General features: G+C 37.9%; 2 protein-coding genes across 2 annotated transcripts; both read left to right on the top strand.

The window, feature by feature from the left end:
- Positions 1-45,900: 45,900 nt before the first annotated feature.
- Positions 45,901-56,134, top strand: MMP13 (matrix metallopeptidase 13; the record flags this gene model as incomplete). The annotated part of the gene is made up of 10 exons (XM_082626822.1): positions 45,901-46,020; positions 46,109-46,350; positions 47,033-47,181; positions 47,343-47,468; positions 49,419-49,580; positions 51,009-51,126; positions 52,127-52,260; positions 53,266-53,425; positions 55,264-55,367; positions 56,034-56,134. The coding sequence occupies 10 exons, from the start codon at positions 45,901-45,903 to the stop codon at positions 56,132-56,134; spliced, it is 1,416 nt and encodes a 471-aa protein (XP_082482948.1).
- A 3,200-nt stretch (positions 56,135-59,334) lies between these two features.
- Positions 59,335-128,088, top strand: LOC309808122 (macrophage metalloelastase-like; the record flags this gene model as incomplete). Its single annotated transcript, XM_082628119.1, is given in 9 exon segments — positions 59,335-59,450; positions 62,296-62,374; positions 123,051-123,272; positions 123,276-123,298; positions 123,831-123,940; positions 123,943-123,978; positions 124,075-124,200; positions 127,051-127,212; positions 128,027-128,088. Coding segments are annotated over 9 exon segments (936 nt in total).
- Positions 128,089-144,179: the final 16,091 nt, after the last annotated feature.

Below are 144,179 nucleotides of genomic sequence, written 5' to 3'. Positions count from 1 at the left end.
GCAGCATTGTTTGAAACTGCAAAAAGTAGAAAACCACATAAGTATCCATCAATAGGGGTCAGGTTAAATAAATTGTAGTAGTTGCATACTATTGGATACTGTATAAACTTTAAGAGGAGTAAAATTGGCCTTTATGTACTGATATAATCTACAATTGCAGCATAGATATTAAAGTGAAAAATGCAAGATGCAAAACATGTGTACCAAGATACCATTTTGTAAAAATATATTTTCATATGTACTTACATAAGAAGAATATCTCTGGATAAGAAACAATAACAGGGTTTACCTTTGGAGAAGGACACTGGGTGACTGGGCTACAGGGATGGGAGAAAGATCTGAGTTTCAATATATTCTCTTTGTACCTTATATTTTTCCTTGTGAGTACATTCCTAATTCAAAATTAATTTAAAAATTTGAATTTTCATCAATAGCTGCCCGATCTGGGTTTTTTTAAGTGATAGAGTCTTAGACTTTACAGGTTGTCTCATCCAGTCTTTTTTACCAAGGCAGGAAAATTTTCTACTATAAGAGAAGCACATAATAATCTTTTACTTTCTTGAACATTTTTTTTATTAGTTTCTGCTTTATAACAAAGTGAATCAGTCATACATATACATCTGTTCCCACATCCCTTCCCTCTTGCGTCTCCCTCCCTCCCACCCTCCCTATCCCACCCCTCCAGGCGGTCACAAAGCACCGAGCTGATCTCCCTGTGCTCTGCGGCTGCTTCCCACTATCTATCTACCTTACATTTGGTACTGTATATATGTCCATGCCTCTCTTTCGCTTTGTCACAGCTTACCCTTCCCCCTCCCCATATCCTCAAGTCCATTCTCAAGTAGGTCTGTGTCTTTATTCCTGTTTTACCCCTAGGTTCTTCATGACATTTTTTTAAAATTCCATATATAAGTGTTAGCATACGGTATTTGTCTTTCTCTTTATGACTTACTTCACTCTGTATGACAGGCTCTAGGTCTATCCACCTCATTACAAATAGCTCAGTTTCATTTCTTTTTATGGCTGAGTAATATTCCATTGTATATATGTGCCACATCTTCTTTATCCATTCATCCGATGATGGACACTTAGGTTGTTTCCATCTCCGGGCTATTGTGAATAGAGCTGCAATGAACATTTTGGTACATGTCTCTTTTTGAATTATGGTTTTCTCAGGGTATATGCCTAGTAGTGGGATTGCTGGGTCATATGGTAGTTCTATTTGTAGTTTTTTAAGGAACCTCCATACTGTTCTCCATAGTGGCTGTACCAATTCACATTCCCACCAGCAGTGCCAGAGTGTTCCCTTTTCTCCACACCCTCTCCAGCATTTATTGTTTCTAGATTTCTTGATGATGGCCATTCTGACTGGTGTGAGATGATATCTCATTGTAGTTTTGATTTGCATTTCTCTAATGATTAATGATGTTGAGCATTCTTTCATGTGTTTGTTGGCAGTCTGTATATCTTCTTTGGAGAAATGCCTATTTAAGTCTTCTGCCCATTTTTGGATTGGGTTATTTGTTTTTTTGCTATTGAGCTGCATGAGCTGCTTATAAATTTTGGAGATTAATCCTTTGTCAGTTGCTTCATTTGCAAATATTTTCTCCCATTCTGAGGGTTGTCTTTTGGTCTTGTTTATGGTTTCCTTTGCTGTGCAAAAGCTTTGCAGTTTCATTAGGTCCCATTTGTTTATCTTTGTTTTGATTTCCATTTCTCTAGGAGGTGGGTCCAAAAGGATCTTGCTGTGATTTATGTCATAGAGTGTTCTGCCTATGTTTTCCTCTAAGAGTTTGATAGTTTCTGGCCTTACATTTAGGTCTTTAATCCATTTTGAGCTTATTTTTGTGTATGGTGTTAGGGAATGATCTAATCTCATACTTTTACATGTCCCTGTCCATTTATTAATGGGAGCCTACTCCTTGTTGAAACTGCTTGTTCTACTTTTGTATAGGTCTAATTCATTTCTTCCTTGATCAGTTTAACTAATATTTATTAAATACTTAATAAGTATTTGGCATTGCGTGACTGTTGTAATTCCTTCATTACATAGACCCCGAAACATGTCTATTCCTTTGGCATCTATTTATTTTACTTTTGGTTTCCAGAGGATTACATGAATATCCTTTACTACGTAGAGAATGCTTATTCTGTGCTAAATATACTCTGCTCCCTATTCTGTTCCTCATAAGAAATATGGAATGGTTTTCAGACCCTTGCTTAACCCTGGAATATCTTATCTAGTATTTTGTATGCTTTCTACACTGTGGTGTTCTGAACAGTGTCAATTCCAGAGTGGCCAGACTAGCAGAGAGCAGATACATTTTGATCTGTATCTTATAATTTTATTACTACAGCTTGACAGTATGTTAATTTTTGTTGGCAATGTTGTGAAAAGGGTCAAATTGATTTTATAGTCAAGAAGAGTCAGTAAAAATGAAAAGACAATCCAAACAAAAAAATTTGCAAATCGTATATCTGATAAGGGACTTGTATAAAGGTTATGTAAAGAACACTTGCAACTCAATAATAAATAGACAAATAATTAAAGGATGGGCAAAGGGTTTGAATAGACATTTCTCCTGAGAGGATGTACAGTAGGTCAATAAGAACATGAAAATATGCTCAACATCATTAGTCAAAGGTGAAATGCAAATCAAAACTACAAAATACTGTATCACACCCACTAGGAGACCTGTAATAAAAAATACAGACAAACAAGTGTTATAGAGGAGGTGAAGAAATTGGAAACCTCTGTATAAAGGTAGCCTGTACAATCATACTATCATGATTGTAAAATGGTGCAGTCACTTTGGAAACAATCTGTCTGTTCCTAGGAAACTCAAACATAGCCAGCAATTCTGCTCCTAGGTATTTGTCCAAGGGAAGTGAAAACATATCTCCACACAAAAATTTCTACATGAATATTCATAGCAGCATTATTCAGAATGACCAAAAAATGGAAACAACCCAAACGATCATCAGCTGATGAATAAATTAACAAATACAGTATACTCATACTCACTGAATATTACTTGGCCAATAATAATTCTACAGTATGGATGAAACTTGAAAACATTATGCTAAAAGCCCAGTCACAAAAGATCACATACTGTATGATTCCCTTTATATGAAATGTCCAAAACAAGCAAATCTATAGTGACAAAAAGTAGATTAGTGATTGCCAGGAAATGGAGGGAATGGGGATGGGGAATGACTGCTAACGGGTATGGGGTTTCTTTTTGGGGTGATGAAAAGTTCTAAAATTTTATTATGGTGGTGGTTACATAACTATTAATATACTAAAAACTATTGAATTTTACACTTTAAAAGCGTTAATTTTTATGAATTAAAAGGGTTAATTATTATAAATCAATAAAGCTTTTTTGTAAAAGTAGAGCCTGTAGGTCAGGAATTCTCGTGGATTTTGTGCCATGAAATTCCATTCGCAACCTAGTTGCGAACATAAAAACATTATTGGAATGTTTTTAAATGCAAAAATAAGATACACAGGACAGCAAAATGAAGGCAATTAACTGAAATACAGTTCTATTCTCAGGCTCACCTTTTGAAATATTGTCAAATCATGTCTCCGTTGTTATTGTTGATTTTGAACTTTAATGCAGAGGTTTATATTTATTTTTGTTAAATTCCCTCTTGATTGCTTGTCATCTCTGCAGCCTGTCAAGATATTTTTGATATTTGCTATTGTCATTCCACAACATGGCGGAATGAGATTCCAATGAAATGCCAAATCTCATGTCCCTTGAGCTTTGTTGGAAGCATAATAAACATTCCTCCTTTTTCTGCATTTGAATTATTGATGGGAATGTTGAATAGCACATAGCTAGGTTCAGACCTTATAGCCCTCAACTACTTGATGTTACTACATGAACCTAAGCATATTTTTTATGAATTTACTTACAAACAAACAAACAAAATCTTACTCTCATTTAGCCCACATACCATAGTTTTTATTTATAAAATGTTATTCATTCATTTATTGATTAAGTGTACATTAATTAAATGCCTGCTATGGGCCAGGATCTTTGCTAGATGCTGAGAGTATGGTGGTCAATATGACATACTCTTTACCCTCCATTTAACTTACAGCCTAGCAGGAGAGAGATGATATGTTCAGTGTGACAGGGAGCAATAGGAGGAGCAAAGAAGACTTTTGAGGCAGGTCAGGGGTCAGATCATGAAATGCCTAACATAGCTAACTAAATATGGCATATTTGCATATCATGTAAAACTTTAGTGCTCTAAAGTATTTTTCTAATATTACAATTTAGTAACCCTGTTAAAAAAATGAAGTGTCATGGATATGGCATGACTTTTCTCTGTGAACCTGTTTTTGTTTCCCAGTCAATTCTCCTTTCCAAGTGCTCACAAGGCAACTCTATTTAGTAATTTTGTAAATAATTTTGCAGGAGCTTGGCACATGGATTGAAGACCAGAATAAACTGTGAGCAACAAGAAAGAAGAATGAAGTCAACTCACAAAGAGAAGTCAGGAAGAAAGTAGAAGTGGACGAGGCAGTGTTCAAAACCGAGTTCAAATTTTTCATAACTGCAATCCCATTTGGGGTTCTGTGAAACTGTGTCACTGTATTAAATTCTTCTTTTTCTGCTTAAAATGGTCTGAGATTTTTGAGACTTGTTATTGGAAGACCTCTGGCTAACACAGATATACTGCCTTCTCCACTTTTCTGAGAACGTATGTACCTTCTTAAAATACAGCGTGACTTCCCCCTCTCCACTATTAGCTCTGTTTCTTTTCAACCAGACATGTTTTTGTTTTCCATTGCTATCTATTTTGTTGTCTTTTTCTTTTATATTCACTCCACTTATAATACACACCTTTAAAAATCCTAACGATCCTTCAAGACATCAAATAGCTAAATAAGCCACAAAATCATTGCAGACTGCCCAATAAAATGTAATGTTTGTTGTCTTTGAGTTCCCTTGATTTTTTTTTTGTACTTCTTTTTTAACTCCCCCTTTAAAAGTAAATATTTTGAAGAAAAATATTTCTTCATTTTTTTAAACTTCCCTCACTTCTATCAGTCCAGGCCTAGTTCCTTGTATATAGTACTTGCTCAATATATTTTTTGTTGAGCTGATGAATTAAACTGATGCTACTACACACTATTATTATGCAAGTGGCAAAAACTAGGTCCCCCAAATTAAGTGATTTGCTCTAAGATAAACAGCTACTGAGGAATAGTTATAGGACTAGAAATTATGCCTGATATTTAGTAGACATACAATAAGGATTATTGATAAATTCATTTTTTCATACCTCAACTATTTTTTTGAGTCCTTTCCATGTGTCAGGCTCTGTTCTAGGTGCTGGATATTCAGCAGTGAATGAAATAGGAGTGAATGAAACTGACAATAGGGAGCTCACATTCAAGTTGAAGAAGGATAGGGAAGAAGAGATAGGATGTGTGTGTGTGTGTGTGTGTGAACAAGATCATCAGTGAAAAATCTTACTTAGGTGCTAACATTTGAGTAAGACCTGAAAAAGTTAAGGAAGCAAGTCATGCCAATATCTTGAGGAAGAGTGTTGTGAGCAGAGGGAAAAGCAAGAGCAAAGTCCCTGAAACAGAGGTATGCCTGCTGTATTCTAGGAACTGAAGACCTGAGTGGCAGAGAGTTAAAATTATGGTGGGGAAGACTATAGGAGATGAGATCAAAGAGATACCCATGGGCCAGGTCAAGTAAGACCTTCCAGCCCATTAAATACTTTGGCTTTTACTCTAGTGAGATGGAAAGCCATTGAGGAATTTGAACAGAAGTGTTTTGTGTTATTAACTTTTAAGGATCTCCCTGGTATGCTGTATTGAGGGAATCAGTTGAAGAGGAGGCAAGAGATAAATCTGGTAAACGAGTTAGAAGGCTATTGCAGTAATCTAGGCAAGAGAGATGACGAAGGCATGGTCCAAGGTAGTAGGAATGGCAGTGATGAGAAGTGGTCTGATTCTGGACATGTATTTTAAGATAGAGCTGAATGAATGATCTAATTATATTAATTGCCCAAATTCCTAACCCTAAGATAGAAAATAAGCAAATTAGAAGGTTCAATGGAATTGATTCTAAAAGCCCTTGTAAATTATATTTTTTAAGATACATTTTTAACACCAAAGAATTTTATTAACAGATAGGAACCACCTTTTTGAGCATGCTGATTCTTAAGTCTCTGAACGTTCAAAAGGAGAAGCATTAATTATTCACTCTCTCACTTCCTTCAGGCCTTTACCCAAATGTTAACTTCTCAGTGAAGATTTCTCCACACATCCCTCACGCTAGCTATAACCATCTCGTCCAAACTTCCATGCTGTTTTCTCCACAACAATTACCATCTAACATTACTTTTCCACTTATCTATTTTTTAATTATCTGACTTCTCTCACTAAAATGTAAGTTCTATGAGGATAAGTTTTTTTGTCTATTATATTTACTACTATATCCCCAGTACATAGAAGACTGTCTGGCTCATTGTAGGTATTTAATAAATATTTCAGAAATGAATGAGTGAATGTCAATGTAGGCAGTTGATTTTATGAGCTATTCAGGGTTAGCTGAATAACTGCCTAGAGATCATAACCTCTTTACAAGTATCTACTGCCTATCACCTTGAATCTACTCTGATATGTGCCTCTTCCTTCCCTGTCATCTCGAAAAGAGCTTCCCATCTTACTTTCCTGACTATTTAGTTTCATAATTTTACAGTGACTGTGGTTTTGATTCCTGGAAAAATAAAAACCTCTGGGAATCTAACCTATAGTTTTCTAAGTTTACAAACAGACACTGTGGTCAACTCTTGCTTTTTTTTCTACAGCTGGGCCATATTAGAGTAAATAAACAAAAAAGTATGCTCTTTGTTTGGAATCTGAGAATTAGTCTGAATACTTTCCATCACAACCAGTGAAAGAGAAGACCCTGTTGAATTAAAATGTGAAAATGATTTTTAAATCACGCAAGTCTAAAAGGCAATATGATTTTTTGTATCTTTACTTGTGCTTGTTTCTTTCACCTGTTTCAGAAGTGAAATTGCTTTTTCCAAAATGAATGCTTCTGCCTGTGTGCTAGACTTCATTTCCTCCTGACCACTCGGTGATCCTCTTGGTCTCTTACCTGGATGCCACATTGCTTTTGTGTGTGTGTGTGGTACGCGGGCTTCTCACTGTTGTGGCCTCTCCCATTGCAGAGCACAGGCTCTGGACACACAGGCCCAGCGGCCATGGCTCACGGGGCTAGCCGCTCTGCGGCATGTGGGATCTTCCTGGACCGGGGCACGAACCTGTGTCCCCTGCATTGGCAGGCAGACTCTCAACCACTGCACCACCAGGGAAGCCCCGCATTGCTTTTTAATTGAGATCCTTGCCTCCAGTCTCTGTTCCTCCTTCAACCAGTACTCACACTGTTGCCAAAGAGGTATTTCTGACACATGACTAAGATTATGTCACCCTATCCTTCTGTTGACTTGTATGGAAGTTATCTATCTGTTGATCTCCTTGACCAGACTATGAACTCTTGGAAGGTTAGTATCACTTTATATCAGTGACTAGTATGGCACCTGTCACATAATAATGTTATTCAAAAATCTTCTCTTGTTTCCCATTTTCTATGAAACAAACTCACCTAAATGCTATTTATAGTCCTTTACAATTTCATCCCACCTACATTTTAAAAATCTCCATCTCTTACTTTATGCCCTCCATACTGCCCAGCATATGAACAGGTTATTCTGAGAAATGAGAGACTTTTTGACAAATGTATTTTCAAAATGGCCACATCATAATGTCAATAATTAAATTTTTAAATCACCTCTTGTCCCCATTTTTGGCCCTAGTGTCTCTAATTGAATATCCCCTAGCCTCGAACTTCACTTCATCCTGAGGCATGATGAAGCACATTTAAACATTGTCTGATAATTTAAAATGTGGAAAAATATTTGCCTTTAAGGCCAAGTCAAAAACCCTCTAGATCAAATTGGTCTCATAAAATGACTCTGTCCATCCTGCTGGATACTTGCTTCTTCTTTAGCTTACCGTGAATGTTCACATTTGTACCTTGAGTCTTGTTGTTCCATTTGCCTTGCATTCCACTGTCTACTCTACTATTCCCTTTCTGGTTAGACCTGTCCAAACCCTACTCATTTTTCCAACATAATGAAAGCGCTACCTCCCCTATACATACTTCACTGCTCCCTCCTGGTAGCATCTTTTCCACTCCTGGTTTCCACAAAGAAGAGTTTTCCCTTACCGTTCCTGGCTTCTTTCTCCTCCCTGACTTTCCCCCATAGAGTAAGTACTTGCTCAGTGGGTGACAGCTTTTGGTCCAAGAGTCTGAAGTGGATGGAGTTAATCTATCAATGATCCTGAGTTTGCACATTTGGTCTCTTTTCTCGTTCCCTCTCCACTTTGACCAGTGGGAGGTAAGACCTGAAGTAAGTGTGTCTACTTTGCAGATTTAAACTTTTCCTCTGTTGGGCTGTTCCAAGGTCCAGACTAGAGGGTAAAGGAATAGCAAACTCAATTTGGCTTTCACACTAACCTTTGTCCTTCAATCTACTTTCTGTTGCTAATAAAGTTGACATATTGCTTGTCTAGTTTTTTTTTTTTTTTTTTTTACCTTATCTCTGAATTTGTTCTGAATGCTGGTGGAGAAGAATGTACTATTATTAGGCTCCCTTCATTCTAGTCTTCTCTACATTATTCATTAATCTTTTAGAGCTGAGACCATGTCAAATTCATCTTGTATCTAATGTGTCTTGCTCAGGGATGAACACATGATAGGTGCTCAGTATACATTTCTTTGATTGAATTAAGCAAATATGCAAATGGGAAGCTTAAAACTGTGGTGAAGCAGAGACATGATGGGTTGTCCTGCTGAATGTAATGAGCACCAGCATTTATTTGTGCAATTTCTTGTGTGCTTTTGACATTAATTAGCATAAATGAGCCAGAGAGTTATGCTGAAGCAATCTATGTGTAACGTAGTAACTGACAGGCGCTGACAACTGATCTGTGGAGTTCTCTACTCTAGAGAAGTATGGATCTGACACAGTCTTGAAGGCCCAGGCTTTAACAACTTGTGAGAATAAAAGAGATCACATTAACATTAATATTTGAATTTCACCAGTACCTGGACCCTACCTGTCATTAGGAATCCAGCCTCCTCACCTTATTTAGCATGTTCTCCAAGTGGTTGGATCTCATAAGTACACAAGGATAAATCCACTTTGCATTCTTTGACCCAGTCATTTCAAAGTTACCTTAGCCACTTCCTCGGTTGCCACTGCCTTGCATGAAAACACATGCCAGAGCAGTGCTGGGTCCTGTGCTGCATTTTGTCACCAAGGAAACAGTATAGAGAGAAGAACGTAGGCCAGAGGACTGTCTGCGCCTTGAAGAATGGTTGCACCTAGTGAAGAGGAGGAGGAAGTAGAGGAAGATGACCAGTGACAGAGATCAAACTGGTAAAAGTTTCCAGAGTTGGTTTGGCAGAAAAGCTCAAACATGTTAAAACTGTTTTTTTTAAGCTATTTATTTATTTATTTTAACATCTTTATTGGAGTATAATTGCTTTACAATGGTGTGTGAGTTTTTGCTTTATAACAAAGTGAATCAGCTATACATACACATATATCCCCACGTGCCCTCCCTCTTGCGTCTCCCTCCCACCATCCCTATCCCACCCCTCTAGGTGGTCACAAAGCACTGAACTGATCTCCCTGTGTTCTGTGGCTGCTTCCCACTAGTTATCTATTGTACATTTGGTAGAGTATATATGTCCATGTCACAGGGAGGGAGAAGGGTAAGCTGGGACGAGGTGAGAGAGTGGCATAACGATTTATTTTTAAGGATATCATTAGAGACTCTCATAAATATGTAGCATATGGATGTTTATTCTTTTTTTTTTTTTTTTTTTTTTTTCCGTACGCGGGCCTCTCACTGTTGTGGCCTCTCTCGTTGTGGAGCACAGGCTCCAGATGCGCAGGCTCAGCGGCCATGGCTCACGGGCCCAGCCGCTCCGCGGCATATGGGATCCTCCCAGACCGGGGCACGAACCCGTATCCCCTGCATCGGCAGGCGGACTCTCAACCACTGCGCCACCAGGGAGGCCCCGGATGTTTATTCTGATATTATTTTTATGAGTCACTTCCTGGGTGCAGTTTTGGCCATCTGGTAGAACAAAGTTCAGGTTGCAGTGATGAGTGGGTGAGGAGGAAATAGAGGCAGTGAAATCAAGGAGAGAAATGTGACCGGACCTTGAGGAGAAGAACAAAAGTCTCCCATCAGAAACAGAAAGGAAGCCAATATGACTGAGCAGAGGAGAAGGGAGGGTGGGTAGAGATGAGGATGGAGCACAATTAGGCAGGGCTTCATAAGCATGAATAGGGGACTGTGTTTTAGTTTGAATGAGATGGAAAATAATTGGAAGATTTTAGCTAGGGAGTGAGATGATTCTGTTCAAAAACATTTACTTAAGCTATTGTTAGAAGGATAAATTTTAGGGGAAAAAGTGGAATTAGTGAGAATTCCCTGGTTGTCCAGTGGTTAAGACTCAGTGCTATCACTGAGGGGGTCTGAGTTCCATCCCTGGTTGGGGAAGGTCCCGCAAGATGCACTGCACAAAAAAAATAAATAAATAAAATAAAAAAATAAGTGGAATTAGTGGGAACCAGTTAGCAGGTTATAACAAAAGACTAAACAGCCAGCAGTCAGTGTGGGTTTTACTACAACCATATTTTTCCCCAATTACATTAATAACCCTGAACTAAACATAAGATGCAGATTTCCCCCATATTTTAGGTTTTTCCCTTTGGAGAGAATTCCTGAATTAGAATGACTGAATCAGAAATATGATTTACTTTTTTTCTTGAAGGTGGTTTGTAGCAGCACTGTTCCCAACAGCCAAAAGATGGGCACAACCCAAATGTCCATCAGTGAATGAATGTATAAACAAACTGTGATATATACACATACCCAATGGGGTATTATGCAACCATACAAAGGAATGAAGTACTGATACATGCTACAAGGTGATGAACCTCCAAATTGCTAATTGAAGAAGCCAGACACAAAAAGATAGCATATTGCATGATTTTATTTACATGAAATATCCAGACTAGGTAAATCCATAGAGACAGAAAGCAGACTGATGGTTGCCAAGGGCTGGTAGAAAGGAGGCATGGAGAATGACAGCTTAAAAGATCCAGAGACTTCTTTTGGGAAGATGAAAGTGTTTTGGAACTCAGTATATGTGGCAGCTGCCCAACATTGTGAAGGCACTAAATGTCACAGAATTATACACTTTAAAGTGGTAAACTCTGTTTTATGGGACTTTCATCTCAATAAAAATTTTTAAAAACTTCATCTGTATATTTCTTAACTTTGAGAAACCTCATTTGTAGTGTTTTCAGTAGTGCTTTCTGAAAGGATGATAGCAAGTTACCCCAGTGCCAGCAAGATGCAAGAGCCCCAGTTTCACCCTATATGCCTGTCTGTGTGTTTACAAAAAACATTTCAGTTAAAAATTCCCATTTTTTTGATTGTTTCTGAGTCACATTTTCTCTTATAAAATTGTCTCTTTTTGTCTTGTACTTATTTATCTACTGAGGTCTTATGCTTCTGTTATTCTGTAGGTGCCTTGTGAAATAAACATAGTATTCCCTTTTCTGTTTTGTTTCTTATGCATATTTTTACACAGTTTGTCTACCTTTTTAAAAAGTACACCTTTTAAAAAAAAGTTTATACCATCAAGCCTATTTGTCTTTTTCCACTGAGATTTCTTCTTTTACCTCTGGCTGAGAGACTCATCTTTTTCAAAAGATCTGACTAGGGCTTCCCTGGTGGCGCAGTGGTTGAGAATCCGCCTGCCGATGCAGGGGACGCGGGTTCGTGCCCCGGTCTGGGAAGATCCCACATGCCGCGGAGCGGCTGGGCCCGTGAGCCATGGCCGCTGAGCCTGTGCGTCCGGAGCCTGCGCTCCGCAACGGGAGGGGCCACAACAGTGAGAGGCCCACGTACCACAAAAAAAAAAAAAAAAAAAAAAGATCTGACTAAATATTCAATTCAGTTTTTATCTAGGTTTTCTATGGTTTGATCCATAAAGAGTTTATTTTTAATAGTTAAATATTTTTATAACATTTTCTATGGGCAAATAAGAAGTTGTAATTTCTTACAAGAATGATGTAATTCTGAGCATGGTTTCTCAAAATTGAGCAATCTGCAGACTACTTTTATTTATTTATTTATTTTTTATTTGGGTATAGTTAATTTACAAAGTTGTGTTAGTTTCTGCTGTACAGCAAAGTGAATCAGTTATACACACATACATATATATATCCACTATTTTTTAGATTATATTCCCATATAGGTCATTACAGAGTATTGAGTAGAATTCCCTGTGCTGTACCGTAGGTTCTTATTGTTATCTATTTTATATATAGTAGTGTGTATGTGTCTAACCCAATCTCCAAATTTATCCTCCTCCCCTTTCCGCTTGGTAACCATAATTTTGTTTTCCACATCTGTGACTCTATTTCTATTTTGTAAATAGGTTCATTTGTACCATTTTTTAGATTCCACATATAAGCAATGTCATATATTTGTACAGACCATTTTTAAAAGAAAAAAATTATCTTGACTCTAATGATGACAAATTATTTTTATTATGTTATTTCTTACTATGGATTAAATTATGTCAGCCCAAAATTTGTATGTTGAAGTCCTAACCCTAGCACTTCTGAATGTGACCTTATTTGAATATAGGGTTGTTGTAGATGTAATTAGTTAAGACAAGGTCATACTGGAGTAGGATGAGTCCCTAATCCAATACCATTTTCCTATAGAAAGGGGAAATTTGGATGCAGACATGCATGCAGGGACACCATGTGAAGACTGGAGTTATGCTGTCACAAGCCAAGGAACTACCAGAAGCTAAGAGAAGGACTTGGAACAGATTCTTCCCTAGTGACTTCAGGAGAAACATGGCCCTGCCAGCACCCTGATTTTGGACTTCTAACCTCCAGAATTGTGAGATATTAAATTTCTCTTGTTTAAGCCACCCAGTTTGTGGTACTTTGTTATGGTTACTCTAGCAAGCTAATATATTTATATATGCACACTCCATAAACCTACAGTTCTTTTATAGCTACCAAAGCAAAACAAGTTTACAAAACACATATATTTAAAATTATAAACCCAAAAAGTTTTAAATGAGCTACACTAAGTTAATGTGACAATCGGTATAATTTTGCTACAACTATATCATGGCTCCCAATATGAATATATTCCTGACTGAATATTCCTGAATGCAATTCTCCCAGCTTTTCTCTACTCCAGAACTTTCCTTTATACAATGCTCATGAAGTCATTTAGTTTTCACTTGACCTATTCATTTCTCCCCTGTTCTCAACAGTTTACAAACATAACTGCAAACATGGGCCCAGAAATCAGGCCATAGTTCTTGGTTCCAAGGTGGTCATCTAAATAACCCAGGATATGCTTATGCTGATCATTTTTTAGAAGATCATTAAAATTAAAATGCAAAATTAAAAATTCTCAGGAACCTTGCAGATGTCTAAGAATACATGGCACAAACTACCAAGCATGCAGAGACTTCAGTTTGAGAAAAGTTTAATCCTGATAGACCCTCCCATCTGGTGAGGTTTACACTGGGAATGGCTTGCCCTACTCTTTCCTTTTCAGTTAATGAACTAGGTCATTGAGACAGAGACACTTCACCAGTGACCTCACTCTCGTTTGCTTCATGTCCTATTCCCTTCTCAGAGAATCCTGAAGATGCTGTGATTGCTCTTTCAAAGTCAGCTTCCTTGCTGCCACTGGCCGCTAAAAATGTGAGCTGTGAATATGGTTTAATACAATGTTCTCATGAACTAGTGCCAAGGTCTTTTTTTTTTTTAATTTGCTGAATTTCAGTTCAGCAAAAAATGTGAGTTGAAAACAAATCAATCAAAGACCAACAGGAAAGGGTGGATTTGCATAAGCATTTACTGGAAAAAAAATAATCCCAACAATGTAAATCTAGACCACTGTGGTCTTATTTCCCAAAATGTCCAGAGTAGGAACCGGAAAGCCAGCAAACCACTTCTCACGCTCTATAATTTGGAAGAGGAGAGAACTAGATTTCACAGTGTTTGGACACCTTTGCTCAACTATATTGTAAGCACATTTCTCTCCAAATGTCTGGGAAAACTAGCATTCCTCTAAAATGCAAGATTTTGCCCAAACCTGGGTCCAAAACATGGCTTGAAGAATTTATTCAAGGTTTCTTTTAGAAATAAGTATCACAATCATTGAAACATTCTAAATTAATTTTACCAATGTTTGCTAGCGGGGTTAGCCCACATAGCACATGCTGATTCACTTCCTTGTGCAGAGCCACATCCTGGGACCGGGTGAGAGCAGGGATGCCTGCAAGCTGGGAGCACTCAGGTGGCTCTCTTCCCAAGATGGCTTTGAAGTCAAGATGATTCAGACAACTAAACAGTCTTCATAATGGGGATCCTGGAAAGAGTATGTGGCACAGGGAAAGAAAGCTAAATTTGAATCCTTGAAGACCTTAGACAAATTACTACACTTTTTTACCTCTTGTTTTCACATGTGTACCTTGAAGAAATTGACATACCTTAGAGTATATTGTAAAAATTAATTGAAGTAAAATATGTAAAGTACTCTGCCTCAGACACACACACACACAGGCACACACACACATTATATAATACATACACATACACACAAATTGTGTATTGAATTATTTGAAATTGTCAGTACTGACACTTTTTGACCTACAAAAATGACAATTTCATATGGTTTGATGTAATATGCATATAAAGAGTTATGAGCAGTGGCATAAAAGTAAGAAGTACTACCTCTTTGGGGTAAAGAAGCCATATATCTATACTTAAAGACATGATGGAAGATACCTGACCCAACAAAACATCCAACAGTGGGAGAAGAGAAAACCAAAAGGCAGTGTGATAGATGTGTACGTCCCCAGCATACGTTTATGAAAGAGCACAACAAAAGAACCAAACTAGGCAGTAGAGCTATTTTGGCATTTAGATGCTATGTTAACATCAAGTCTTCAAAGGAAGCAATTTGTGAAGCTTAAAAATAGAATATGCCCAACTTTCTAAGGCAAATTAAAAATGCACCTTGACATTGCCTTGATATTTATTATTTCCTTAATTAACCCTGAGGTGTTGTCTCATGTTGATGCCAGGATGTGAGTCATAATATTTTGCTCATTCACCTTTATTTGCTAGCACAATGGAATGGGCCAGCCCCTGAGACAGCCCCAATTACAATTGTTTTTCGACTTTTCAGACTTGCAATGAGCAATGTCCTGTCAATTTGCCATCCCTATGCTCAGTCTCCCGGAAATGACTTGTCACCCCCCAGGTTCTGTCTCCTGATTAATGGTTCAGATCTTGACTTTTCAACTAGGTGAACTTCCTACCCAGTGGTTGGATGGATTCCTGTGGCTTTGTCCAGTGAGGGGACAGGGTGACCACTAATAGGAACTGGGTTGAAATGGTGAGGATCCAGGTCAGGAGTGCTTTATTAATTGCAGCTACCAGGACTAGAATGAGGTCAGGAGATCAATTTAGTGTCTGTATTGAATTCTTACCCTTTAGGCTTAAAAAATGAAAAGCCCAAGAAACGTAACTTCACAGGGGCTGGGATGTGGGTGTGTGAACTGTCAGGATGGAGAACTCCAGGGTGGTTTACACCCTATTTTCCATTAATTCCCTGTGTTCTCTGGAATTAGGTGTTCGGGGAAACCCTCCCCAAATACAGAAATTTCATCAGGTTTCTTACCAGACAAACACAGACCCAATGCATTGCTCAATGTCCGTATGGCAAAAATTATATGCTGTGGTGTATGTAAAAGAGGAAAACCCATAAGTGGAGGCCACCTCACCCCACAGTAAAGCAGTGCCAATTTCAGTGGGTAACACCACAGTGGCTTCCAATAACCTAAAGAAAAATATTATGTTAAACTCTTTCCCTAATGTGATACTTTCTTCAAAACAGAAACAGTGAAACATTTAACTCAATAACAATATTCCAGATCTTATAACAGGATTTGATGAATCTTTAATTATTTTTTGCTTGTTTTTAATCTCTTTTTTACCTGTTCGTTCATTGTTGGTGATTTTACAGAGATGGGAATCTGAGTGACAAGCCCTCTTTATTTTGACTTGGAATTGTTTTCTGTCTGAAGTCTGAAGAACTCTGCCCCAGTAATTATATAGGACAGGTTTAAACAAAGGCTAATTAGGAGTATTATGTGGAAATACCATATGTCAAATATAAGTCAATATCTGTTTTGGAATGTTATTTTTGATCTGAGCAAATTTGGCTTTATATGACAAAATTTCTACTAGTAAAGACATGATCAATCGAGAATTATGCAGTACAATTAAGTGTACACTTTGTTTTCAAGATGCCTACTCAGTGATTAGTGTAAAATGCTTTAGCGTGAATCAGCAGGTGAAAAGTACTGGAGTAACACCTTGGGAAATCACCAGTCTAAGAGAGCTGTCATATTTTTCCCAGCTTTGTCCTTGGGGACTCTTACAGCAAACAAGTCATCGAATCACCATATATATTGTTAACAACAAACAGAAAGTGGTTTGTCTGGTTTTTGTTCCCTACTGGATCAAAGGTGCTGACCAAGTATTATATAGAGATCTTTTAAATCTTTCAGTCTTGAGTGTTTAACTCTTTTGACTTCTAGCCTCAGGCTTCCTTTGTGAGATATGCTTCTGTTTTTCCCCCCCAAATTCTTTTTTTTTTTTAGTTGACTTACATTATAGGATAGTGGTTAAGGGCATGGGCTTTAGTGCCAGAAAGAGCTAGGTTATTGACTTTAAGAAGTGTGAATTTTCTGAATGTTTTCTTATCTGTAGTAAGGGAATGATAATAATAATAATTTTAAAATGTAGTTATGTATTATTACATAAATGAAATAAGGTTATTTAGCCTAGTTACTAATTAAATATTAGGTGTTATTATCATTATTCTTATTTAACTTCTATATCAATATGTATAATACAGCACGGTTGTATAGGAACAAATTAGTCAAGAAGAAAGTTTCCTTAGTGTAAAAGTTATTGATTTAAGGGAAATTCTTCAGGGAATATCCCTTAAATCAATTAACTTTGACTACTGCCTCTCCCTCTTTGCCCATCCTGCACTATCTTTTATATTCTAACAGGATTAGCTAACCCTAGGGAAGACTGTGAGTTAGCCTCAGAATTTTAGGGGAGTTAATGATTTGCTTAGTACATACCATGCCCACAGCCCCCTGTCCAAGAGTGACTCGCACATTTGTTACCATACTTTATGTTGACCATCATAACACCATCATGCCTATTGAATTTAACCAGCACCCTTGAAATCAAAGGTAACCAGTCATAGGCTTGCTGGAAAATTCTATAGGAGGAACAAGTCTATACTGGAGAGTATCTAAATGAATCAATCAGATTCTCTCTTAGAATTTTTGAGGGTGGAGGGGTGGGGAGGAGACTGAAAAACCTACAACCAAGAAGACGATAAGCAGACACTTTGAAGACATAAATAATCAGAAACCACGAAATAAGGAGGATTGGGAGAGTCAGGAGTTAGTATAGGCAGTGGAGAATAAAGCAGGAGCAAAGAATCAGGGAGGAGAAGCGAGGCATGAAGCCAGCAGTGTTCCTGAGTAAGTGTCTGGCTTTGGTGGGGGTATCACCGGAACTGCTGCTGGACGACTAGAATTGCCATTGAATTGGGAAAGAAGTTTGGTTCTCCATGAGGGCTGCTAGATGATTGTAAATATGTTAAAGGTAACAGGCCTCCATAAATCCCTTCAGCTGTTCCCAGGGAGTGACCACTTGGTGATCAAGTTCTGACTTCTTTCTCTGTGTTTCTTCATTTCTGTTTAGCTAGCAGATAACCTGCCAGCACTGTGGGCTTCTGTATCCAAGCATCCCAGCAGCACGTTTTTCACACCTTCAGTCACCTTTCAGGTTGGCCTTGATTTTAAGACCCCATGCACTATGTACTCAAAGGTAAAGACTGGTGAGGAGAAACGTCAAGGAGAAGACTCCTGTGAGTGCATTAAAGCAAAAAAGAACATGATTTATCAACTGGAAACCATCTTGCCCTTTGCCTTTTTCTCTACTAGTCCAAGCCCCTCACCAAAGCCCTGCAGAACCTAATGATAATTCACAGCCTCCTAGAAGTATTTTCCAGTTGAGGGATTTCTACCTGATCTGCCCTAGCTCTTGATTATTTCTGTTGTCCCATATTAGAATGTGGTAAGAGAAATACTACTGCTTTGTAAAAAGGATTCTGTTAATTGAGATTTTCCCTTGTTTTGTCTAAAAGATTAAATCTTCTAAGTCTTGCATATCTTCTAAAGCTTTAAGTATGCTTTATGCATGACTGATACTCAATAAATATTGGCTAATCTTCAGTAATAACATAACAACAGCAATAACTGACATTGATGATAAGTAGGAGGACCTGCTATATATCAGGTAAGGTGCTGCTGTGTTTATTATCTTTATTCCTTATATTGTTATGAAAGAAAGATATTTTTCACTCCTAGTTTATACACAAGAAAAATGAAACTCAGAAAGTTAAATAATTTTGCTAAAGTCACACAGCTTTCAAGTCACCCCATGAAGATTACACTCAGTGCCTGTTTCCATTGTACACCAATGGTTAACTTTTTCAGGTGAGGGGACTCTATGGCTCAAGTTCCACTGTTGCTTATTACCTGAAATTTGTTTTTATAGCTGTCTACTTTATTTTGAAAATAATTTGCCCTTCTGAACTAAGATTTTTCTTCCTTAAATGGCTTTTAAGGAAATGAAAAGTCATTTATTTGTTATTTATATTTCTCTCTTTCTCTCTCTCTCTCTGTTTTGTGGTTATGGAAAATCCAGTAGTGATTCATACATACAGAATCAATTTAAAAGTTTTTACTAAAGGTATGCAGCACCATCTTCCATACCCCAAGGGCATGGCTCACAAACTCTTCATATCATTTATACTTTAATCCAATGTTAAGCCACAATCATTGTCTGGAGTTGAAGCCAGACAACATGACTCACATTATTTAGTGACTCTTGATAACTTAAAATCTTACTAACTTACAAGAGATTGCAAACAGCTTCTTTAAACTGTATGTATTAATGTTAATAGTATACTGATAATATTTAGGTTACTAACATTCTAATTAAATAAGGCTACTTACAATTTAAACTGAATTTGGGTTTAGATGATTTTTCTGTTTAATCTATCCATCAACCAAGTAATTTTTGAGCACTGAGTTCATAAATATCAATAATTAATAAATAATTGCAAATAGCATGCAACCCATGGAAAACCTTATGAATTATACAGAGGTTAGGTTCACAGAGAATTCTCTTCAGACAACTAAAAAGAAATCCTAAGCCTCCTCCTGATTGATTATATCATGATCAGGGAGTTGCTTGTTTCATATTTTGTTGTATTTGTTTTCCTGAGATTCAAGCACGTGTGTACTAAAAGGGCAATTGCATTTCTATGGCAGAGCAAAGAGCAGATAAACACACTTTATAACAGGTAATCTGGGTTAGGCTGGTCTGGGATGGAAGAGTAGTTACAAAGCTCAACTAAGTTACCACCGTTAGTCTTCTTATATCTCTACTGCTCTAATTTTTTTTTTTTTTTTTTTTTTTTTTTTTTTTTTTTTGCTGTATGCGACCCCTTCACCGCTGTGGCCTCTCCCGCTGCAGAGCACAGGCTCTGGATGCGCAGGCCCAGTGGCCATGGCTCACGGGTCCAGCCACTCTGCAGCATGTGGGATCTTCCTGGACCGGGGCATGAACCCGTGTCCCCTGCATCGGCAGGCGGACTCTCAACCACTGTGCCACCAGGGAAGCCCTGCTCTGATATCTTTTGCCTTAAACATCATCTCTGGATCATGGCAGTTCAATGCAGACCAGAGCTATTCACAAGAAACTGACAAATCATTGTGCCAGTGTTAATTTGGACAGAGGAATATCTGCTAGGTAAATATCTATTAAAGAATCATATCCAATAATTTATGCATTCTTTTCCACTGAGATACCTATATGAGTAATATAATCAAGAGCAGAGTTTTCTTGGTTTGTTTGGAGACAGAGCAAAAGGCCCTGGGTGATCTTAAAGGACTGTTCCTTCAGATTTTATCTGTTACTCTTTTCTCCCTCACAGACCAGATACTCCAGGTAGAACAAGTAGATATTGCTGCAGACAAATGCGTCTATATGTCAATCCTTACTCTGTTAAAATTATATAAAAGAAACAAAAGTTATAAAATTCTATAAGAACCAAGACAATGTGAGGGTTTATTAACACTTGAGAGATTTCAATAAATTTCTGAAATTAACAAAATGATAATACTGGTGTTTCAGTACCTGTTTCATAAAATTCTGTGTTTGATACTCATTTTATTTTATAAAAACATATTAAAAATTTATTAAAAACTTAAGAATCTTTGAAATAAGTTAGTTTATGCATTTTAAATATAAAAATTTATAAGAATATTCTAGGACATAAAATTTATTAGCACTTGTCAAATATGCATTATCTTTCTAAAATAAATTATCAAAATAAATTGTTAAAATAAAAAACAACTTATTTTCATAGTCTTTTGTTTCATCATTTGTAAATGAAGTTTTCCTATACATGAGCTAATTTCAATATTCTCATCTTCATACCTAAAATTTTGGGGAAATCCTGCACTTTGCTGTCATAATTCAATAATTTGTCTCCATTAATTGTGTGAGGTTGGTCGTGAGGAATAGTAAAGTGCTGAATTTTTCAAACAATTCACATTTTTTTGTATCATTTTCTGGGCTATCTGTTTTGATAGTGTCACTCTCACTGCTTTCTAGTGTGTTTTTTTGAATTGGAGAGAAAGAGGTAAAGTTTCAGGTGGTATCCTGTGCAGTTGAATGTTATCACAGGGGACCACAGAACATGGCTGAGAATGGATACGTTTACATGGATCTCATCAGCAAGCCATTTTTAAAAAAGTGATTATATCATGATTTAGAGACCTAATGTTCTTTATTTTCAAAAAATTAATTAATTTATTTATTTTTGGCTGCATTGTGTCTTTGTTGCTGTGCACAGGCTTTCTCTAGTGTGTCAAGCGGTGGCTTCTCTTCATTGTGGAGCATGGGCTCTAGGCGCACAGGTTTCAGTAGTTGCAGCATGTGGACTCAGTAGTTGTGGCTCGTGGGCTCTAGAGCGCAGGCTTAGTAGTTGTGGTGCATGGGCTTAGCTACTCCACGGCATGTGGGATCTTCCCAGACCAGGGCTTGGACCCGGGTGCCTGCACTGGCAGTCAGATTCTTAAACACTGCATCACCAGGGAAGCCCCAGCAAGCCATTTTTGACCACCACTGGTTTCTGGGAACCATTTCCTGATTGACTGCCTAAATTTGGGGGGTGGGTCATCTTAATTTTTGAGATTGTGACCTATCTCCATTCCCATCAACTGACTAAATTCTATAAGATAATGAGTAATGGTGGAGCAAACTGGTTCAAAATCATTCATTTAATCTGGATATGGCAAAATACCCTTGAAGCAAATGAAATATTAGGATGAATGTCTCATGTAATGTACTTGCCTCTTCAAACTGAAAGCACTCCACTCTGCAGTCACCCAAAAACTGGCAGGTATAGGACTTTCCAAGATGTGTAAAGTATGTATCATTGGAGGAAGAGTAGGTCAAATCCTCTATTTAACCTCTTGCTTGATCAGTTTCATCAGCTTGCATATTTGTACAAGAAGGGGTCAAGATTCATTTAATCATTTGTGTTTGTCAGTGTTTTGGAAATTTTGAAAAGAATTTTGGTTTTGGAAAAAATTGACATATATCCTCAGTGATGCTTTACCAGGAATATGGCTCATTTCCTAACATCTGGATTATATTAATCCTATTAGCATTGGACTTATGGTTAAAATGGTCTGGCAGCAAGGTGATTAGATGAGTTCCCAAATTGAGGCAAACTAGTAGTGAGGGTACTTGGGTTATGACCCATAAGGAAAATTCCTCCCATCCCTACAGTCCTGTCTAGTTCTGTTAGTATCTTTGTATTTAGGTGTCTGGAACAGACTCACTCATATTCTTGGCCACCCTCTAGTTAAATAAGAGCCAAAGCAAATGGACAGTGCTTGGTCCTTTGTTGTTTCAGAATAAATGCTGTTTTCTTTCTAACCCACCTCCCTTCCTCCTCACCTTTTCTCCTTCCGTCTTTTTCTATTATGTTGCCCCTTTTCTTCTTTACTCTCCTTCTTTCCTTCCTTTTTCCTCTTCCTTTCTTCCTCCCTCCCTGCTTCACTCCTTCTCTCCCTTCCTTTCTCACTCTATTCTTTGTTTCCTCTCTCCCTCCTTACCTTCCCTCCAATGTCAGAGGGCAAATTACAAGATCCCTGTTGCTCAGCCAATTTTAGTGATAAAATCCTCAAAAAAAAAAAAAGAGCAAAACTTACATTCTACATTTAAGGCAACTAAACAAGGAGTGAAGCCTTTGCTTCTACCCATAAACTTTTACTTTGGACAAAAGAATGGGCTATACTTGCTCTGTCCCTGAACAGAAAATAGTGCAAAAAAAATAGTGATAAATGAATCATCTGCCAACATTTTGATCCTATAAAAGAGGCTCAGTCAGGCAGAGGATCAAAGTATCTCCCTTCAAACCTCCACCTTCAAGTGAAAGTCTCTGCAGAATCCCAAGCAGCAGAGGCCACCATATTTGTGCTGATGGCCTTTCTGTTCTGGAATCTCAATGTCTGCAGGCCCCTATCAGTCCCACATCTATTATACTTGTAGATAACAAGATCTCCTCACCAAGGCAGAATTGCTTCTCACAGAGGTAATAGCTCCTTCTCTTTTAGTTTTCTGAATTTAGCATGTAGTTGTTACATTTAATGGGTATAATTGTGTGTTTTATTTCAAGCACTATTTGAAAGGCTTTTATCAACTTCCCTTGAAATGAACACATGGGAAGAAGAGCTCCTGGGGAATAGACTTCAGCACATGCAAGCCTTGTTTGACCTACAAGCAAAACACTAACTAGATGTTGAAACTTTAAACCTTATGAAGCAGCTAAGGTGTATGTATATGTGGTGGTGGTGGGGGGCTTCCTGGCATAGTGGCGTATAACGTTTTCCTAAGAAAATGAAATGGCTAACTGATAATTTGACCTACAAGGAAAAAAGTGGCTTATAATTTTTTCTTTGTGCAATGTGTAATATTACTTTAGCTGGCAAGATCAGCTTTAGCAGTTTAGCATGTATTAAGAAGTAGTTGGAGGAATATATAGTATCCTAGACTATCCCAGTCAGCAGTCTGAGATTCGAATCCTAGCATTAATTTTGTCTTTTGATGTGGTTTTGAGGAAGTTTCTCAATGGCTTTGAACCTGTTTTCCAATGTAATATAAAGGGATTAGGTTAGATGATCTCTAGGTGTACTTTAGGGGTCTATATAAGTCTGTTATCCCTAAATCACATTCTTATGTATTCCACATCAGGCTAATCTGGTCTGGAATACTTGAATATTGACTTAGTAAATGAATATAGACTTAGTAAATATTGATACTTGAATATTGACTTAGTTACTTCAATATTGACTTAGTAAATCTTCCCTAAAGGGCTTAATATATCTTAGAAGAAAATAAATTTTTAATTAAAAAATATGATGGAGAACGAATGATTTCATTTTTTCCTTGTGTAATAATTTAAAATGAACATTGAATTTTAAAATAGTTAAAATCAGTTGTTTCTTAAGAACAGTAGTGTTAAGAATTTTCCTGCAAATTTAGAGAGTTCAGAAACAACAAATATTGAACCTATGTTATTGGGCGGAATTGATTCTTTTTTTTTCACAATTCACACACACACTGTATTTTATTTTTTCAAGAGATAAAAAAAATGACACCAAGCATTGTAAATGGATGACCACAACAAAAGCAACAATGATTGCAATTACCAAACACGAAACACACTAATACTATGTCATAATAGTGACATTCAGTCCAGTAATCCTCCACTGCAACAGCTCCTTTACTTTGCAGTGAAAATTGATTTGTATATTTTTTGCCTCTGAGTCCTTGTGAGATTTTTTTTTTCTTGCAGCCATACTTTTTAATCATCTGAATAGTTGAATTTAGCCTTTTTTAAATTTTTTTTATTAGTTTCTGCTTTATAACAAAGTGAATCAGTCATACATATACATCTGTTCCCACATCCCTTCCCTCATGCATCTCCCTCCCTCCCACCATCCCCATCCCACCCCTCCAGGCGGTCACAAAGCACAGAGCTGATCTCCCTGTGCTCTGCGGCTGCTTCCCACTATCTATCTACCTTACGTTTGGTACTGTATATATGTCCATGTCTCTCTTTCGCTTTGTCACAGCTTACCCTTCCCCCTCCCCATATCCTCAAGTCCATTCTCAAGTAGGTCTGTGTTTTTATTCCCGTTTTACCCCTAGGTTCTTCATGACATTTTTTTAAAATTCCATATATAAGTGTTAGCATACGGTATTTGTCTTTCTCTTTATGACTTACTTCACTGTGTATGACAGGCTCTAGGTCTATCCACCTCATTACAAATAGCTCAGTTTCATTTCTTTTTATGGCTGAGTAATATTCCATTGTATATATGTGCCACATCTTCTTTATCCATTCATCCGATGATGGACACTTAGGTTGTTTCCATCTCCGGGCTATTGTGAATAGAGCTGCAATGAACATTTTGGTACATGTCTCTTTTTGAATTATGGTTTTCTCAGGGTATATGCCTAGTAGTGGGATTGCTGGGTCATATGGTAGTTCTATTTGTAGTTTTTTAAGGAACCTCCATACTGTTCTCCATAGTGGCTGTACCAATTCACATTCCCACCAGCAGTGCCAGAGTGTTCCCTTTTTTCCACACCCTCTCCAGCATTTATTGTTTCTAGATTTCTTGGTGAGGGCCATTCTGACTGGTGTGAGATGATATCTCATTGTAGTTTTGATTTGCATTTCTCTAATGATTAATGATGTTGAGCATTCTTTCATGTGTTTGTTGGCAGTCTGTATATCTTCTTTGGAGAAATGCCTATTTAAGTCTTCTGCCCATTTTTGGATTGGGTTGTTTGTTTTTTTGCTACTGAGCTGCATGAGCTGTTTATAATTTTTGGAGATTAATCCTTTGTCAGTTGCTTCATTTGCAAATATTTTCTCCCATTCTGAGGGTTGTCTTTTGGTCTTCTTAATGGTTTCCTTTACTGAGGAAAAGCTTTGCAGTTTCATTAGGTCCCATTTGTTTATCTTTGTTTTGATTTCCATTTCTCTAGGAGGTGGGTCCAAAAGGATCTTGCTGTGATTTATGTCATAGAGTGTTCTGCCTATGTTTTCCTCTAAGAGTTTGATAGTTTCTGGCCTTACATTTAGGTCTTTAATCCATTTTGAGCTTATTTTTGTGTATGGTGTTAAGGAATGATCTAATCTCAAACTTTTACATGTCCCTGTCCAGTTTTCCCAGCACCACTTACTGAAGAGGCTGTCCTTTCTCCACTCTACATTCCTGCCTCCTTTATCAAAGACAGGTTGACCATATGTGTGTGGGCTTATCTCTGCGCTTTCTATACTGTTCCATTGATCTATCTTTCTGTTTTTGTGCCAGTACCACACTGTTTTGATTACTGTAGCTTTGTAGTATAGTCTGAAGTCAGGGAGCCTGATTCCTCCAGCTCCGTTTTTCGTTCTCAAGATTGCTTTGGCTATTCGGGGTCTTTTGTTTTTCCAAACAAATTTTGAAATTTTTTGTTCCAGTTCTGTGAAAAATGCCAGTGGTAGTTTGATAGGGATTGCATTGAATCTGTAGATTGCTTTGGGTAGTAGAGTCATTTTCACAATATTGATCCTTCCAATCCAGTAGCATGGTATATCTCTCCATCTTTTTGTATCACCTTTAATTTCTTTCATCAGTGTCTTATAATTTTTTGCATACAGGTCTTTTGTCTCCTTAGGTAGGTTTATTCCTAGATATTTTATTCTTTTTGTTGCAATGGTAAATGGGAGTGTTTTCTTGATTTCACTGTCAGATTTTCCATCATTAGTGTACAGGAATGCCAGAGATTTCTGTGCATTAATTTTGTATCCTGCAACTTTACCAAATTCCTTGATTAGCTCTAGTAGTTTTCTGGTAGCATCTTTAGGATTCTCTATGTAGAGTATCATGTCATCTGCAAACAGTGACAGCTTTACTTCTTCTTTTCCAATTTGGATTCCTTTTATTTCCTTTTCTTCTCTAATTGCTGTGGCTAAAACTTCCAAAACTAGGTTGAATAAGAGTGGTGAGAGTGGGCAACCTTGTCTAGTTCCTGATCTTAGTGGAAATGGTTTCAGTGTTTCACCATTGAGGACAATGTTGGCTGTGGGTTTGTCAAATATGGCCTTTATTATTTTGAGGAAAGTTCCCTCTATGCCTACTTTCTGCAGGGTTTTTATCATAAATGGGTGTTGAATTTTGTCGAAAGCTTTCTCTGCATCTATTGAGATGATCATATGGTTTTTCTCCTTCAATTTGTTAATATGGTGTATCACATTGATTGATTTGTGTATATTGAAGAATCCTTGCATTCCTGGAATAAACCCCACTTGATCATGGTGTATGATCCTTTAAATGTGCTGTTGGATTCTGTTTGCTAGTATTTTGTTGAGGATTTTTGCATCTATGTTCATCAGTGATATTGGCCTGGAGTTTTCTTTCTTTGTGACATCCTTGCCTGGTTTTCGTATCAAGGTGATGTGGCCTCGTAGAATGGGTTTGGGAGTGTTCCTTCCTCTGAAATTGTTTGGAAGAGTTTGAGAAGGATGGGTGTTAGCTCTTCTCTAAATGTTTGATAGAATTCGCCTGTGAAGCCATCTGGTCCTGGGCTTTTGTTTGTTGGAAGATTTTTAATCACAGTTTCAATTTCAGTGCTTGTGATTGGTCTATTCATATTTTCTATTTCTTCCTGATTCAGTCTTGGCAGGTTGTGCATTTCTAAGAATTTGTCCATTTCTTCCAGGTTGTCCATTTTATTGGCATAGAGTTGCTTGTAGTAATCTCTCCTGATCTTTTGTATTTCTGCAGTGTCAGTTGTTACTTCTCCTTTTTCATTTCTAATTCTATTGATTTGAGTCTTCTCCCTGTTTTTCTTGATGAGTCTGGCTAATGGTTTGCCAATTTTGTTTATCTTCTCAAAGAACCAGCTTTTAGTTTTATTGATCTTTGCTATCATTTCCTTCATTTCTTTTTCATTTATTTCTGATCTGATCTTTATGATTTCTTTCCTTCTGCTAATTTTGCGGGTTTTTTGTTCTTCTTTCTCTAATTGCTTTAGGTGCAGGGTCAGGTTGTTTACTCGAGATGTTTCCTGTTTCTTAAGGTGGGATTGTATTGCTATAAACTTCCCCCCTTAGAACTGCTTTTGCTGCATCCCATAGGTTTTGGGTCGTCGTGTCTCCATTGTCATTTGTTTCTAGGTATTTTTTTATTTCCTCTTTGATTTCTTCAGTGATCACTTCATTATTGAGTAGTGTATTGTTTAGGCTCCATGTGTTTGTATTTTTTACAGATTTTTTCCTGTAATTGATGTCTAGTCTCATAGCATTGTGGTCGGAAAAGATACTTGATACAATTTCAATTTTCTTAAATTTACCAAGGCTTGATTTGTGACCCAAGATATGATCTGTCCTGGAGAATGTTCCATGAGCACTTGAGAAAAATGTGTATTCTGTTGTTTTTGGATGGAATGTCCTATAAATATCAATTAAGTCCATCTTGTTTAATTTAAAGCTTCTGTTTCCTTATTTATTTTCATTTTGGATGATCTGTCCATTGGTGAAAGTGGGGTGTTAAAGTCCCCTACTATGATTGTGTTACTGTCGATTTCCCCTTTTATGGCTGTTAGTATTTGCCTTATGTATTGAGGTGCTCTTATGTTGGGTGCATAAATATTTACAATTGTTATATCTTCTTCTTGGATCGATCCCTTGATCATTATGTAGTGTCCTTCTTTGTCTCTTCTAATAGTCTTTATTTTAAAGTCTATTTTGTCTGATTTAAGAATTGCTACTCCAGCTTTCTTTTGATTTCCATTTGCATGGAATATCTTTTTCCATCCCCTTACTTTCAATCTGTATGTGTCTCTAGGTCTGAAGTGGGTCTCCTGTAGACAGCATATATATGGGTCTTGTTTGTGTATCCATTCAGCCAATCTGTGTCTTTTGGTGGGAGCATTTAGTCCATTTACATTTAAGGTAATTATCGATATGTATGTTCCTATTCCCATTTCCTTAATTGCTTTGTGTTTGTTATTGTAGGTATATTCCTTCTGTTGTGTTTCTTTCCTAGAGAAGTTCCTTTAGCATTTGTTGTAAAGCTGGTTTGGTGGTGCTGAACTCTCTCAGCTTTTGCTTGTCTGTAAACGTTTTAATTTCTCCATCAAATCTGAACGAGACCCTTGCTGGGTAGAGTAATCTTGGTTGCAGGTTTCTCTCCTTCATCACTTTAATTATGTCCTGCCACTCCCTTCTGGCTTGTAGAGTTTCTGCTGAGAGATCACCTGTTAACCTGATGGGGATTCCCTTGTGTGTTATTTGTTGTTTTTTCCCTTGCTGCTTTTAATATGATTTCTTTGTGTTTAGTTTTTGACAGTTTGATTAATATGTGTCTTGGTGTATTTCTCCTTGGATTTATTCTGTATGGGACTCTCTGTGCCTCCTGGACTTGATTAACTATTTCCTTTCCCATATTAGGGAAGTTTTCAACTATAATCTCTTCAAATATTTTCTCAGTCCCTTTCTTTTTCTCTTCTTCCTCTGGAACCCCTATAATTCGAATGTTGGTGCGCTTAATGTTGTCCCAGAGGTCTCTGAGACTGTCCTCTCTTCTTTTCATTCTTTTTTCTTTATTCTGCTCTGCAGCAGTTATTTCCACTATTTTATCTTCCACCTCACTTCTCCATTCTTCTGCCTCAGTTATTCTGCTATTGATCCCATCTAGAGTATTTTTCATTTCATTTATTGTGTTTTTAATCAATGCTTGATTCATCTTTAGTTCTTCTAGGTCCTTGTTAACTGTTTCTTTCATTTTGTCTATTCTATTTCCAAGATTTTGGATCTTGGAAATAGAATCTTGGATCATCTTTACCATCATTATTCTGAATTCTTTTTCAGGTAGACTGCCTATTACCTCTTCATTTGTTAGGTCTGGTGGGTTTTTATCTTGCTCCTTCTCCTGCTGTGTGTTTTTCTGTCTTCTCATTTTTCTTATGTTACTGTGTTTGGGGTCTCCTTTTTGCAGGCTGCAGATTCGTAGTTCTCATTGTTTTTGGTGTCTGTCCCCAGTGGCTAAGGTTGTTTCAGTAGGTTGTGTAGGCTTCCTGGTGGGGGGGGACTAGTGCCTGTGTTCTGGTGGTTGAGGCTCGATCTTGTCTTTCTGGTGGACAGGTCCACGTCTGGTGGTGTGTTTTGGGGTGCCTGTGGCCTTATTATGATTTTAGGCAGCCTCTCTGCTAATGGGTGGGTTTGTATTCCTGCCTTGCTAGCTGCTTGGCATAGGGTGACCAGCACTGTAGCTTGCTGGTCGTTAACTGAAGCTGGGTGCTGACGTTGAGATGGAGATCTCTGGGAGATTTTTGCCGCTTGATATTATGTGGAGCTGGGAGGTCTCTTGTGGACCCATGTCCTGAAGTTGGCTCTCCCATTTCAGAGGCACAGCACTGACTCCTGGCTGCAGCACCAAGAGCCTTTCATCTACCCAGCTCAGAATAAAAGGGAGAAAAAGTAGAAAGAAAGAATTAGTAGAAGAAAGAGAGAGAGAAAGAAAGGAAGAAGGAAAGAAAGGAAGGAAGGAAGGAAGGAAGAAAGGAGGGAGGGAGGGAGGCAGGAATGAAAAAGAAAGAGTTAATGGAAGAAGGGAGGGAGGGAGGCAGGAAGGAAAGAAAAAGAAAGAAAGAAAGAAAGATAGGAGGGAGGGAGGAAGGAAAGAAAATGAAAGAGTGAAAGGAAGAAGGGTGGGAGGGAGGGAGGAAGGAAAGAAAGACAGGATGGAGGGAGGAAGGAAAGAAAAAGAAAGAGTGAAAGGAAGAAGGGAGGGAGGGAGGAAGGAAAGAAAGAGAGAAAGAAGGAAAGGAGTGGCGGAGGGAGGGAGGGAGGGAGGAAGGGAAGGTAGGAAAAAAAGAAAGAGCAGGTAAAGTAAAATAGAATAAAGTATAAAATATAGTAGCGTTATTAAAATTAAAAAGTCATTATTGAAAAAAAAAAAAACGGACAGATAGAACCTTGGGACATATGGTGGAAGCAAAGCTATACAGAGAAAATCTCACACAGAAGCATACACATACACATTCACAAAAAGAGAGCAGGGGGAAAAATCGAAAATCTTGCTCTCAAAGTCCACCTCCTTAATTTGGGATAATTCGTTGTAAAAAGAGGAAAAGGGGGAAAAGTCTGAAATCTTGTCCTCAAAGTCCACCTCCTCAATTTGGGATGATTCGCTGTCCATTCATGCACTCCACAGACTCAGGGCACATCAAGTGGACCGTGGAGCTTTAATCCGCTGCCTCCGAGGCTGCACAGAGAGATTTCCCTGTCTCTTCTCTGCTCTCGCAGCTCCCGTGTCTCAGCCTTGGACCTGGCCCCGCCTCTGCGCGTAGGTCGCGGGAGGGCGGCTGCTCTTCGCTCAGACAGGACGGGTTTAAAGGAGCCGCTGATTCGGGGGCTCTGGTTCACTCAGGCAGAGGGGAGGGAGGGGCGCGCAGTGTGGGGCGGGCCTGCGGCGGCAGAGGCCGGCATGACGTTGCACCAGCCCGAGGCGCTCCGTGCGCTTTCCCGGAAAGCCGTCCCTGGGTCCCGGGACCCCGGCAGTGGCGGGGTGCACAGGCTCCCCGGAAGGCGGGGTGGACAGTGACCTGCGCTCGCACACAGGCCTTGTGGCGGCGGCAGCAGCAGCCCCAGCGTCCCATGCCCGTCTCCGGGGTCCGCGCCTTTAGCCGCGGCTCGCGCCTGTCTCTGGTGCTTCTTTAAGCAGCTCTCTTAATGCCCTCTCCTCGCGCACCAGGAAACAAAAGGGAAGAAAAAGCCTCTTGCCTCTTCGGCAGCTCCAGACCCTTTCCCCGGACTCCCTCCGGGCTAGCTGTGGTGCATTAACCCCCTCAGGCTCTCTTCCTGCCGCCAGCCCCAGTCCTCTCCCTGCGCTCCGACTGAAAGCCGATACCCGAGCCTCAGCTCCCAGCCCCGCCCGCCCCGGCGGCCGAGCAGACAAGCCTCTCGGGCTGGTGTGTGCCTGAGGGCACCGATCCTCTGTGCCGGAATCTCTCCGCTTTGCCCTCCACACCCCTGTTGCTGTGCTCTCCTCCGCTACTCCGAAGCTTTCCCCCTCCGCCACCTGCAGTCTCCGCCCGCGAAGGGGCTTCTAGTGTGTGGAAACCTTTCCTCCTTCACGGCTCCCTCCCACTGGTGCAGGTCCCGTCCCTATCCTTTTATCTCTGTTTATTCTTTTTTCTTTTGTCCTACTCAGGTATGTGGGGAGTTTCTTGCCTTTTGGGGGGTCTGAGGTCTTCTGTCAGCGTTCAGTAGGTGTTCTGTAGGAGTTGTTCCACGTGTAGATGAATTTCTGATGTATCTGTGGGGAGGAAGGTGATCTCCGCGTCTTACTCTTCGGCCATCTTCCTCCGGGCTCCGAGATTTTTTTTTTTTTTAATTCAAACAGAAAGTCACAAAAATTATAATCATCCTCATCAGTTCACTCAGTCCCATGTAATTAATTTTTTTATCTTGATTTTTGTTAATACTTTTATGAATTCATCAGTTTTCCATTAGAGTTCTGAAAATGCTTATTCATTCAGTTCAGCAGTATAGTCAGTTACCAGAAACCTGTACCTGTCAGAGTCTTTTCCATGAATTCCTCGAAGATGAAACCCTTTTATAGGAACATTTTTGCGAAAGCATCAGAGTACACCCAGAACTGTCTGTAAATGACAAAAGACTTAAAAGTGACCATGGTTAAAGATTTGATGAAAGTTCATAATAATGCAACTGACAAGGAAATTTAGTTATTTCTGAGATATACATTTTAAAGTAATAACTAGAATTATGACTTACAACATTATACCAGAACATATAAGAATTTTAGAAATTTCATGTAATGTCTGAAACATTTATATTAACATATTTCCATACAAATAACCCAAAGAAAGTTTAGTATTAGTTGTTGTTTTTGTTAGTTGTTTGCTTTTTTATACAGCAGGTTCTTATTAGTCATCAATTTTATACACATCAGTGTATACATGTCAATCCCAATCGCCTAATTCAGCACACCACCATCCCACACCACAGCAGTTGTCCCCCCTTGGTGTCCATACGTTTGTTCTCTACATCTGTGTCTCAACTACTGCCCTGCAAACCAGTTAATCTGTACCATTTTTCAAGGTTCCACATACATGTGTTAATGTATGATATTTGTTTTTCTTTCTGACTTACTTCACTCAGTATGACAGTCTCTAGATCCATCCACGTCTCAACAAATGACTCAATTTCGTTCCTTTTTATGGCTGATAATATTCCATTGTATATATGTACCATATCTTCCTTATCCATTCATCTGTCGATGGGCGTTTAGGTTGCTTCCATGACCTGGCTATTGTAAATAGTGCTGCAATGAACATTGAGGAGCATGTGTATTTTTGAATTACGGTTTTCTCAGGGTATATGCCCAGTAGTGGGATTACTGGATCATATGCTAATATTATTTTTAGTTTTTTAAGAACCTCCATAGGGTTCTCCACATTGGCTATATCAAGTTACATTCCTACCAACAGTGCAAGAGGGTTCCCTTTTCTCCACACCCTCTCCAGCATTTGTTGTTTGTAGATTTTCTGATGATGCCCATTCTAACTGGTGTGAGGTGATACCTCATTGTAGTTTTGATTTGCATTTCTCTAATAATTAGTGATGTTGAGCAGCTTTTCATGTGCTTCTTGGCCATCTGTATGTCTTCTTTGGAGAAATGTCTATTTAAGTCTTCCACCCATTTTTGGATTGGGTTGTATATTTCTTTAATATTAAGCTGCATGAGCCATTTATATATTTTGGAGATTAATCCTTTGTCCGTTGATTCATTTACAAATATTTTCTCCCATTCTGAGGGTTGTCTTTTCATCTTGTTTATGGTTTCCTTGGCTGTGCAAAAGCTTTGAAGTTTCATTAGGTCCCATTTGTTAACTTTTGTTTTTATTTCCATTACTCTAGGAGGTGGATCAAAAAAGACCTTGCTGTGATTTATGTCATAGAGTGTTCTGCCTATATTATACTCTAAGAGTTTTATAGTGTCTGGCCTTACATTTAGGTCTCAAATCCATTTTGAGTTTATTTTTGTGTATGGTGTTAGGGAGTGTTCTAATTTCATTCTTTACATAAAGCTGTCCAGTTTTGGAACTGATTCTTTCTCAATTGAGGTTCTAAATTACAACTCAAGTGAAGCAAAGGATTAAGACATGAGATAATTCCAGCATGAAATCTGTAGATACTCACATTGAGCCTGTTTTTATTTGCATCTGTCCATTTATTCGTTGGTTTATCCATTCAACACATTTTAATTGAGTAACAAGTCTGGGTCGAATCTCTAGGGATATAAAAATGAATAAGAAGCATTTTTGCACTCAATCTCTAGTACATCAGAAAGATATTTCTCCACTAGTGAATGCCTTTTAAAGTAAAGCCTCACTGATTTAAAGCCTGCTGATATAGTTAAATATTTTATTTAGTATACATAAATCTCATCTAGCAGAATGATCTAGATAGGAAAAACACTTTAATGTTTTTCTGTGCTAATGTTTAGTTTTACTTGAAAGGCAAATCCAGTTAGAGTGCAGTAGCTAATTTTTCCCAAGAATCTATGAACTTAATGGTTCTTTAATTTTTTTTTACAGTAATATTTTTTAAATATTTTGCCTCCGAACTCTGGGACCACCAATCCAATAATTTAGTGCATTACTTACTGATATATAGCATAGGCTGAATGTTAATTAGTTGTACTGAATTATCTCTTGCCTGACACTTCAATGAAATAAAACAAACATTCAAACATTGTATATTAAGTGGAATTTTGTGCCCTTATTTAAAATTATTAATGTCTTATAGTATTGTTTAAATATTAGCTGATTATAGTGCAATTTAGATTTTTTTAAGTAAGGATACTTGTATTACATAAAAATTAAGGCTGTGTCTAAAGAAATTTTAATATATCATAGTGTACCCTAGACTTCTGATTCTATAAGAAAATAAGAATCATGAAAATGCTAGATCCAAAAGTACAACAATCTTTAAAATGTCACATTTTATTGTCTCTCTGTGTTAATCAGAAAAGCAAATTACACTCCAGCTCTTTTCCCTAAAACTGTGGACCATGCTGTCCAAGCAGCCTTCAAGGTTTGGAGTGATAAGACCCAACTCAAATTCACTAGAGTTTTCTGGGACACTACTGACATATAATCGTCTTCAAAAGCAGAGGTAATAATGATGAAAGGACTGTCTTTATTGAGGATGTCTCATTTTTTAATACACTCTACCTGAAGTGATAGGTTTTGTTCTTGTCTTGACAATTTTTCCACAATTATTTTCTGAGTTGTTTCTCTTTTAGAATATGGAGATTTCTTCCCCATTTGATGGGTCATTTGGACTGTTAGCACATGCTTTTTCTCCTGGTGAGGGTCGGGGAGATGATGTTCACTTTGATGATGATGAACTCTGGACAAATAATTCCAAAGGTAAAGGTGAATAACCTTCAATTAGAATTGATGTAATCCTATTCACTGAACTTGTGTAATCACTGACCTCAAAGAGTGGTGAAAGTAAGTTACAGAAATCCCCCATTTGGGAGAAAATTGCTTTTTCCATTTTATGTAAATAGGTTGTCAAAACATTGAGTTTTCCATCTCATATTCCCAACAGAAATTAAGGCAATAAAACAGAATTAACCAAAATGCTTTTTGAGGTCTTAGAGGGTTAAACTGACACTGCAGGGATTGTGTGGTAACACTACAAAGTTTGAATTGACCCAGGTTTTTTCCCTCCTATGGTTGAAGAAAGTGTAACATAGTTTGCTAATTGATCATTTAAACTTCAGTGTGGTGGAAATAATTTATAGTGATTCACAGATAAAACATATTGTCATATATTCAGATATAAAACAATGACCTTTATTTCACATTTTGCTGCTTTAAGTTATATTCCTATTTTTCACTAACACTTTGACTAAATATCATATCAAGGGGTAGACAACACAGGCATTAAATATCGATCTATAATCTCTCTTCTTTCTTATTAGAAAAACAATGTGTCACTCTGTCCCCGAGCTGGCATAGAAAATATAGCCTTCATAGTAAATTAATGAGCATTAGAAAAGCTTGCTGTTAAAACTTCTCCAACTTGGGCAAATGTGGAATTAGGAGGGTGTGTGTTTATATCAACTACATACTAATAGTCATGTTTGCCAAGTACTTTCTGCCCGAAGGCTTGCCTGAATCAACAAGAATTACTGTAATTAGCATGTTTATTGTTTTTATGCAAATATTGCTAAATGCTTTAAAATAACCTAAAGCTTCAAATTTGAATACCCCTAGTGTGTCGATTATTGCTTGCAGCTCAGCAATTGTTTTCATCATGCCAAAATAAATTCTGGATAAACTCCATTTTCATTAATTCAGATTTCAATCTTTGTAGCTACTGTACATTAGGCACTTACTATTTGCTGGGTCCTTTGGATATTAATAATATAAACAACAACAAAAGCTAATCTCTAGTACAGTGATTGACTTCTTATAATATGCCATGTGCTTTGCTTTACCATTAAATTCTCTCATTAATCCTGTAAGACTGGTTTCATTATCCTCACTTCACAGGTGAGGAATCTGTCTGGCTTCAGGTCCCATATCCCCTACCAGTACAGGATTCGCTATTTCTTTTACATATTCCAAACTAATTAAGTTTGTTTTTAAACATCTTTATTGGAGTATAACTGCTTTACAATGGTGTGTTAGTTTCTGCTTTATAACAAAGTGAATCAGCTATACATATACGTACGTTCCCATATCTCCTCCCTCTTACGTATCCCTCCCATCCTCCCTATCCCACTCCTCTAGGTGGTCACAAAGCACCCAGCTGATCTCCCTGTGCTACGTGGCTGCTTCCTACTAGCTATCTATTTTACATTTGGTAGTATATATAAGTCCATGCCACTCTCTCACTTCATCCCAGCTTACCCTTACCTCTCTCTGTGCCCTCAAGTCCATTCTCTACGTCTGCATCTTTATTCCTGTCCTGCCCCCAGGTTCTTTAGAACCCTTTTTTTGTTTGTTTTTTTAGATTCCATCTATATGTGTTAGCATATGGTATTTATTTTTCTCTTTCCGACATACTTCACTCTGTATGACAGACTCTAGGTCCATCCACCTCACTACAAATAACTCAGTTTTGTTTCTTTTTATGGCTGAGTAATATTCCATTGTATATATGTGCTACATCTTCTTTATCCATTCATCTGTCAATGGACACTTAGGTTGCTTCCATGTCCTGGCTATTGTAAATAGAGCTGCAATGAACATTGTGCTGCATGACTCTTTTTGAATTATGGTTTTCTCAGGGTATATGCCCAGTAGTGGGGTTACTGGATCATATAGTAATTCTATTTTTAGTTTTTTAAGGAACCTCCATACTGTTCTCCATAGTGGCTGTATATACTTATACAGTTGTGTGGTGCCCAAATGTTCTTTGTCACTGAAAGTACAGTGACCATAGCTTTTCTCTTATTCATTACTGCCTAATAACACAGAAGTCAAAGGGCACAACAAAATCAGTAATGGAATCTCAGTGGCTCCAACCTGCACCCCTTGGGCACTTGCTGTGTCAGGGTCACTGACGAAGGTATCCTTAAAGATTTTGGGTTTTTTCCTTCTTCATTAAATATGCAATAAGGGAGAGATGTAATTAATAAGGCTTAAATAATTTATCTAAAAAATCTTTTAAAAGAACTGATTTTGGTGTGGTTCTATTTATATCATCAACACTGTGTTCCTTCATAGACATTAACCTGTTTGCTGTTACTGCACATGAATTTGGCCACAACTTGGGCCCCCATCACTCCAGGGACCCCAAGGTTCTGATGTACCTTATCTGATATACACCCACTTTAGCCAGAGGAAGATCTTCTCTGAGGATGATGTCAAAGGCATCTGGGCTTTCTGTGGTTTGCTGACGTTTGGTTTTCTTCTCATTCTAGAAGTATTCATTTGCCCTTCTAATCTCCTAAAACAGCTTTTCTCAGTCTGTGTACTGTGGAACTCCAATGCTTCAAGAAGCAACTGAAAAGGCTGTTCCAAGCTCAAATAACTGAGGGACTCATTCCAAGCTCTAGCCCTTTTCTTAGATTATCATGATGTCATGAAGCTCTAGGAAGTCCTCCAGAAAAGAAACTGGTTCACAGTTGTTTAACCCAATATCTCCTAAGTTTATTTGACCATAGACATTTCCCTCTTTTTCTCCCTCCTTTCCTCACCACCTTTCTTCATTCCCACCATTAATATTGGTGGAACACCTCTGATATCCCATGGAATGAGGTTTCACACCACCCCCTTTGAAAAATGCAGTCCTAAGACACATAACAGTGAGGAGTGATTTTCTCCATGGGTTTGTGGAAGTCCAGATCTGAGAGAATCAGGATTATCAGGTTGGCCTCCATTTACTTTTCACCCAAATTTTTAATCTTATTTCAAAAGGCATATTTTATAGTAATTTAGTTATCTCTGTACCTGTAGTTTAAGATTCTTCAAATCTTTTTCCCATCTCAGAAGAGAAGCTCATAATTGTATGCTGCACTTTAACAAATGCATGGCTGGTGCAGACTACAGAATACCATTTTATAAAATCCATCCTGTTAAAATTCATATAATTTATATTACATTCATTCCAAATTTTGTATGAGAAAAGAAATTTCTGGGAGTTCCCTGGTGGCCTAGAGGTTAGAATTCTGGGCTCTCACTACCGTGGCCCATGTTCAATCCCTGGTAGGGGAGCTGAGATCCTGTAAGCCGTGAGGTACGTCCAAAAGAAAAAAAAAAAAACAGAAATTGCTATAAAAGGTGGGAGATTTATTAATTGAAATATATAATCGAATTAAAATATAACTTAACATAGAATCTAATTAATGAAGGACATGGCATCAGTCTTTGGCCAGACCTAGGAGAAAATGTTCCTTACCTATAAGACCTGGGGACCGGGTAAAATAATTATTATGTTTGCTGTCAAAATACAATTTTCATTTCATTTTCTCTCTCTGTGAAATTTAAAAATAGGGAGCTATTATTATCCTTGTATCTGAAAATAAATATATAATTTATACATGAAGATATACATTAAACTATACGAGAAGATACAGCAAGTCAGTGCTGATTGGGACTGGAAAATGTATTACAGTTTTCCCATTTTAATCCTTATATTGTCAACTTTATCAGTCAGGATCCAACCAAGAACTAGAAATAACTTTAGGTATTAAAACAGGATTAGAAGAGAAACAGAAACAACCTACAAATTAGCAACACCGAAAACCTCTACCAGCCCCTGGGGTTAGAGGGACACAGGGAGCAGATGATGTGATCAACCCAGCACCCTGAGTGATGAGGAGTTAGAAAGCATGGTGGGGCTGCCTGGGAGGATCTGGAACCACAGAGGGAGAGGATGTCTACAGAAAACTGGAGACAGCCACCACTCCTCCCAAGGAAGAGAGAGGAGAGGACAAGAATTACTGGCTTTTCTCCTGCTCTCCAGTGCCTCCCTTTGGCTGACCCTACAGAGAAGCTATTTGGCAAGAGGGCCCAGGAAAAGTACTAATTAGCAGAGGAAGTGTTGAAAATAGGAAGTTAAGAACATCAAGTTCACCTTAAAGCTAAACAGTGGCCCTTCCCCCAGACACAGGGGAACACAGGTCACTATTTGAGACTAAGAATTAGGAATAAGCCACAATATATGATCTGAAGACGTTTTCCTATCTCATTTTAATCTAGACATCAAAACTAGAATGCTAATGGTTATTTTGCTTTTGAAAAGAATCTGGAGACAATCTGAAGAAAATCAAGGGACCATGTTGGGTCATTATTTTCTTACTTTTAGGTCCAAGAAAGAGATCATTCAGTGGGCAAACTCCGGAGAAATTTGATCTAGACTTCACACTTGATACTATTATGCAGTTATGAGGAGAAAAAAGTATCTTTAAGGACACGTAAGTCAAATTTGAGGCCTAATATCAGTGGAATACCTGGGAAACTCCCCAAGCTGACAATCTTCAAATTCTACAGTTCAGCTTTCCCCACCACTTTCCTTGTTTGCTATAGTCTGGAACACGTTTTTCCTTTTCCCTGAACAGAAGTTTTCTTCCATGCTAGTGCCTTCGTGCTTGCAGTTCCTTCTGCCTAGACTAATACTCTGCTCCCAGGTATTTTCATGGCTGAGACTCTCTTGTCATCTGGTCTCAGTTTTAAGTGTACCTCCTTGGAGAGGCCTGCCTTGACATTCAGGTGAACATGTCCATCCCCCCAGCCCTGCCTCCAATCATTCTATAGCATCACTTCATTTTACAATCTTAATAATATTTCTAACTAGCCAAACTTGCCTTTTTTTTTTTTTTGCAATGTCTACTTTCTCCTTCTGATATCTAAGAGTTCTCGTCAATACTGCTTATTCAATATCCTGTATGCCTATAAGAGTGCCTGGCACAATGGTTTTGCTGGGTTCTAAGTAGGTTAGTTATTGCTAATTAATGATATATATCAGGTGCTTCCTGTGTGCCAGGCACTGTTGCAAATGCCCTCAGTCCTCATATAACCTATAACACAGGTACAGTGATGATCCCATTTGTATAGTTAAGATTGAGTAACTTTTCTTCTCACTCTGCTCCAGCCACACTGGTCTCCTTGCTGCTTTCCCCAATTATACCAGCACATTCTTACCTCAGGGCTATTGCACTTGCTGTTCTCTCTGCCAAGAGCATTCTTCCTCAGACAGTTCCATAGCTCATGCCTTTACTGACCTTCCCTCAGGTCTTTTCTCAAATTTCATTTCCTCAGTGAGCCCTTCTCTGTCACCATATATAAATTACGACTGTCCTCCCTGAGCCCTCAACTCACTATCTTGCTCTGTTTTTCTCCTTTTCTCTCTCTCTCTACTAGAGTGTTCACTTCATGAGGACAAGGATTTTGATGTGTTTTGTTCACTGTTGTATCACTGAGATTAGGGAGCTAATAAATGGCAGAGTTGGGATTTTGGTTGGTGTAACTGATACCAAGCCCTGTGCTCTCCATCTCTATGTGAGCTCCACAGACTTAGCTAAGGACTGGATCACTGGAGGGGTAAAAGAAACAAACACACATCCTGTAGTCCATAACTTAGAAGGATTTCTTTGTAATTTAGTTTATATTCAGTCAGTTTATTACATTCTTTGCCTTAGACATGTCCCTTGCTTGATCATAACTTTCCAACCAAAAATAAGGTCTTTCTTTGATTCATTGTTATTAACAAGAAAAGACTTTAGGGCCTTCATGTCATGCTGGATGAATGTCCCAAGGGAATTAGTGAGCTTGGATTTCCAGGAGACACCCAAGAGATTGATGCTGCTGTCCATGAACCTAACACTGGGATGACCACCTTTCTCACTTGCAGACCAGTGCTGAAGGGATGAAATCATCTTAGCATCCAGGTTGAGGTAGAAGCCTTTGTTGGTAGTTCATGGTTGCAGTGAATTCCTGTCTATAATTTTCTGAAATTAACTAACTAGAGCATTATAGAAAAAATTTAAATGTTAACCTCTTTAATGTATAGCATTATTAAGATACATTTTGTGCATTTTGAGTTTATTCTCAATTATATAATAGACTCAATCAAGAAAAGCAAACTATGGAAGATTGCTACCCCAAATTTATTAAAGATAACTTTCCTAGAATTGAAAATAAAATAGATGCAATGTATGACTAACCTGGCAAGTTTTTCTATTCTAGAAAGTACTGTTTTTAAAAACTTTTAAGGTTGACTGTGATCTAAATAAATCAATTTAAAGGATATATATATCCTTAAATTTTATATATATATGGGGTTATCTAAAAAATCTTGGGGGTATTACAGTAAATTTTGTCTTCTAGTTTTCTCCCTATTTTCCAGTCATTATGCAATAAGTTTATTACTTTTTTGTACTTTACTTTTTAAATCAGAAAATTTATTGCTTATAAATATGTAACAACTTCTAATTTAGTGAATTGAGGTAGCAAGGTGAGGTTAGGCTGTTTTAAAAATAGACTTTTTGATTCATTGTTTAAATATTAGGGATTTTAAAATACACTGAAATTGCTTGTTTTTAAAACCTCAGGCCCCATTTCTTGAGCTTGTTTTCATTTCTATTATTCACTGCCAAACCCTGTTTTTTTTTTCGTTTTCAGAAACATTTGGGCATGGATGGGCTAGAATGTGTGTTCTATTCCTGGTTGTTTTCTCTTACAGTATTTGGTTAGAGCTGGCAGAGGTGGACATTCAGTGACTACCCTTTTTAACAAAACACAATAAAAATTAAAATTCATTTAGGAATAGAGCCCAGGAAATTGTGTCTTGACTTTCAGATGTCATACTCGAGTAAGAACTGAAAAGACTTTAATTTTTCTTGCAGATTCCATTTATTTATTTTGTGGATCAACCCAGTATGAATGCAGGATCTCTGAAGACTATGCAATTCAAATGTTAAAAGTAAATGACCTCCTAAATTGCTGATCTTCTGCTTTGTAGCTTCAGCATCTAAAATAGTGGATTATGGCCTCTTGCCTTCTAAGATGGCCCACACTCTGTCTATGGAGTGTGTATCTCCCTGAACAAACCTTCTTTCACTTTACTATGTCTTGCTCTTGAATTCTTGCCTGCACAAAGCCAAGAACCCACACTTGGTGGCCATCCCAGGGACTCAGACATGACTTGGGATTTGACCATCCTCTTGCACCCCACTCTCTTTCCTGCAACATCTTTTCTGGCACCCAATGTGGGACCTCAAAGGCCATAATCTCAGTCTGCCTATTGGGCTACAGCTCCCCTCTGAAGGGTGGCTGGGACTTATCCTGAGCCATGTAGATTCAAGTAGCCCGTTAAGTGGCAGCTGACGTCGCCTGCAGGATCTGGCAGAGACCAGTTCTCTGGCCGTGAAGAAGCGCACTGAGGCCAAGGCTTTTCCCCCTCAGTCTTTCTCATTCTCCTATTGCTCTATCTCTTTGGACTTGATAAGATCCACCCAGAAGACCACCAAACATCCAAATTAAGACTGCGTAGCAAGTAATTGACAAATGGTTGGGTCTAAAGAACTCCTGCCAAGGGGCTTATCTGCTGGCGCAGTGGTTGAGAATCTGCCTGCCAATGCAGGGTCACGGGTTCGAGCCCTGGTCTGGGAGGATCCCACATGCCACGGAGCAACTAGGCCCGTGAGCCACAACTACTGAGCCTGCGCGTCTGGAGCCTGTGTTCCGCAACAGGAAAGGCCGCGATAGTGAGAGGCCCGCGCACCGCGATGAAGCATGGCCCCCACTTGCCGCAACTAGAGAAAGCCCTCACAGAGAAACGAAGAACCAGCACAGCCAAAAATAAAAAAAAATAAAAATAAAAAAAAATAAAATAGTGGATTATGTCATGATTGTGCATAAGTAGGTTAAGTGGGGCACTCTTACGCCTTAATCTAGGGTGTAAATATGATTAAGCGTTTAAATTCTAGTTTAGTTCTCTTTTTTTTAAGAATACATGAGCCCATTTCATGGGGTCATGGGCAAAAAAAAAAAAAAGGACAGAATGAAAGAAAATCAGAGACTAGGGCAAAGCAACCTTCAGAGAGTGTTTAAAAAAAATCATTACTTTATGCAGCTACGGAATCAAATCATTTGCCTTTTAGAAAAATAAAGATACTACTAAGTGTCATTGTCAACACTAATAATTTATAATGCTCTAAGCTGAAGCCAAATTTTTTTAGCATAAAGGTTCTTTGATTTACAGAAATTTCATAATTTTAACCCAACTCAAATGGTCCATTGTTCCTATTATTTCATTATTTTTAATGAGGAACACCCCTGTGCTTTACTCAAGCGTTGTTCATAAACATTTTATGTTCTCTTCTGGGTGATGTTTTGAACTTAGAAACTGATGATGATATATGTTTTAAAAAGTCCCACATTGCTTATATCTGAATCAGCAGTAGATACACATACTGCACATATCTAATTTTGTCTACAGTTTTGCTTGCTTGTTCTACAGGTTTTCAAATTTCCCAGTGATTCGTAAGCTTCTTAGAACCATTTGTATATACCAGTTCAGCCTCTTTGTGCTTAAGTTGTCATTTGAAACCACAAACCACATCACCAGTGATAACCAGAAGGCCTGGCTTTCATTTTAATAATTAATCTGAGATAAGGACTTGTGTTGACAAGCAGTTTGCTTGTCAGGATGTGTGGTGACACATCCTGATCACTGTATAAAGCCAGTCCTCCATGAACAATAGCCTATAGTCGAGCAGTCCGATGATTTTTTAAGAAATCAATTTCTACTTTAATCTTCTGAGGAATTTTTATTTATTCCAGTAAGAAAATTGTGAAATGTGTAACAGCATGTTCTCATTAAACTTTCTGTGTTTTATCTTTTTCACTGTTTATATTCTTAAATGAAATAAGAAACTAATAAAATATTAAACCGGTTTGACAGTAAGCATAATTTTGAAAGTTGAAAAATGGTGACATTTATTTTTATTGTTCATTAAAAATCCTTCTTTATGGGGGAGATAATATTGCAATCACTGCAAGTAAAAGTCTCTTATCTTATCCTTCATTCCATCTTCATAGTGACTAGCATAGTATCCTGCATAGTTGATGCCCAATCAGCTTTCATTGATTTAATAATGAAAAGGGCTTTAAAAAATTCTAGTTTCAGGTGGTAACATTTCTATAAATATATGAAGATCTATAAGTAGAGTTAGCCTATTTGATTCTTTTCACCCACTTTCAAACATTAAATAAAATGACACTTGTTTTTAAACTTCTTGTTCAAGGACTTCTTTTTTTATTATCTAATGTGACCTTAAAAGACTATAAAAATTTATTGGTAAAAGCAAATGCTTTCTAATGAATCAATTTCTTATAAGCTTAATAGATGGATCAAATTTGTGGATAATTTCCACTTAATCTCAATGGAAGAGGCTTAAATCAAATTATTATTTTGCATTGCTAATTGAGCCCAAATCTAATATTGAACTCTTTGGAAATAATCTATTGTAAGGACCTATTTGGCTCTATTTTGGATAAAAACATAATAAATTTCCCTGAAGTGATTGCTTACATGTGATAGGTTTTTCTGGTTTTCTCTGAGGTACTGGCTAATTTAGATGATAGTATTTTACCCACATGTTGGGATACCCTTCCCTACTCACCTTAATCTGTCTTCATGCTCCACCTGTTTGTTAGTATTTTCTGACCTAAACTTCTCTGTGACTCTTAATCACTTAAATTAACTTGTGTTTTCAATCATTCAGTCAATCTGAAGATCATGGATCATATTTCTCTATCCATTTACATCTGCAAGGGACCAAAGATGGCATTCTGAATTCATGGTATTAAATGTGTGATGTTCTAAACGGAATAATAGACTAAAGGTCCCTAAAGGACAGTTTTCTGGAGTTGTTGGAGCAAAGGTACTTCTATTATTCAAACTTAAAAGTGAAAATCAAGAAACTTGAAAATGGCCATAGAGTCTTAGCTTTCCTGAGCACTCCCAGAGGTGTGGGAACTAAGCAGCTCTGTTTTTGAGAAAATATCTGAGAATGGATGGAGTAGAGGTCATATTCCATGGTGGTCAAAAACATGAAGTCTACTGGCCTTGATTCAAATGCTGGTAGTAGCATTTATTAACCATATCACCTTAAACAAATATTTAACTTCTCTGTGTCTCAGATTATTCATATGTAAAGTGAAAAACAAGCCTTCCTACAATACCTACTTTATAAGACTATTGTAAGGATTAAATGAGATAATACCTTTTAAGTCTAGCATGCAGTAATCCCTCAGTATGTGTTAGCCATTATACTGTATTCCAATATAATGTATTCTAATACATTCTTTTACCTCTGCCTGGACCTGTAGGGAATTCATGCAGGGTTCCATATTTGTTGAGAGGTCACACCAGTGCTTTTAAATTCCAGCTGCAGCACTCAATCCTGTGATGAGTCTCCAAGCTTTGTTCTGGTCCATTTCTGTGGCCTTCAGGTATATATAGTATTTCCCTCTTAGGTTCTCTGGAGAAAATGAAGTTTAAAACTCACCAGGTTATAAACATTCTGGAAACAAGACTAGATTTCTTACAGAAGTAAGTGTACCATCTTGATATTCTTATCTGAAAAAGTAGAAGTAGCTACTTTCCTACAAAGGGGAAAACATTTTTGCCAAGTGAAGTGAAAATTTTACTCTTCCCACAATAGCCATAAATATGCTGAGGCTGTTATTTTGCCAGATGGTTTTTGAGACCCTGCTGAAATGAGAGAAGGCCTCATTTTATATTTCCCTCAAATTCTACCAGAAACCACACTTCTTGGGAGGAAAAAAAGTCCTCATGTAAGCATGTTTACCTTTAACTGACTAGGAAGTTGAAACTTGTCCAAAAATGATGAATCACCATCATAGGCCTATAAAAGTAAAGGTACTTGTCTGTGGAAAAGCAGCAGCCTCCAGGCACAACCATTCAAGATGCACCCAGGCGTCCTGGCTGCCTTCCTCTTCTTGAGTTGGACTCATTGTTGGTCCCTGCCTCTTCCCAATGATGAAGATTCTGACGATTTGTCCGAGGAAGACTTCCAGTTTGCAGAGGTAGAGTATTTTGCTAATCCCAATGGTGTGGTACATCTCATAAATGTCCTTTTCTTTTAAAAGAGGATCATTTTGGTCTCTTTCCTAGAACTACCTGAAATCATACTACTATCCTCTGAATCCTGCTGGAATCCTGAAGAAGACGGCAGCAAGCTCTGTGGTTGACAGGCTTAGAGAAATGCAGTCTTTTTTCGGCTTAGAGGTGACTGGCAGACTTGATGATAACACCTTAGACATCATGAAAAAACCAAGATGTGGGGTCCCTGATGTGGGTGAATATAATGTTTTCCCTCGAACTCTCAAATGGTCCAAAATGAACTTAACCTACAGGTAAATCATAGACTATCTTTCTTTAATATTTGTTATATTTTGTAGTATCAGATGTCTAATTTTCAGCACAAGGCTACAGGTGACAGAACACGTGTGGTCCCATTGTTTTACGTAGGCCTTAGATATTAAACTGGAAGTTAAGTAGGTCCAGGAATAACTTTAATACTGTTGATGAGACTACCTCATAGCATCTATTATTTTTACATTAACCCAGCATTATTTCTCACTGCAAATCTCAATTTATTTCTTTCAGTTATGAAACCAAACTAGAAGTAAAAGTAGTTTCAAGGAAATTTGCAGATGCAGTAATCAGGCATATTTATTATAACAGTGCTAAAAATGGAGAGTTTCATTCTCTATGAACTTTACAGAACTATTTCATTTGTTTAGGCTACAGTGATACAGAACTTTTAGCATGCAGTATAAGTTTTATTAAACATCTAAATACTTTAAGATGTCAAATGGTCAAATATTTGGAGATACTCAAATATCTGATTGAATTCTTCATTTTATAGTCTTTGTATGGCATCATAATTAATAAGTTCTTGGAAACAATGGACCTGTAGTAGAACTTTTAGAGAAGCCATTGCATTTTGAGTAGAAAAGCAGTTTTCCAAGAAAATATATTCTAAAATAGCTTTCACCTTCCGAAAATTTGATTGAAACTTTCTCTGTTGAATAGAATTGTGAATTATACCCCTGATTTGACTCATTCTGAAGTTGAAAAGGCATTCAAAAAAGCCTTCAAAGTTTGGTCTGATGTGACACCTCTGAATTTTACTAGAATTCACAATGGCACTGCAGATATCATGATCTCTTTTGGAACTAAAGGTAATGATGCAGAATTTTTATATTCTGCTCCTTAATTGGCTCGATTCTTTTATTCCTTCTTTCAGTTATTCATTAATTTTTACAGAATTCAACAAAAATTCACTAAGCACCTGTGCTAGGCTTCGTATAATTAGAGTCTTAACTCTTGTTTTTGTGTATAGAGCATGGTGACTTCTACCCATTTGATGGACCATCCGGTCTATTGGCTCACGCTTTTCCTCCTGGACCAAATTATGGAGGAGATGCCCATTTTGATGATGATGAAACCTGGACAAGTAGTTCCAAAGGTAGTATTTCTTATAAAGATATAATTCATGATTATCAGATTAGATTTGATCATTAACCCATTAATAAGAAGTTTAAGCTCACTGTAAATTATATTTGGTATTTGATTCTATTTTCCAAAAAAGTTTAACAAGTATGATAATCTTCCACTTATTAGTCTCTACAAGTGACATTTCTATAAGCCAATATGAAACATTAAAAATGAGCAAAATCTACTAAGTCTAATGGCTCGAGGGATACTAGCTAACTTTGAAACAGGATCAGAATGCTTTCTGTCAACCAAGGTGTTGTTATTGTGAATTACCTTTGACATGTTGAAGAAGTACAGTTTATTACAAATATAAATCTAAAAACTATTAGGTTTAAATATGTAAATGAGTTGGATGTGAGTTGGAATAGTTTTTTCCCTTGTAGAAATATTAATGGCACAAGTCCAGTCAAATTTCTGTTCTCTGTTATATGTTACTTGTTTTAGACTTGTCTATATCACTGATTTTACAAATACCACTCTAACAAATCAATATAGTGCCTTACTTGAGAAAGCATGAGACAAAACAGATTAAATTATATTCACAAGAGCAAAATGAAACTCACTGTTGAGTGAATTCAGTCAGTAGTTGAGTCTTCAAGGCTCAAAAGGATTGGGAATGTTAACTTAGACAGAAAAGCAGGATTAGCACAACTAGGACTTAATTTTGGAGCTATATGGACTCTTAGTTGTGACAATTAAAGGGTAGTCTTCAAAAACAGCTACTTTTTATTATTCATTTAAATAAAAAGAATTATTTTTCCAAGAAGTAAAACTGGGCCTTGAATAGTCAATGTCTCAATGCGTACGTCTCCAATCTGTCTTTGGAAGGAAAGGTGAGAATTTATATATTTAAGGTCTGAACATTTCGCAGGTAGGAATGATTTTAGGAAGAAAGAACAACACCTAGTATTGTTAAGACATAGTCACAGTAAGCTTCAGTTTTTGGTTCCTGCATAAATTCTAGGTTTGAAATATTTAAGTGAAATGAATGAAAACATCCATAAGTCAGGATTAATTTTTCAGGTGAAGGCCAGGAATGGTACCCACTGTTAGTTATTTCAGTGAAAAATTACTTGTCATTCAGATTATCATGAACTTTGATCACTTTTATGGTCTGCACAATTCACTAAATTTGTTATATATTTTCTTCATGCATAGGCTATGAGAGCAAAGGGTATTCAAGGTCAAATTGAAAACACTGGCTCCAGCTTTCATGTGTTCTTTTTCTTTTGATATTTTATTATTTTTTTCCAATTTAAATTACCAATATTAGGAGGCTCAATAGTTGGTGGAAAGAGTGACTAGAGGAAATAGTGTAAACACAGTGACATAGTAGTCTTCGAGAATAGAGGAAAGTTGGCCAATCATGTCCAGAGTTTCTGTTTCTTTAAATTCTAGAGTCTAGAGATATTCTGGAAAGGATCATTTGGTTGGAACTTGCTCCCAAGTAGATTCCCGGAGACCCTATTTAACGAATCCTCTATGCTTGGTCATTATACCTTTGGATGTCGCCTCCTGTTTAGATGATGTTCTAGGCAGTACCGTAGATATGTATCATCCTATATTTTTTCTCATGAGTTTCCAGTTAAAGCCATAACTGTCTACTTTCCTCACCTGACATGAGAAAACAAAGAGCAAATCAGGATTACTAGTGTCTTCACAATAAATCTTTTTTGATTACTAATCAATGTGTTGGTACTCTGTGTAGTCAGCTATAATCAAAGAGAGCACCAAATTATTTATAATGATTAAATCAATGTTTTAAATCTTCCTTTAAGACACTGAATATTAACTTTTAAAAGTGAGTTAAATAGCCAAGAAAGAGAAATGGTGACATACCAGATAGATGAGGAAAATAATATTTATTCTGTGAATTGGTCATTGGAGGACTTTTTTTCTCAGTTTCTTTGTTTTCTTACAGGCTACAACTTGTTTCTTGTTGCTGCCCATGAGTTTGGCCATTCCTTAGGTCTTGAACACTCCAAGGACCCAGGGGCACTCATGTTTCCCATATATACCTACACTGGCAAAAGCCACTTTATGCTTCCTGATGATGATGTACAAGGGATCCAGTCTCTCTATGGTAACTATTAATTTATCAGTTTAACAGCAGAAGAGATATATACATTTATTTTCTAAATTATTAGTGAATTTACCATTACCAATATTGCTGTCCTGGTTTTGTTATTAAAACCTGGGGAAACACGCTTATTTTTTCTTTCCAAATCAAACTACTTGCTCAAGTAGAAAATATTCCATTCTCCAAAGTTTTGCAGAATGTAACTCCTCATGTTTGTATTTTATACATTGAAAGGTACATTTGATATCCTCACAATACCTCTGACATCAGAAAGAAATATTTTATTCACCATTTAACTAATGAAGAAACTAAGCCTGTGGAGTTTAAATAGTGTATCGATAGCATCACAACTGGGTGAAACACAGCTGGATAGTAACACAGCTTTTGGGATAGCTTTCACCCAGCTTATACAGGGAGAAAGTGAGATTTTAACCAGCTTTTACAAAATCTGGGTATTCTTTCAACTACTCCTGCTTGCCACAGTAGAAATGATTCAAGTGGCCTGTGTTAGTTTTTAACCAACATCTACAGTGACCATTTGTAAGAATCTGTTCCTTTTTTTCTCTTCCAAATTTTCAATAATATTTACAAAATAATTAAACTTCAACTCAAACAAGCAAAAGTACCTACCATAAATAGAAGTAAAACCACAGTACACAGTCATCAGTGTAAACACTCTAGAACACAGAGCTCAGAAAACTAGCTCAGGCCACCCCAACCTATTATTTTCCCTTCTGGATTTAAATCTACTACAGCAGCTAGTGTAGGCATAGGCAAGGATTTTGCAATTTTTACTATTTCTACAATATCTTGACTGAGGAACTTCATGAGAGAATAGGCCCTATTTAGAGAAAAATAAGTTTAGAATTATTTTATCTACTGCACCTCTTCTGCACTCATGTGAGCTGGTGGAACAGCTCCCAACATGTGGCCAGTCATACCAGAATGGCTGAAGACCTAGTTTTCACCGAGATGCAGCTGTGATGTGGTCAACTGGTAAAGCGACATGAGCTGATGTTGACAGCTGATAAAATAGGCAAGAGAAAGAGCCCAAATGAGGGCTCCCACAGAGACAACATGCCACCAGAAATGGCTTTGAGAGGAATGTGTTTCTCAAGAGAAGTCCATCAATAGGTTGTGCAAAGCATGCGGAAAGTTTCCTCAAAGTCTTTTCTCCCCCGCTACCCCATTTCTATCACCAACCTCAAGAAAGCTAAATTTGTAGCTGAGATGATCCTCAAGGGTCTTGAAAGATGAAAACAGAAGGAGAAGTCCCATAGGCAAGAACTTGGTAACCATGGAGGAAGGAAGTAGGATTACAGGTTCTTTGGAGCATTATGTAGGGGTGGCAGGACTTACTGCCCTTTCTGCTCTCCACTGGCAGAATCAGGTCATCCTCAGTAACTTGCTTCACTCATTTCATGACTGCAGGTCCAGGAGATGAAGACCCCAACCCTAAACATCCCAAAACGCCAGACAAATGTGATCCTTCCTTATCCCTTGATGCCATCACCAGTCTCCGAGGAGAAACAATGATCTTTAAAGACAGGTACTCTTCGTATTATTTTATAAATCCTGCACGTAACAAACATTTGTGAAGCCATGTCTTCCAATTATGGAAACATGTGGTCAAACTTCCAAAGAAATGTGAAGTTAGTGAAAATAATAGAACTTTGGGTAGTTTATTTACATATATGAGAGGAAGTAAATAACTGATGGATAAATGTTTTACTTTTCAATGGATAATCTTGGCATTGTGTAGCTTCCTTTTACATCTTTGGTTGTAGTTTTTCTTATAAAGACATATTTACAAAGTAAATATAGAAATACAATTTATTTATTTTAAAACGCAGTTATTGAAATCAATTACCATATTAGTAAGTTGTTACTCATAATTCCACATGAATTCCTTTTGATATGGAAAAACTTTGTTTCTGGTAACATATGTTGGAATTTAAGAGAGGAAGCACTGTACAAACTAAATCTATAGGTGATGAAAAATGATATACTAATTTTTAATTTTGATATTGTTTTAATATCCTTATTTGTTCATTTGTTCATCTATTCAATGAATTAATTGTTCCCTCATCTGTGATCCTATAGTATTCCTACCTCCTCTACTATAGCTCTAATTTCATTGTGCTCCAGTATTTTCTCATATATCAATTTCCCCAGGCCATGAGATCTTGGGAGCATAGTTTGTGTCACTTATGTTTTCTTTCCAGAGCCCAACAGAGTGCCTGGCACATTTGCTTGCCACTTACAAGATATACAAAATTGAACAAATCATGGTCCCAGCCCACTAATGACTTGGAGCCTTCACAAAGGCTCTGTGAGATTTTAGACTTCAATAATTTAGGACAGAGTTAAGATAGCAACAGCTTGTTTAACTGGCACTTAAGGGAAGTGGAAATCTTTCACCTTCATGGGTGCTAGGGAATGGTTGTGTCTAACTTATCTGTATTGATGTGGAGACAGCTGGCTATCAGGATAGACATATTGCACTTGAAAAAATGATAGCAAACTCTGCATTTTTACTTTTGTGTTAGATTCTTCTGGCGTCTGCATCCTCAGCAAGTTGACGCAGAGCTGTTTTTAACAAAATCCTTTTGGCCAGAACTTCCCAACCGTATTGATGCTGCATATGAGCACCCTTCCCATGACCTTATCTACATCTTTAGAGGTAATCTTTCCACCAGTGAGACCTCCTACATGTCCAGAGCAGACAGTGATGAACTTGATGCTACCAGAGACTTAATAAAATGATCGTTGTCAAAAATACACCTAAATTAAGAATCAAGTATAACAAAATCGGAACCAGAAAGCACCTGAAACCTTTCTACCAAGTGTCCCCAAATTTGACAAGTAAAAAGTAAAAAAAAACAAGTAAAAAAACCTTTCTACCAAGTGTCCCCAAATTTGACAAGTACTTATATCCACTCTTTATTTCACACCAATCATCTCAGTTTTTTCTCTTATTTCCTCTTAAAAATTATTTACTAAGCAAATGTTATAACAATGTACATTTTTAAAAATTGAAAAAAATTATCCATAATTCCCTCTTCTGAAAAGTCGACTTATTTTATTTTATCACTTTATTTTCTAGTCTTTCACCATATGAAATACGTATTTTAAATATTTATATTCATAATGTATATACATTTTAATATTCTATTTGTTCCCTTGACATAAGTTCCCAAATTGCTATTCAGCTTCGTGATCATAATTTATAATGGCTACATAACATTTTACTGACATTGTTTCTATTGTTTGACTATTATAATTAATGCTATAATGAAGTCACTTTTTAGAGAAGAAAATAATTTTCTACTAGTATAACATTTGAGTTTTCAAGTTTATTTCCTATCCCTACTGTGCTGCTTATTCACAGAGAAATCTTAATGTATTTTCCACCCAGGTCCAAACAATATTCAGAGGTAACAAATTGTCAAACTAATCATGATATTTGGTTGGCTATACTTACAGTTAAGAAACTGGCATCTTAAATCCTTTTTTTTTGTTTGTTTGAAGAATGTGCATATTTCTGTGTTTCATAAACATGGTGACCACAAACACTGACTAATTTATTTCTAAATGTGTAAAATGAGTCTCTCTTTGTTAAATATCTATATATGTGAGTTTTAATAGATTCCCTTGAGTAATAAAACAATTTTTTTACTTATTCTAGGCAGAAAATTTTGGGCTCTTAATGGTTATGATATTCTGGAAGGTTATCCCAGAAAAATATCCGACCTGGGATTTCCAAAAGAGGTTAAAAGGATAAGTGCGGCTGTTCACTTTGAGGATACAGGGAAGACGCTCTTCTTCTCAGGAAACCAAGTCTGGAGGTATGAGAGCCATATTTACTGACCCATCATCTTGTGTCATAGAGGCAAAGTGAGTCTCGAAAATCTCTTGCTACTTAAAATTATCTCATGCAGTATTGTAAATATCATACCAGTCATTCATTTCTCTTCCATGCCAGCTCCAGCAGGTAGCTCTTAACACTGGTATTTAAAAGTCTCAAGCCCTCTTGAAAATACACATAAAATTCTTGCCCTTTCTGGGCCACTCTTCTCTTTCTAAGGCATTTGTTGTACTACAACCATGGCAAAACTCTCTCTCTTATTTTGACATCTTAATTCCTTGTAATCTTTCTCCTGGATTCTCTTTCCTGTCATCCTCTCCTAATTTACATGGAACTCCATCTTCTGTGGCCAGAGAGGACATAAGAATAGGTACAGGAAAAGAATGAGCAAGAGAAGGCCACAATTTCTAGTCTGTTGATTCATTGGAGAGGTTGGCCAGGAAGCTGCTAGGCTTGTAGTTTGTGAAGCCAGCTCCTTTTGAAGAACAAGTAGAACAGGAATATCGAAAACACGTGTAGAGCTCAAGGCAGCATTGACATTGGCAATATTTATGAGCCCAAATCCACGTCTATATTCAGGGATGATTATCTCATAGGTACACAATAGTTGAAATTTTTTAAATGGTAACTTTACTCCCTCTACACACACACACACACACACACACACACACACACATACACTCATTATATATATATGTACATATATATATACACTCAAGCATGCATGTGCATACACACACACACTCTTACATATCATCTTTACCTTTTGGCTTCTTTATTTCTGATAATGACACTTACAACTTTAAATATTACTGCCAGGTTCTACCTGCATTAGTGTTCCAGTCCCTTTATCCTATATGAGGTCTATGGCTCAGTCAAGTTGGATTGCTTACCATATCTCAAATGCACTGTGCTTTTATCTCCCCATAACCTCCCCTTATACAATTTTCTTTGCTAGAGGTCTTTCCCTACATCTCTCTCTTTTGAAATTCTATCCATTGTTTAAAGTTAACTTGAAAGTCTTTCTTGATCACCACATTCAAAGTTATCTCCCTTCTCATGTAACTCCCATGACATCTCATGTTTACTCTCTCATGATGTTTAGCCCCTATTGCATAGTGTTACAGTTTTGTGTGTATATGTCTTAGCTTTCTTGATAGTGCAGTGGTTCATACTTTTTATCTATTGAAACATATCTCAAAAATATAAAAAACTTTCATCAGTAACAGTAAGAATATTATATCACAGGAGGCTGTTCTCTTAGGTTAATTTCAGAGTGTGTTTGGTTGGCTAGGGTGTGAGTATGTGCAGGGGAAGAGGAGTATGGAATATAAAGTTATGAGAGGGGAAAGCTGTGCTCCCCTTCCTAGTTTTGTTTCCACTGTATGCCTCTATAACTTTTTAGTGCAGAAATTGAACCTTAAATAGTTTGGCATCCGTTACTGCACTTAGCAAGTTGTCTTACACATAGTGGGAGCTCAACAGATAATTGTTCAATGCATAAACATATATTTATTTCACTCTAAGAACACTTTCCTAATAATATACTTTTATAACAGCTATACAAATTTTGAAATGGAAATGAGCTTATAACTGTCTTTACAAAGATGGTCTTTAGGCAAGTCAAAATACCTCACCAGGTATCCACTATATACTCAGTATTATAATTCCTAATTTTAAAAAGCTACTGGTTGTTTCAAATGGACTTAAAAATTTGAAACTTTTGTCAATTTTGAAAGCTGCCATTATATCCATTGTATTATTTCTAAAGCAATTTACCCACCACCTACTCAAGAGTTTCTTTTTCTTATTAAATAGCTATGATGAAACTAACCATATGATGCATAAAGACTACCCCAGACTAATAGAAGAGGTTTTCCCAGGAATTGGTGATAAAGTAGATGCTGTCTTCGAGAAAAATGGTAACTAGTTCCACTGCACTGACCTTAATGGAGGGCTTCTGTAACCCCTTGAAATAATTTCCTTAGAAAGGAATTTTACACAGAACTTAGATGTGTTGATAAATGTCTGGCAGTTAAGGGTTTACTCATTCTTGTGTGACTACTTACACAGACAACAAACAAAAACTAATATGCTTAGAATAAATGAGAATTTTACTTAATGACTGCTAATTCTATGAATAAAAGATGCCAAATCTTAAACACTACCTTAAATTTAAAGATATTAAGATGCAAAAAGTATAGTTCAAATCAGGGGTGGAGTGGGGAGTAATTTATATATGAAGACCAATAATCATAGGTATATAAGGATTTTTTGCTTGAATTATGGAAAGAGATGTTATCTCTAACTTACAAAAAATAACCAATATCAATAATTCAAGCATCAAAACTGGAGCTCCTGCCAATACAGCAATTAATTCGAGGTGACAGTTTAAGAGAGCTGGAGACATTTATACCTTTCCCCCTCTTTAAATTATAAACAATATATTAAAACATTAGTGGTATTTATAAAGATAAACACTGGAATGTTAAAAAAAAGTGAATCTAACAGACTGGGTTTTTAAAGGTAGCTAGAGTAAAACATTATTTTCAAACTCTGAAATTTTCTTTTTGGTCTTTTTCTTATAGGTTATATCTATTTTTTCAATGGGCCCATACAGTTTGAATACAGCATCTGGAGTAACCGTATTGTTCGTGTCATGCCAACAAATTCCCTATTGTGGTGTTAAATGTTTTAAAAATATTTTTATTTAAATCCTGGAGGCCATTTGGGATAATTCTTCCAGACGTTTTTTGGGGTGTCATGGGGGAGGGAGAGATATCAGGGGAAAACTTAGTTCTGTGAACAAGGTTCAGTAAGTTATCTTTGAATATTTAGTATCTATACAGCTATGCGTGGGGCTGGAACCACAATGAATTTTAAAGTCATGAAATTCATTATCTCTAAGGATCACCTAATTCTTGTGTGCTATACAGAAGCAGTAGTTGACAATATTCAACATCAAAAATGGGATATATGATCTGTCAAAGAGAGTTAGCTTAATATATTTATAAGGAAACTTTGCAAAGACATAAAAGTAAATCACATTTATATAATTAATGAATCATATTTACCAAATAGTCTAAAGTCGTATGAAAATGAAATTTTTGGGAGCATATGACAGCCATACACAAACAACAATAAACCAAAGGAAAATGTTTGTAATAAATATATTGTAGACAACTTTCCAAAGAAATAACTTGGGTTTTTCACTAAAAATATTTGGTTTTATGTGCCCCTTTTCATTCAGAAATATCAGAGTCACTAAAGATATGAGACAAAGACTAATGGTGAGGACAGCAGATGTGGCCTTTGTATTGTGTTTAATTTTCACTATTGACAATGACTCAAGGACTACTCTCAAAGAAGACAAATATTTCTTTTCATATTTATAGAAGACAAAGAGAGATGATCTCTCTTCGTATTAAAATATTTCAGGTCTTTGAAAAATATCAAAGTATGGGGCTTCCCTGGTGGCGCAGTGGTTGGGAGTCCGCCTGCCAATGCAGGGGACGCGGGTTCGTGCCCCGGTCCGGGAGGATCCCTCATGCCGCAGAGCAGCTGGGCCCATGAGCCATGGCTGCTGAGCCTGCGCGTCCGGAGCCCTTGCTCCGCAACGGGAGAGGTCACAGCAGTGAGAAGCCCGTGTACCAAAAAAAAAAAAAAAAAAAAAAAAAAAAAAAAAAATCAAAGTATATTAAAATTGTTAACAAAATGATCTAAGGCCACAGAATCACTTTTTCATAAATCATCTGATTATTTAAGGCTAAAAGTAGTGTTTTAACCCTATTTTATCTAAACAATTGTTTTAATTGTCCAGTTTACCTTGGATACATAAGCTATTTTTGAAATAAATAGACTAAAATATATCATAAATTGGAAGTATATATGTTAGAACAGAGATATCCAAAATAAAAGAAACATTCTACTGGATTATGGTCCTCTTGAAAAATGAAACTATGACTTTTTTCTCCTTTTTTTTTTTTTTCCTTTAATTCCTCGGAACTTTTTACAGTGCCTGGCACTTGTTCTTTATTGAATATATGAATGATCATCAAGGGAAGAACCATGGTGTTGAGAGATCATGTTCCTAAAAACTCAGGCAAAGAAAAGAAAGTGTATTATATATGTGAAAAGTATTAGGAAGTGTTTATATTGTTTATAATAAAAAGTTATTTTCAACAGACATTGTCATACGGTATATTTTTGTCTTTTGGTATAATTTTAAGCTTTTCCTCACACAAAGAATGTCCATTTAAATTATTCCTTTTTCTTGCTAATCTTTTTGTTGGGTTGTTTTTTATAAGAACACTAAATTCAAATTTAGTATTAATTGTACCCGGCTTTGTTAACTCAAGTTCTGGTCGAATTTGGCCAGCCTCGTGCTGATGAGCCCCCTTTTCTGGGCCAGCTTCCTTAGATTGAGCCCACAGGCTCCTCAGAATCTTCTCTGCTGAGAGTATTACTTGGTAATGAAGTGGAGAAAGCAGTAGATCTAGAGTTAGGAAGACTGAGTCCTAACACTGACTCTGCCATGAACTCGGGCATGTTACTTCAGGCAGCTCATTTAATCTGTTTGGGCTTTACTTTGCTGATGTTTAAAATGAAAGGAATAGCAGCTTTAGGGAAATAAGAGGAAGCAGGGAACTCTAATGGGGAAGACAAACACTACCTAGGAAACTCAGGGCCACTGAGCTTAAATATTAGGTCTTTTGTGTTTTCTTAAACAGTGTTCATCCTCAAACATTTAATAAGTATCTGTTCTATGTCAGGCACCTAAGACATTGAGATAAACTAGAAAAACTTGATGTCTACCCCTGAAGAGCCTCTATCCTACTATGATAACAAAGTGATTAAAATTGAGTAAATAAAGTGCTTTTCCAGGGGAGAAATGACCACCTGTTATGGGTGCAGAGAAGACTGCTCTTACCTTCCTCCCAGTGCACCCCTAAATTCAGTCTATGCACTTTTCATCTTCCTTGACAATTTAATAGGATTCCTGATTTCTAAGTTTTGCTATTGGTGTAGAACATCATCCATCCATCCATCCATCCATCCATCCATCCATCCATCCAATAAATATATAAGGTACAATAAGTATTAATTTCTGTCCTGTGTCAGGAACTTCAGTAGATGCTGGGAGTACAGTGAAAAGCAAAACCTCATTACTTTCTTGGAGCTCGCAGTGTAGTTGGGGAGACAGACGTTAATCAGATAAGTATAAATTACAACTGTGATAAATGCTACAAGGTAAGGAAACTTGCTCTGAGATCCTCTCATAAGAGAGATTTTACCTACTGTATATACTGGGGGGAGGGACACAGGAGAGCCTTTCAAGAAGGGCAACACAAAGGAAGAGATAGATACCCAAGCTGACATAAAATATGAGTACAACAAAGGCAGTGAAGGGAATCAGGGAAAGGGTTCCAGGCCCATGCCTTCAGACCAGAATGGATCTGTTGGGGCTCAGTAGAGAGTTACAGAGAGGTTTTTTTCACCTGCACCACACAGCTTGCGTGATCTCATTTCCCCGACCAGGGATTGAACCAGACCTCAGCAGTGAAAGCTCAGAATCCTAACCACTAGGCTACCAGGGAACTCCCTTACAGATAGTTTTATGATGATGTTGGCAGAGTATGGATAAGTAAACCGTACCAGGAAACCCCCTAAATCCAACCGTGTTCCTCCTATCCTTCATTATACCAAATATAAATCAAAGAATCCTTCTATGATCAACAAGAAAAAAAAAAGTATTGATTTTTAATGACTGTTAGCACAAAATAACTGTGTAGTCTAAAAATAAGCATAGATCATTGTAGGGGTTGGCATGTGAATATCTACTTCTTGGTAATTGAGTCAGTTGATGGAAATATTAACTTTTTTGAGCATATGGGTGTCTACATTATTCTGAAACAAGGTGGGGACCTGTTTCCATCAGAGCACTGGGGAGGCCCTTCCCCAGTGAAGGCCTTGGTCCTGCCTGGAGCCCAGTGGGTCAGTGCATGGTACTGGTGTGGTAAAAGGCCACTCACCAACCCCACCCCTTGTCTTAAGTGGATGACTTAACTCTGAGGGAAACCCCAGGTGGATGGTGTCTAATTCCTCTCTGCATAAGAATGGTTGCTTTAGAACAATACTTCTCAGTGTGTGTTCTGTAGGCCAGCAGCATCAGTGTCACCTGGGAACTTGCTAGAAATGCACATTCTGTGCTCGCTCAAAGCCAAGGAATGAGATCTGTGTTTTAACAAGGCTTCCAGTCCCTCGGGTCCCTGAGTCCCTCAGAAAATCTCTTTTTCTGAAAGAGATGACATTGGTGTTCCCAGGGGTCAAAGCTTCCTGCTAAGATCTTGGGGAACACTGTATTCTACACTCCTTCCCGAAGATTCATAGTATATACTAGCATATTAAAGGCTACAAATAATCCTGTGTCAAAGAAACTGTTTAACCTATTGAACAAGGTTTTCCGAACATATCTGAACATGGAACCTCATTTACTTTCTTTTACTTTTTTTTTTTTTTTTTTTTTTTTTTTTTTTGCGCTACGCGGGCCTCTCACTGTTGTGGCCTCTCCCGTTGTGGAGCACAGGCTCCGGACGCGCAGGCTCAGTGGCCATGGCTCACGGGCCCAGCGGCTCTGCGGCATGTGGGATCCTCCCAGACCGGGGCACGAACCCGCGTCCCCTGCATCGGCAGGCGGACTTTCAACCACTGCGCCACCAGGGAAGCCCTACTTTCTTTTTAAAAGAGATGTTTAACTTGATTTCAGAAAATTTTTCATTTGCTTTATTATTTGCTTGCATGGTCTCTCTCATGGATGGCTGGATAGATAAACCAATAGATAGAGATATACAGTCAGGATTTTTCTCAACTCCCATTTCTGCTCCAGCCTCAATTTCAAATGCTCAATCTGATTGGTGTTACTTGGATCCGTGTCCTTCCACTGTGGCCAGAGCACCAAATTCAAATAACACCAAATGTCTATTTGGAGTTTACCAATGGGGGCAGGGGTACTATTTAAAAAGAACTCAATATGAGTTGAGTGGTTGGGCTTAATAAGCTATGCTATAAAATATGTTACACTTAAAATACAAATAGCCTGTTCACACAGATATTCATGAATGATGTGAAGAGACCAAGTTAGAGTGCATTTGCCTAACACATTACACTCAAGTTGAATTGTAGCTAGTAATAGCCTCTTCATCAAATAATAAGGGTGAAAAGTTTGAAACGCCCCTCGAAGTGAACCAGTAGTTTAAATGTTTTGAAATAGGAGTAACTGACGAGATCCCATGCTGGTGAAACAAATTTTGCCCTGGAAATTATCCTGGGAGAACTTTCACGTTAAATTAAAAATAGAGTCTTCAATCCCTGCATCCTCATATCAGAATAAAAATGCCAAGACATATATAGCGGATCTCACAAAAAGATAGCCACCATACCTCTCTACTAAATTTAAGTCACAGTTACAGGAAATAACTTGGTATTTAAGGATTCATCATAAGATTGTGAGATTCAAAATAGTTCCACTAGGTGGCATCAGCCATACTGTTTTGAAAATGATGAATCGAGTTAATTATAAAACAAAACTAATACTTCGCTCTTTAATGTAAGGATGAGGAATCTGGCCAAATCGCTGATGGTTTAATTCCTGACTTTATGCCGTTGACTTTGAAATAAGGTTTAACAGCTAAGGAATTAGCTTGCTCTAGTTTTCTTATGTGTCCCTGTCACTCTTCTCAACTCTAAAATTTTCCTTCATGGGAGGTGAGAGTCAGGAAGTGTGTCACACCAAGCCACCAAGACCTGCTGCAGGCCCCTTGGAGTTGGGGTTTGTGCGTCACCACAGACCTCTGGGTGACAGGCTCCAACATGAACCACAAAATACACAATGTACCCAGAGAATGGAATCACACTAAAAAGAAACCAAACTAGTTGGCAGCAAGAGGGAAGAAAATCCCAAATTACCAGTCCAATTACCTGGAGACAATGTTAATCACAGAGGAAGAGAATGCTTAAGCTTTCCAAATGTTCTTTCTCACATGGTTTGGTTTTTCTAAATTTTTTGGACTTTTATACCTGCCTGGTATTCTAGAGTTTGTGAAATGCTGATTTAGGATTTCTTGGCTTTGTTCTACCTCACTGCTCACAAGGCACTCAAATGGGACTACAACTATTCTATTAATGACCTCTGGAGGATCAAAGATATGGTAGGTTACACCAACAGCATGGCCATTTTGGTAAGAGTTTATCATGGTATCTTACTGGACTTAAATGGTCAAAATTATACCCTAAAATTAGATGCTGTGAGAAAGAAAATTTTTCTTCCATATATTTAAAATTTGCTATAACCCAGTCCAGAAATAATCATTAAATAATGTCCTCACACATCAACAGAGCAAGGAAGGATTATAAGTACTTCATATCCGGTGAGTCTGTGAGACTCTTAAATCTTGGTTGAAATGGTAATGGACTCACATTATTCAAAATTGGTTTGTTATATTTTACTATTCTTTACAAGTGAAGACATTACTCTTTTCCATTTTCATGGCTTTATGCTGGATTAAAGGACATCATCCAAGCATCCTTAGCTATGGACTCATCTGCTATGCCAAAAAGATTAAAAATTAGTAACTAAAAGTGTGTTTTGGGTTATTTGTTTTTAATGTTTACATATACCAGTAGGCTTCCTTTTCTTGACAACCCTCCCTTTCTTTTAACAGACTGGGCACTAAAGGCTAGCACAGTACAAGTTGCAAGCAAAACAGTTCACAGAACCGTTCCAATTCTATCTGAAAAGGACTATTGCTTTCTGTGGTTAAAGGTGTGGCTTTTCTGTGTTTTATCCTCTAGCCAGTCTGTGCCTCAGCTTAATGAGTGCCAAGTGGCTTGTGACTTTGCTTCCAAAGCAACACAAGGAAAAAGGAAATCTGTGAGTTCTAAGTACCTCTGAGCACATGGGGCACAGTGTGTATGCTTATGCTGTCTCTGTTTCTGGAAAACTCTGGTTTGGATCATTTTGAGCTGAGAAACAGCAGCTATGCCTCCAGCCAAGCCCACCTTTCTGAATTCACTTATCAGGATTTATCCCATAATAAATAAGATACCTCCTAAGTAGTTGTATTCCCAATTTCACAGGGAATGTCCAAACTGATTAATGGTTTGAATAACAGAGATAAAATAAAGGCCAAGGAACCAGGGTAATGAGGGAATGAAATAATGGACAGTATTTTGCAGTAGTGGTAATAGAAGCAGAATACTTGTACAACAAATTTACCCAGGGATTATGTGGAATTAACTGGAATATTAACGAAGAACTCAGAGCTATTTTACTAGAATTGCCTTATACCCTCTGTATATGTAATATGCTTCCGCTTGATATTTACATTTAAGTTCAAAACATTTCCTGAAATGTGGCAAATTTGGGGGCTGAGGGCACATGGCAATATTGTATATCCTGTGTTTACTTAAGATGAAAATAACTAGAGGAACCAATTAGATCATCTGATTCATTTTTTATTTTTACGAATGAGAATGAGGCCAAGAGAAAGGAAAGGAAATGATCTCTCAAAGACCATACAATAGTGTTGGAGGCTGGACCATAAAAATCACCCAGATCTTGGGTGGCCTCGGCCTGCAGCGCCTTGAAGCAGGGTTTCGGTTCCCATCTAGTGACTGAGGTCAGGTTGTGGCAGTGAGAGCACTGAATCCTAGCCACTAGACCAGTGGTCAGTGACAAGGCCCTGGCCCTACGACTTTACAGAAAAAGAATTCCCACAAAGACAGAAAATAGTGAAACAAGTAAAGTATTTATTAGGAAAAAAAAGAAGTACAGTACGTGTGGATAGACACACGGGCGGGCTCAGAGAAAGAGTCGCGCCCTCTTGGCAGTTTGAATCACTTATATGGGGCATTTCTTCCATGTTTCCTTTGACCAATCATTTTGATTTGCCTGGTTCAGAGTCCATATTTGGTGTATCTCAGGATCTTCCCATGTGTGCATGTGCATCTCTTAGCCAACATGGATGCTACTGAAGAGGCCTATGGGTAGACTTAGCCATGTAGCATCACTCCCTTTTTGACCTCCAAGGAGCCTTTCTGCTCATGTGTAGTCAGGGAGGTCTCCTAACTTCAAGAATGAGGGATATGTGGTCTCTTATCTTCTATCTGGGCAGGGCCCAGCCTCCTCTCTTAATTGTCCTGTTATTCCCATCTCAGAGTATCGGTCCACAGGGAACGAACTCAAACAATTTGGCCTGAGGGCCCATCTATCACCTGCCTCAATCCCACTTTTCTCCTTCTAGCTTATTAATTCCTCTACTACTTCCACAGTCTACTATGTGTTTAGATATCCATTATTTATCAAGGGTCATGAAATACATTTAATTCTACCATAAGGGTACCACTAATCTGACGGTACAAGGGGAGCTGAGTCCATGTGTCTATATTATCTTGGATAACAGTCAGGCCCCCACAGGCTTTCAGCCTTTGCTGGCCACCCTCTCCCCACAGCTCAGGTCTCTGATTGACCCTAGTCAGGAGAGATTAAAAGGGCTCTGGCTCAGTTGTCTGAGATTCAGTAAGAAATTTTCTTTGCCAGGACAACTTTGATTTTGCATCCAGTTTTGACAACTCAATTTCTATGATTTTCTCAAGACTGAGTCCCTACCTTTGTTACAAACTGCCTCCTCCTTTAGTCCCTATGCCAGAATCCCTGTTTCTTAATACTCTGTGCCCAAAGGATACTGCCTTCTTTTCACCAGATCTTACCGGTTCAAGTTCTGGTCCTTGCCTCAGCCCAGAGGCTGGGCCCCACCACTATTTTTTTTTTAATTAATTAATTTTTTTTTTGGCTGCATTGGGTCTTCGTAGCTGCGCACAGGCTTTCTCTAGTTGTGGCGAGAGGGGGCTACTCTTTGTTGCGGTGCTCAGGCTTCTTATTGCAGGGGCTTCTTTTGTTGAGGAGCACAGGTTCTAGGTACGTGGGCTCAGTAATTGTGGCTCGTGGGCTGTAGAGCACAGGCTCTATACTAACAGTAGATATCAGCATGTGAATACAGTAGTTTAGAAAAAAGGAAAGAGTACCTAATAAAGGATTTGTTATTATTTGTCCTTGAAATACATTTTAAGGTTTATTGGTGGAAATAGATTTTCTTTACTAAATGTCTTATTTAGGTTAGTTTTAAAATTTATCCATATGTCCCCAGTATGCACAAAGCCTAGAGGAAAGACCCAGAGGCTTCTAAATTGCAAGGAAGATTAGCCAGTCATCAAGGATTTCTCCCAAGGAAAGGTAAGGTCTAGGTGGGATGACAGAGGCACTGCACTCTGGGGTATAGCTCATCTGAGACTAAAGTCTTGCTGGATCCTCAGGATGAGCATGGACAGAAATTGTTGATATCCAGCCCTTTCCTAAACCTATTTCTTCCAATATGTTATACAACTTAACCATGTCACATGGCCCAATCAGCTGAAGCACAAGATAGTCATTTTTTCCAACCATGTGCCTGACTTTATTTCTGCATCAGTAGCTGAATCAACTCTGAGCATTCATATTGCAGCTGAAAAAGCCACATCCTCTGGGCCTAAACCTATTGTTTGAAAGCTATATGGAGTGGATGTACTCATTCCATAGACAGTACATCGACATGGCCACACCCTTAGGTTACAGCATTACAGGTGTGTCTCACGCTTCCTGGAGGATATGCTGACTTATCTCTGCCCATCTTCAACCCCAACTGACAGCTGATGCTATCAACTCCCAGTCCCTCCTCCTTGGGAAAAGAAAGAAAATAGATTAAGGTGTTCCCTTTGGCATGTTCCCTTTGGTGGTATAATCATTGATGATTATTTACTTAGTGAAGAAGAATTAAGACTTTGGGCCCCGGGGCAAAACACACCCTATAGAAGCATGGTTTTATACCAGCTGAATGCCTGTTACTGAACAAGTCATGATAATCAGAGTTGAGTCAAGCTTGAGAAGGCTTTTGCTATATGCCTTTGAGTAGAATTCTCACAGCTGAAGCTCTCAAAGAGACTGGCAAACTTACCATTGATAAGGTTGTCTTCCAAATTTCTTAGAATAAAATTTAACTGTTAGAGTTTTCATCCATCACTTCCTCATTTATTAAACAAAGTAGTTTTGAGTATATTGTAGCCTAATTTTGCTAACTGAGGCTGTTGGCATATTTCTCAGGGAGGAAGTGAAGTTAGGTTTAGGTGTAAAACTGGGCCACGGCACCTATGCAACAAGTTTCAGTAATAAGTGCCAGGACATGAAACTGAGTCCCCCTAAAACCAAGTTCCCCTATGAGTTTATGATTAACCTCTCTATCCAAAACTTTATTCACTTTCTTGTCCGACCCCTGTGATGCTCAGGATTGAGGAGTATCAAAAGAAAAGGGGGATTTAAACCAAGCAGAACCGTGCAGGGCCTTCCTGGGTACAAAACTCCTCCATATTCCCCATTTGTTGTTTGTAGAGAAAGGTTTTAGTCTCCTAGGCCCTCCTGAGTTACAAAGAGCAGACTCAAGCAGTTAATGATTAGAACAGTAGAGTCACAGGACTCCTAGATCTCCCTGAAGGGATATAGGTAACAATCTGGTGCATATCTTTGAAATGTTCTGCAGAAACTAGGACCTCAGTGGAGGATGGTGACTACATGCTGAACACAAGCACAGAGACCTCAGATGGAACCAGAAGGTTGGAACCAGAAGGTTGATGATTGAGATTCCTGAAATATCACACTGTTACCTCACAACCAACCAAACAGAAGGAGGTCCACAAGCTGATCAGGCATCCTATGACCCTCTCCCCTAACATTGTCTTTATTTTTATTTTATTTTATATTGCAGTATAGTTGGTTAACAATTTGTGTTAGTTTCAGGTGCACAGCAAAGTGATTCAGTTATACATATACATGTATCTGTTCTTTTTCAAATTCTTTTCCTATTTAGGTTATTACAGAATATTAAGCAGAGTTCCCTGTGCTATACAGTAGGTCTTTTTTGGTTATCTATTTTAAATATAGCAATGTGTACATGTCAACCCCAATCTCCCAATCTATCCCTCCCCACACTCCACCCTTCCTCCCTGGTAACCATAAATTCATTCTCTAAGTCTATAAGTCTGTTTCTGTTTTGCAAATAAGTTCATTTGTATCTTTTTTTTTAGATTCTGCATATAAGTGATATCATATGATATTTGTCTTTCTCTGTCTGACTTACTTCACTTAGTATGATAATCTCCAGGTCCATCTCTGTTGCTGCAAATGACATTATTTCATTCTTTTTAATGGCTGAGTAATATTCCATTGCATATATATACCACATCTTCTTTACCCATTCATCTATCCTAAAAGCCATCCAGGGAGTTTGGGTCTTTTGAGCATGAGCTGCCCATTCTCCTTTCCTGGAACCCTGAAAATAACCCTTACTTTGCTGCAGATACCTGCTGTCAGAATTTGGCTCTCTGCACTGTGGGCACAGGAAACTTTGCTTGATAACAAACACATTTAGTCAAACATGTGAATTGATTTGTAGGTTACAATTACAAAACATCAGGTTGTATATAATTTTACAAATAGGGATTAAGCAACTTTCATGGCAGAGTAGGTAAATACCCATGGTCCCTGACCACTGGGAACATAACTGGTGGACAAGGGGAGAATAGATTGGGAAATCGTGAGTCTTAGAAATTGATAAGGTTTCCCTTCTCACCCTCAATGAAAGTGCAAAAAGTTCCAGTGATTTTCCCTATGTAGCTGCTCTCTGGTATAGTTTTACTGTAATACCCAATCACTGAATTAAGAAAAGTAAGACAAGTGTTCATTTTATTTTTGTGGCATTGAGCAATTTCTGTCTTCACCTGCAACAAAGGACAGGAACTTCAATGTGTCATGGGGTGGTGGTCCCCATGAGCAGTAGTCCCCAAAGGCCTGGCTATGTGAGGAGGTGACTGGATGACATCACTTTCAGACCAGGGCCAGTTGTACAGCCTTGAATGAATCTGACAGTCATTTTGCTTCAGAGGTAGTCATGTTGACTACAAAGCTCCCTGAGTTTGTGGTCTTATTCTGACTCAGAAACATCGTTGTGTATGAAATGCAAGATTTGAGAGAATCTGCAGATATTAGGTTGGAAAAGAGTGAAGAGAAACATAGAGAAGAGGCACTGGGCAGAAGCCAAGAGGCAGGAAATTTTGTGAATGGGAAGAGACCATAATGCAGAGAGCAAAGTTCCTTGACAGCAAGAGTAGAAGTGGAAATGGTGATAGAAAGTGACTGATCCACCTGATGGATGCCTGTTGGATATACTACCTCCTCCATGAAGTCTCACCTTGTCACACTAGGCAAAGTCATCTGCCTTCTGAACCCAGCACCTAGCCCCTCTATTTTGGCCTTACTGTACTTTGTATCTCTCTCAGGGCTCTTTGAGTGGGAGAAATATAGAATGCAACTCTGGCTAAGGATTCTGGGTAGTTCACAGAATTGAAAGAAAAGCTAAACTCCTAGATATCATAAAGGACAGATTCCAGCCCAGTCCTGATATCTCAAGAGGAGGAATCCAGACTTTCTCTGGGCAGTTCCATTGAAATGATTCTACTTCACTGCTTCCATTTTATGTCAGTCCACTCAAGAGTCAGTTTCCAGGAAGAGAGAGTTGTGTTCTCTCAGCTCAAGACTGCTGGCTACCCTTGGTAGGAGCGAGTGGCAATGGGCCTGAACTGGACTGACAGTTCCATAGCACAATCATCCCATGGGTTAGAGAAGAGAGAATCAAAGTAAAGAAGGATGCATTTTACTAAAAGAAAGAGGAAAGGATATTGTTGAGGCAAACAAACAAAACAAAACCAAAACAGATGTGCGGCACACACCCTCCTCTATTTTACAATTATTTGCAGAGTTGTCTTTGTCACCTACTAAATGGGGCAAGTAATACATTTTCCTCTTCCAGGCAGGGTCCATTCATTAATTTTATTTGATCCTTTAATAATCAGAATATTATTATCGATGTCTAACATTTATTGAGCAAATACAGTGATACTGTGTTGGGTGTCTTATATGCATTATCTCATCTGATTTTCTCAGCAGATGTATACAGTAGTTGTTTTATTAAACTCACTTTACAGACAGGAAAACCATGAGTTGAAGAGGTTAAGAACTTTCCTAAAAACACAGCCTGTAAGAAATAGAAAAGGGTTTAAAACTCGGTTTGTGTGACTCCAAAACTCAGGCTTTTAACCACTCTGATATATTGACTCCACATTATATGAGATAATTGATGCATATTTTAATTAATTAATTAATTGATTGATGGCTGTGTTGGGTCTTAGTTGTTGTGATCGGGCTTTCTCTAGTTGTGGCAAGCAGGGGCTACTCTTCCTTGCAGTGCGCAGGCTTCTCATTGTGGTGGATTCTCTTTTTGCGGAGCACCAACTCTAGGACGCGGGCTTCAATAGTTGTGGCACGCAGGCTCTAGAATGCAGACTCAATAGTTGTTGCACACTCAGTAGTTATTTGCTCCGTGGCATGTGGGATCTTCCCAGACCAGGGCTCGAACCCGTGTACCCTGCTTTGGTAGGTAGATTCTTAACCCCTGTGCCACCAGGGAAGTCCTGATGAATATTTTTAATAAAAGTATTTTTCCATGCTTGTACAACATATCTTTTAATAATTTATGCAGCCCAGGACACAGCACCTCAATCTAAGACTTAAAAAAGCTGGAAAAGACTTAAAGAAAAGCTATTGAGAGGCAGCATGGTAGTGAAGAAATGGCTGATGAATGAAAGTCTCAAAAAAATTATGACTGTCATGTGAAAAACTCCAAAGTACCTGGTCAGGTCAAGCCCAGTGTCCACGGACTAAGCGACAGCCAAGGTAGGGAAAAATAAATGAGACTTTCTATGAGGAATTTTTGGAGATTGAAAGGTTCTGAGTAAAGAGAAGATTTGGTTATTTTTACTCCAACCTATAGAAAATATTGAAATGTAAGAAGTAAAACCAACAAGTTTTAAATAAATTTATAGTTCACACAAAGGCTAAGGTGTTCTCTGGCTGCCCCTAGTCTTACAGGCTGAGGTTGGTGGAGTTCTCTAGCACTCCCCTGGATACTGCTGACTGAGCTGGAGAGAATCTTAACTTGCCTCACTTTGGTAATCCTCATGTTTTTAGAATGTGACTTCTCTGCTGAGAAGTGAAACTACAGGTACACCTTGTTTTATTTTGCTTCGCAGCTATTATGTTTTTCACAAATTGAAGATTTGTGGCAGCCCTGCACTAAGTAAGTCTTTCAGCATCATTTTTCCAACAGCACTTGCTCACTTCATGTCTCTGTGTCACATTTGGGTAATTCTTAAAATATTTCAGACTTTTTCATTATTTTCATATTTGTTATTGTGATCTGTGATGAGTGATCTTTTATATCACTGCTATGGCTCGTTGAAGGCCCAGATGATGGTTAGCATTTTTTAGCAATAAAATATTTTAAAGTTAAGTATGTACATTGTTTTCTCAGACATAATGCTATTGCACACTTAAGAGACTACAGTATACTGTAAGCATAACTTTTATATGCACTGGGAGGCTAAAAAAATTGTGTGGCTCACTTTATTGCAGTGGTCTGGAACCGCACCCACAATTATCTCTGAGGTATATGTCCGTACCAGGCCTTTCAAGCTAGCTACTGCTGGACATGTCCACTGTAGGGACAATTTGTTTCAAAGAGATCTCAAGTGAGTCATTCGTGTCCCTAGAATGCAGGCCTGGGGACAGGAAAAAGACATCATGGGCAAAACTGGTCTGAAATGAATGGAATCCAAATACTTTTGGCAATCCAAGTGGCCAAGTCCTGTGCACTGGCCATCACAACAAAGACTCATGGTCTTACACTGGAGGCCAAAGTCATCTAGTAGTCATTGGCTTTTGTTTCTGGAGGGGAGAGAGGGGTCTGGTCAATTCCTCCTTATTTAGCAATGTGTCACTCCCTTGCATAAAACCCAGCCATGGTTCCAGTTAGCTCTCAGGAAATAATGCTAACTGCTCAGTGTGGCTTACAGACATCACCTGGTCTGACCCCATGCCCCCACCTGACCCTCTAGCCTTGTCTCTCATTTCTGTGACCCTCCATTCCCTTATGTCCCCTCCCACCTTTCCACTGCCCTCCCTGATACAAACATCATTTTTTCCTTGAAGACACCAAACTCTTTTTCCTTTCTGGCCTGAGAATATGTGCTTACTTCTTCTTCAACTTTCAGATCTAATTTTTTTTTTTTTTTTTTTTTTTTTTTTTTTTTTTGCGGTACGCGGGCCTCTCACTGTTGTGGTCTCTCCCGTTTCGGAGCACAGGCTCCGGACACGCAGGCTCAGCAACCATGGCTCACAGGCCCAGCCGCCCCACGGCATGTGGGATCTCCCCGGATCGGGGCACGAACCCGTGTCCCCTGCATCGGCAGGTGGACTCTCAACCACTGCACCACCAGGGAAGCCCTCAGACCTAATTTTAAATGTCACTTCATCTAGGAAGCCTCCCCTGACCCTAGGTCTGGGTTAAGGACATGAGCCTCCTTTTTGCATTATAATTGTGTGGTTTTTTTTTTTCTGTATTCTCCCCTAAGACTCTAAGCCCAGTTATGGCAGGAAATGAAAGCCTTATTCATATATATATGTATATATATATATATATATATATATATATATATATATATACATATACATATATATATATACACACACATATATATACACACACACACATACATATATATACACTTATATATGCATATATATGTATACACACATGTATACACACACATACATATTATACACAGACAAACTGAGAGGAAAGAGGTAATGAGGTAATGTGACTTATCTCACACCTCACGATCTAGTTCCCTGCAGTTATGTTCATTCAAATACCGAGCACAGGAAAACCCTGGGTTACATGATAGTGACAGTTCCTGGTGAGGATACCTTTGCCTGCAGACATGAGGAAGATAGGCAGAAGCTCCATGGACACAAAGCCAGTTCCACCCTTTAAGCAGGGCAAGAAGGGCTCCCAAACTGGGCTCCATACTTTAGAGTGCCTTGCATATCAAAAACTCTAAGTAAAGGCTTTTTTCCCCCTGTTTTATATCTTAAGAAGGTTTTATTGAAATTTTGCTACCACCCTGAGTGAACGATATTATGGGAGGAGGATACACAAGTTGCATTGGCCCTTCAAGTCAGTACAGGCAAGACTGAGGGTGTGGCAGTGTATACATGTCAGTGATGGGAGGGTCAGGTGAGAAGGATGTCTCCCCCAAATCACATGAAGTGGGTGTCTTTGCAGATGAAGCTCCCCAGACATCTTTTCTCCTTTGCTCCTCAGGGGAGGTGCTTAGAACTACCTGGAAATCTTGAATCAGAAAAGTAAAGCATTGGGGAGGGCACTTGGCCAGGAAGTTCTGACAAGAGCCTAGCTTCTGCCCTGCCCCAGAAGATGTGCACTATCAGGTTCACAGGCTGCTGAGGGATGGGGGCTGGATGGGGGATGAAGGTGGAGTGAGTGTGGGGAGAGGTGCGAGTCCACAGCCTCTTTGGCCTCTAGTCTAGATATTTAGACATGTAGTAGGTGGATCTCTACTTGGATCCTTCCTCGTTGGTCCCTCACCAATATTTGGAGTAGACCTGTGCACAGTCTTGCTTCATTAGCTATGAAGGCTCTTGTGTGCTTCTCCTTGGAAATGGGCATGGTTACTCCTTACTTAACTTTCTATTCAAAGAGTGACTCAACTTTTAACGTGTGTTTATATTGATTCTTCTGTCTGACCTAACTGTTTGGCCAGTCACTACTTGGTATGGAGCCCCTCTGTTGAGCAGACCTTTTATGTCCATGTCTCAGAGACCATCTCCCAACCCATAAGTGTCTTGGGTGAGGCATCCCTCTTTGAGCTAATCATCTGTTGGCCACAGAGACAGGTCACATTTTACACAGAAGTGTGGTGATCTGGGGATGAGGAAACCACTTGGCATTGGCTCTGAAGAAGCTGTGAGCAGAGTAGGCACTCAGAACTCCATGTCCCATATATGCTCTTTCCCATATCCCACACTGCTACCCAGATCACTGAATGCTACTTTTTTTTTTGAATTTTATTTTATTTTATTTTTTATGCAGCAGGTTCTTATTAATTACCTGTTTTATACATATTAGTGTATATATGTCAATCTCAATCTCCCAATTCATCCCACCAACACCACTCCTGCCGTTTTCCCCCCCTGGTGTCCATACATTTGTTCTCTACATCTGTCTCTATTTCTGCTGTGCAAACCGGTTCATCTGTACCACTTTTCTAGACCAAATGCTACTTTTATATTAATTTTAAGTCATTTATGCAGTTATTCTCATTCCCACCTAAAGTACACCAGCTACAAAAATGTGTGAGAATCTAAATTAAAACATTCTGACTCTTCTGCAAAAGAAGAAGAGAAAATAAGAACTCTTCAAACTTCAGTGCATGACTTAGAGTTTTTCAAGTTATTTAGAAAGATGTAGTCAGTTCTTTCACTGTAAATTTACCCTGGTTTCAGAAATGTCTTGTATCTCTGAGAATGATTTCATTTCCTCTACAAAGGTCAGTAATAGTCACCATAAAATTAAGACTGGGAAAAAAAGAAACTGCATCTATATTTAGAAAACAATCAACTCCTTTCCATTACACAGCAGTTTGGGCAATCTTAGTGACTATCTTTGCATAATTTATACACAAGTTTATTTATAGAATTTATATAATCTCCTCATTAAGCTGGTCCAAACACTATGCAGTCCAGTATTTTGGTCACATGTACTTAACCATCCCTCATAATGTTATGTGGCTCCTACCACTCTGAGAGTTGTGCTCTCCTTAAAAGTAAACCAGTAAGTTGACCTCAGTCTTTCTTCATGCCTGACATTGGCTCTTCACTGGCCTTCCCTCTCCATAAGTTCAGCAGGCGTGGATAAAGGGAGCCCCCAGGACCCTTTCTAGTTGTGGCTCCTGGCACTCACATCCAGCCCTAGAAAATGTGAACGTGGATGTCACCGGCTTCTCCACAGATGAACTGTCTCAAAGTCTTGTCCCATCCTGGGAAAAGAGGAGGAAATAGATGAGAAAAGGTGAAATTTAAGTATACTACTCCAAAGAATGTAAGTTCTCAGAATCAAGGAGAGCTTCAAACATGGATTCTCAACTCTGATTATTCATTGGAGCCAATTGCCATGTTTAAAAGACTCACACTCTACCATCAACCTTAGAATTCTAATGCCGAAGACATGGGTAGGGAATGGCATATGTGCATGTTTCTAACAGTAATTTCGATGCTCAAGCAGATTTTGAAACCAGTGCTTTGAACGAGAGGTTTAAAATTTGCTTTTATTTCCCCCTCCACAAATGAGCAAGAGATTCATTTCACTGAATGACAGACTGCACACATTGGTGCTATTCCAGTTTTGGGAGGAGAGAAGTTTGGTTCCAATAATGATCTCCTCAATCTGCCATAGGCCTTAAAAGAAGAGTGTACAGAGTCATCTAAGCAAAATCACACAGCAAGAAAGTCTGCCTGACTTTGGGTGTTTACTTCCCTTTTAACATGTTTGTGATTCAATATGGCTTCCTTTTCTCAGGTGTTGAGTTTGATTTGGGGGAGCATCATTATCAGGTATCCTTGGTACACTATTACATGAGGGATTACAACCAAATTCTTGAAAAGTCAAAAAAATTGGAATATTACTCAGTAACTAAAAAAACAAACCACTTTTGATACATGTAACAAAACGGATAAATCATAAAAACTGAGAGAAGGCAAAAGGTACTGCATGATTCATTTCTACAATATTTTAGAAAAAAACAAAAGCACAGAGATACAAATCAGCTCCATGGTTACCAGGGACTGAGTGTGTGTGTGTGGGGGGTTTATGCAAAAGAGGAAAATAATTTTCTTGAGGTAATAGAAATAGCTTATGTCTTTTTTTCTAATACATTATGTTTATTAGAGGACTATATGACCCAGACTTTTTATTTATTTATTTATCTATCTATCCATTTATTTATTTACTTATTTATTTATTTATTTACATCTTTATTAGAGTATAATTGCTTTACATTGTTGTGTTAGTAGCTGCTGTATAACAAAATGAATCAGCTATATGTATACATATATCCCCATAACCCCTCCCTCTTACGTCTCCCTCCCACCCTCCATATCCCACCCCTCTAGGTGGTCACAAAGCACCAAGCTGATCTCCCTGTGCTATGTGACTGCTTCCCACTAGCTTTCTATTTTACATTTCATTATGTATATATGTCAATGACACTCTCCAACTTTGTCTCAGCTTACCCTTCCTTCTCCCTGTGTCCTCAAGTCCATTCTCTACATTTGCATCTTTATTCCTGTCCTGCCCCTAGGTACTTCAAAACCATTTATTTTCTTTTAGATTTCATATATATGTGTTAGCATATGGTATTTGTCTTTCTCTTTTTGACTTACTTCACTCTATATGACAGACACTAGGTCCATCCACCTCACTACAAATCACTCAGTTTTGTTTCTTTTTATGGCTGAGTGTTATTCTATTGTACATTTGTGCCATATCTTCTTTATCCATTCATCTGTCGATGGAAACTTAGGTTGCTTCCATGTCCTGGCTATTGTAAACAGTGTTGCAATGAACATTGTGCTACATGACTCTTTTTGAATTATGGTTTTCTCAGGGTATATGTCCAGTAATGGGACTGCTGGGTCATATGGTAGTTCTATTGTTAGTTTTTTAAGGAACCTCCATACTGTTTTCCATAGTGGCTGTAACAATTTACAGTCCCACTAACAGTGCAAGAGGGTACTCTTTTCTCCACACCCTCTCCAGCATTTATGGTTTGTAGATTTTTTGATGATGTCCATTCTGACTGGTGTGAGTTGATACCTCATTGTAGATTTGATTTTCATTTCTCTAATGATTAGTGATGTTGAGTAGCCTTTCATGTGTTTGCTGGCAATCTGTATATCCATCTGTGGAGAAATGTCTATTTAGGTCTTCTGCCCATTTTTGGATTGGGTTGTTTGTTTTTTTGATGTTGAGCTGCATGAGCTGCTTGTATATTTTGGAGATGAATCCTTTGTCAGTTGTTTCGTATGCAAATATTTTCTCCCATTCTGAGGGTTGTCTTTTCATCTTGTTTATGGTGTCCTTTGCTATGCAAAAGCTTTTAAGTTTCAGTAAGTCCCATTTGTTTATTTTTGTTTTTATTTCCATTTATCTAGGAGGTGGGTCAGAAAGGATCTTGCTGTGATTTATGTCATAGAGTGTTCTGCCTATGTTATACTCTAAGAGTTTTATAGTGTCTGGCCTTCCATTTAGGTCTTTAATCCATTTTGAATTTATTTTTGTGTGTGGTGTTAGGGAGTGTTCTAATTTCATTCATTTACATGTAGCTGTCCAGTTTTCCCAGCAACACTTGTTGAAGAAACTGTCTTTTCTCCATTGTATACTCTGGCCTCCTTTATAAAAGGAAAGATGACTGTATGTTTGTGGGTTTATCTCTGAGCTTTCTATCCTGTTCCATTGATCTATATTTCTGTTTTTGTGCCAGTACCATACTGTCTTGATTACTGTAGTTTTGTAGTATAGTCTGAAGTCTGGGAGACTGATTCCTGCAGCTCCATTTATCTTTCTCAAGATTGCTTCAGCTATTCGGGGTCTTTTTTGTTTCCACACAAATTGTGAAATTTGTTGTCCTAGTTCTGTGAAACATGCCATTGGTAGCTTGATGGGGATTGCATTGAAGGTGTACATTGTTTTGGGTAGAATAGTCATTTTCACAATGTTGATTCTTCCAATCCAAGAACATGGTATATCTCTCCATCTCTTTGTATCATCTTTAATTACTTTCATCAGTGTCTTACAGTTTTCTGCATACAGGTCTTTTGTCTCCTTAAGTAGGTTTATTCCTAGTATTTTATTCTTTTTGTTGCAATGGTAAATGGGAGGGTTTCCTTAATTTCTCTTTCAGATTTTTCATCCTTAGTGTATAGAAATGTAAGAGATTTCTGTGCATTAATTTTGTATCCTACTGCTTTACCAAATTCATTGATTATTTCTAGTAGTTTTCTGGTAGCACCGTTAGGATTCTCTACATATAGTATCATTTCATCTGCAAACAGTGACAGCTTTACTTCTTCTTTTCTGATTTAGATTCCTTTTATTTCTTTTTCATCTCTGATTGCTGTGGCTAAAACTTCCAAAACTATATTGAATAATAGAGGTGAGAGTGGACAACCTTGTCTTGTTCCTGACCTTAGAGGAAATGGTTTCAGTTTTTCACCACTGAAAACGATGTTGGCTGTGGGTTTTTAATATATGACCTTTATTATTTTTAGGTAAGTTCCCACTACGCCTACTTTCTGGAGGGTTTTTAAGATAAATGGGTGTTGAAATTGTTGAAAGCTTTTTCTGCATCTATTGAGATGATCATATGGATTTTTTTCTTCAATTTGTTAATATTGTTTAACACATTGATTGATTTGTGTGTATTGAAGAATCGTTGCATTCCTGGGATAAACCCCACTTGGTCATGGTATGTGATCCTTTTCATGTGCTGCTGGATTCTGTTTGCTAGTATTTTGTTGAGGATTTTTCATCTATGTTCATCAGTGATACTGGCCTGTAGTTTTCTTTCTTTGTGACATCTTCGTCTGGTTTCAGTATCAGGGTTATGGTTGCCTCGTAGAATGAGTTAGGGAGTGTTCCTCCCTCTGCTATATTGTGGAAGAGTTTGAGAAGGATAGGTATTAGCTCTTCTCTAAATGTTTGATAGAATTTGCCTGTGAAGCCATCTGGTTCTGTGCTTTTGTTTGTTGGAAGAGTTTTAATCACACTCTCAATTTCAGTGCTTGTGATTTGTCTGTTTATATTTTCTATTTCTTCCTGGTTCAGTCTCAGAAGGTTGTGCTATTCTAAGAATTTGTCCATTTCTTCCAGTTTGTCCATTTTATTGGCATAGAGTTGCTTATAGTAATCTGTCATGAACCTCTGTATTTCTTCAGTGCCAGTTGTTACTTCTCCTTTTTCATGTCTAATTCTATTGATTTGAATCTTCTCCCTTTTTTTCTTGATGAGTCTGGCTAATGGTTTATCAATTCTGTTTATCTTTTCAAAAAACCAGCTTTTACTTTTATTGATCTTTGTTATTGTTTCCTTCATTTATTTTTCATTTATTTCTGATCTGATCTTTAAGATTTCTTTCCTTCTACTAACTTTGGGGTGTTTTTTTTTTTTGTTGTTGTTGTTCTTTCTCTAATTGCTCTAGGTGTAAGGTTAGGTTTTTTATTTGAGATATTTCTTGTTTCTTGAGGTAGAATTGTATTGTTAGAAGCTTCCCTCTTAGAACTGCTTTTGCTGCATCCCTTAGGTTTTGGGTCATTGTGGTTTCATTGTCATTTGTTTCTAGGTATTTTTTGATTTCCTCTTTGATTTCTTCACTGATCTCTTGGTTATTTACTAGCATATTATTTAGCATCCATTTGTTTGTATTTTTCACAGGTTTTTTCCTGTAATTGATTTCTAATATCATAATGTTGTGGTCAGAAAAGATGGTTGATATGATTTCAGTTTTCTCAAATTTACCAAGGCTTGATCTGCGACCCAAGATGTGATCTATCCTGGAGAATGTTCTGGGTGCACTTGAGAAGAAAGTATATTCTGCTGCTTTTCAGTGAGATACCCTATAAATATCAATTAAGTCTATCTGGTCTATTGTGTCATTTAAACCTTGTGTTTCCCTGTTTATTTTCTGTCTGATGATTTGTCCATTGGTGTAAGTGGGGTGTTTTAAAATCCCTAGTATAGTTGTGTTACTGTCAAAATCCCCTTTTATGGCTGTTAGCATTTGCCTTATGTATTGAGGTGCTCCAATGTTGGGTGCATAAATATTTACAATTGTCATATCTTCTTCTTGGATTGATCCCTTGATCATTATGTAGTGTCCTTCTTTGTCTCTTGTAATAGTCTTTATTTTAAAGTCTATTTTGTCTGATATGAGAATTGCTACTCCAGCTTTCTTTTGATTTCCATTTGCATGGAATTTGTTTTTCCATCCCCTCACTTTCAGTCTGTATGTGTCCCTAGGTCTGAAGTGGGACTCTTGTTGACAGCATACATATGGGTCTTGTTTTTGTATCCATTCAGCTAGTCTATGTCTTTTGGTTGGAGCACTTATTCCATTTACATTTAAGGTAACTATCAATATGTATGTTCTATTACCATTTTCTTTATTGTTTTGGGTTTGATATTGTGGGTCTTTTCCTTCTCTTGTGTTTCCTGCCTAGAGAAGTTCGTTTAGCATTTGTTGTAAAGCTGCTTTGGTGGTGCTGAAATCTCTTAGCTTTTGCTTGTCTGTAAAGGTTTTAATTTCTCCATCGAATCTAAATGAGATCCTTGCTGTGTAGAGTAATTTGGTTGTAGCTTTTTCCCTTTCATCACTTTAAATATGTTCTGCCACTCCCTTTTTGCTTGCGGAGTTTCTGCTGAAATATCAGTTGTAAACCTTACGGGGATTCCCTTGTATATTATTTGTTGATTTTCCCTTGCTGCTTTTAATATTTTTTCTTTGTATTTAATTTTTTATAGTTTGATTAAATGTGTCTTGGCATGTTTCCCCTCGGATTTATCCTGTATGAGACTGTCTGTACTTCCTGGAGTTGATTAATTATTTCCTTTCCCATATTAGGGAAGTTTTCAATGATAATCGCTTCAAATATTTTCTCAGTCCCTTTCTTTATCTCTTTTTCTTCTGGGACCCCTATAATTCGAATGTTGGTGTGTTTAATGTTGTCCCAGAGGTCTCTAAGACTGTCCTCAATTCTTTTTATTCTTTTTTCTTTATTCTGCTCTGCAACAGTTATTTCCCCTATTTTATTTTCTGGGTCATTTATCCATTTCTTCTGTCTCAGTTATTCTGCTATTGATTCTTTCTAGAGATTTTTTGAGTTCATTTATTGTGTTGTTCATCATTGTTTGTTTGCTCTTTAGTTCTTCTTGGTCCTTGTTAATTGTGTCTTGTATTTTCTCCATTCTATTTCCAAGATTTTGGATCATCTTTACTATCATTACTCTGAATTCTTTTTCAGGTAGACTGCCTATTTCCTCTTCATTTGTTTGGTCTGGTGGGTTTTTACCTTGCTCCTTCATCTGCTGTGTGTTTCTCTGTCTTCTCATTTTGCTTAACTTATTGCATTTTGGGTCTCCTTTTTGCATGCTGCAGGTTCATAGTTCCTGATGTATTTGGTGTCTGCCCCCAGTGGGTAAGTTTGGTTCAATGGGTTGTGTAGGCTTCCTGGTGGAGGAGACTGGTGCCTGTGTTCTGGTGGATGAGGCTGGATATTGTCTTTCTGGTGTACAGGACCATGTCTGGTGGTGTTTTTTGGGGTGTCTGTGACCTTATTATGATTTTAGGCAGACTCTCTTCTAATGGATGGTGTTGTGTTCATGTCTTGCTAGTTTTTTGGCATAGGGTGTCCTGCACTATAGCTTGCTGGTCGTTGAGTGGAGCTGGGTCTTAGCGTTGAGATGGAGATCTCTATGAGAGGTTTTGGTTTAGCTGTTTGATATTACATGTAGCCGGGAGGTCTCTGGTGGGCCAATGTCCTGAACTTGGCTCTCCCACCTCAGAGGCTTAAGCCTGACACCCAGCCAGAGGACCAAGACGCTGTGAAGCATACGGCTCAGAAGAAAAGGGAGAAAGAATGAAATAAATAAATAAATAAAATAATTAAAATAAAAATTAAAAAAATCATTAAAAATAACAAAATTAAAAAGTATTTTAAAAAACAGAAAAAAAGTAAAGAAAGAAGAGAGCAACCAATCTGAAAAACAAATCCACCAATGATAACAAACTCTGAAAACTATACTAAAAAACATAAAGAAAAAAGTGACAGAGAGGACCCTAGGACAAATGGTAAAAGCAAAGCTATACAGACAAAATCACACAAAGAAGCATACCCATACACACGCACAAAAAGAAAAAGGAAAAAAAAAACATGTATATCTATCTATATAAAAAAAGAAAAAGGAAGAGAGTAGCCAAATCAATAAACAATTCTACCAATGGTAATAAACTCAAAATACTAAAGTAAGATAAACATAAAACCAGAAACCAATTAGACGCAGAAATCACACCCCAAGTCTACAGTTGCTCCCAAAGTCCACCGCCTCAATTTTGGGATGATTCGTTGTCTATTCAGGTATTCCACAGATGCAGGGTACATCAAGTTGATTATGGAGATTTAATCTGCTGCTCTTGAGGCTCCTGAGAGAAATTTCCCTTTCTCTTCTTTGTTCTCACAGTTCCTGTGGTTTAGCTTTGGATTTGGCCCCGTCTCTGCATGTCGGTCACCTGAGGGCATCTGTTTTTGGCTCAGACAGGACGGTGTTAAAGTAGCAGCTGATTAGGTGGCTCTGGCTCACTCAGGCTGGGGAGGAGGGAGGGGTTTGGAATGCGGGGTGAGTCTGTGACATTGTAACAGCCTGAGGCTCACTGTGTGTTCTCCCGGGGAAGTCGTCCCTGGATCATGGGACCCTGGCAGTGGCAGGCTGCACAGACTCCTGGGAGGGGAGGTGTGGAGAGTGACCTGTGCTTGCATACAGGCTTCTTGGTGGCTGCAGCCACTGCCTTAGCATTTCATGCTCATCTCTGGTGTCCACACTGATAGCCACGTCTTGTGCCATCCCTGGAGCTCATTTAGACAGTGTTCTTAATCCCCTCTCCTCACCCACCCTGAAACAATGGTCTCTTGCCTCTTAGGCAGTTCCAGACTTTTTCCCAGACTCACTCCCAGCTAGCTGTGGCACCCTAACCCCCTTCCGGCTGTCTTCACACAGCCAACCCCAGTCCTCTCCCTGGGCTCTGACCTCCAGATCCAAGGCCTCAGCTCCCAGCCCCCACCCACCCCTGCAGGTGAGCAAACAAGCCTCTCAGGCTGGTGAGTGCTGGTCAACAGCCATCCTCTGTGCAGGAATCTCTCTGCTTTGCCCTCTGCACCCCTGTTGCTGCATTGTCCTCCATGGCTCCAAAGCTCCCCCCTGACCACCTGCCGTCTCCACCAGTGAAGTGGCTTCCTAGTGTGTGGAAACTTTTCCTCCTTCACAGCTCCCTCCCAGAGGTGCAGGTCCCATCCCTATTCTTTTGTCTCTGTTTATTCTTTTTTCTTTTGCCCTACCCAGGTACATGGGGAGTTTCTTGCCTTTTGGGAAGTCTGAGGTCTTCTGCCAGCTTTCAGTAGGTGTTCTGTAGGAGTTGTTCCACATATAGATGTATTTCTGATGTATTTGTGGGGAGGAAGGTGATCACGTCTTACTCCTCCACCATCTTGAAGGTCTCTCTCCTTTCTATCACTTTAAATATGTCTTGCCACTCCCTTCTGACTTGCAGAGTTTCTGTTGAAAGATCAGCTGTTAAACTTATGGGGATTCCCTTGTATGTTATTTGTTGTTTTTCCCTTGCTGCTTTTAATATTTTTTCTTTGTATTTTATATTTGATAGTTTGATTAATATGTGTCTTGGCATGTTTCTCCTTGGATTTATCCTGTATGGGACTCTCTGTGCTTCCTGAAGTTGACTGACTCTTTCCTTTCCCATATTAGGGAAGTTTTCGACTATAATCTCTTCAAATATTTTCTCAGTCCCTTTCTTTTTCTCTTCTTCTTCTGGGACTCCTATAATTCGAATGTTGGTGTGTTTAATGTTGTCCCAGAGGTACCTGAGACTGTCCTCAATTCTTTTCATTCTTTTTTTTTTTTTATTGTTCTCTGTGATAGTTATTTCCACTATTTTATCTTTCAGGTTACTTTTCCATTCTTCTGCCTCAGTTATTCTTCTATTGTTTCCTTTTAGAGAATTTTTAATTTCATTTGTTATGTTGTTCATCATTGTTTGTTTGCTCTTAGTTCCTCTAGGTCTTGTTAAATGTTTCTTGTATTTCCTCCATTCTCTTTCCAAGATTTTGGATCAACTTTACTATCATAACTCTGAATTCTTTTTCAGGTAGACTGCCTATTTCCTCTTCATTTGTTTGGTCTGGTGGGTTTTTACCTTGCTCCTTCATCTTATGCATATTTCTCTGTCTTCTCATTTTGCTCAACTTACTGTGTTTGGGATCTCCTGTTTGCAGGCTGCAGGTTCATAGTTCCCGTTGTTTTTGGTGTCTTCCCCTAGTGGGTAAAGTTGCTTCAGTGGGTTGTGTAGGCTTCCTGGTGCCTGTGTTCTGGTGGATGAGTCTGAATCTTGTCTTTCTGTTGGGCAGGACCGTGTCCAGTGGTGTGTTTTGGGGTGTCTGTGAACTTAGTATGATTTTAGGCAACCTCTCTGTTAATGGGTGGGTTTGTGTCCCTGTCTTGCTAGTTGTTTGGCATGGGGTGTCCAGTCCTGGAACTTAGTTGACCCAGACTTTTGAAGTGATGCTTGGTTGTTACATTTAGCTTCAAAACTGGGATTTGGATTGTATTTCATACCAGGAGGAAGGGTTTGAAATGCTCTGGATAGAATGGATAGATTCTGTCCCACAGGGAAAGGAAAAATATTGTTGTGGCAGTTAATATTTCTAAAGACAATAATGTTCTATAGTGGGAAGAACATACACACACACAAGTAATAACCCAATTAAAAAGTGGAACACAGGGACCTCTACTCAATATTCTGTAATAACCTATATAGGAAAAGAATCTGAAAAAGAATGGATATATGTATATGTATAACTGAATCACTTTGCTGTACCCCTGAAACTAACACAACATTGTAAAGCAACTATACTTCAATAAAATTTTTTTAAATGGGAAATGAACTTGCATAGACATTTCTCCAAAGAAGACATAAAAATAGCCAACAATAGATAGATAGCCAACAATAGATATTTGAAAAGAGGCTTATTAATAATCAATGTGTAATCAACATTATTAATTACTAGTGAAATGCAAATCAAAACTACAGTGAGACATCACATCACACTCAGTAGGATGACAATTTTTATTGTAGAAAAAAACATATAACATGCAATGCATCCTGTTAACAATTTTTTTAGTGTACAGTACTGTATTGTTAACTATATCTACATTACTGTATAGCAGAGTTTTAGAACTTTTTCATCCTGTGTAACTGAAACACTATACCCATTAAACAAATACTCTTTATTTCCCCCTCACCCAAACCCCTGGAAACCACCATTGTATGTTCTCCTTCTGACTTTGTTTTTTTTTTTTTTTTTCTTTTGGCTGTGTTGGGTCTTCGTTGTGGACTTTTCTCTAGTTGTGGCGAGCGTGGGCTACTCTTTGTTTCAGTGAGCAAGCTTCTCATTGCAATGGCTTCTCTTATTGTGGAGCACAGGCCGTAGGTGCACAGGCTTCTGTAGTTGTGACATGTGGAATCAGTAGTTATGGCATACAGGCTCTGGAGTGCAGGCTCAGTAGTTTTGGTGAATGGGCTTAGTTGCTCCAAAGCATGTGGGATCTTCCTGGACCAGGGATTGAACCCGTGTCTCCTGCAATGGCAGGTGGATTCTTCACCACTACACCACCAGGGAAGTCCCTTTGATTATTTTGGATACCTCATTTAAATGGTATCATACAATATTTGTCCTTCTGCAATTAGCTTATTCACATAGCATAATCTCCTCAAGCTTCCTTCCTGTTTTAGTGTATGACAAGATTTTCTTCTTTTTAAGGCTAAATAATATTTCATTTTATTTATATAGTATATTTTCTTTATTCATTCATTCTTTGATGAACATTTAGGATGTTTCTATCTCTTGGGTATTATGAATAATGCTGTAATGATCACAGGAGTGCAAATATCTCTTCAAGATCCTGTTTTCAATTCTTCTGGATAAATACCCTGAATTGGTATTGCTGGATCACATGATAGTTCTATTTTTATTTTTTTGAAGAACTTCCATACTGTTTTCTCTAGTGGATGCATCATTCCTACCAGCAGTGTACAAGACTTCTAATTTCTTCAAATCCTCACCACCTGTTATTTTCTGGTTTTGGTTTGTGTTTGTTTTGTCTTGTTTTTAATTGGGGAGTTTAAGCATTTGCATTTAAAGTAACTATTGATAGAGAAGGACTTACCATTTGCCATTTTGCTGATTGTTGATCTGTCTTGTAGCTCTTTTTTCCTTCTTTTCCTCTCTTGCTGCCTTCCTTTATGTTTCATTGATCTTTTTAGTGACATGCTTTGATTCTATTTTCATTTTCTTTTGCGTGCCTCACATTGGTACATTCTTTGCGTTTGCCATGGGGTTTATATAAAATATTTTATAGTTACAGTAATCTGTTTTAAGGTGTTAACAACTTAACTTCAATTGCATACAAAAACTATGTTTTTACTTCACCCCCACTTTATGTTATTGATATCACAAATTACATCTTTCTGTATTGTGAATCTATTAATGTATTTTTATAAGTATAGTTATTTTTGATAGCTACAGTTATTTTATTTTATAGTACAGTTATAGTTATTTTATAGTATAGTTATAGTTACTTCCTTCTCCAGATTAGTAAAGTATTCAGCCATTTATTTTTCTTCAAATAAACTTTCTGCTCCTTTCTCCCTCTTTTCCTGGAATTCCCATAATGTTTATATTGGTCCTCATTATGCTGCTCATAAGTGTCTTAGAATTTCCTTACACTTTTTCATTTATTTTTATTTTTCTCTGACTGGATAACTTCAAATGACTTGTATTCAAGTTCACTGATTCTTCGGCTTGATCAAGTTTGCTTGAACACGTTGAACACGTCTAGTGGCATTTTCAATTCAGTTACTCTATTCTTCAGCTCCAGAATTTGTTTGATTTCTTTTTTATATTTCTATGTCTGTTGATATTCTCATTTTATTCATAAATTGTTTTCCTGGGTTGAGTATGACAGTTATTTTGAATTCTTTGTCAATTAATTCTTATACCTCTGTTTCTTTAGGATCAGTTTCTGGAGATCTACTGTGTCCCTTTGATTGGGCCACATTTCCTTGTTTCTTCATGTGCCTTGTAACTTTGTATTAGGATCCACACATTAAAAAAAAAACCCAGCCACCTCTCCCAGTATTTATGGACTGTTTCATATAGGGAAAAGCCTTCACCAATCAGACCAGCTAGAGAGTCTGGGAACCTCTCAAACCTTCCCTGTGGATGTGTCTTCTATGGACTTGCACATGTAAATTCACATTAGATGGATTTGCTGCCTTCTTTTTTTCAGGAGCTAGTTATCTCTTGCTTCCTGAGGTCTGTCTGCAGTAATGCAGGTTCTCTGGAGCTACCTCAAGCCACCAGTGTCTCTTTTGTTTTCAATGGTCCCCAGGCTTCTAGAGTATGTCAGGTTCCATAAGCACTGAGTCAGATGAAACAGAAGTTAGTCCCTTGGGCAATTCCCTGAAAAATCAGAATGTTAGATTCATGCTTCACTTCTCTTCCTTCCCCCCAAAAGAGAGACTGTCAAGCTGTATCAACTTCTGTCTGCTGTACTGTAGGTCTTCTGGAGAAATAGCATGCAGCTAAGGTGTTATTTGTTCTCAGAGGTCCCTATCCAGCTGTGTTGCTTGGTCCCATCAGTGCTCCAAGAGAGGTGAGACAGAAACCAGTACCTTAGGCAGGCCCTTGAAAACCTAGAGGATTGGACACATGTTCCAACACTTTCCCTTCCCAGGGAGAAGCCAGGAGTTGGGGCTTCCTTCCCACTTGGTTCTGCACTGAGCCAGTGGGAGGGCATATGGTGACTGAGTGCTCCAAACCATTGCTTTTGTTTTCAGCAGCCCCCAACCTAATGCCTTTTCCTGTCAGAACTTAGATTCAGGCAAGACAGAAACCAATTCCTTGGGCAGCTCTCTGAAAAGTCTGAACATCGGATTTAGTGTCTAGTCTTTTCCTTTTCTCCCTAGGGAGAAGCATGGAGCTAGGAATTTTCTTCCTATTCACATAGAGCCAGGAGGAGGCACTATGGTAAGTGAGTGCCACAAATTTTGCTACTGACTTTGATAAGGCTAGTTTTGCACTCACCTGAGATGCAGGAGCCTCTTAACTGGTTTCTGGACTTCTCAGAACCAGAATTGGTTCATGTATTATTGTTGAGTCAGTGTCCTCATAGGGAGAGGGAGAGTTTGGAGTTTCCTATTCTGCCATCTTGCTGACATCACTCCTCAAATGGTTTATATCTTGATTGGGGGGGGTAGTTTGTATACATTTGCCCAAACTCACCAAAATATACATTTTTCTGTATGCAAATTATACCTCAATATAATTATGTATGTAAATTATCCTTCAGAAAAACTGACTTTAAAATAAATTAATTTAAAAATTAATGTAACAAATTAAAAGAAAAAAAAACTCTATGGCCTAAGCTGCTTCTAGATATTCTACTTCAATACTCAACAATTTATATACCATTAAATTCCATTTAGAACATAGATTTATATGGGTAAATTTTTCTGATATATGGTCTGTGCTTACTTTTACTGTTTGATTTTTTTCTTGGTTTCTAGTCTCAAGACTGATTACTTTACTGATAATTTGTGTCAATTCTAATCAACTTTCAAGAGACTTGAAATGCCAATTAGACTGTTTCTTTGAAGCCTTATACTACCCTCCCCAAATCTAATTACATTACTCATTTTCATTTTTAATGGTTGATTGAACCTATCAGTGCCTAAAATAAACTATGCCTTCAATAAATTTTGTGTTCTTTAATCACATGTTTATGGCCATTGTTTTTCATGTTCTCAAAGCTCTATCTTTGGCCAAGTGCACAAGAACCACATTAGAGTAGAACGTTGGTGGAGAGATCTCATCTCATCTATTCATATCTTACTGCATTTTGCTTCTCTCTCCACAATTCTCATCTTAATAGTCTTGTGGAACAGTCTCCTCTTATTTCTCTACTTCTAATATCTTGGATGTTGCTCCTGGCTCTAGCCTCTGGCTCTGTTCTCTTGAATTTGTTATCTTGGTTCTCCTTACAACCACCATTACTGTCTAGTCATGGGACCTCTCCCTCTCTCACCTCTCACCCATGGTCCACTGTTATAAAAGGCAAGCTCCAATTGATATCCTGTGAACCCAGGCAGTGAGTGTGTTATTAAATCTTTAGGTTTATTATATTTGCTTCAAGCTGTTGTTGTTGCTATTTTATTTTTATTAACAATAATTTATTATATATATTTATGTATAATATAGTATTAAATATGTATTTAATGTATACTATAATGATTTGTTATATTTACTATTTCTGTAATAATTTCATTTATTTCTATAACAAAATTTAATGTATTTCTTATAGAAAAAATATTACAGATATTGTTGTAGCTCCACCTTCCACATAAGTCTAAGAGGTTTTTTTTGAAGTAAAAGTTGACTCATTTCTCCAGAGTGATACACACTTGACTGAAAATTACTTGGTAAAATTTAAGTAACTCCTAAAGAGTATAGATTTGAAATCAACCTAGGAGTCCTCCTCGTCTTGCTTCCTTTGAAGCATGTCTAGCAGAAAACTTACTCTTTGCCTTCTCACTCACTCAATTCTGGAAAGCCTAATGCAACTCAAATTTTGCATAAATAAAGCTTCAGAATTCATTCCTTCTGTTATCCAACAAGACCTGGAGACTGATACCTTTACCTTATAAAACCTGGCAGAGGATTTAGGGCTATTGAACCATATACTTTTGTGACCAAACTGATTTTCTTCTTCTTCTTCATTCTTCCTCCTTTTGAGAAGGCAGATTTTTTGTTTGTTTGTCTTATAGTATAATATTATATCAGTTCTACCTTGAGGTAAAATCAAAATTAGCAGGAGAAAGTTTTCTTTATCTTGTAAATTCTTCATCTGAAGAGATCCTAAAGCTAGAAAGATCTGACATGTTATTTCCAGTACAGTCAGAGAACTAAGCAGGAATTGATGGGGTAAGTAGGAGGGAGAGAGAAGGAGAAAAGTACCCAGGAGATGGAAGGGATTTGATGCCTTCTCTTCTGGAGGAAATTCCATTTAGACAGAAAGGGACTGGATAGGAAAGTGGAAGAAATATTCTGCATCAATGGTTTTCAAACTTCAATCTGCATCAGAAAAACCTGGAGAATTTATTAAAACCCAGATTGTTGGTCCCAATCTCATAGTTTCTGAAGCCTCTGATCTAGGGCCACTGGAGAATTAATATTTTAACAGACAGGTGAGGCTGGTGTTGCTGGTCTGGGAACCACATTTTGAGAACCACTGTTTTTCATCAACCTCAGTACTCTGGGTCTCTGCATAGATGAATTTCGCATAGTGTCCTAAATCTCTATGACTCCCAGATATTATTGTCATAACTAAGGGGTTACACATTGCAGTAGATCCCCAAACATATTTTAACCTGTGCTCAAAAAACAAAACTCTTGTCATCTAATTTAAGCCATCTGAGCCTCAGCTCCCCTTTAGACTCACCTTTCCTTGGATCATTTTGCAGACATTTTTAGATGTTTAAAACTACAGTGAAACACCAGTATAACAGGCTGCTAGAATAGCTAAGAGTTAAATGACTTGACAGTTCTGAGGGTTGGCAGTGATTTGGAATAGATTGGAACCTCATACCTCGCTACTAGGTACCGAGGTACCACCTTGGTAAATTGGTACCACCAGTTTGGAAAATTGGTCATATAAGTACCTGAGTATATAAAAGAGGGATAAGATGAAGCATCTGCCCTAAAGGGTTCTTAGGAGAAGATGGCTATATAACCAACTAATTGTGGTGTCATACGATGAGTGCTTTAGTCGCCATTAAGTACATGCTATGAGAAGGAACATTACAAAGGATTGGAAACTTCTAAGTCAGTCCAATCTCAACTCTGAAACTGAGCAGTGGAACACAAAGGGAGGAAGGCAGAGCTTTGGAAGCAAAACTGAAGGAATGAAACCAGAGACAAAGTAGCTGTGCCTATGGAACCATGAGGGGTAATATGTCTTTGTGATTAAGAGCTCAGACTGGATCCAGACTTCTTGGGTTCAGATTCTCACTGTTCCACTCACTACCTGTGTGACCTTCAGTACATCCATGAACCTCATGGTACCTGTTTCATCCTCTATAGAATATAGCTGTGAAGAGTACATGTGTTAACATCTGTAAAGCACACAGTATCTGGCACATAAGAAAGCATTATTACTACTGTGAAGTTAAATGTCTACTGGGGTTACAGACCATGCTTCCTATACAAATTCAACTTTATACAAATTTATAAAATAAGCAAATGGTATAATTTTAAAAGGTGACAGAAATTCTGTGTAACATATGGAAACACAAAGGCAGCAAGTATGCAGCAAGACCAGGATGCTATCAATAAGAAAGCCAGTTTATTTTCAACCTTCAGCTGTCTCTGTTACAGTTTGATGCTCCATCAGTCAGCTCATGGGATTTCAGTCTTATCTCTGCTTTCCTCTTCTTTATGGGCATCTAAAATGTCTGGAAAATGATCCAAGGAAAGGCGGGTGTAAAGGGGAGCTGTGGCTCAGATGGCTTAAATTAAATGCCAAGAGTTTTGTTTTCTGAGCACAGGTTAAAATATATTAGGGAAATTATAATGATTTTTAGTGTTCAGAATGGTAAAGGATACCGTAATATATAAAAGACACTACATATATACATATATGTATACATGTATAAAATTGACCCAGACATTCCACTCCTGAGTTCAGAGAAATAAAATGAGTAATATGATCATCCATACTCATGTATAAGAATATTCATACCAACTTTATTCACAATATTCCAAAACTGGAAATAATGAAATATCCAGGAGAATGGATAAAAAATGGTGACATATTCATAATATGAGATACCTCACAACATAAAGTATACATTTCAGCTACATGCAACAACATGGTGAATTTCTCAGATAAAATTTGAGTGAAAGAAGTCAAACACAAGATAGTACATGTTATGATTCTATTTATATAAAGTTCAAAATCTGGCAAAACTAATATATATCAATAGAAATCAGAATAGTAGTTACCTTTGGAAGTTATTACCTTTGGAGAGAGGAAGAATAAGGAAGCCTGGGAGGCTGGAAATAGTCTATTGATTTGGGTGGCAGTTACACAGTTATACACATATACAAAAGTTAACTGAGATGTGTGCTTATGATTTGTATACTTTTCTATACATGTTATAGTCCAGTTAAAAACAAAGTTTCAAAAAATTTAAAAACATACATTTATGACCTGTCTCCTCCAACTTGCCCCATAAGGGTAAGGATTTTTATCTGTTTTATTTACTGTTACATCCTCAGTGTCTAGAATGTACCTGTGACATGGTAGGTGCTTAATGTTGAATGAACATTGTATTAATGAATGTGTGCCTGCTCAGTTTTCATACTGAAACAGTTCCCTCTGGTAGCCACAAGCCACATTTTGATGTTTTATCTATTTTTCTTCAAACATCTTGCTGGTTAATTAACTCATATTTAGAAAGGATTAACCAGTAGAAACAGCCCACTTAAAGATGTATATGAGCAGGAAACCCACACTGGCATTATTCTAAGAGGCAGCTGAGCAGCTATGTAGCAATTCCTGGGGCTTCTGGACACCACAGCTTATTTCCAGGAAACATGTCCAGACAGCTGTGAGTAGCTGAATCATATACAGTTACAGGAACCTGGAGAAACTTCGACCTGTAACCAAAACAGGGATTTCAACAAGAGTTTAAAAATTAACCTATAGAAAAAGAATGAAAGCTAAGAGGAAGAGCCAAGTGTAAAAGGAAATTCAATATATGACAAAGGTGGCATTTTAATTCTCTTAGGGACTTCATGGTTAATTTACAAAATATTACTGGGATAACTGCCTATGAGAAGAAAAATGTTAGCTTCTTTTCGCATGTATAGAATTAAATTCTGGATTGATTAAAGATCCAAATGTACGAAAGAAAATATTTTAAATGCTTAAAAAAATTTAAGAGAATATACCTATAACATTAAGGGTATGGGAGACTGCTTAAACACATCTAAAAACCAAAAAAAAAAAAAAAAAAGGAAAGAAAAAAGATGGACAGATATTATTACATTGAAAACTTAAAAAAAAGTTTCAAATTGTAAAAGGCACCATAAACAAAGTCAAAATTACAACTGGGAAAAATATTTGCAGTGAATATAATGGAATAATAGAGTCAATGTTCTTTAAAAGTATAAAAGAGCTTTTACAGATTGATAAGATAAAAAGAAATAACTCAATAGAAAAGTTGAGATACTAAAAACTAAAGATATGATCAGGGTAGTCAAAGAAAAGCATGTATGTAAAGATGTTGACTCTATTAGTCAGAAAAATGCAAATCAAAACCATAATAAGATGCCATTATTTTATCAATAGGACTGGCAAAAATGAATTCACTTTTTCATTTGTTTCGTTCTTTAAGTTGGTTGGTTTTTTTTTTAACTCCCATTAAATACCTTTAGAAGGGTAAATTGAAACAATATTTCCTTTGGAAATTAGAGGACTGCTGGTTGAGAGCCTAAAATAAAGAGTGTAGGTTAGAAAGCTGACAAAAAGGAAGGGCAACTGCTTAGAAGTATGAATGCAATGACTCACCCTCCCTCTGACTCCTATCTCGTAGGTAGAACCCAGGTATCTTTGGCTGCTGCTTTTCTATGCCCTGCCTCCAAAATAGACTCAGAAACTCATACACATTTTTGCCTTTCATCATTTGCTAGTATTTCTTAAAGAAATACTCTATTTTTACCTCTTGTTAAGAAAAATTAGACAAAACTTGTAACTAAGGAAAAGAGAAGACAGCATGTCCTTTCACTGTCCTATTAGAGCATTTTTTTACCTGGTCCACTCAAGGACTATTTAGTCATGTAGCTGAATGTATTTTTACTTGACTTGTTATTCACGATTGATTAAAAGTCTGGACTTAGTGAAGCTACAAGTTAATTTATAATTTTTTTGCCTATCAGCAATATCAACAATTTCTGTCCAATAGTAAAGATAACCCCAATTTTTATGGTTTTATTGTCTTGTAGGATATTAACCAGTTTTGTGCCTAAACTAAACTTATTCTAACTTTTTTTAAATGTCTGTACAAGCTTCATTTTTCAAATATCTTTGGACTAGATTTACCATCTTGCTGATCCTCATTAATTAATTGAATAAATCTTTACATGTCATGTTTTTAATTTTTTGAAAACTAGTATATTTTGATACTGTCCTTTTAAAATTTTACCCAATTTTCAAAGCCCCACTCTATGCTCATTTTTTTTCAAAGAAAACTTGCTTAACTACCCAAGAAGATCTCTACCTGTTCTTAGCTACTATAGCAGTTGCTGACCTGAAACAAATAGACTACCAGATATTTCTCCAGCAAAGATGAATTCAGTTGGGATCAGCAGAGAATTGCAATTTGGTGTCTGTGACCATGGTGAGCCATGTGCAAATCCTCACACAGCAAGGGAAGGAGAACACTTTTAAAGAGGGGAAAAGGAAGTTGAGAGGGCTTTAGTAAACAGAGTCCATGGCTTTTTATTGGCTGAGTCCTTGCCAGGAAAGAAGAGGAGTTTTTCTTCTTCCTGTTGGGCTCTGCTATCATTGTAGGGCATGAGAGCTCCCCTTTCTGGTCTCCCAACTCTATTTAACTGAGGCTTTTGTTTATTAATTTTTTATATTTACCCCTTTCGATCAAGATCTTTCTATGAGAGCACTGATGATCAAAAGTTGGGTTTTCCAATTACAGCAACTTTTTGTCTCTCAGTGTCACGAAGGACCTTTCCTGGGTTTAGTGTCTCACACTGGAGGTAAAGTACACAGACTGGAAACTTTTAAGTTCACATTCAAGTAGCAAGGAGGGTTAGGAGGAAGAACTCTCAGGTACTTTTTGTCTAAAGTCTATGTGTTATCAAGGTCATAGACCTTGGAGATCTGATCATCAAAGGTTTGGTGACAAACTTCCAACAGACCTTCTCTGGATAGCTTGGGAAAGCTGTCACATCAGATGTCATCTTCTTCAATTCAGAGAAATATTTACTTTTCAGGTCAACCAGTGATATGCAGGTCTGGTCAGGGTTTGGCACTTTCTTTAGGTGTATCACGTGAATCTAAGAGGGTTGGTTAATAGTACTTGGTAGAGGCCTTTCCAGTGAAGTTGAAGAGAATTCTTCTGGAGGTGTCTTTTTCCAATAGATGAAATCTCCAGGTTGAATGGTGTGGTGCTTAAGGTCTTTGTCTCTCAAGGGCAAACTGTGAAAGAAGTGCTCCACCAAAACATGGTTATTTTTAATAGAAACAATTAGGCTTTTGCAATATTAGAGTATCTTCCCTTTTATCAGTTGCAGGTCAAAAGAAGTAGGAGCCAGGATTCCCTGGTGGCCCAGTGGTTGAGAGTCTGCCTGCCAATGCAGGGGACACAGGTTCGTGCCCCGGTCTGGGAGGATCCCACGTGCCACGGAGCAGCTGGGCCCGTGAGCCATGGCCGCTGGGCCTGTGCGTCCGGAGCCTGTGCTCCGCAGCAGGAGAGGCCATGGCAGCGAGAGGCCCGTGTATCGCAAAAAAAATAAAAATAAAAAAATAAAAAGAAGTAGGAGCCAAATGCATCGGGTGTCCTAAGAGTATCTCAAAGCGTAAGAGTTTATGAGTTCCAAAAGAGGTGGGTCTGAGATTTAGAAGCACCAATTGCAGTGCTTTTGGCCAAGGTATTTGGAGGGCCTCTACAAATTTTGCCAATTTTCTTAATAATGTCAATAGTGTGTTTGTACTAAACACAAAGTACTGAGGGTGGTAAGCCCAGTGAAAGTTTTGTAGAATTGGCCAAATATCACAGACTTGTCAAAGCACCTGGCCAGTAAAATAGGTTCCTTGGTCACTGTGAAGTTGGAGAGGAGTTTCCTAGATAGGGATACTCTTTTCCAAAAGGACTTTAGCCACAGAAGAGGCAATGGCCTGTCTGCAAGGCAAAGCTTCAGTTCAGTGTGAAAATGTTTAGAAATGACTAAAACATAATTATATCCTCTAGGTAGAGGAAGATGTATGAAATCCATTTAGGCAGTTTAAAATGGGAATAGTGTGAATAGGCTTCTCTGGGTTGTTCTTTGGACAAGTGGGACAAGTGAGGTCGGCACTTTTTGTGGCCTTGTTAATGTTTCCCCACCAAAACTGATTCATGAAGTCTATCATTTTGTTAGTAGATCAATAGTTTAATGCATGTACAATGGTGAGGGTTGAAAATTTTAAAATCTTTAGGACTGGTTGTTACCTGCTCCAAACCAAAGTGTTCTTATTTTATCAAACCAACAATTGCTGAATTTTCAATCTTGTTTTTTTCTTTTCTGAGGCCAGTTGTTGGGCCTCTCTAGCAAATTTGTCTAAATTATCATTTGGGGAAATATCCCTTTAGACCATGACAGAGGTTTGACTGCTTTTGGTCCCTTTAAGGGCAGCATTCCTTGCAGAAATATCAGCAAGGTGATTTCTCCTAGCTTCCAGAGAGTCAAGTTTAGAATGCCTCAGAATCTTAATAACAGCTAAAGAAGCAGGTAAACTATTGCATTCAGTAATTCCTGAACATAAGGGCTATTTTAAATTTTATTTCCACTGGAAGTATTGGAACCACATTGCTTCCACAACTTTTCAAAATTATGAGCTACTCTGAAAGCATATCTACTATCAGTGTCAACATTGGCAGTTTTGTCCTTGACTAAAGAACAAGCTCATGTAAAAGAGTATAATTCAGCCTGTTGGGTCAAAGTCGCTATAGGTAAAGATGCTGCCTCAACAGCATCAAAAGGAATTGCAATAGCATACTCAGCACAAAGTTTGCTGTTGTCACCTTTTAAATAAGAAACATCGGGGGCTTCCCAGGTGGCACAGTGGTTGAGAGTCCGCCTGCCGATGCAGGGGACACGGGTTCATGCCCCGGTCCAGGAAGATCCCACATGCCGCGGAGCGGCTGGGCCCGTGAGCCATGGCCACTGAGCCTGTGCGTCCGGAGCCTGTGCTCCACAATGGGAGAGGCCCGCATACCACAAAAACAAAAAACAAAAAACAAACAAACAAAAATCACTAAATAAGAAACATCAGTGAACCATGAGAAGTCAGTGTTACCCAATGGGATTTCCTGTAGAATATTACAAAGAATCAGGATGTGGTCTGTCATCAATAAGCAGTTGTAAGAGACTTCACTGGTGACAGAAGGGAGAAAAGTAGCTAGATTAAAGTTATAACAACACAAAAGAGTTATGTGAGGGGCAGTTAACAGAAGAAATTTGTAAGAGGTGAGGCAGTGCACTGAGAAATGTTCAGTGTGATGAGAATTCAGGAGGGCCTGTACTGCATTAGGTACAAAAATTGTTAAAGGGGATCTCACAATAATTTTCTCAGTGACCTTAACTGAAAAGGCAGTGGCAGTAATGGCTCTAAGGCAAGAGGGGTATCACCTCACCAGAGGGTACAGTTGCTGGCTATGGTGGTCCTTGTGTTTTAGGGTGAGTACCTCTAGGACATTCCCTTCCTTTTCATATATAAAAAGGTAAAAAGGAATCTGATAATTGGGATGCACAAGGGCAGGTGGGTTTATCAAACTCTCCTTTAAGGCGTTGATGGCTATGTTGTCCAGTTTTTCCCACAAAATTGGGTTGGGCTTGTTATTGTTGAGTAAAAAATATAAAGATTTAGCCATAGGAGAGAAATTTGGAATCCAATTTTGACAATAACCTACTAGTCCAAGAAAACCTCACAGTTGATACTTAGCTCTGGGTTTGGGGAAACTTAGGACACCATGAAGTCTATCTGAATCTAGCTGTAGATCTTGTTCTGATATCCAATGCCCTAAATATCAAACCTGGGTTTGGGCAAACTGCAATTTTTCTTTGGCAACCCCTTGTCCCTTTAAGGCTAAAAGCTTTAGCATATGGATGCTGTCTTTCTGTGAGGGGGTTTGAGAAAGAAAGCAAAGCAAAGCATCCACATATTGCAACAAATTAGATTCTCTAGGGAACTTTATTTTATCCATATCAGCCTTCAGGATTTGATAGAAATAAGGACTCTCAGTAAAACCCTATAACATTACTGTCCAGGTGAGTTGTTTTTCTTCCCAAGTGAAGCCAAAAGGTTTGACTAGCTTCATCAACTGGGCTACTAAAGAATGCACTGCATAAATCAATTTCAGTAAAAAATTTACTTCTGGTGGGATTGGATGTTGATAATGTATGAGGGTTAGGAACAACAGGGTGTCAAGTTATAATGATGTTGTTTATTGCTCAGAGGTCCTGAACAAACCTCCACTCACAGCCTTTAGCTTTTCTCTCTGGTACAATGGGAGTGTTATAGGGACTAGAACAAGGGATAATGAGGCTTTGAGGTTTGTAATCTTCCATTATGAGCTTTACGCCTTGAAGGTCTTCTTTACTTATAGGAAATTGATTAATTTTGGAGAGAGTTTTTAAGGGGTTTATTTGAATCTCGATGGGAGGTGCTCTGTGAATTTTGCCAACATCAGTTGGAGATTTTGCCCATAAGGAAAGTGGTAGCTGATTCAATAGAGGTAAATGATCAGTGTTTCCAGAATCTGTTCTAGTATCATCAGAGATGGAACAAATAAAAGATGTCAAAGGGTCATTTAATTCACCTGGCGTGTTACTTTAATGACTGCTGTCAATTTCTAGAGTTACTTCCCCCTTTTGGGAGGAAGAAATTCTGGCACAATACTTCTCTAAGAAGTCTTGGCCTAATAAATGGATAGGGCCAGAGGAACTAAGGAGAAAAAGATAGGAATCTCTCAAAGGGCCAAAACAAAAAGAATAAGTTCAGAGACAGGAACCTCTTGATGATCACTAGAGAGCCCCATTATTTGAACTGTCTTAGTACTCCAAGGCAGGTGCTATTTTATAGTAGTGGGGCTGAGTACTGAGAGTGTAGCCCCAATGTCAGGAATGGAAAAGATTCATCCCCAATCCAGAGAAATATTTCTCTAGGTCAATTAAGAGGAAGGTTTAGGAAGAGCCCCTGTAGTTCCTTGAAGTGTCATCATTGAGAATTGGGAGGATGTTGGAAAGAGTGGTTAGAGGGCTGGAGGTGCTTAAATGTTAGCAAGGATCCAGTGTCCTGAATCTTTGCAATAAAAGCAGAAACTAGGAGAGTTTGGTTTTATATAGGAGTCTTCATTTGTCGAAGTTTAGGAATTTTGGTGGTCTTCCTTTTAGGTGACTCATCTAGAGTATGGGAGAGCTGGCTTGCCAGTTAAATCTGGAGTGGACATAGTTTCCCATTCCATCTTGGTCCCTTTTACTAGAAAGGAAAGGTCCTGGTTCAGCTCATTAATAAACATAGAGTTAAAAGCTACTCAGATGGAATCAACATCTGGAGGAATATCACAATTTTCTTCAAAAACATCCTGAAGTAGATTGTAATATTCATGAACAGGTTTGTTGGATTTTGTGTAGAAGCCTGACTTTTGCTCCAATCAATAAGTTTTGGAAAAGCCCTAGGAATTGCTCGATGAATTTGCCTAGCAATTGCCTGAGCCTAATCTTATATAGTAAGTTAGCAGGTTTGTCTCTCTGATGTAATTCTATAGACCTTTTAGGATTTTCCCAAATGGTTTTTATCCAATGATGAGTCTGGTCTTCACTGACAAGCATATAAACCAAATGACATAAGTCAGAGAAACAAGGTTCATAAGTTTTAATGACTTTATTAAATTCTTCAGCAAATCTGTGAGGGTTTTCAGTTACTTTGGGAAAATCCTTTGACTATGGCTGATACTTCAGCTTTAGTCCAGGGAGTATAAGAAATTAAGGGGTTAGCCTCTGGATCCTCAGAAGGCTTAATTTTAAAGGGGAAGTTTCTGAGAAGTTCAGAGGAAGAGGCAGTGGAGAAAGTTTGTGAAAAAGGGGGAAGTTTGGTGAAAGAATTAGTATGGGGGATTTGAAGGCATAGAGAAAGCATAGGGAGCATAGAAGGAAGGAGGGAGATGACACAGGAGGCAGAGTCTGGCCATGAGGAGCTGAGGGAGAGAGAAAACATGGCTCTGGAGGTGAAATCTGAGACAAAGAAGTCAACGAAGAATGGGCTCAGTAACTGAGGCAGGGGTCAGAACACCATCAGGAAAGGGCCAAGGAGTCAATATGGTAGACTTTGTAGACTACAGAGTCTTTGTTGCAACTAATCAACTCTGCCACTGTGGCAAGAAATCAACCATATACAAAATACAACTGAATGAATGGGGTTGTGTTCCAATAAAACTTTATTTATAAATACTGAAATTTGAATTTCATACCATTTTAATGTGGTCAATTTTTTTAAAAAATTGACCATTTTAAAATGGAAAGATCATTCTTAGCTTGCAGGCTCTACAAACACAGGCAGCAAGCTGGATTTGAATTGGTCCACAGCTTGTCTGTCCCTGTCTTCTTACACTGTTTAATGACCATAGAATTATTTGATAAATTCTGTACAGTCTATATTGTTATTCATTTATTTTTTTGGTCAAGGTCATATGTCCTTAGCTAGGTTGTAACTTTTCTGAGCAGAGATATGTCATACTTCTTTAGAAACCTCCTAAAGACCAAGTTCATTGTTCGGAGAAAAGCAAGCAATATAAATGCTGACTAGGAGAAAGTTTTGCCCAGGATTAGCCTGGCCGGAGGAAAGTGTGGGTGTGGAGGATTTGGACATTTTAGTGTGGGGAAGATTCAGGAAGAATCAGAGGGAACAGAAGCCTCCGGGAAATTCTTGAAAGACTTGAAACTGCATGCAGTGCTGCACTTGATTAAGATCAAGAGGAATTAGAAAACAGATACCCCTTTCTCATCCAACTTGTGAAATCAAAGTGAAGTCAAGCAGAAAAAAATCAAACCCCTACCTAGATTGGCTCTTGAAATTCTCTACTATAGCTTTAAGGATCAAGATATTGACAAGGGAGTCTTTGTGACTTTCTACAGCCTGGTTCTCTGCCTAAAGTGCACCTTCCCATTTAAAAATTTTTTTTATTTATTTTTGGCTGCGTTGGGTCTTCGTTGCTGCGCTCAGGCTTTCTCTAGTTGCAGCGAGAGAAGGTTACTCTTTGTTGCAGCGCGCGGGCTTCTCACTGCAGTGGCCTCTTTTGTTGCGGAGCACGGGCTCTAGGCATGTGGGCTTCAGTAGCTGTGACTCATGGGCTCTAGAGCACAGGCTCAGTAGTCGTGGCACACGGGCTTAGTTGCTCCAAGGCATGTGGGGTCTTCCCGGACGAAACCCATGCCTTCTGCATGGGCAGGCGGATTCTTAACCACTGCGCCACCAGGGAAGTCCCCTTCACACTTTTTGACATTCTCCCAACTGACTCATCATTGCCAAAAAGCTTTCCCCACTTTCTACTCCACTACCATTCCCAGCACAAACTCACAAAGACACACACACACCGGTTTGTGCAGCCCTCCTCTAGGGCAGGAATAGTCACTCATCTTTGCATTTACTATACATCAGACAGTGACTGGGACACCATAGGTACTCAGTACGGTTTTTTTTTTTTTTTTTTCCCTTGGAATAGGGCCTTTAAATTGAACCTTCTTTCTTTCTTTATTTTTTAACATCTTTATCGGAGTATATTGCTTTACTTTTTTGTGTTAGTTGCTGTTGTATCAAAGTGAATCAGCTATACGTATACATATATCCCCATATCCCCTCCCTCTTGCATCTCCCTCCCATCCTCCATATCCCACCCCTCTAGGTGGTCGCAAAGCACCAAGCTGATCTCTCTGTGCTATGCGGCTGCTTCCCACTAGCTTTCTATTTTACATTTGGTACTGTATATATGTCAATGTCATTCTCTGACTTCGTCTCAGCTTACCCTTCCCCCTCCCCGTGCCCTCAAGTCCATTCTCTAGATCTGTGTCTTATTCCTGTCCTGCCCCTAGGTTCTTCAGGACCTTTTTTTTTTTTTTAGATGCCATATATATGTGTTAGCATACGGTATTTGTTTTTCTCTTTCTGACTTACTTCACTCTGTATGACAGACACTAGGTCCATCCACTTCACTAAAAATCATGCAATTTCGTTTCTTTTTATGGCTGAGTATTATTCCATTGTATATATGTGCCACATCTTCTTTATGCATTCATCAGTCAATGGACACTGAGGTTGCTTCCATGTCCTGGCTGTTGTAAATAGTGTTGCAATGAACATTGTGGTACATGACTCTTTTTGAATTATGGTTTTATCATGGTATATGCCCAGTAGTGGGATTGCTGGGTCATATGGTAGTTCTATTTTGAGTTTTTTAAGGAACGTCCATACTGTTCTCCATAGTGGCTGTATCAGTTTACATTCCCACCAACAATACAAGAGGGTTCCCTTTTCTCCACACCCTCTCCAGCATTTATTGTTCATAGATTTATTTATTTATTTGTTTGTTTGTTGTTTTTCACTGTGTTGCATCTTCATTGCTGTGTGCAGGCTTTCTCTAGTTGTGGTGAGTGGGGGTGACTCTCAGTTGTGGTGCGCGGGCTTCTCATTGAGGTGGCTTCTCTTGTTGTGGAGTACAGGCTCTAGGTGCGTGGGCTCCAGTATTTGTGGCACGCAGGTTCAGTAGTTTGGCTCGTGGGCTCTAGAGCACAGGCTCAATAGTTGTGGTGTATGGGCTTAGTTGCTCTGTGGCATGTGGGATCTTCCCTGACCAGGGGTAAAACCCGTGCCCCCTATGTTGGCAGGTGGATTCTTAACCACTGTACCACGAGGGAAGTCCCATTTGTAGGTTTTTTGATGATGCCCATTCTGACTAGTGTGAGGTGATATCTCATTGCAGTTTTGATTTACATTTCTCTAGTGGTGAGTAATGTTGAGCATCCTTTCATGTGTTTATTGGCAATCTGTATATCTTCTTTGGAGAAATATCTACTTAGGCCTTCTGCCCATTTTTGGATTGGGTTGTTTGTTATTTTAATATTGAGCTGCATGAGCTGCTTATATATTTTGGAGATTAATCATTTGTCAGTTGCTTTGTTTGCAAATATTTTCTCCCATTCTGAGGGTTGCCTTTCATCTTGTTTATGGTTTCCTTTGCTATGCAAAAGCTTTTAAGCTTCATTAGGTCCCATATGTTTATTTTTGTTTTATTTCCATTTCTCTAGGAGGTAGGTCAAAACAGATCTTGCTGTGATTTATGTCATAGAGTGTTCTGCCTATGTTTCCCTCTAAGAGTTTTATAATCTTATATTTGGGTCTTTAATCCATTTTGAGTTTATTTTTGTGTATGGTGTTAGGGAGTGTTCTAATTTCATTCTTTTACATGTAGCTGTCCAGTTTTCCCAGCACCACTTATTGAAGAGGCTGTCTTTTCTCCATTGTATATTCTGGCCTCCTTTAAAAAAGATAAGATGACCGTATGTGAGTGGGTTTATCTCTGGGCTTTCTATCCTGTTCCATTGATCTATATTTCTGTTTTTGTGCCAGTACCATACTTCTTGATTACTGTAGCTTTGTAGTATAGTCTGAAGTCAGGGAGCCCGATTCCTCCAGCTCTGTTTATCTTTCTCAAGATTGCTTCAGCCATTTGGTGTCTTTTGTGTTTCCATACAAATTGTGAAAATTTTTATTCTAGTTCTGTGAAAAATTCCATTGGGAGTTTTATAGGAATTGCACTGAATCTGTAGATTGCTTTAGGTAATACAGTCACTTTCACAATGTTGATTCTTCCAATCCAAGAGCATGATATATCTCTCCATCTCTTTGTATCATGTTTAATTACTTTCATCAGTGTCATCATTTTCTGCATACAGGTTTTTTTCTGCTTAGGTAGATTTATTCCTAGGTAGTTTATTATTTTTGTTGCAATGGTAAATGAGAGTGTTTCCTTAATTTCTCTTTCAGATTTTTCATCATTAGTGTATAGGAATGCATGAGATTTCTGTGCATTAATTTTGTATCCTGCTATTTTACCAAATTCATTGATTAGCTATAGTAGTTTTCTGGTAACATTTTTAGGATTTTCTATGTGTAGTATCATGTCATCTGAAAACGATGACTGTTTTACTTCTTTTCCAATTTGGATTCCTTTTATTTCTTTTTCTTCTCTGATTGCTGTGACTAAAACTTCCAAAACTATGTTGAGTAATAGTGGTGAGAGTGGGCAACTTTGTCTTGTTCCTGATCTTAGTGGAAATGGTTTCAGTTTTTCACCACTGAGAATGATGTTGGCTGTGGATTGGTCATATATGGTCTTTATTATTTTGAAGTAATTTCCCTCTATGCCTACTTTCTGCAGGGTTTTTATCATAAATGGGTGTTGAATTTTATTGAAAGCTTTCTCTGCATCTATTGAGATGATCATATAGTTTTTATCCTTCAGTTTGTTAATACCGTGTATCATCTTGATTGATTTGCATATATTGACGAATCCCTGCATTCCTGGGATAAATCCCACTTGATCATGGTGTATGGTCATTTTAATGTGCTGCTGGATTCTGTTTGCTAGTATTTTGTTGAGGATTTTTGCACCTATGTAAATTGAACCTTCTTTAAATCAACCATTCATAGGTCTCAGAAACGCCTGGTTTTTATCTTTGTTCCCAGGAAGCATGAAAGGGAGGAAGAAGAAGTAATTAAAATCAGATTTTAGTGCAGATCTTTGGTAGAGTCTCCTTTTAAACTCTAGTGCAGTTGTTCCCAAAGCACTGTTGCTGGGCCCACCCTAGAGTTTCTGATTGATTAAGTCTGGGTAAGGAGCCAAAATTTTGCATGGCTAACGGATTCACAGGAGAGACTGCTGCTGTTGGTCTGGGACCACACTTTGAGAACCAGTACTCTAGAGCAATTGCTCAAGTACTGCCCTATACCTCTAAGAAGTTTTGCAAGCTTGTCTTCTAACTTGGTGGATTCCATTCTTACTATCAACCATCACTCTCCAAGCCCAGACTCCTTAGTTTTCATTCCAGCCTCACTTTATCATTGCCATCTGGATAGGTCAGCACAGAATCAAATCCCCCCAAAGCGATGTGATATTGTTTCAAATTGGAGTAAAAAATAAATAAATAAAGCAATAAATTAAATTTGTTTCTTTTTCTGCTGTCAATCTCGTGCCAATTTTATTATTAGTCCAGTCACAAGAATTCAAAATGGGTAGAGGGGGAAATTTCCCCTCCCAGACAAGTCCCATCTCTAGAGATGTTGTCTCTCCCCAACACACACATACATACACACACACACCCTCTTTCCCAGATATTCCTATTCTTTTGGGCTTTGTACATTCTCTGCCTGCTTCACCTTGCTCACTCCTTGCTTCCCCTCTCTACTCTCAGTTGGTCTAAGAGAGTCAGATGACCTACAGTCTCCTCTGAGACTTCCTCTGGGAAGCCTTTTCTGACCAGAGGAAAGGGTGTGTGCCCCTCCTGTGTGCTTACCTGACCCAGGCTCCCGGACTGCCTTGTCATTGCTTGATCCCTGTAAGGCCCCCAGGGACGGCTTACCCAGGGCATATCCTTCTCTGTTGGTTGTAATTATCTGTTTTGTTCTCTTTCTCGCTTATAATACTGTGAGCTCCCTGAGAACAAGAACTCTGTCCCTAGAGCCTAAAACCATGCCTGGTACATGGTAAATATTTGTGGAATTAATTTTTGAAAGAATTTTATCTTTACAAAATAATATGGATTGGAATTTTGAATTTAAAATTTCTGCAAAATTTGGAAACTATAGAAACATAAAAAGAAGGAAGGAAAAAGTCATTTGTAGGGCTTCCCTGGTGGCGCAGTGGTTGAGAGTCCGCCTGCTGATGCAGGGGACATGGGTTCGTGCCCCGATCCAGGAAGATCCCACATGCTGTGTAGTGGCAGGGCCCGTGAGCCATGGCCGCTGAGCCTGCGCGTCCAGAGCCTGTGCTCCACAACAGGAGAGACCACAACAGTGAGAGGCCCGGGTATCGCAAAACAAAACAAAACAAAACAAAAAAATCATTTGTAATTCCTCTTTTCTGAGATAATTCCTTTTAGTTTATGAATGAATTTTTGAGAACAGGAATACTATGCAAAACATAAAATGTAGAAAAAATTTCTGGCAACAATGTGTCTTACATAGAGAATGGATTAAGAGACTAATTAGAAAAGAATTTAGATTCCAGGTATAAGATCATAAATGTATAGACTAGATGGGACTAGAAAAAGAAGAGCTAAATGAATATGATAAGAAGTGTATGAGATGACAGGACTTGGAAATTATTAAAGGTGGTGGTGAGTGGGGAATAGAGTAGAGGAAGAGAGTCAGATGACCTGCAGGTTAAATAAATGGAAGGTTTTGAGATTGGATGAATGGAGGTATTCTATTTTTTTTCTTTTAATTTTTATTGGAGTATAGTTGATTTACAATGATATGTTAGTTTCAGGTGTAGAGCAAAGTGAATCAGTTATACATATACATATACAGATTCTTTTTTCATATTGCCATTACAGGGTATTGAGTAGAGTTCCCTGTGCTCTACAGTAGGTCCTTATTAGTTATCTATTTTATACACTCATTTGTTCCTTCATCACATATCTATTGCGTACCTAATTTTATGCCAGACACTAGTTTAGTTACTGGGGTACATAAATGAACAAAACACCAAAAACCCTGGCCATCCTGTTACTTCAGTTCTGGTGGTGGAAACTGTGGTACCATTGAGGCAGCTTTAGACTGGGAGATCAATCATAAAAAATTAAAAAAATTGTTTGAAGAGGTTTCCAAAGACACATATATTCCTTTAATTCTCTGAATGTATTTACGTAATGACAAGAATAAAGCATATTCAACGCTGTCACACAGCAGTGTTAAAAAGAAAACCACAGGCCCCAAACGACATCACTTGTGTTAAACCTAGATGTAATACCTAATCTAATTATAGTTTCAACCTCTCCCAGAAATGTAATCTTAATCAAGCAGTCTGGAATTTTCTGGTCAACACCAGTGAGGTGTTGTCACATAGACCCTCTCCATCCTCCAGAGGAAGAAGAGTCAACCTGCATGATAAAACTCTTGTTATTCCCTTCCCTCCAAAAAGATGTCATGACCTAAAAATAATCCTTTTTTCTTTTGCTAATAGCTTCCTTGCCCCACCCTTCTTCCCCTGAAAACCTTCCATTTTGTACAACCCCTGTAAGTGCCCTTCTAGCTGTTAGATGAGATGTCCCTCAATTCATGAATTACTGAATAAAGCCAATTAGATCTTCAAATTTACTCTGTTGAATTTTGTTTTAACAGTAGTGAGCTGGGGTCTTATGAGACAGCAAAGAAAGAAGATAGTTGCTTCAGAGAGAGGTGTAAAAACCCCTGATTATGCAATGGCTGGTGCTTGGTTGGTGTCTTCTTGATGAAAATTGGGAATTAGTTTCTCTCTCTGAAGAGACATTCCCTAATAAAAATTACACTAACAGTTAATAGCTAGAAAAACCACAGAAAATTTAAGAAACTCCTGAAGAAAAAACACTAAATAAATAATATGACCCATTTATGGTTACATGAGTGTGTTCATTTCATGAAAATACTTTAATATCAACATTTATAATTCGCATACTTTTCTGTATTTATAATATATATATATATATATATATATATATATATATATATATATATATATATCAATTAAAACCTTATTTAAAAGCAAAATTGCTCCAGATACAGTTTCTTCTAAAAAACAACAATAAAACAAAACAAAACAAGAAAACAATTCTCTGTTTCTGTCTGACAGAGAGAACAATGGCTGTTTCAGGATATGATATTAGGCTAGGCTGTGGGGAGTTCTCCCAAGGCCTCAAACCCTGACATTAGTGAATGTGGACATACCACATTCAAATTCCATTATTTCCTTAACTAGCTGGTCAACTACAGGCAAATTATTAAAACTCTCTGAGCTTCTTGTTCCTCATCTAAAAAGTAGGAATAATACCAACATCTTAGAGTTATTATGGAGTTGAAGGAAATAATGTGTATAAAGTGTCTGGCCTAGTGCTTGCCATACAGAATGCTTTCATACAGAAATGTTCCTCGGGGCTTCCCTGGTGATGCAGTGGTTAAGAATCTGCCTGCCAATTCAGGGGACAAGGGTTCGAGCCCTGGTCTGGGAAGATCCCACATGCCGCAGAGCAACTAAGCCTGTGTGCCACAACTACTGTGCCACGTACTGCAACTACTGAGCACACGTGCCACATCTACTGAAACCCTCATCCTCTAGATCCCGTGCTCTGCAACAAGAGAAGACACCACACTGAGTAGCCCGCACACTGCAATGAACAGTAGCCCCCGCTCGCCGCAACTAGAGAAAGCCCGCTCACAGCAACGAAGACCCAATGCAGCCAAAAAAAGAGAAAAGCTCCTCATTTTCTCCAATGACTTTCCTCTTTTACACCATCACAAGATTTCCTAGGTCTGAGATCCCAATAAAGTCAAAGGGAAATGCTACTGGGTCAGACATGCCAAAGGCTGAAGAACAGAAGAGGCTCTAGGAGGAGCCAAAGCCATCCAGGCCCTGGTACTCTTAGGTAACAAGGGAAATGTGAAGGGATCCCTGTCATGATTGAAAGCCAGCCAAACACTGCTGCTGAGGTGCCAATGATAACAAGGGAACTTGCAGCTGAAATCACAGTATTTGCTCACTGCAAAGATTTTCCCCACAGAAAAATAGAGGGGTAAGTCAAACAGCAATATGAAATATCAAAACGGTGGATTTTCCCATGGGATAATTATGGTAGGGAATTTGGGTTTATTTTTTGGTACCAGTCTTTTAGTAATATTTGGTTGACTCATTAAAATCCAATCTATGTCTATTTTCATGTGTGCCATCTTCTGTCACAGAATTTTGGGGAATTGAGACATTCTGCTGTCAGCAGCACATGGCATTAACTTGCTTTTCTTAAAATGGTTTTCCCTGAGTTTTTCATTCTCCCTAGTTTGGTGCCTAAGGAAACCTGATCCAGGTTCATTTAACAGTAGAATTTGCATGGTCATTAACACTAAAGCTTCCCCTGGCTCCCCTCTCCTTGCCTCAGGGGCCCAACTTGACCTTAATCATCTCTGCTCTTTGGTGCCTTCTTCACTTCACATATAGCACTGGCTTGCGACTGCACTTTGGTGTGTTTATTTGGTGACCTTAGGGATCTCATCTCTTTGCGATGAGGAGGAGGTTGTGGTTTCAATGAATACCATGCCACTTTAGACCCATGCAGGTTGTATTTTCTTCTTTATGTATTTCTTAAATGTAAAGTAATAGTCCCATCATATCACTTAAACAAGAGGAATTTGTTATTTAAAACTACATATAAAAAAAAGCTACATATGATTTTTAACGGACTGTGGTTACCAAAAAAGTGAGAGGGAGTGAGGGAGGGACAGATTAGGAGTATGGGATTAAGAGATACAAACTACTATACATAAAATAGATAAGCAACAAGGATTTACTGTAGAGCACAGTGAATTATATTCAATATCTTGTAATAACCAATAATGAAATATAATCTGAAAAAATAACTTAATCACTTTGCTGTACACCTGAAACTAATATAATACTTTAAATCAAATATACATCAAAAATACATATGGTTAAACATAAAAGATACTCCGAATGTGATTCCATCTGTGCCATTGAGTAGTAAGTTTCCAGCCGTGGCTCAGTAGAACATGGTACCTTGTCTATCCCTGATGTCCTATGGCCTTGGGCTAACCTCTAAACTTTAAGGGAGAGATGAGAAAGGGGAAACTGACATAGGAGAGGAGACACATGGAGTCCATTTCCCTAACTGCAGCATCTCCTACTCATTTCTTTATTGTTACAACAGAAACAGGGTCTGGCACTCAGAAAGGCTTCTGGTCTCCCACCCATCAGTCTGAGAATGTGATAAAATTGCTCTTAAAAGATCTGGGGTCTAAGGAATTATATACTATGCCTATTATTCCTATAAGAATGGAACCAAGACAACATTAACAATGGCAAATGGCAAGTTGATGAGAATAAAGTGATAAGTGAATGATAAGCACTTAAAATTAGGTTGTATGAAAGACAGTACCTCCACATTAGCCTCCAAACTTACCCAAGTCAGTATGTAAAAGAACATTTGTCCAGTGGCCATATGGTACCTTGTACTTCTATAGAGAAGGTTGGGAACATTGCCTTCTCAGTTGCCTGTCTTTACTGTGTTACAAGTCTGTAGGGCAGCAAGATTTGCCACCCCAAGATGTGCCTCTTTGGCATGTGGATTATTGTGAGCTGAAAACAATCAAGGCCCAAAAGGCTCAGGTAGAACCTTTGACATTCCCCCTAACTGTTTAAAAGAATTTAGATAGAAGACCTGTTCCAGGAAGGGAGATATCACCATAGGTAACTGTAGTATAATATGCACTGAGGTAAACATGTAGGAACCTAGCAAAGTCTGTTAAAATTCCTCTCTACATGGCCCAGCAAACATTTGTTTACCAAACAATTGCTTTTCCTTCATGTCAATTGCCTTCCTCTCCTCTGAAGTCCCAAACCACTACCCTAAAATTCTGTTTTGTCTTTAGCTGAAGATTTATTTAAGTATTAAGTGTTAAGATTATTAAGTATTTAAAGTGAGGGCTTTGCTTTTGCAAAGCAAAGGAACCTACAATCACGATGAAAAGACAACCCTCAGAATGGGAGAAAATATTTGCAAACAAATCAATGGACAAAGGATTAATCTCCAAAATATATAAACAACTCATGCAGCTCAATATTAAAAACACAAACAATCCAATCAAAAAATGGGCAGAAGACCTAAATAGACATTTCTCCAAGGAAGACATACAGATGGCCAAGAGGCAATGAAAATCTGCTCAACATCACTAATAATTAGAGAAATGCAAATCAAAACTAAATGAGGTATCACCTCACACCAGTTAGAATGAGCATCATCAGAAAATCTACAAACATCAAATGCTGGAGAGGGTGTGGAGAAAAGGGAACCCTCTTACACTGTTGGTGGGAATGTAAATTGATAGAGCCACTATGGAGAACAGTATGGAGGTTCCTTAAAAAACTAAAAATAGAATTACCATATGACCCAGCAATCCCACTACTGGGCATATACCTTGAGAAAACCATAATTCAAAAAGACACATGCACCCCAATGTTCATTGCAGCACTATTTACAATAGCCATGTCATGGAAGCAACCTAAATGCCCATCGACAGACAAATGGATAAGGAAGATGTGGTACATATATACAATGGAATATTACTCAGCCATAAAAAGGAACGAAATTGAGTCATTTACAGAGACGTGGATGGATCTAGAGACTGTCATACAGAGTGAAGTAAGTCAGAAAGAGAAAAACAAATATCGTATATTAACACATATATGTGGAACCTAGAAAAATCGTATAGATGAACCAGTTTGCAGGGCAGAAATTGAGACACAGATGTAGAGAACAAACGTATGGACACCAGTGGGGGAAAGTGGTGGGGGGGTGGGGGGTGGGATGAACTGAGAGATTGTGATTGACATGTATACACTAATATGTATAAAATAGATAACTAATAAGAACCTGCTATACAAAAAATAGATAAATAAAATTCAAATATAAAAAAAATAAATAAATAAAGTGAGGGTTTTGGCCATTTTGGTGAGTTACTCAGTTCTTCTGGGTTTCTCCCATGTATACATGTTATTAAACTTTGTTTGATTTTCTCCTGTTAATCAGTCTCATGTCAGTTTAACTCTTAGATCAGCCAGAAGAACCTAGATAGGTAGAAGGAACATTTTTCCTCCCCAACAAGTCCATAATCTGTTACAAGTCATCATCCAGAGGAAGAGGTCTGGAGATTTGGGGGATGATTGCTACCATGAGAGAATCTCCTTTGTGACTTTGTTGTATGGAATTTTTCCCAAATTCAGGAATTCTTCCTCTGGGGTCAAGACCCCTAAAATTATAAGCATTTTTTAAAAAGTGTAAGTATGTTTTTCTGGGGAGGTTTTATCATTTTCATAAGATTTTTTCAAAGACCCATAATCTCTAAAAGGTTCTGAACCACTGCTCCATTCAAGTTACTAGACAATGATACAGAGAAGAACAAACAGAAAATTAATAAATCTGCAAAGATAAGGGAAGAAAAGCGTTAATGTAGAGTAGACTTCAGATTCCCTTTCCACTGCTGTGGAATAAAAAACTGAAGACAGTATATATACCCATCAGTAAGGAAATCTCTGAAAATTGTGGTATATCTAAACTATGCAAAACAATAAAGGGCTTTTTATAGAACAAGTTAGATCTATTTTGGATGATTTGGATGGTTTTCTATGATGTGATTATTAAGTGAGAAAAGCAAGATTCAGAGAAATGCATGTAGCATAATTCCATTTTATAAAACAAATCATGACAAACCTCCTCCCTTGCATATGTGTATGTGTGTGTGGGTGTGTGTGTGTACATACAATATAAACAAGGAGAAAAAAGATAGAAAACTATATACCAGATTATTAAAGAAGTGAAACAACAGAGTAGGATGGGGTGAGTTGTTCAGTGGAGAGAGAAAAAGTGAAATGGATGCACACAAAACAAATGAACAAACAAATAACGACAACAAAAAGACCCACTATTTTGAAAAAGGAAAGTGTACATAATCACAATTGCACTTATCTGAAATTAACTGTATGTTCATATATGCATAAAAAGGCACATAAAAGAATGGTGCTGTAATGGTGGTTGAAATATTCATGGATATTTTATTCTATTCTTCATGTTTTACAAAGCTGATTCCTTACTAATTTTCCTATATCTTTTGTGGTTCAAATACTTTTATAACTGCCATGTATTATTTATATATTATACTTTTTGAAAATTTCATTGTGATAAAAGGAAAAAAACCATTTGCTTATTTTTATTTCAGGTGGCAATTCTCATTCTCAGTGTATAATTCTAGTAGCAATTAAATTAATTATTCTCAGAAATTAGACATAGAAAGCACATAAATTGTCATCTCTAAACCACATATCTTAGTTTTGGCAGGTTCAACAAGGATATGGTGTGTGGGTAGGTGTCAATGTGGTTGGCACCAGTGGAGAAGCTGAGAGGAAGGAAACCCATGAAATCCACTTTAGTGGTGTAAGAGAGGCACAACTCACCACAACTCATCTTAGGTTTTCAGCTGGAACTCTAACTAAAAGGCAGCTTAACAAGAGAAAAACAGTTTACTAAATGCATATAGTCTGCATTATGAGGGAGGAATCTAAATGAAAAGTAACTCAAAAAGGTGGCTTAGAAATCCAGTTTGTATAGCATTTTCAACAAAGAACAATAAATTTGTAGAGAAATGACAAGAAAAGGATAGCAGTTTTAGGCTTCCAAGGGTGGCAAACCGTGAGAAGGTAAATATATAAGAAGAAACTAATGGAGTAAGATTAGTTTATGGTTTCTACTGGGGCCTCCTCAGGGCTAAAAGTCTATCTGTGGTTTAAAAAAAAAAAAAAGAATTTATATCTTGTCCTTGGGCAAAAAGGATGTTTTTGTTTTGTTTTGTTTGTTTGTTTGCATTTGCTTCTTCATAATTGTCTTCAGCTCAAAATAATTTTTATCTCAAAGAGACATACTTTAGGGTGACATATTCTGGTTTCCTTCAGTGGATTTAGGTTCTGGGAAAGATATCAGAAGGCAAACAATCTGCTCAGGGTCACAAAAGCTGAAGCAGAAAATACAGAGCCTGTTAGCTGCTTGCATAGGGCTTGAAGCAAAAAAAAATGGACTTCATGGGTGTTGTGTTACCAGAACTGGGTCCTGGAAGACAGGCTGCACTTGGATTAAAGAAAAGCAGGATCAGAGTCTTTCCAAAATCAGACAAGAATATGACTAAAGACATGAAGGACTTGCTTGAATTATGCCCAAACACAGACGTTTAGACATTGTTGTCACTCACTGTAAGATATTTTGTATTTATAAAATGAATTCTAAGCATGATTCAGTTTTCTTTTGCAGGGTTTATTAATCATCTGATGAACTTGGTATTAGAAAGGAGGAAGTTCCTTGCTGTCTCCACAGAGTGGATCTTCTTAAGGCTGACTTGTGTTGGAAAATTCCAAGAGCTTTGTTATTCATAATGAAACACGAGACATGAAACTTGAGTTCATTCATTTCCTTGGTGCTAAGGAGGGCCTCCCCTCTTCATCTGTATTTGTACGAGATATGTTAGGCAACCTGTCTGCAGAAAAGAGAAGCCCACTTCCAATTTTGCAAAGCAATGTCCAAGTGGCTTCATTCTGCTCCTGTGTGTTGGGTGTGTTTCCTTCTTTTGACTTTCCCTTCTGTGGATTGCCCTTGTAAGGGAGGAAGAAAATTTCCTCTTCTCTTCTAGATTTTTCTGACTCATCTAAGGATTAAACTGACATGAGACACAGTAACAGGATAAAAATCAAACAAAGTTAATAACATGTATACATGGGAGAGACCCAGGAAAACTGAGTAACCTGCCAAAATGGCCAAAATCCTCACCTTAAATACGGTCTTCAGCTAAAGACAAAAGAGAATGTTGAGGGTAGTAGTTTGGGACTTCAAAGGGGAATGAAGGCAATTCACATGGAGATGGAAAAGTAAATATTTGGGAAACAAATGTTTGCTGAGCCATGCAGAGACAGTGGAACACAGAGTGGACTCTGACCCCTAGGTCCTGCAGAGTGTCCACCACCACATCTAGACCATATTCTTTGCAGATAAATCTGGTGATATCTCTATTCCAGAAAGAGACTCATCTAAATTCCTGTAGGTGGTTAAGGGAGAGGTAACAACAACAACATAAAATTTCCAGAATCTTCTATTTCTTGAAAATAATGTTTAATATCTCTCTTTGAGATTTTTCAGCGACCGTCTGAAAAATTACAAAGTTAGCCAAAGGTCAAAAGGACTTCATTTAAAATTTGATTTGGGGGGCTTCCCTGGTGGCGCAGTGGTTAAGAATCTGCCTGCCAATGCAGGGGACATGGGTTTGAACCCTGGTCCGAGAAGATCCCACATGCCGCAGAGCAGCTAAGCTTGTGTGTCACAACTACTGAGCCTGTGCTCTAGAGTCTGTGAGCTACAACTACTGAGCCTGTGAGCCACAGCTACTGAAGCCCGTGCACACTAGAGTCCGTGCTTCGCAACAAGAGAAGCCACCACAATGAGAAGGGCACACACCGCAACGAAGAGTAGCCCCCGCTCACCACAACTAGAGAAAGCCCGCACGCAGTAACGAAGACCCAGTGCAGCCAAAGATAAGTAAATAAAATAAATAAATTTATTTAAAAAAATTTTGATTTGGGGAAGTTTATCAAAGGTCTCAAAATGTTTTAAAACATCTGGTCAAATACAATCATAGGTCACTGTGAAACAATACTTAGTTTTTCACCTAACCAAAGTGATAATAAAAGATTTAAAAGGCAAATACATAAAGTTACAATAGATTACTTAAAAGGTAAAGAAAACTTTTATAATCTTTTATCAAAAGTAGATCAATATTTCACGAAAACTTTGTTCTCTTAACAAGAGAGAAAATCAAATTCTAGTTTTGTGTCAGCTTACATTTGATATTAAAATTCATTCACTCAATTAAATTCATTCTAAGTGTAGCTAGTCCTAACCACACACAAAACTCTTTTCTCAGGGTTCCTTTTCCACAAACCTTCTATAACATCCTTTTTCTTTTTTTTGACATCCAGATTTTGTCCTATGTTCTCTCTCACTCTCTTTCTCTCTCTCTCTCTCTATTTTTACCTCTATCTCAACTTCTTTAGGACAAAATTACTTTCTTTTCCCTTAACAAAATACATTTCCATTCCTTATAACTTTTTAAAAATTTCCTTGTACATGAAAATGATTTTCTTATTAATTTTTGTAGTTTTAATTACATTAATTAGAATTCTTAACACTTAGAAACCCTAATATCTAGTGAAAACTAAGAGGTAAGCAATTGTGAACTGTTTGTTATACCAGTATTTTTTGATTAGCAAACTTATGAATACATTTCACAATTTTTGGAAGCATACATTTCCTCAGCACATATTTTTTTCAATGTGGTATAAAACATGTTTACTATAAGACCCAGACATCTTCAGATTTTCTCTAATAAGACAAAAATAGGAAAAAGTCTTGTTTAGCAATTAATGTTCAGTATTTTATCTTATCTGGAAGTTATCTAGATAGTCAATGAATTCCCATCATTTACCTTAACTTGGTTAGCAAAACTCTAAAGTTTTAAGTTACCAAAAGATTTGGAAAGCATTTTTAAGTCCTGTTCCATTTATGTCTATCTAAATCATTTGTTCCCAACAATTATGTTTAGATTACTCATGAAAATTTCACGAGATATTAGACAAAGTCAGTCACTATCCCAAGCTATTTTACTTGCTGACAAGTTTTGTAACAGAGATAACATAAACTTATTTAATTCTTGGCAAACCTAAATAAAATAAAAGTTTTATATTTAATGTTGATAACTTTAAAGACATGCCTATTTTAATTAAACCAACAAGTGTTTATTTACTAAAGATTAATCCTAGATCATGTGAGCTTGAAAAACATTTGGGTTTATTTATATTTTTGATAACATTTTTTTAAGATCTTGTTTGTTTTAACCAATTAAATAGTTTTTTAATAAATTAATTTTGTCAGTCCCATTCAGAGGTAGAAAATTACCATATCTATAACATATATGCACACATACAGACACAAACAGAGACTCTTAGCTCTTATTTAAAAACTTTACCCATGAATCAGGTGCAATACAAAAATTACTAGTTTGTGAGCAATAATTGGAATAAATTAAGTTTATTCACTTGGATTGCTAAAGTCTTATTATTTGTGGGGAATACTTTTAGGATTTATATTTGTCTTTGGCAAGCAATCTTAAGGAAGTTGTGATTTAGCATTTGTGTTTTAAAAGCCCCTTTTCCTTTTTTTTTTTTTTTTTTGCTCAGCAGGGTTCGGGGGGTAGTGAGGAGATGTTCAAGTTCTACTGATCAAATTAACCAGGCTCAGACTCAGACGATTGTGGGTTGCGTTTACATTCCTGATTTTGTAGAGCTCTGCAAGCCAAAGACGATTGCTTCTGTTCACACTTGAACATTAGCTTCCAGCTTCCACCTCACACTGTGGGCTCAGGCAACCCTGCTAACGTCCTTTAGCATGTTCAATTAATGATGCCCAAAGGGCAGATTTACATGCCCTGCTTTACAATATCAGGCAGGGGAAAGTTCTCCAGTGAGACACAGTGTCCATCCCCACAATACAATCAAGCAAAAGAGATGTAACCACTTTATATAAAGCCCATTCAAATACACCAACTTTCCTAAAAACAGTCACATCAATTTTAACAACTCTTATAATATCTAACCATAGCCTCTACTAGGACCTTATCAACAAATCTCAGTCTTACAACTCTGAGTAGGGGAATCATTCCCAGCTAGACATAACATCCATTCCCATAAAATACTCAGGCAACGTTGACATAACCTTTTCACATAACATCTGCTCAAACATTTCAGCCTTTATAATCCTATCAACCCTTGCACTTTGACTTTTTCTCAATCTAACAGTAGCTTAAATCAGGGTTCCACCAGTGGATTTTGGTACCACAGCTCATAAGTCTCCCACATCAAGAAGTCCTTAAAACTTCTCTCCATCCCCAAGCCATTTTACCCATTCCTTATGTAAAAAGCCTTCGGTCTCAGTGAGAAGTCAGGCCAAGGGACCTAGGCCCTTTTGTCAATCTTTAACTTTGTTAATTGGCCTAACTGTTGTCTCCAAGCAATCACAGGTCAGGTTTTTTCATTGTAATTTTTGCCTTCCAGCTTCTAAAATTTCTCCAAACTGGGGTAGATCAAGTGAACTTGTTTCGGGCCCTTTAAAGTTGTGGGGACAAATAAGGGGTCACTTTCACCCACCCAACCTTAGGTAGTACTGTATTAAAACCTTTATTTAAACCCCATCAATGCCTGTTGTACTTATCCCGTTTCTTAATAACCATCTAAAGACTTCCACCCTGCTGGGATGAGTGCCATGACTCTTTCCTTTCTGATTCTCCTTTGGGCCACATCTTTCAATATGTGCTTTATTTACCTTATTTCTTAGTAGCCCGTAAAAATTTTCCACTTTGGGGCTTCCCTGGTGGCGCAGTGGTTGGGAGTCCACCTGCCGATGCAGGGGACGCGGGTTCGTGCCCCGGTCCAGGAGGATTCCGTGTGCCACGGGGCAGCTGGGCCCGTGGGCCATGGCCGCTGGGACTGCGCATACGGAGCCTGTGCTCCGCAGCGGGAGAGGCCACAGCAGTGAGAGGCCCCGCGTACCGCAAAAAAAAAAAATTCCACTTTGTTGGGAAGAGTCCCTTGATTTCCCATCAGCTTTGTCCCATTATCTTTTTAATTAACCTAATGTTTTCGTTAGTACCTGTAAGACCCATTAGGGGAAGCTAAGACCAAAAATTCAATTAGGCTTCCTGAATTGGTTTTTCTTTTTTTAAGGGAGTTCTTAAGATTAGCCATTACATTTCTTTGTATCCACCTTTTAATTTGATCTTTCCATAGGTACCAAATAAAACGGTTGTTTATGATGAGAGCTCTCTAAAAATTTATCAATTTTAAAGTTTTTCCAATTCAAAGGATCTGGTTATTGAAGAGCGGGATCTTAATAACATTTCAGACCAATAAGGCTTTTTATGGCTTAACCAAAGACAAAAGAGGTATCCCATAGGATCCAGAAAGTTTAATCCCCAAAATAGCCTAGGAAAGCAAAGACCTTTGCTGCATAGGCAGTAAGAGACAATAGACCAGAGTGGGGGGGTGTACAAAACAGTGTGTTATGATTCAGTCATTACTCTGACCCAACTTCAAGGCCTGGGAAATGCTGGCTGCTCCCCAGGATTTCCCTGAGGCTGGGGCTCTAAGGTGAATGATTTCCTTCTTAAGTAGGAAGGAAAGGGGGTCGTCTGCATTGCATCTGGTATCTACCTCCAAACTCTGCCTTTTTCAAGCTCTGTGATTTAACCTCTAGGATTTTCAGGTATTTCATCTGAAAATTGGAATCATAACTTTTGCCTCCTCATGCTTTTATGATGATTAAATGAAGCGATGTGTAATAAGTACAGCACATTTTACAGGTGCTCATTAATATTTATTCTTTTCCCCTTGGCCTCAAAGGACAACATCATGCACTGTAAGTTTGCAACCAGATGTGACTCTAGGATTCATGAAGAGGAAGATAATATAGAACTGTAAGGTAATCCTTTCAAATATTGAATTTAACTGGAGAATTATAAGAGGAGTATGACAGTTTAGCTATAAATCATGGAAAATGGGATTTATTAGAAAATATGGGAGGGGTTTGTTCTCTAACAGCAAAACAATGCCCAGTGAGGGCAGGGACAGTCAGTGTTGCCCTCCACTGTATTCCTGGTGCCTAAAACTACCTTAAAATTAGTAGGTGCTCAATAAATATATGTGAATGAATCTAGTTGGAGAATAGGGCCTAAAGACATCAGTAGTAAACTTCCTTTATGGGAGCAATCATTACACAAGAGATTGTGCTCCTAAACCTCTCTGAAAACATACAGAACTGTTCTTATCAACAGCAGGAAATAATCTGGTTCTTGGAAGACTTTCAGGAATTCTAGAAAGTATAGGATGTAAGATGCATGCTCAAGATACAAAGGAAGTGAAAGAATGTCCTCACTGACACGTTGCTAAAAATAGAAAATGACACCCCAATTTTAATGGTCTCTGGGTCTTTGCTCATCAAATGTCCCAAATGGGTAATTTGGGTCCCTTTGGACAAGAACATTGCAGTCAGTGGTCATAAATTGAGGGTCTAGGGTCAAGTTGATCTGCTTTAGAATTTAGCTCCATCTCTTTATGACCTTGAGCAATCATTGTCATCTCTTTAAGACTTAATTTCTTCATTTGTAAAATTGGAACAATAATAGCATCTATCTTAAGAGTTGTTATAAGACTGACTTTAACTTATAGGGGAAATTATATAGCTTAATGCCTGACACATCTTAAAGATTCAGTGATTTGGTATCTTCCTTCCTTTACTGCACTCTTATGTAAGACATTTAAAAGAGGCTGGTAATGAGGATGAGAAAGGGAGATCAGCTACATGCCCAGACCAATCTCCTGTGGTAGAAGGAGCTACAATAAGATTATGATCTAGGCCCAGGATGGAAGCTGAGAGTCCCATCAGAGACATGGCTTCCAGGGGACACACTGAGTGAAGTGATAATCAAGGGGTCATTGGCAATTCTTTAGGTGAAAACGAGCATATCTATGAAAGTGCAGAAAGTAGCCTATAACAGAGTTCCTCACAAGGGAGGACTTGCACTGAGTTTCCTTATTAAAAGGCAGATTTTATAACCCAAACCTTCCAAAAGTATCTAAAGCTCTATTATATTGTTTCCTTCTTAACAAACACTAGCACATTCTAAGGTATATCCCTGATTTAATCACCTTCAGCTGGTTGTTGTCATGCTTGAGGTACAGAGGCAAATCAAAACGTGGTCATCAGTAAGGACCAAGAAGGAGAAATGTTCCCCAAATATACAAAGAAATCCCTTAGCTGACCTCTTCACCAATAGTTTGTTCATGCAGGAAGAAAATTTCAGCTAGTTAAACTTCTTTTATGGATGAAGAAATGGGAGTCTGGAAAAGGGAAATGAATTGCTTAATAAAACCTCTGGGAGTTCTCCTCTTTCCTGACTTATTGCTACAATATACATTATTTTGTCCCATATCACTTTGATTTTTCTTCAGATTTCTATCTCTTTATGGGTAGCTTACTACTGCAAACACTATAAAAATGATACTATAATACCCTCAATCTTTTTAGTTAAAGTCAGGTTGTCCCCTTTGTCATTGTAGGGGCCAGAAGTAACCAGACAGTCCTGGGAATGTTGTAGGTGAATCTGGATTCTCAGGGCAGTGGCAGTACTGGTCTTCTCTCTGGAGACTCACCTTCTGTACATCTCTGCCCTGCCTTGGTCTGGGCATTGTCCTGCTGCTAAGGTGCCTTTGTTGCCAAGGCTCCCAGGAATTGACCCAGAGCACCTCTGAAAAGCATAATGTTTAGAGTCACCGTACCCAGTTGTATGGACTTAGACAAGTTAACTTTCCCATGCCTCATTTTCTTTAAATGTAAAATGGGAATAGTATTGAAGTTTTGTAAAGAATAAATGACATAATCCATTAAAGGACCTACTTTCCTATAATGAGAACTCCATAAATGTTCATTCTTTGCCTTCTCCTTTTACCACTGTCTCTGTATGTTGGTCATGCCATGGTTGGTCTAGACCAGCTAACTTTTTCCATATAGGAGAAAAGTTAGCCTGAGTAACTATTTTCAACCAGAAGTGCATCTACACCCAGCAAAAAGCACAAACAGGCTGGAGAAGTGCTCGTGTTGATGGTGGAGATGGCTCTTAGAGTCCTCTCCCACCTTCTTCCAGAATCAACTGGAACTTGATCCTACATGGAACTGCTACATGGCTGTCCATAAGGCAGATTGTCGGAGTAACTAGTTAGAAACCCACTGCCTTCCAAACTAGTTCTCAGCCCACAATTGTGTCAGTGGGTTCCCTAACCCCATGACATTCCTCCCAAGGGGGAAGGTGCAGAACACTGGTGAAAACATGGAATGTATAGGGTTTGGCAGTGAGGTCGATCACACTGGGTGCAGCCCAGAGAAGTAGAGGGAGGAAATAGAGAAGGTAATGGTAGCAGTGATTCCTTTTACTTGTCCCTTTTCTTCCCCCAGCGAATGGTTCTCCCTCAAACAACTATAAAATAAGACAAAAATGCAACAGGAAGCAGATGTCCTATGTGTACATCCCAAGGTAGAGACAACGTGATGATATACACATATGTATTGTTAGTCAATTGTCTAATTTCCTGGGCTTTCCAACAACAAAGTAAGTGCCTAAGGGTAGAGATAATGACTCAGATAACTGGTTTGACTTTGAAACTGGGTTTAACAGGAAGAGTGAGGCTTTGGAAACAGACTTGGCCTCAAACTTCAGCTATGTTACCTACCAATTGTGTGGCTTTGGGCAAGGTATTTAAGCTCATTTTCCTCATCCGTAAGTGATCATTTGAAGGATTAAAACAGATGATGCATGAAACTGCTCAGCAGTATGCCTGGCACATTAACAGCCTGTCCATAAATGTTGGTTCTCTTTCTTTGGTGACACCTAGAGCAGTGTTTCTCAACATTTCTTTCATTATTGCCTCCCCAAAAGGGGCATTTTAGACATTTCCCGTATGAAATTTCAATATCAGAAATATATACCTGTTTATGTACAGTATGCATATCTGTCCTTTATACATAAAAAAATAAGATGCTTTTGTCCACAGTAACCAATTTCCACCCACCTGGGAGTGATATCACCCCCACTGAGAATATATGTCCTATAGTAGTGTGTATTCTACATTGCTGGGTTAGTAAATGGCCCATGTCACCAGTTCTGCCTGTTCTGACATGGCATTTCACCAGAGGGCTGATAAAAAGTACATATTCTGGAAGACATCCATAAAGCCAAGAGATCTGGATTTCAGAAACACTATTTAGATCATAGAACTATTTAGATCATTGAGGTAAGCCTGTTGAACTTTGTGTCAGTGAAAAATAGTGACATTCTCACAAAGGGTTTACCAAATGTGCTTGTGGGTTAGATCAACTCACAGAGAAAACAAATCAATGGCTAGAAAGAAGAGAACAAATCAAAGAGAATATGCATAGTTCTTTTCAAGAGTGAGGCAAGAGAAGTTTTAAATCACTGAATTATTTTTTCCTTTATTTCTCTACTTTCCTTCAAGCTGTTAGCCAACTCTGTTTCTTGCCTCAACATTTGTGACCCTGAGTACATTATTCACATTCTGACTTCTTTCCTAACACTTAAATCACTAAACTGGCTATGCTTTGAGAAGAGAGGGGTTTTTCCTAAACTGAGCCAATGCTGGAAATGATGGGGGGATCTATAGGTTCTTTGTGTCACGAAGAACAGGGCTTCACTTCACAGCAGCACTACAAGGATATGATGCATTATATCTGACACAGCTGCACTAAGATTCATGTAAACTACATATACAGGCTACCTAACATGATCCTTTCTACATAGGGGGTGTACTACGTTGTTGCTGCTGTTATGATGATGATGATGTTGATTATACTTTAAGTATAATTGTCTAAATGTTTTGTCTCACTTTTCCACAAAGTGTATAAATTTTATGTTTTAGCAATCATTGTGGACCCTTTTTGAGACTTCAAAGAACACAAAGCAATAGTATTACTAGACAGTCAATCAATAGGTGTTTGACTTTAAATGAATCATAATAAAAACATGGAGGTGATACCACTGGACCTAGCACAGACATGGCTCACATTTCTGCAGCAGTCAGTCTCTTTTCTATGCATGTACTCAAATCAGGGGTAATCTAAGGCATATTTATGAAATAATTAAATGCCCCCCAAAACCCAAGACTTAGCTAAAGCTGTTAATATGCACGTAAGAAAAACCAGAAGAAGTTTTTCCTTTCCTGTTGTTCATGTCCTGAGTGCTTGGCTTTATGATCAGTGAGCATATTGTCTCTGGTCTATCTGGTCTAAGACTCTTCACATAGAATCAGAAGGGAGCCCAATTGTTTGCATTTCTGTCTTTGTAATTTATTCCTGAGTGTTAAATGTTTTCAGTCTTCAAACATTCTCTATTGACTGAGAGACAGATTCTGTGTTAATGGGACCATTAGGGAGGAGGTTGAGCTGATCGGGAGACAGATAGGTTCCAGAGGCAAACTTTTGCTATCACGCAAAGTTGAAGTGTTGACCTTCATGCTACCAACATGAAGGAGGAAAGGAAATTTGCCTCTGGAATCTCTCTACCCAGCTATGCAGTTGGGATTAGGCCTCAATTTAGATGCCTGAAGATCTCAAATTATAGAAACAGGATCTAAGCCTCCACAATACAGAGAAAAAAACATCAAACATCATGCCGTTATAAACTTTTCCTTTCTAAACAGGGAATCTCTATATTACAGTTCTCTAGGGAGCTAAATTCAGCTTAGAGAGTATTTTTTTTTATTCTAACAAAAGAACTTTATCTAACTTCTTAGATTTAGTTTTTTAAAAAAAGCTTATTTCACTTATAATAAATATAAGGAAATTATTATAGTGAAAGTTCAGATCCTGAACTTCCTAAAAATGTATTTTTAAGTTATTTTCATATTTTAGGTGCTTAGTATTTCTCATATAATGGTTTATTTTATAAGGTAGATGGAAGTTGTGGCTTATTTATTTTGAAGAAATATACTCTGAGTTGTCTGAGTGAGGGATGAGTTTGATGCTAATTGACCCATTGATGGGTTAGATATTAACTGACCCACTGTTGGTTCTAGAATAAGATCATACATGTGTTTGCATTTTTTTGAGATAAATCAAAGGATGATATCAACTGTGAGTCATGCAATGAATTTCGTATTTACAGAGCCTGGCCTAAGAGCTATATAAAGAGAGACATTTAAGGAACTTGTACTGAAAAGGAACAGGATAAATTGGTTTAACCCTTGCCTTAAAAAAACATCAGTGTGTATTTGAGTTATAAATACAGAGCTGCAACAGAAACCTTTCCACATAAAATAATGTAGTAATAAATATATATTTTTTCCAGAGGAACTTGGTAACCTTTTATAGCCTTGAGATGGAAACAACTCCAATGACAAAAATGAAAGTTAATAGGAACTTCATAGAAGATAAAATCCAGGAAATGCAGCAGTTCCTGGGGTTAAAAGTGACAGGGCAACTGGACACATCTACTCTGGACATGATGCACAGACCTCGATGTGGAGTCCCCCACGTTCATAATTTCAGAATAATGCCAGGGAGGCCAGTCTAGAAGAACCGTTTGATCACACACAGGTATAACATCATAGCCAAGTATTTTCTAATTTCTCCCAGGTCTACAGGAATCCTCCCTCAATTGTTAACACTATGCCTGTGTAATAGTGTCTCTAGAGGGAGGATTGTTCACTCAATGGAGTTTTTGGGCTTGTCAGTCCAGAGCAGAGTAGAAAGGCTGTAAATAAAAGGAGAATAAAACTGAATCTATGATAAATAAGAGGCAAGAGAAAATTTTATAGACTACTTAGATGAATAAATGCAGAAGTCTGGGAGCAGGGGCAAAAGGCATAAGCGTCTACAAATGTAAATCCTTCATAATGATGACCTGTAAATCATAAATGAGTAGAAATCAAGTTAGATTCTGTTTAAGGACTAAGGTGTCCAAGGATACATATTTCTGTAGCTAATGAAGCAAGTTTTTCTCATCTGGCCTATTGATTTATGAAATGCTTCATTCTCAAATGATGTTAGCAGAAATGAAGTATTGTAATAAGACAAAATTAACACATGGTTTCCATGTATTTTTGTCTCTGTTGTTCTGCTGGTAAAGAATTAGCAATTACACTCCTGACACGAAGCCTGAGGATGTTGACTATGCCTTCCAGAAAGATTTTCAAGTATGGAGTGATGTGACCTCCCTGAAATTCAGAAAGATAATGCAGGCAAGGCTGACATCATGATACAATTTTCATTTGGAGGTAGAGAACTTGGACTTACCTCATCTGTTTCATTTGGCATGACCTATAGCATATATAGATGTACTAATTTTCTTTTTATTTTTTTCTTTTAATAAGCACATGGAGACTTCAGTTCTTTTGATGGCAGAGGGGGAATCTTAGCCCATGCTTTTGGACCTGGACCTGGTATTGGAGGAGATGCACATTTTGATGAGGCTGAAATCTGGACTAAAAGCTACAAAGGAAGGTTCCCCAAACCCCAAAACAATAGGAAAATCCTAACAAATTCTAAGTTATATCCTGTTTTTGAAAGGCTACATTCTAAGAAGGGATTATAAGATAGGAAAACTTCTTATGATTAAAATTTTTGCCACTAAATAAAAATTTAACACTGTTTCAATTTCACTGTCTATAAATGGAGCATATTGGACTAGATTATTTTAAAAGTCAGTTCTAAGAATCTATGAAGATAAATTAATTTATTAGTATAAATTCAGGAACATTAAGGACCATAATATGGAAAGAAAAAAGCCATTATTTAGGGAATCAGTTTTTGGCAGTACAATCCATAAACTTGAGCAAACACAGATACTAATTCTGTGTATGCCAACAGTCCTAGGATAGAGGTGATCATTTGCATGATTCATTGTATGCTGACAATCTCTTAGATTCATAGTGACACATAAAGATGAAATTATATTATAGAGAATTTAGAGATCCTTATAAAGAAACACAAGTTTATGAGGTCATGTCATCTCTTGTGATTCTGGGGTAAAATTTTCAGAATGCCCAATTGATCATTTAGCGATGATCTTGTTAAAGATCAGTGTAAATACCTGTGTGTATTTACAGAGGAGCTGTAGTTCATCATCCAACCCAGACAGTTGGGGGATGAGGATGACTAGTATTCCCTGTTATTTAGAGAAGTCACTATCCACCAGAAAATTCAAACCATCATATCAGAAGCCTTCTTAATCTTTCTATTAGAAATTCTAGATTATATGACTGACTCATGTGGAAAGTAAATGAAGAGAAAATCATCAAGAATATGCTCTACTTAGCTTTCCCCCCTCTCTTGTTGATATTGCATGCATTGGATGGAGATATTTTTATAGACCAGAAAGGCTATTTGTTTTAGTCTGACACATGGCCTAAGCTTATGAAATCCTTGATTGACAAGTGAAATTTTTCACTATCAAAAGACAAATGATGTAGGATTAGGTCCTTGCTGAGCCTCAAATCTTTAGTAGACATGTTAAATTTGTCAAAATTTTATCCAAGAGTATTTGGGGTTTGTAATCTCTTCATCTGACAGGAGAAACTTATTCTGGTTAGCCTCACAGAATTTTTAAAATTCTAAAGAAACTTAGGAAAGTCATTTAATACAGATCTTTACAGATAGAGAAAAGAGAATGTTAGTGGCTACCTTGTGAAAAAGCTGGGACCAGAACATTTATTTCCTAGCTCTTGTCTTAGCCCAGTGTATACTTTCTACTTGCCATGCTGCCTTATTTTAATTTGTTTGATTCTAAACTTTCAAAAATTTAAATTATCTATGAAAATTCTAACTTAAAATACTTATTCTCAGCCTAATTTTGACACAGTAAATTAAATGAACAAGTCCCACCATCTTTACTGAGCTTCTATTAAGGTGTTAAGTGATGAGGGTGCTTGGATTCAGAGATGAAAAAGACACAGTCCTTCCAGAAGCCCACAATCTAAAAGGAAAGAGAACACAAACAAAAATCCATTATTTTGAGATAAGAACCAATGGTGATCTTTTGTACAAAGTAGTATAGGAATTGGGAATAAGATAAATTCAGGTTTAGGCTAAATTGTAAAAGGTTTTGTTTACTCTTCCCAGTCTTATGCAGAGTGGAGAGAATCAGTGTTTTCTTCTTCTTTCTTGTTATTTGAGAGAAGCGAAAGCATCCCTGAGTTAGTTAATAGACCCGTGTGTTACAGGGAATTCTTGGAAGATTTGTGTTCCTAGACATGACCCCAGAGAGGTGTGAACTCTTTGTTCACCTTAGGTTCTGGAGAGTATTTCAAGATCAGGCTCTGTAGCTAAGTGGTGTGTGCCCCTGGGAAGTTAGCTCTGAGCTTCAATTTTGCTATAAAAAAAAAAAGACCAAAATGAATGCATTAGATTAGAATGCAGATTAAAAAAAATAACAGTCAGGAATTTTCAAATCTTCTGAGAATTAGGAAATTTTAGAGAAAAGACACCTCCCTGTCTCTTACCTACAAAGGTGCATCCTTTGAGACATATATAAAAAAAAAATGAACAGGCATGACTATAACTTGGTAGTGTAAATATGTCTAAATTATAAATATAGTCTCTGATTTCATTTAGAATCATGTATAGGAAAAGGATGAGCCAAGGAATTTTTAGAGCCAAGAAATTTGGATTTGAATCTTGGCTCAAGCACTAATTTGGTCAGTTAATCTTACTGATACTGTGTCCTCATCTGAAAATAGAGAACACGATGGCTTTCTTTGGGTTGTATAAGGCTTAGACATAATGTGGTGTATTTCTCAGTGACTCATAGCACCTGGAACTTAATATGGCCTTAGATTTGGGTTTTGTAAAGGATGGTTACTAAAGACTTTTCTATATCCAGTGAAGCCTGATTAAGAGTAAAAGCAGAACGGGTCATGTGGGTTGAGAATTATTTAGAAGCAATGAACCCAGCTGTGAGTTATTCCAGAAATTTAAAAAACAGAACGTATTTCACTTGTCTGATAGTGCAGTGGTCCTTAACCAGAGGCAATTTTACCCCAAGAGGGCATTTAAAAATGTGTGGAGACATTTTTTTTTTTGGTTGTCAAAACTAGAAGGGTGGTGGTGCTACTTGAATTTAATGGTAAAACCAGAGATTTATAAATATCTGTAATGCACGGGACAGCCCTGACAGCAAATAATTATCTGGCCTATAATGTGCCAAGATTGAAAAAACTTGTGCATGAAGGATAGGAAATAAATAAAGTATTGCCAAATGTTTCCCTTTTCATTGTGTCAGATGTGTCATGATTTTCTAGATGTCAATATATTTTTCTGTTCTTTCCCTCTTTTGATTGGTTTCCTCTTAGGCGCAAACTTGTTCTTAGTTGCTGTTCATGCGCTTGGCCATCCCTTGGGTCTTGGCCATTCCAAAGATCCAAAGGCCATAATGTTCCCCACCTACAGATATACTGACTACAACACATTTCACCTCTCTGCTTTTGACATACATGGCTTTCAGTCTCTCTGTGGTGAGTTGAACTTCTTTACCATTTTGCTGAATAAAGATATGCATTCATTAATAATTTCATACTATCTGCATTTGGATAAAACTTTAATATCTATCTTCTCTTTGAGGGTTTGAGTCCTATAGAAACTTGGAGTAAATGAGTGAACTGTTTAGGTCCTTGGTTTTCTTATGGGTGAAGTTTAAACCCTTTCAGGAAGAGCCTTTCAAGAGATAATAAGTTGGGTTTTGTGATTCATAATCATGAAATGTCAAGCTTAATGTCATGAAATCCATTTTCTGATGCAGTTTCTGCTGGTTATTTCTTTGCTCAGGTACAATGAGAGAAGACAATCCATGGACCCCGGTTATCCCAAATTGATTACCACATACTTCCCAGGAATTGGCCCTAAAATTGATGCAGTCTTCTATTACAACAGTAAGTAGATTAGGAAACCATGAAAATACTAGAAATTCCTTTTTAAAATACTGAACTGATTATAAAGCCTCTAAGATCAGAGAACAGGGAACCAAATTAGAAAAGAAAGGACTCTTCAGTTCTCCATAGGGTCACAGAGAGAAAATCCACTATGTGTCTGGCTCAGAATAAGTGGGCTAGAAGAAAGAGTGAGGTGGAACCAATGGTGTATTTCTGCTAGGGTGGTCTATCAGACAGGGAGCATATGATTATTGCCGCTTCCATGTGTCTTTGAGTCTCTGGAATTTCTGAACGCATCATGCTGCACAGTACATGTGAGTGAGCATATAGCAGCCAAAATTCAGACAAGCAGGAGTGTTTTGTATGTTTTTCTATCTTGAGTTCTTTACCTTCCTTTCAGCCCCTTCCACCCTTCATGGGCTCTCATGGACTGGGGCTGAGAGTAGGATGAAAGAAGCTTGAGTTTGTTTGAGTTTGTATTTGTGAATGTCTTCAAGCAAGGTCAGCATAAGCAAAATTGCTTAGGCCAAGAAATTTTGGGTTTTATTCCCACCCCCGTGTCTTGTTTACTTTCCCCATCAAAGCTTCTATGTACCCTACCTGAGCCCACTCTCCTCTCTTCCACTCTGAGTTCTCCACCTGGAGTGTGACATTTCAAAATTATTTTTATTTTAAGAGTCAGCTTTAAAGACCAAACAACCTTCTCAATAAAGTTAATGAAGATATTTATGGTGAAATGACTAGAAGTAGGAAGAGATCTGGGGGCAGGATACCTAGCCAAGGGACCCAACATTTATAATCTTGAATTGGACTTTATCTAATCTAGATAACCTATAAAAACACAGATCTGTTATCTTTCTTTTTTTTTTTTAAAGAAATGCAAGCAGCGAATTAAACTATTTATTTGTTTTCATTTTTAGGACACTACTATTTCTTCCAAGGATCTAACGTAATTGAATATGATGTCCTATCCCATCGTATCACCAGAAGGCTGAAAAGCAATACCAAGCTAAGTTGTTAGGAGTGATATAATTAATGGTGTTTGTCAATTCACATCTGTTTAACAAGTACTTATTGCACATTTGCTATGTGCCCAGTACCATTACATGGTGATAGGTATCATAAGGTAAGGTAAAATCTATAGGCCATAGATAAATGATTATATAGGTAAGTGATTATATAAAATACATAATAAGAGTCTTCAAATTTGAAAACCCTCATTGTCAATTTTTACTGGCCTCTACTACTAAGTTTGAAAAGAGACACCTTCAAAGACCAAAAGAATATCTTGTTTCCTAACATCCTTGAACTGAGAAATTATAATTATTTCTCTGGCTTAGCTAAGTCAAGAAATGATTAGTTTCTATAACAATTCAATGTTTCAGGTAGGGTATCATTTTAGTTATTTTGGAGTAAAAACAGACTATACTTAGAATTTTTAAAATGATAATTAATGGAAGTAATATATAAGTAAATTATATAATTATGGTGATAATGTAATTTTATTCTGTTGTCGGTGTTGATTTTTCTAATATCTTTTATAATATATATTTTTTTCTCAAATCAAAACTTTGAAAGTAAGTATTTGGTCTTTAGGAATTTTTTTTCTTGAAAAATAGAATGTGTTTTGGAAATAATTCTGGACTTACTCCTAAATAAAATAAGCCTCTACATTGCTGTACCAAAGGGTGAATAAGAGGTAAGGCAACCAGAGAAAGGAAAAGGTTATATTTGTTTTGGCCACTTGTCTAAGGCCACCTGAATCCTTGTTCTCAAGTCCAGACAACATTCTCCAGACAACATACAACCCCAAGGACACCTACAGTGTATGAACACAAGCCTGGAGAGAAGAAGGAATGAAATGGGAACTTCCCATTCCACTAAAATTTTCATCCCAGCTCATGTCAATTTTCTCCATGACCTTGACACACATTCTCCCTCTCTGGATTACACACATATTAAAGCATTCACTAATAACTTATGGGTCTGTGGAATGCTTGTAGCTTTCTATGTATTTTCACACCATTGCTGATAGATATACTCAAGATCCAAGAAATGTTCAAGCCCATTTCAGCTCAAATGATCTTTTCTGACTAGTGCAAAAAACTGAGATCAGGGGAAATATGAGGATCAGAAAGATAGGGATGGAGAGTGTGGGCCTTCATAGGTTAGACCCATTCTCACATATGTGCTCCTTCAGTATAATAATACTAAAGTTGCCTTTACAAGGATTAGGGTCAACTTACCCTTGGAAGAAATGTTATTTCTCCACAGAAAGAGGTGGGATCTATACAGAGTAAGCATTACAGAAATTGAAAGGAGTCCCCTGGAGTCTGTTGATGAATACTAAGCTGCATATACACCACAAAGGGCTATAGACTGAACAATTCCCAGTGATAACACAGGGCTTGGAGCAGTTTGAGTTCCACCCAGCAACAGTGGCAAGATATTGAACACCTAGGGCAATTGGTAAAGTTCCCTTAATAAGAAGACTAAATTAGCCCTAGAGTAAAGGTTACACTAAATCCACCCTAAAAAGCTTAAAATAAAACTCTGAAAAGATCAAGGTTATCTGGAAATTACTTAATACCTGCCAAAATTAAATTAAACAATTTTTAAAGGGAAAATGAAAAATCTAAGCACCTAGCAGCATAATATTCACAACGTCTAACCTGCAATAACATGAACTGGACATGCTAAAAGGTAGCAAAATGTGACCCATAATAAGCACAACAATTAGTCAATAGAAACTGATGCAGAAATGACAAATGATGAAATTAACAGAAAAAGGGCTTTTAAAAAAGGTATAAAAATTTTCAAAGATTTAGTGGAAAACAGGGACATAATACAGAGAGAAATGAAAGATATGAAAAAGAAGCAAACGGAGTTAGAGCTGAAAAATGCAAATTTTCATTTGATTCATATTCAAATCTGACTTGTCATGTTCTTACTTTCTTATTGCTTGCTCATTTTTGTGATTCTATCTTTTATTTATTTATACCTTAAGTTCATTGTTATTATAGTCTGGATTGATAATTAAAATATCGAAACACCTTGTGGGTTTAAATCTGTTATTTGCTATTTCTACTGACTTTCAGTCCTAGAGCTTGTTTCCTTGTGCACTAGGTGAACTTTGATTGTGAGTTCAATTTTTAGAAAGCTTAATTTTCAGTAATCTAGAAGGTCTAAAAAGGGCACAATTTTTTTCTTAAGAATATTGGTATATTGGCTTCTATTAGGAAGTCAGGGGATTTTTCTCATTTGGAACTACTTTGCCTCTTTTCTAGGATTTGTGGCAAGAGCCTTAGATGCAGACTTTCCACCCTACAGATTGCTCAAAATTTAGTATCCTCAAGGTCCTTCTGATAAAAGCATTTGACCTTGGGGAATTTCCTCTTTTTTCCCCATTTGTTCTTGGCTAGCTGCTCACTCATCCTTAATCTAGCTTCAGGTCACTCTGTATGAGTGTATGCGTGTTTGTAGGGGAACTAGGAAAGCTCTGGAGATTTCCATTATCTTCTATAAGCCCAGGAAAGCATTGAAAAGTAGTTTTTAAGACAGAAGCTGTTTTACAGTGAAATGACCCTTTGGAATACGTCATCTGCTATACTACAGGAAGTGAAGGTGTGGCTTCTCTCTTGACTTGTTGCAAATATCTTGGAAGGCAGAGTTGTGGGCAGTGACTGGTTGTACAAAGACCATGATATTGATGAGTTAGAAAATTTGCACTGTGACTCATTATGTGATCCTCAGCAAATTAGTTGACCTTTTTGAATCTCAGGGAAAATACTATATACCTCTTAGGTATGTTCTGAGAATTGACATAGGTGAAGCCCCTAGCATTTAGTAGGCACTCCACTGAAGCTTATCTCTTGCCATCTCAACTTCTTCTTGACCTAGAGTTCCCTAGTTTTGTTGCTTTTCTCCCCAACAGGTATGTTTACATCTCAATAAATACTCTGCCCCATGTGGGTCCTCTTCCATTTTTTCCATATTTTCCTCATTCCCAACTACTAAAGACCATCCAAAGTTAGAAATACAGTCACCTAATTTTTCCAGCACTATAAATATCTAATTGTTACAAATAATAATGTTTGTTAACTGTCTAGAAATTTATATATACATTTCTGTTATATATACCAAGCTCAAAGGTGAGACATTTTCCCCTCCAAAGGACTCTTAGTTTATTTAACTAAAATATAGTTGACATAAAAATTATGTTAGTTTCAGGTATACTACATAGTGATTTGACATTTGCATACATTATGAAATAATATTCACATTAAGTTTATTTTATTATTATTTTTTATTGGAGTATAATTGCTTTACAATGCTGTGTTAGTTTCTGCTGTACAATGAAGTGAATCAACGATATGTATATGTATACATATATCACCTCCATCTTGGACCTCTCTCCTCCACCCCCGACCCCCACCTCCACCCAACTAGGTCATCACAGAGCCCCAAGCTGAGATTCTTGTTCTTTATAGCATGTTCCCGCTAGCTATCTATTTTACGCATGGTAGTGTACATATGTCAATCCTAATCTCCCAATTAGTCCCACCATCTCCTTCCCCCTATGAGTCCACATGTCCATTCTCTACATCTACGTCTCTATTCCTGACCTGAAAATAGGTTAATCTGTACCATTTTTCTAGATTCCACATATATGCATCAATATATGATTTTTTTTCTCTTTCTGGCTTACATCACTCTGTATGACAGACTCTATGTCCATCCATATCTCTACAAATGACCCAATTTCATTCCTTTCTATGGTTAAGTAATATTCTATTGTATACATGTACCAGATCTTCTTTATCCATTCATCTGTCATTGGACATTTAGGTTGGTTCCATGACCTGGCTATTGTAAATAGTGCTGCAATGAACATTGGGATGCATGTGTCTTTTTGAATTATGGTTTTCTTTGGGTATATGCCCAATAGGGGTATTGCTGGGTCATATGTTAGTTCAATTTTTAGTTTATTAAGGAACCTCCATACTGTTCTCCACAGTGGCTGTATCAATTTACATTCCCACCAAGAGTGCGAAAGGGTTCTCTTTTCTCCACACCCTCTCCGGTATTTATTGTTTGTAGTTTTTTTTTGATGATGGCCATTCTGACTGGTGTGAGGTGATATCTCATTGCAGCTTTGATTTGCATTTCTCTAATAATCAGTGATGTTGAGCATCTTTTCATGTGCCTCTTGGCCATCTCTATGTCTTCTTTGGTGAAATGTCTATTTAGGTCTTCTGCCCATTTTTTAATTGCATTGTTTGTTTTTTTGATATTGAACTCCATGAGCTATTTGTATATTTTGAAGATTAATCCTTTTCCTGTTGCTTCATTTGCAAATATTTTAACCCATTCTGAGGGTTGTCTTTTCATCTTGTTTATGGTTTCCTTTGCTGTGCAAAAGCTTTTAAGTTTCATTAGGTCCTGTTTATTTTAGTTTTAATTTTTATTACTCTAGGAGGTGGGTCAAAAAAGATCTTGCTGTGGTTTAAGGCAAAGAGTATTTTTCCTATGTGTTCCTCTAAGAGTTTTATAGTATCCAGTCTTACATTTAGATCTTTAATCCATTTGGAGTTTACTTTTGTGTATGTTATTAGGTAGTGTTCAAATTACATTCATATACATGTAGCTGTTCAGTTTTCCCAGCACCACTTATTGAAGAGGCTGTCTTTTCTCCATTGTATGTTCTTGCCACAGTTGTCATAAATTAGGTGACCATATCTGCATGGGTTTATCTGTGGGCTTTCCATCTTGTTCCATTGATCTATATATCTGTTTTTGTGCCAGTACCATACTGTCTTGATTACTGTAGCATAGGTTGAAGTCAGGGAGCCTGATTCCTCCAGCTCCATTTTTTTTCTCAAGATTGTTTTGGCTATTCAGAGTCTTTTGTGTTTCCATACCAAGTGTAAAAAAAAATTATTTTTACATCTTTATTGGAGTATAATTGCTTTACAATGGTGTGTTAGTTTCTGCTTTATAACAAAATGAATCAGTTATACATATACATATGTTCCCATATCTCTTCCCTCTTGCATTTCCCTCCTTCCTACCCTCCCTATCCCACCCCTCTAGGAGGTCACAAAGCACTGAGCTGATCTCCCTGTGCTATGTGGCTGATTCCCACTGGCTATCTATTTTACATTTGGTCGTGTATATATGTCTATGCCACTCTCTCACTTTGCCACAGCTTACCCTTCCCCCTCCTCATATCCTCAAGTCGATTCTCTAGTAGGTCTGTGTCTTCAATCCTGTCTTACCCCTAGGTTCTTCATGATATTATTTTTCTTAAATTCCATATATATATATATATGTGTCAGCATACGGTATTTGTCTTTCTCTTTCTGACTTACTTCACTCTGTATGACAGACTCTAGGTCTATCCACCTCATTACAAAGAGCTCAATTTTGTTTCTTTTTATGGCTGAGTAATATTCCATTGTGTATATGTGCCACATCTTCTTTACCCATTCATCTGATGATGGACACTTAGGTTGTTTCCAACTCCTGGTTATTGTAAATAGAGCTGCAATGAACATTTTGGTACATGACTCTTTTTGAATTATGGTTTTCTCAGGGTATATGCACAGTAGTGGGATTGCTGGCTCATATGGTAGTTCTATTTGTAGCTTTTTAAGGAACCTCCATACTGTTCTCCATAGTGGCTGTATCAATTTACGTTCCCACCAGCAGTGCCAGAGTGTTTCCTTTTCTCCACACCTTCTCCAGCATTTATTGTTTCTAGATTTTTTGATGTTGGCCATTCTGACTGGTGTGAGATGATATCTCATTGTAGTTTTGATTTGCATTTCTCTAATGATTAATGATGTTAAGCATCCTTTCATGTGTTTGCTGGCAGTCTGCTATATCTTCTTTGGAGAAATGTCTATTTAGATCTTCTGCCCATTTTTGGATTGGGTTGTTTGTTTCTTTGTTATTGAGCTGCATGAGCTGCTTGCAAAATTTGGAGATTAATCCTTTGTCAGTTGCTTCATTTGCAAATATTTTCTCCCATTCTGAGGGTTGTCTTTTGGTCTTGTTTATGGTTTCCTTTGCTGTGAAAAAGCTTTGAAGTTTCACTAGGTCCCATTCATTTATTTTTGGTTTTATTTCCAATTCTCTAAAAGGTGGGTCAAAAAAGATCTTGCTGTGATTTATGTAATAGAGTGTTCTGCCTATGTTTTCCTCTAAGAGTTTAATAGTTTCTGGCTTTAAATTTAGGTCTTTAATCCATTATGAGCTTATTTTTGTGTATGGTGTTAGGGAGTGATCTAATCTCATACTTTTCCATGTCCCTGTCCAGTTTTCCCAGCACCACATACCGAAGAGGCTGTCCTTTCCCCACTTTACATTCCTGCCTCCTTTATGAAAGATAAGGTTACCATATGTGCATGGGTTTATCTCTGGGCTTTCTATCCTGTTCCATTCCTCAATATTGCTGTTTTTGTGCAAGTACCATACTGTCTTGATTACTGTAGCTTTGTATTGTAGTCTGAAGTCAGGGAGCCTGATTCCTCCACCTCCGTTTTTCGTTCTCAAGATTGCTTTGGCTATTCAGAGTCTTTTGTGTTTCCATACATACTGTGAAATTTTTGATTCTAGTTCTGTGAAAAATGCCAGTGGTACTTTGATAAGGATTACATTGAATCTGTAGATTGCTTTGGGTAGTAGAGTCATTTTCACAATGTTGATTCTTCCAATCCAAGAACATGGTATATCTCTCCATCTATTTCTATCATCTTCAATTTCTTTCATCAGTTTCTTATAATTTTCTGCATACAGGTCTTTTGTCTCCTTAGGTAGGTTTATTCCTGGATAGTTTATTCTTTTTGTTGCAATGGTAAATGGGAGTGTTTTCTTGATTTCACTTTCAGATTTTCATCATTAGTGTACAAGAATGACAGAGATTTCTGTGCATTAGTTTTGTATCCTGCTACTTTACCAAATTCATTGATTATCTCTAGTAGTTTTCTGGTAGCATCTTTAGGATTCTCTATTTATAGTATCATGTCATCTGAAAACAGTGACAACTTTACTTCTTCTTTTCTAATATGGATTCCTTTTATTTCATTTTCTTCTCTGATTGCTCTGGCTAAAACTTCCAAAACTATGTTGAATAAGAGTGGTGAGAGTGGGCAACCTTGTCTTCTTCCTGATCTTAGTGGAAATGCTTTCAGTTTTTCACCATTGAGGATGATGTAGGCTGTGGGTTTGTCATATATGCCCTTTATTATGTTGAGGAAAGTTCCCTCTATGCCTACTTTCTGGAGGGTTTTTATCATAAATGGGTGTTGAATTTTGTCGAAAGCTTTCTCTGCATCTATTGAGATGACCATATTGTTTTTCTCCTTCACTTTGTTAATATGGTGTATCACTTTGATTGATTTGCATATATTGAAAAATCCTTGCATTCCTGGAATAAACCCCACTTGATCAAGGTGTATGATCATTTAATGTGCTGTTGGATTCTGTTTGCTAGTATTTTGTTGAGGATTTTTGCATCTATGTTCATCAGTGTTATTGGCCTGTAGTTTTCTTTCTTTGTGACATCCTTGTCTGGTTTTGGTATCAGGGTGATGTTGGCCTCGTAGAATGAGTTTGGGAGTGTTCCTCCCTCTGCTATATTTTGGAAGAGTTTGAGAAGGATGGGTTTTAGCCCTTCTCTAAATGTTTGATAGAATTTGCCTGTGAAGCCATCTGGTCCTGGGCTTTTGTTTGTTGGAAGATTTTTAATCACAGTTTCAATTTCAGTGCTTGTGATTGGTCTGTTCATATTTTCTATTTCTTCCTGATTCAGTCGTGGCAGATTGTGCATTTTTTAAGAATTTGTCCATTTCTTGCAGGTTGTCCATTTTATTGGCATAGAGTTGCTTGTAGTAATCTCTCATGATCCTTTGTATTTCTGCAGTGTCAGTTGTTACTTCTCCTTTATCATTTCTAATTCTATTGATTTCAGTATTCTTCCTTTTTTTATTGTTGAGTCTGGCTAACGGTTTATCAATTTTGTTTATCTTCTCAAACAACCAGCTTTTAGTTTTATTGATCTTTGCTATTGCTTCCTTAATTTCTTTTTCATTTATTTATGATCTGATCTTCATTATTTCTTTCCTTCTGCTAACTTTGGGGGTTTTTTTTGTTCTTCTTTCTCTAATTGCTTTAAGTGCAAGGTTACGTTGTTTATTCGAGATGTTTCCTGTTTCTTAAGGTAGGACTGTACTGCTATAAACTTCCCTCTTAGAACTGCTTTTGCTGCATCCCATAGGTTTTGGATCATCATGTCTCCATTGTCATTTGTTTCTAGGTATTTTTTGATTTCGTCTTTGACTTCTTCAGTGATCAGTTCATTATTAAGTAGTGTATTGTTTAGCCTCCATGTGTTTGTATTTTTTACAGATCTTCTCCTGTAATTGATATGTAGTCTCATAGTGTAGTTGTCAGAAAAGATACTTAATACAATTTCAATTTTCTTAAATTTACTAAGGCTTGACTTGTGACCTAAGATATGATCTATCCTGGAGAATGTTCCATGAGCACTTGAGAAAAATGTGTATTCTGTTGTTTTTGGATGGAATGTCCTATAAATATCAACTAAGTCCATCTTGTTTAATGTATCATTTAAAGCTTGTGTTTCCTTATTTATTTTCATTTTGGATGATTTGTCCATTGGTGAAAGTGGGGTGTTAAATTCCCCTACTATGAATCTGTTACTGTCGATTTCCCCTTTTATGGCTGTTAGTATTTGCCTTATGTATTCAGGTGCTCTTATGTTGGGTGCATAAATATTTACAATTGTCATATCTTCTTCTTGGATTGATCCCTTGATCTTTATGTAGTGTCTTTCTTTGTCTCTTCTAATATTCTTTATTTTAAAGTCTGTTTTGTCTGATATAAGAATTGCTACTCCAGCTTTCTTTTGGTTTCCATTTGCATGGAATATCTTTTTCCATCCCCTTACTTTCAATCTGTATGTGTCTCTAGGTCTGAAGTGGGTCTATTGTAGACAGCATATATATGGGTCTTGTTTTTCTATCCATTCAGCCAGTCTGTGTCTTTTGGTGGGAACATTTAATCCATTTACTTTTAAGGTAATTATCGATATGTATATTCCTATTCCCATTTTCTTAATTGTTTGGGTTTGTTATTATAAGTCTTTTCCTTCTCTTGTGTTTCTTGCCTAGAGAAGATAAAGCTGGTTTGGTGTGCTGAACTCTCTCAGCTTTTGCTTTTCTGTAAAGGTTTTAATTTCTCCATCAAATCTGAATGAGATCCTTGCAGGGTAGAGTAATCTTGGTTGTAGATTTTTCTCCTTCCTCACTTTAAATATGTTCTGCCAGTCCCTTCTGGCTTGCAGAGTTTCTGCTGAAAGATGAAATTCCCTTGTGTGTTATTTGGTTTTTTTCCCTTGCTGCTTTTAATATGTTTCCTTTGTATTTAATTTTTGACAGTTTGATTAATATGTGTCTTGGCATGTTTCTCCTTGGATTTATCCTGTATGGGACTCTCTGTGCTTCCTGGACTTGATTAACTATTTCCTTTCCCATATTAGGGAAGATTTCAACTATAATCTCTTCAGATATTTTCTCAGTCCCTTTCTTTTTCTCTTCTTCTTCTGGAACCCCTATAATTCTAATGTTGGTGTGTTTAATGTTGTCCCAGATGTCTTTGAGACTGTCCTCAGTTCTTTTCATTCTTTTTTCTTTATTTTGTTCTGCAGTAATTATTTCCACTATTTTATCTTCCAGGTCACTTATCCGTTCTTCTGCCTCAGTTATTCTGCTCTTGATCCATTCTAGATTATTTTTAATTTTATTTATAGTGTTGTTCATCATTGTTTGTTTCATCTTTAGTTCTTCTAGGTCCTTGTTAAATGTTTCTTGCATTTTCTCTATTCTATTTCCAAGATTTTGGATCAGCATACTATCATTACTATCATTATTCTGAATTCTTTTTCAGGTAGACTGCTTATTTCCTCTTCATTTGTTATGTCTGGTGGGTTTTTATCTTGCTCCTTCATCTGCTGTGTGTTTTTCTGTCTTCTCATTTTGCTTATGTTACTGTGTTTGGGGTCTCCTTTCTTCAGGCTGCAGGTTCATAGTTCCCGTTGTTTTTGGTGTCTGTCCCCGGTGGCTAATGTTGGTTCAGTGGGTTTTGTAGGCTTCCTGGTGGGGGTGACTAGTGCCTGTGTTCTGGTGGATGAGGCTGCATCTTGTCTTTCTGGTGGGCAGTTCCATGTCTGGTGGTGTGTTTTGGGGTGTCTGTGGATTTATTATGATTTTAGGCAGCCTCTCTGCTAATAGGTGGGGTTGTTTTCCTGTCTTGCTAGTTGTTTGGCATAGGGTGTCCAGCACTGTACCTAGTTGGTCATTGAGTGAAGCTGGGTGTTGGTGTTGAGATGGAGATCTCTGGGAGATTTTCGCCATTTGATATTACGTGGAGCTAGGAGTTCTCTTGTGGACCAGTGTCCTGAAGTTGGCTCTCCCACCTCAGAGGCACAACTCTGACTGCTAGCTGCAGCACCAACAGCCTTTCATTCACATGGCTCAGTATAAAAGGGAGAAAAAGTAAGAAAGAAAGAAAGATAGATAGAAAGAGGATAAAATAAAATAAAATAAAATAAGGTAAAATAAAATAAAGTTATTAAAATAAAAATTAGGGGCTTCCCTGGTGGCACAGTGGTTGAGAGTCCACCTGCCAATGCAGGGGACACGGGGTCGTGCCCCAGTCCGGGAAGATCCCACATGCCGCGGAGCAGCGAAGCCCGTGTGCCATGGCCGCTGTGCCTGCACGTCCGGAGCCTGTGCTCCACAACGGGAGAGGCCATAACAGTGAGAGGCCTGTGTACCAGAAATAAATAAGTAAATAAATAAATAAATAAATAAATAAATAAATAAATAAATATTAAGGAAAAAAGTTTTTTAAGTAAAAAAAAAAAAAAAAAAAAAGGACGGATAGAACCGTAGGACAAATGGTGAAGGCAAAGCTATACAGACAAAATCTCACACAGAAGCATACATATACACACTCTCAAAAAGAGGAAAAGGGAAAAAATAATAAATCTTGCTCTCAAAGTCCACCTCCTCAATTTGGGATGATTCATTGTCTATTCAGGTATTCCACAGATGCAGGAGACATCAGGTTGATTGTGGAGATTTAATCCGCTGCTCCTGAGGCTGCTGGGAGAGATTTCCTTTTCTCTTCTTTGTTCACACAGCTCCAGGGTTTCAGCTTTGGATTTGGCCCCGCCTCTGTGTGTAGGTCACCGGAGGGCATCTGTTCTTCCTTCAGACAGGACAGGGTTAAAGGAGTCGCTGATTCGGGGGCTCCGGCTCACTCAGGCCGTGGAGAGGCAGGGGTACGGAGTGCGGGGCGAGCCTGTGGCGGCACAGGACGGCGTGACATTGCACCAGCCTGAGGCACGCCGTGTGTTCTCCCGGGGAAGTTGTCCCTGGATCACGGGACACTGGCAGTGGCAGGCTGCACAGGCTCCCCGGAAGGGAGGTGTGGAGAGTGACCTGTGCTCGCACACAGGCTTATTGGTGGCAGCAGCAGCTGCCTTAGCATCTCATGCCCGTCTCTGGGGTCTGCGCTCTTAGCCTTGGCTCATGCCCGTCTCTGGAGGTCCTTTAAGCAGCGCTCTTAATCCCCTCTCCTAGTGCACCAGGAAACAAAGAGGGAAGAAAATGTCTCTTGCCTCTTTGGCATGTCAAGACTTTTTCCCCAAACTCCCTCCCGGCTAGCCGTGGTGCACTAACCCCTTGAGGCTGTGTTCACGCCACCAGTCCTCTCCCTGCGCTCCGACCGAAGCCCTAGCCTCAGCTCCCAGCCCCGCCCACCCTGGTGGGTGAGCAGACAAGCCTCTCGGGCTGGTGAGTGCTGGTCGGCACCGATCCTCTGTGCGGGAATCTCTCCACTTTGCCCTCTTCCGTGGCTCTGAAGCTCCCCTCCCCTCTGCCACACGCAGTCTCCGCCCACAAAGGGGCTTCCTAGTGTGTGGAAGCCTTTCCTCCTTCATGGCTCCCTCCCACTGGTGCAGGTCTCGACCCTATTTTTTTGTCTCTGTTTATTCTTTTTTCTTTTGCCCTACCCAGGTATGTGGGGAGTTTCTTGCCTTTTGGGAGGTCTGAGGCCTTCTGTCAGCATTCAGTAGGTGTTCTGTAGGAGTTGTTCCACGTGTAGATGTATTTCTGATGTATCTGTGGGGAGGAAGGTGATCTCCACGTCTTACTCTTCCACCATCTTCCCCCTCGCCCTGTGTAAAATTTTTTGATCTAATTCTGTGAAGAACACCATTGGTAATTTGATAGGGATTGCATTGAATCTGTAGATAGCTTTGAGTAGTATAGTCATTTTCACAATATTGATTCTTCCAATACAAGAACATGGTATATTTCTCCATCTGTTTATGTCATGTTTGACTTCTTTTATCAGTGTTTTATAGTTTTCTGAGTACAGGTCTTTTGCCTCCTTAATTAGGTTTATTCTAGGTATTTCATGCTTTTTGTTGTGATGGTGAATGGGATTGTTTCCTTAATTTCTTTCTGATCTGTTAGTGTATAGGAATGCAAGATATTTCTGTGCATTAATTTTGTATCTTGCAACTTTACCAAATTCATTGATTAGCTCTACTAGTTTTCTGGTGACATGTTTAGGATTTTCTATGTATGCTATCATGTCATTGGCAAACAGTGGCAGTTTTAGTTCTCCTTTTCCAATTTGTATTTCTTTTATTCCTTTTTCTTCTCTGATTTCTGTGGCTAGGACTTCCAAAACTATGTTGAATAAGAGTTGTGAGAGTATACATCCTTGCCTTTTTCTTGGTCTTAGAGGAAATGCTTTCAGTTTTTCACCATTGAGAATGATGTTGCTGTTTTGTCATATATGGCTTTTATTATGTTGAGGTAGGTTCCCTCTATGCCCACTTTCTGGAGAGTTTTTTTCATAAATGGGTATTGAATTTTGTCAAAAGTTTTTTCTGCATCTATTGAGATGATCATAAGGCTTTTATTCTTTAATTTGTTAATTTGGTGTATCACACTGATTGATTTGTGTATATCAAAGAATTTTTGCATTCATGGTATAAATCCCACTTGGTCTTGATGTATGACTTTTTAATGTGTTGTTGGATTCTATTTCCTAGTATTTTGTTGAGGATTTTGCATTTGTGTTTATCACTGATATTGGTTTGTAATTTTCCTTTTTGTAATATCTTTGTCTGGTTTTGGTATCAGGGTGATGGTGGCTTCGTAGAATGAATTTGGGAGTGTTCCTCTCTGCATTTTTTTTGGAAGAGTTTGAGGAGGATAGGTGTCAACTGTTCTCTAAGTGTTTTGTAGAATTCAGATGGCCTGTGAAGCCATCTAGTCCTGGACTTTTGTTTGTTGGAAGTTTTTAAATTACAGTTTCAATTTCATTACTTGTGATAGGTCTGTTTATATTTTCTAATTCTTCCTGGTTCAGTCTTGGAAAATTGTACCTTTCCAAGAATTTGTCCACTTCTTTGAGGTTCTCCATTTTATTAGCATATAGTTGCTTGTAGTAGTCTCTTATGATCCTTTGAGTTTCTGTGGTGTCTGATGTAACTCCCTCTTCATTTCTAATTTTATTAATTTGCATCTTCTCCCTTCTTTTTCTTGATGAGTCTGGCTAAAGGCTTATCAATTTTGTTTATCTTCTCAAAGAATCAACTTTTAATTTTATTGATCTTTGCTATTGTTTTCTTCATTTCTATTTCATTTATTTCTGTTCTGATCTTTATGATTTCTTTCCTTCTACTGACTATACGTTTTCTTTGTTCTTCTTTCTCCAGTTGCTTTAGGTGTAAGGTTAGATTATTTGAGATTTTGCTTGTTTCTTGAGGTGATATTTAATTGCTATAAACTTCCCTCTTAGAACTGCTTTTGCTGCATCCCGTAGATTTTGGGTCATCATGTTTTTGGTGTCATTTGTTTCTGTGTATGTTTTAATTTCCTCTTTGATTTCTTCAGTGACCTCATGATTATTTAGTAGTGCACTGTTTAGCCTCCATGTATTTGTGTTTCTTACAGTATTTATTTTCCTATATTTGATTTCTAATCTCAAAGCATTGTGTTCGGAAAAGATGCTTGATACGATTTCAATTTTCTTAAATTGTCTGAGGCTTGATTTGTGACCCAAGATGTGCTCTCTCCTGGAGAATGCTCTGTGTGCACCTGAGAAGAAAGTGTAATCTGCTGGTTTTGGATGGAATGTCCCATAAATATCAATTAAATGTATCTTGTCTATTGTGTCATTTAAAGCTTGTATTTCCTTATTTATTTTTTTGTTTAGATGATGTGTCCATTGGTGTAAGTGGGGTGTTCAAGTTCCCAACTCTTATTGTGTTAATGTCAATTTCCCCTTTTATGATTGTTAGCATTTTCCTTGAGGTACTTCTATGTTGGGTGCATACATATTTATAATTGTTATATGTTCTTCTTGTATTGATCCCTTGATCAATCCAAGTGTCCTTCCTTATCTCTTTTAACAGTCTTTATTTAAAGTCTATTTTATCTGATAAGAGAATTTTTACTCCAGCTTTCTTTTGATTTCCATTTGCATGGAATATCTTTTTCAACCTCTCACTTTCAGTCTGTATGTGTCCCTTGGTCTGAAGGGGGTCTCTTGTAGACTGCATACATATGGGTCTTGTTTTTGTATCCCTTCAGCCAGTCTGTGTCTTTTGGTTGGAGCATTTAATCCATTACATTCAAGGTTATTATCAGTATGTATGTTTCTATTACCATTCTCTTAATTGTTTTGGGTTTGTTTTTGAGGGTCTTTTTCTTCTCTTGTGTTTCCTACCTAGAGAAGTTTCTTTAGGATTTGTTGTAAATCTGGTTTGGTGGTGCTGCATTCTCTTAGCTTTTGCTTGTCTGTAAAACTTTTGATTTCTCTGTCAAATCTGAAGGAGATCCTTGCTGGGTAGAGCAATCTTGGTTATAGGTTTTTCTCTTTCAACACTTTAAGTATATCCTGCCACTCCCTTTTGGCCTTCAGAATTTCTGTGGAAAAATCAGCTGATAACCTTATGGGGATTCCCTTGTGTGTTATTTTTTGCTTTTCTCTTGCTGCTTTTATTATTTTTTATTTGAAATTAATTTTTGTTAGGTTGATTAATATGTGTCTTGGTGTGTTTCTCTTAGGGTTTATCCTTTATGGGACTCTCTGTGCTCCCTGGACTTTGGTGACTATTTCCTTTCCCATGTTAGGGAAGTTTGAACTATAATCTCTTTGAATATTTTCTCAGACCATTTCTTTTTCTCTTCTTCTTCTGGGACCCCTGTAATTCTAATGTTGGTGCATTTAATGTTGTCCCAGAGGTCTCTGAGATTGTCTTCAATTCTTTTCATTCTTTTTTCTTTATTCTGCTCCTCAGCAGTTATTTTCACCATTCTGTCTTCCAGCTCACTTATTCATTCTTCAGCCTCTGTTATTCTGTTCTTGATTCCTTCTAGTGTATTTTTCATTTCAGTTATTGTGTTGTTCATCTTTCTTTCTTTATTCTTTAGTTCTTCTAG

Source organism: Mesoplodon mirus (genome assembly GCF_964341445.2).
Source record: "Mesoplodon mirus genome assembly, chromosome: 7".
Taxonomy (NCBI): Eukaryota; Metazoa; Chordata; class Mammalia; order Artiodactyla; family Ziphiidae; genus Mesoplodon; species Mesoplodon mirus.
Note: the sequence above shows the minus strand (reverse complement) of the source record. Positions and strands in the feature narration are given on the sequence as shown.